This window comes from Eptesicus fuscus, chromosome 7 (genome assembly GCF_027574615.1).
Source record: "Eptesicus fuscus isolate TK198812 chromosome 7, DD_ASM_mEF_20220401, whole genome shotgun sequence".
NCBI lineage: Eukaryota > Metazoa > Chordata > Mammalia > Chiroptera > Vespertilionidae > Eptesicus > Eptesicus fuscus.
The window spans coordinates 96470242-96614420 of NC_072479.1; the positions used below are offsets into that span (position 1 = coordinate 96470242).

Consider the following 144179-nt stretch of genomic DNA (forward strand, 5'->3'; position numbering starts at 1 on the left):
TACTGATTTAAAATGTTACCTTTTCATACTCAAGTTCCCTATGTGCTGATATTTATTCCTGGACCTTATATCCAGTCCTTTTAGAATTTAACAGTCTTAATTACTGTTCTGTTGTACTCTACGCTTAAGTGAGTTAATACCTCCTCATTTTATGGTTATTTTAATAGTTGTATAATATCTTTTAACCAGTGCCCTCCCCTACTACTAGGCATTTGGTAAATTTCCTATTTTTCCATACTATACAACGTGTCGTTTTGGATTAAATTACGTAAGTTCCCTATCTCTGTGGCTCAGGTTTCGCAAATTATCCGTTTGCCCCTTTCTCTGAATTATTTTAAAAATTACAACCAATATGCTCTATTGGTCTCAATTACAGGATAACTGGCAATGAACCAGACCTATGGGGTTTAGGATTACCCGGCGAGACCTCCTGAGCGACACTAGGGGGCGCAGTTTCCCAGCTTCGCCTCAGCCACATCCGGGTTCCACCTCAGGTTCAGGCCGGGAGCGGGCGGAACCTTTCTGTCGCGCCTTCCATCAACCTGGGCGGCGGGGACCGTTTAGGCCACGCGCACCGCTCTCTACGGGCGCTGCAGTTGGCGTGAGCCGGCGGAGGCTGGCGTGTGGGGCTCCTGTTTGCTTCTTCCTTCGCCGTGAGCAGCATGGACGTGCTTGCGGAGGAGTTTGGGAACCTGACCCCGGAGCAGCTAGCTGCGCCAATACCGACCGTAGAGGTAAAGGCCGGGCACGCGCGGAACGGAAGGGGCCGGGAGGCGTCCCCAGGAGGCGGTACCCTGAGAGCACTGGAGGGTCGGGGCGGGTCGTAGCTTCTGCGGATGCTCAGAGCTTCGCGCATGCTCATTCCTCTGCACTGGGGCTCGTGCTTTCCCGAGTCGGTCTTCGCTCCTCGTCCGGGGCCGCGCAGCCTCAGCTCTCGCCCCGGGCCCTTTCTAGCGCTCCTGTGTGTGGGCAAGATTGGTCCTCGCGCCCACCTTTGGGGGACATACTCCATCTTCGCGGGCTTATGGAGGGCTCTGAGGCCCAGGGAGTTTAGGCCCCTCTCGTGAGGTCCCACAGCTGCCTGTGGTGGTTAAACCAAATTGTCTCAGTGCCAGGCCAAGTAATCTGCCCCTTCAACCTGGAATTCAAATTTGGACTGCAGGACTATTTTAAACGCCCCGAGAATTCACTCAGCATTTTGCCTGGGTGTTTCTTGGGAAGTAGCCCCATAGCTTCCGTTATATTATCAGAAATGAAGGGTAACTGCCCTGGAGTGGCAGCTTGCCGAATGAAGTTCAGCTGTTGACATAATTTTATTTTCTAGAAAGGCCCGTATTATATATAGAACCTCTCTGGGCATCACAGTCTTCATTGGCGTGGAGTCGGGGATCTGGAGAAATGAGGCTTGGAAAGACAGCTTGGAAAGATTTCAGGTAGAGAGAACCGGACACTTGAGAGGCTTTTTGGAGCTAAAACAAGGACTAGAGTGAAGAAGAGGAGAGGAGATACGAAGATGCAGCATAGGCACAGCTCCAGGTTACGAAAAGTTTTGTCAGACATCTGAAGGAGCAGTGAGATGCTGTCCAAGGGGTTAAGCAGGAAAGTGACATGATAGGCGAACTCTCGGGTTATCTAATCTAATAATAGACAAATATGCAAATTGACCATACCTCTGACACATCCACAAGCCACACCCATAAGCCACGCCCACCATCCAATCAGAGTGAGCATGCAAATTAACCCAAACCAAGATGGCTACAGCCACAGAGAGCAAGGTTTCCTAGGTAACAGAGAAGCCAAGCTTTCTGCCAGCCGTTGCAGGCCTAAGCCTCCACTCAAGCTACAAAGTTTCAATTATAGAAGGTAAACAAATTCAAACAAATGGCGGCAGAATGGAGCTTGAGAGGGCAGGCCAGGGTTGCTGCCGGCAACAGGGGAAGCAAAGCTTTCCACACACCCTGGCCAGGCCCACCCGCTTAAGGCAACAAAGTTTCAATTATAACCCCAACACAAATGGCTTCGGGCCTCGGAGGGAGCCCCAGGCTTGGCTCTGCTCCAGGCTACAAAGTTTCAATTGTAGAAGGAAAATAAATTCCAGATACCAGGGCCTCCACTTGGGTTTCCAGGGGGTGTGGCCCGCCTGCAAACCACCACAGGCCCCTCGCTCAGGCCGCCCCACACCCCAAGGGAACCCCCACCTGATCCAGGACACCCTTCAGGGCAAACCAGCTGGCCCCCACCCCTGTACCAGGCCTCTATCCTATCTAATAAAAGAGTACTATGCAGATTGATCATCACTGCAACACACAATATAGCTGCCCCCATGTGGTCAAAGATCCTGCCCCCATGTGGACACAGGATCGCCACCACAAGATGGCCAGAAGGAGAGGGCAGTTGGGAGGCACCTGGCCTTCAAGGGAGGGCAGTTGAGAGGGACCAAGCCTGCAAGGGAGAGCAGTTGGAGGTGATCAACCCTGCAGGAGAGGGCAGTTAGGGGCAATCAGGCAGGCAGAAGCGGTTAGGGGCAATCAGGAAGGCAGGCAGGCAAGCAGTTGGGAGCCAGCAGTTCTGGATTGTGAGAGGCAGGCAGAAGCGGTTAGGGGCAATCAGGAAGGCAGGCAGGCAAGCAGTTGGGAGCCAGCAGTCCTGGATTGTGAGAGGGATGTCCGACTGCCCGTTTAGGCCCGATCCCTGGGATCGGGCCTAAACGGGCAGTCGGACATCCCTTGAGGGGTCCCAGATTGGAGAGGGTACAGGCTGGGCTGAGTGACAACCCCCCTCCATGCACGAATTTCGTGCACCGGGCCTCTAGTCGGATTATAAAACCTTTCTCTAATCATTTGGCTGATTAATGAGCCTGCAGGAAATACACTGCTGGTCATTATCAGGCAATATTGGATTTTCGCTCTTGAAGAGTTCATAGGAAGAGCCCGCATTTACTGAGTACTTCCTGTGTGCCAGGCTCTGTAAGCCTAACACGCATTGTTATTTAATTCTCTGAAATAAGTATTGTGCCCACCACATGCCAGGGAAGATTTTTGAGGCCCAGAGAGGTTAAATAAGTAACCCAATGTCAGAAGGCTGGTGAGTGGCTGATCTGGAATTTGGACTCTTGCAGTCTTGACTCCAGAGTCTTCATCCTTAACTGCCGACTGGACTGCTTCTCCAGAGAAAGTGGAAGGAATAAGAATAAATGATTACGATTCCTTGCCTGAATTTGCACAGCGCTGGAGGAACTAAAACAACAGTTCGAGTCATCTGACTCAGGAATGGCCCCCAGCATCCAATCCACCATCCATCCCATCTTCAGGGCCCTGTTCTCCAAGTCTGAACCACTGTCATCTCTTGCTTCCTAGGCTCTTAACCTCTCTCACTCCAGTCTCTCTGCTCTGTGGCAACAGCCATCAGTTTATACACACAAATGTGATCATGCTGCCTTGTTGGTTAAGCTTCTTCAGTCTCTTCCCATTGCTCTTAGGGTAAAATCGAGTGTTTACTGTGTATATAAGGCCTCCTCAGTCTGGCCACTGTTAACTTTTCCAGCCTCTCTCTCCCTCATTACCTTCACCACCTGCTTCCCTGAGATATTTCTACTCTTATCCTATAGTTCCTTTTGAGCTTTCTCTCATTCCTCTGTAGATGTATATGCAGTAAAACACAGGAGTACTGAGTGTTCCGATCATTAGTTTTGACAGTTGTGTATTCCCAAATAACCACCACCCAATACAAAATATAGAATATTTCCATCACTACAGAAAGTCCATTCTCTTTTCAGTCTGTCTCTAGCCCCGACCTTTGATTTCCATCATATTGATTAGTTTTGCCTGATTCCCCCCCCCCTTTTTTTTTTTTTTAAGACTCAATTTTATTTAGAGTTTTTTAGGTTCACAGTGAAATTGAGAGGAAGGTACAGAGATATCTCATATGCCCCTCACCCACCTCCTTTTTTTTCTTGAAAAATGTTTTTACTTTCTCCTGGTTGCCTCCTTCCTTGGCTTAACTTCCTTCTTCTTAGTGTCCTTTGCTAGATCTGCCTTCCTTCTGTTCCTCAGCTCTCAATATTGGAAGGTTCTTGAAGTTCTCCATCTGCACCCCTTAGGCAAGCTCATCCATTATGTGGCTGTAATTCCCATCTATTTGCTGACCTCTTCCTAGTGTGTATCTCCAGGCCACTCTCTTCCCAAGTTCCAGACTCATATTTGTTGTCTGTCGACATCTCCACCTCAATGTCTAGTGGATATCTTAAACTAAGCATGCCCCCAGCCAACCTCCTAATAGCCCCTCCACACTTTAAACCTGCTGCTCTTGACAGCATCCCTGCTTCCTCATCTCCATAAATGGCAACTCTAAGGTATCAGTCTTAACTCCTCTTTCTCTCAGAGTCTCTATCTAATCTATCAAGTCCTGTTGGCCTGAACTTCACATTGAGTCTCCTAGCTAACAATTTCTCACTGTCTCTACTGTTACCAGCCTGGAGTATTGCAGTAGACTTTTAAATGATCTCCCTGCTTCTAACTTGTCTGTCCTCAGTCCAGCAGTTCGACCTATTATTTTAACTGATCCAGTTAAAATGAGTCACATCATCATGTCACTCTTTTATTCAGAACCTTCCAATGCTTCTCATGTCAGAGTGAAAGTCAAAAGTTTTGCAGTTGCTGCAAGGACTAACATGATTCTTAGGCCCTTACTCAGAAACAGCATATTCTTACTTTAGACTCAGTTCTACCCTTTTGTTAGATTTCCCATTAGCAGATTAGATGCCATTCATGAAAAGAGCTGTATCATGGTGGGCTACTTAAAACCTCAGCAAAGTATAAATAACAGGCCTAAGAACAAAAGAAGTGTAGCAGTTTGCAGCTCTTTAATGTAGAAGGTGAACACGGTGTGTGCCGTCCTTCTACCGCCCTGAGATGAGCTCTGACCATGCACTAGTTGACAGAAAATGGGAGAGAGAAAGAACTCGGAGACCTGGCTTCCCCACCAGACTCTCTGAAACTTGCCTTCCCTTTCTCAAACTGGCAGACCCGCTTACTCAGGAAGTGTCATGAAAATAAAATAAAGTACTTGGAATCTTGAGTCATCAAGAAGAGATTAAATTAGATTCTATTTAAGAAATCTGTTGTATATATACATGTGTGTGTTTATACATATATTTGTATGCGCATATGCAGATACATACCTATGTGATTTCCATAAAAGTGATTACTATGTAAAAATTGTTGGTTTCATTTTGATTTACTTTCTTTCACTTATTGTGATAAAGTGAGTCATTTATGGTACATTAAAATAATATAAAAATATGTGGTTGCTGGCACACATCCTGACACTCTTACTATTTTGATTCACAGGAAAAATGGAGGCTGCTTCCAGCATTTTTAAAGGTAATGAATCTTTAGTAATAATTAATTTTCTGATGAAAAGTCAAGAAATAAGCCTTTTGTTAAGATAAAATTTTTATCACCTTTTTTTACTATATGCAATTGTGTATATTGCTAGGTTTGGGAAATACAAGGAATTATAAGGCAGTATTCCTGCTGGTTGGGGAAGTGGTAATCTGATTTTAGAGAGGAAGTAGTATACATTATAGCATGGCAGATCAGAAGAGACTAATAAGTCCAAGGGGTGGAAACCTGAGGAAGGTAGACCTCATCATTATAAGGTTGAATTTTCCCCCCAACAATCAGGACTACTTCAAAATATGGGATGGTTGTTTTGTAAGCCAGTGAGATTCCCAATAAGGAAGTATAATTAAAACAAAAGTTCTATGACTATCTGTCAAGAAAGTTCTAGAAGTGTTGAACTAATTGTGTTTGAAGATTAATATAAGGAAATGAACATGTACAGTCCTTTAAATCTTAAGATTTTGGAGTCTTTGTGTTTATTATTTCACTGTTTTCCATTGCAGTACACAGCACTATCTGTGTACAGTTATTACTCATTTCTGAGATGAAAAGGAAGTCACTGCTAGCTGGTATCTGATCTTAGGATTGTTGAATTTCACCTGCTTTCAGTATCAAATACAAGTATTTTCTTAATAGAGACTCTTATTTGTCCTCCCTCATTCTTCTATAAAGTGATGTGAAAGACCAGTTTGATGTGTGAAAATCATAAAATTGCCCAGGTAGGAGAAAGACAGAAAAGTAAATGGGCATTGTTTGAGGGGGAAGAGATGATATTATGCTCAATTGCTATATTTTTTTTGAAAATCCAAAATATGCAGAGAAAATTCTACCTTATTTATTAGCTTGTATGGAATCATTAGGTATATTCAAATACTTGTATCTTGATTTCCCAAAGTCAGGTTGCTTCTCAAGGAGGAAAATTTGAGGATATTCTAGTAAGATGGAGAAGAAATGGAATGAAGACATAAATGTAAAGTTTTACTAAATTCATGAATTTTTTCCCCTTTGGTTTTGAGAAAAATTTGATGATTACCTATGATTAGAGTCTATTATACTATCTGCTAACCTACTTTTATTGCTCATCTACTGTTTCCCCTTTTCTGTTTAGGTGAAAGGCCTTGTAAAGCAGCACATAGATTCCTTCAACTATTTTATTAATGTAGAGGTAAGCATCAGATCTTAGAACTGGACACAGCTAAGAATTAATTGGAAGCCAGAGTCTTTCCTAACGCTACTCTTTCCACTGCAGATAAAGAAGATCATGAAAGCCAATGAAAAGGTTACAAGTGATGCTGACCCCATGTGGTACCTAAAGTAAGAAATCCAACTATCAATTACTCTTTTGATAATGTCTAACATTTTAAAAAGTGAATGTAGTTGCTACCAAAACTCTTTTTAATCTGTTTAATAAGTTAATTATCAGGTGTTCAATTTTTAATTGGTAAACTAATTATAACACATAGCATTATGATTAAGAAGTTACTAAAACTATTAGGGTTTTAAATTTTTAAAAACAATTTTAGACTTAAATAAAAATTACAAAAATAGTACAATGTTCCCATTTTATTCTTCACCCAGCTTCTGCTACTGTATTATATTATAGCACAATGAGCTAAACCAGGAACATCTTATATTATAGCACAATGAGCAAAATCAGGAAATTAGCATTGATATAATATTAGCAACAGATCTACAGATCTTATTTAAAGTTTTCCCACTAATGTCCTTTTTCTGGTTCAGGGTTCAATTCAGGACCCCACAGTATGTTTAATTGTCATGCCTCTTCACTCTCCTCCAGTCTGTAACAGCTCCTTAAGCGTTCTTGGTCTTTCATGACGTTGATACTTTTGAGGAATTCTGGTCGGTTGTTTTATAGAAGTTCCTTCGATTTCTTTTGCACAAATGAGCATATATATTTTCCCCCTCATATCCTCTTCTTTCTTAAATGAATCATAGCATACTATAGATACTCTTTTGTACTTTGCTTTTTTCATTTAAGTATCATTTTAAGGAAGCTATGCTTCTAGGATTATTGTAGAGATTTACACTATTTTTATTTTTTAAAAATATTTTTATTGATTTCAGAGAGGAAGGGAGAGGGAGAGAGAGACAGAAACATCAGTGATGAGAGAGAATCATTAATTGTCTTCTTCCTGCACACCCCACACTGGGGATTGAGCCCGAAACCTGGGCATGTGCCCTGACGGGAATTGAATCATGATTTCTTGACTCATAGTTTGACAGCTGGCTGGGCTACACTGTTTTTTAAAAAAAGATACTCTGTTAGAGAGTACTTTCCCCCCTTTGTAAAGTTATATGTACTATCACTTTAAGAAGTTCTCCAGTTATAATTTTTAATTTGTCATCCTTAGCAAGATAAACAATAGTCAAAGCATAATCCTGTATTTAGGAGGAAACTGTCTTTTTTTTTGTTTATATGTTCTTTGGAGAACTATAATTGGTAATGGAATAATTTGCTTTTCAGATATCTTAATATCTATGTTGGGCTTCCTGATGTTGAAGAAAGCTTCAATGTAACCAGACCAGTGTCCCCTCATGAGGTAATTTTTAACCTTACTTTAATTGAATTTGTTTACTTTAACTCAAAGAGTCTGCCCTTAATATATACTCTTGAAAGATGATTTAAAACAGGTAAAAAAAAAATCTCTTATGAGGCAGGTAACCAAAATACACAAGCACTTGTATAATACTATACTATATAAGGGAACAGTTTTGTACTATTTAGTTTATCATTTAATGTTATTAACTTGCACTGTTATATAACTGTGTCCTATTTATATTGTTTCTGAGCATTTTAGTGGTATCTCCCAGCCCCTTGCCAGCCACTTGTGCCTAGCATGGTGGTGTTTTTTGCAGGGATTACTTGCTTAGTGCATTTTTTGAGGGTCAGCAGGCATTGTGTTAGGGAGGGGAGACCAAGGACCAAGAGCTCACAGTCTAATAGAAGAGGTGGATGAGAAGAAATTTAAATACCAGATTATTAACAGATAGGCAGACAGAGGGTTATAGAATAGGTCTGTTTATTGGCTTTTAACAGATACTAGACTTGTTTTCAAATTCTTCCACTTAGTATCCAGAATTGGGAATTGATTCAGGGAATAAAATGATTTTTGTAGATTTATCTGGTTTGTATTAATATAATACTAAAATAGCAATTATGGACCATAGCACAGCAAGCTTATTAAACAACAATTAAGGTGTTAGATTGTATGGTTGTTGTCTAAGTAAGGTTACATAGGAAGTATGAACAAGTAACCAGACATTTTACATAAATAAATTTTGGTACTACTTAGTCATCAAATATCAATTGAACATTTATTTTGTGTCTCAACATTGAGAGATACAAAAGAAATGAGACACATATCCTTCCTCAAGGAGTTCATACTCTTGTGGAGAGATTAAAATAATAAAACATGTGAAACAGACACAAGGGGGTGACACACTTGAATGTCTAGAATGATCAGGTAGGTAAGGTAAATATGTGAAGTTGTACTGAGTAGGAAGTGGTAAGGACTGTGGGATAGTGGAAGGTGTGTGCCCCAGTTTGGCTTTCCCCACCTCCCATTCCCTTTTGCTAGAACTTTCCATTTTTTTGAAAACTAAGCAGCCAATTAGCAATTTCTAAGTTATCTAAACTATATTACTATAAACTATAATCTGAGTTCAGAGAAAGGAGAAGACAAAGTAGTCTGAAGTAGTTCAAGAAGCTGAGGCTACAGTTGTCATTATAATTATTATTACGTTGAAAAAACATATAAGTATTATTGTAATTAGAGAGGTTGTGGAGATTTCTTGGAGAGATTTTGACTCTTGGAGAATTGGGGAGAGTGGGAGAGCAGATGGGTGGGCAGTCATGGGACCCACAGCAGGACTGGCGGGGCGTAGGTACTGCAGACTCCATCAGAGCAGTCCTACTCCTGCAATAAGAGAGAGGCCGAGGGAGATGGAGGGGACCCATGGAAGTAGTTTGGGAACCTACAAAGTTTGGTTCCAATTCTTACAACATCTGTTGAATTTCATTTCCATTTGAAGGGATAAGTTTGTTCCACAAATGTTTGCCTATCATGGACATTACATTAGTTTTATTAATAAAAACAAGATAATATTTATATAGTGTTCTATACTAGGCACCATTTTAAAAATATGTATTTATACTCTTGGGAATTAAAATTATTCTTACCATTTTACATATGAAGAGATGTAAAATTTAAGTGGTAGAACCAAGATTTGAGCACATGCAATAGAATCCATACTTTGAACCAACATGCCACACTGCCTTTGGTCTGACCTGAAGGAGACATGATCTAATTAAATATAAAGTAAATAATTTTTATTGGTCAATAATAGGAATATCTAATATTTTAAAATTCCAGGCGAATTGATAAAGACTAGAAAAAGTTTAAATCTGACTATCTTTGGTTCATTAGAAACCAGAGAGATGATTCAGCACCATAAATTTTCAGGTTGATGGTCAGAGAAATTCCTTTTGAGACTACAAGCCACCTGATGACCATCAATATAATGGGGAAGTCACTGGATCATTCTGATGAGGTTTCCTCTGTCTGATCACATCTCAGGCAAGGACATAATTTTGCAAGCCACATGAAACTCAGCAACAATTTCTAAAGTTCCTCAAATGATTCAGCAATTATTAGAACAATGTGATGAATGGTTTGTGCTATAATCTATCACTTGTTAAGGAATTTTGTGATCTAGTTTTGTTTATTTGGAGAATAAAAGGTAGTATAGTTTAAACTTTTTAGTTTGTGTGTGTGTATATATACGTGTGTGTGTACTTTAGTTATCATTATACTGGTTAACTGTTTTGAAAGAGGCAGCGACAAAGGTATGGGAGCAGACTGATGATGGCATCAGATCAGTAAGCAGAAAATCAGTACCAGATTTATTGTTTCACATCTGGGCTGGCAGGGGCAGAGATGCTGTGGTGATGTCTAGAGCTATAGCTGGTATCATTCCTGCTCATTATTCCCAGTGCCCTAAGGTAGCATATGTAATAGCTCAGTGTTCCATGAACAGGTCCAAGTTTAACGTGAGCCATACTTCTACTAAAGAAGGAGCTCTTTGGAGCTCTCAGAACCTTTCTTTTCCAGAGAGGAGGAGCAGTGACTGTCTGAATCTGTTTCAGTGCCGTCTGCGGGACATGACGTACTCTGCCCCCATTACAGTGGATATTGAATATACCCGAGGCAGCCAGAGGATCATCCGCAATGCTTTACCCATTGGCAGGTAAGAAATGACGTTGGTATTAGAGATAACTACCTGCATTCCAGCCCTCTGAGGTGTCCTTGAGCAACTAAAGTTCTCTTTGCCCATTTCCTCATCTGAAAAATGTGGGAAATGGTGCCTAGTTCATGGCTTATTTTCTGGATTCAGTGAGTCAGTAGATATAAAACACTTAAGCGGTATCCAGCACATATTTGTGGTTATTGTTTTTTAATTGTGAAATGTTTTCTGTAAAGTTAAGAAAAATGCTTTCATTTCCTCCTATAATACCAGGCTGTTAGGAAAACATTAGGTAAGAAAGCATTTCAGTGAAGTCTCTGGACTGGTCTTGGTGGATTCATGTATATTTTAAGTTTGATTTTCCTGGCCATTTAACTGTTTTTATATAGCAGTATTTAAGGGAGAAGTTACTTATTTACCCAGAACAGATTTGGAAATGATGGCTAGCATTTTTACAGTCTGCATGTCCTAACTAGAGAAATATATTGACTCTCCTGTAGAAATGGACAAAACCCACAATAACAATAATAATAATAATAATGGTTATAAATGATATTGGACTTTAAACTTACTCCACATAATTCCCATTCATGTGTTTTTCTTCCTTCAAAAGTGCTAAGAGCTTAATAATCCATTAGTTCACAAATATGCATCAACTTCTCATTATTTGTCATGCACTATGATGGGTGCTCAGGTAAATAAAAGATAATGATACAGCTCTTGTCAGCTACACTCAGGTTACATGTCTTTTGATTGGAGTATTTTATCCATTTACCATTTAAGATTGTTGATAGGTATATATTTAATGCCCGTTTTATTTTTTATGCCTATGTTTCTTTCTAAATTTATAAATATAAGTAAATAAATATAAACATATAAATATAAATAAATATATATGTATTCTTCCTCTTACAGCAGTCCCTTTAACATTTCTTGCGATATTTGTTTGGTGGTAATAAACTCCTTTAGCTTTTTTTTGTCTGGGAAGCTATTTCACCTTCAGTTTTTAATGATAGCCTTTCTGGACAGAGTAGTCTTGGTTTCAGATCCTTGCTTTTCATTACTTTGAATACTTCATGCCATTATTCCCTCTGGCCTATAGTATTTCTGTTGAAAACTCATCTGACAGCCTTATGGAAACTCCCTTGTAGGTAACTGACTGTCTCTCTCTTGCTGCCTTTAAGATTCTTTGTCTTTAATGTTTGCCATTTTAATTATGATGTGTTTTGATGTGGGTCTCTTTGGGTTCATCTTGATTGGGACTCTGTGCTTCCTGAACTTGAGTGACTTTTTTCTTCATCAGGTTAGGAAAGTTCTGTCATTATTTCTTCAAGTAAGTTCTCTAATGCCTTACTCACTTTTTTCTCCAACTGGCACTCCTAGGATACAGATGTTGTTCTATTTCATGGTGTCCCAAAGTTCCCTTAAACTGTCCTCATGCTTTTAAAGCATTTTTTTCTTTTTGCTGTTCTGATTGAGTGATTTTTTTTTCTACCTTCTAATTTGCTGATTCAATCCTCTTCTTCTACTGTTAATTCCTTCCAGTGTATTCTTTATTTTAGCTATGTCATTCTTCATTTTTGACTGGTTCTTTTTCATGGTTTCTATGTCCTTTTTCATGCTGTTGAGCATTCTAAAAACCATTACTTTATACTCTGTTTCTAATAAATTGCTTGCCTCCATTTCATTTAGCTCTGGAGATTTCTTCTGTTCTTTCATTTGGGGCCTGTTTCTTTGTTTTCCCAATTTTGCTCTTTTTTTGTGTTTGTTTCTTTGTATTGGATAAGACTACTATGCCTCACAGTCTTAATGAAGTGACCTTCTTGTGGGACCCAGTGGTGTGTGTAGTCTCCTTGATCTTCTGAGCTGGGAGCACTAGGAATGTCCCTTGCATGGATTATATGGGCCCTCCTGTTGTATTTGGATCTCGATTGCTGTTGTCGCATTTGTGGTTGGGCTCAACCCCAACCATATCATGCCAACTGTTATACAGGTGCTGACAGAACAAATCAAGACAAAACAAGACTGAATTGAAAACAACACACACACACACACACACACACACACACACACAACAACAACAACAAAAAGGACTAAAATAGGAAAAGAAAAGAAAAAGAAAGGATACTAAAAGACACAAGACCAAAAGAATTAGAGAAAAAAGAACCCAAAAAAAGAAAATGTGAAAGAAAAAAGAAATAGCATAAGATTAAAAAAGAAAAGAAAAAGATAAATGAAATAATACTATTTTTAAAAGTAACTATAATGAATAAATTAAAATATATAATAGGAAAAGAAAAATGGGAAAGAAAGAAAAATTTAAAAAAGAAGAAAAAGAGGGGGAAAATCGAATAAAAGGAAAGAGACATGAGAAGAAAAAAATATTTGGATCTGCTATTTGTGGAGTTTGCTGGATTTTGCTTTGATGTTGTTGAATCAGTCCCCTTGATATTTTGGTGCTGGCCTCCTGGTAGGTTCTTGTGCCAGCCAATGTTTATTGCTGCCCCTGCCTGGCCTTTGGGCAACCTGAATGAAGCACTGGCAGGGCGGAGCTCCCAGTAGTCTGGTGGGCGGGGCCTCCATAACCCAGAGGCTGGGCCTGCCTAAGGTCTCGCAGCTTGTCTGTCCCTGTTCTGAGCTCCTCTCCCTGCCTCCATAAAGCTGGGCTCTGTGTCCTGCCATGATGGTTTAAACAGGCTCGTTTTGGGGGTGGTACATGTAGCTTGTAGGAGGGTGGTGGGTACTTCCTCTCCTTCCAATGCTTCAGCTCTGCCTGGCTCGTTGGCACCTCCTTGCTAACTTCTACCTTCTCAAACAGGAAGGGATAATAAATAAATAAATCATCCCTGCTTAGCACTCCAATCTTTCAGTGTGTCTGACCACTGGGCAAGGCATCCGCCCAGGCCTTAACCAGGTCATTGTCAAAGTTCCCCACCCACCAGACCCAGCCACTGGTGTGTAGATTTCCAGCCCAGAGCTGGTCCCCCTTTTCTGGGGTTGCTGCAGCCATTCCGCAGGGGGGGAAGGCATGCCTCCCCTGCACCTGAAGTGGGCAGGACCAATGTTCTTTCCTGGGCCACACTGTCCAGCCCCTCTGCTCTCTGCCAAAAATTCTTCTGGAACTTTTGAGTTGTCCCTCAGATTCACTGCTGGGTGTGCCGGTCAGACCCCTCCCCTGTCCCCAAGTTCCACCATGTGACTCTTCCCGCAGACAGAGATCAGGGTGAACTTCCCAGGTAGGATGATGGAGGGGCGTTCTGGCTATTCCCTCCCGTGAGTCTCAGCCTTGGTCTCCTGCCACTTTGCTCCCACCATGGCCTCCACAGCCAGCACTTACCAGCCACCTCTCAGTCCGACACTCCTGGCTTCGTGACCAAGCTGCATCCTTCTCAGTCTCTCCAGCCTGCGGTTTCAGCCGAGGCACCCAAGGTGGGGAAAGCGGGCGGGGGAAGCAACAGCCCCCTCCCCAGCAAATACTGCAGTCCCTGGACCCTGATTCCTGGCAATTGCCCGCGCAGCTCCTCTGCCAGGATAGCCCAAACTGCTCACCCCGAGTCCTTGCTCAGACACTCACAGGTACACTTGCCCTCGCACATGTCACTCACACACACCCAGTGACAATCTTTATGTGATATTTTCTTTTGTTTTATTTTAAACAGAATGCCCATAATGCTCCGTAGTTCGAACTGTGTTCTTACAGGGAAAACACCAGCAGAATTTGCCAAACTGAATGAATGCCCTTTAGATCCAGGTATGTGTGAATCCTTGGATTTGCTCCACTTCCTTTGTTTTTTGGGTTTTTTTTTTACATTTTCCTTAAAACAATACCAGCCTTTCTGCTTTATAACGAACTTTGATAAAACTTTGTTTACAAAAGTCCAGAAATTTGGTTTCAACTTTATTCTATTCTATACTTCTAAAAGATAATTGTTTCCTCTTTTATTTCAGATTTAAAACTTTAATACACTAAGTATTTATTGCTGTGGTTTGTTAGTATTTTTGCTAACAGGGTAATGCTCTTTTGGTGTACTTAAAAATTCAAAAATAATCTCACAAAGTTACTTATCTAGCTAGTTTGTAAAGACTCAAACATCTAATTTCAGGCTATTTTAAATGCATTGTGGGGGGGGGGAATAAAAGTCTTCTGTTTAAATTTTTAAAAATCACATTTTTGTACCTGTTTTTAGGAAGTTTCTTTTATAAAGTTTCAAGCTTAGCACTTAACAGAAAGTTTCTTTTAATTCCTTAACTCATATTTCACACTGATTTAATTTATAGTTGCTTTAATCTACTTCCTTTAAAGTTGCATTGATGTAGAGTCCCAGAAGGTTTTGGAAAGAAGTTAACAAAGAACGTGACTTTTAGACTATAATAAAATGTTGCATAAGTCAAATATACTGCCCTGTTTCTACTTCATTCTGAAGATAAAATGAATTGTCACTTTATCCTATTCTGAATTGTGTGCAAAAATATATATGGTAATGTTTTATTGAGTATAGAATATTACAGAAACCTAGCTTACCATTATTACTGATTTGTTAGAAAACTTAGAGCAAATTTCAGTTTATATTGAAGATTGTTAGCTATTTTTCTGCTTAAGAAATCTGCAGTCTAATTTAACATAATTACTTGTATTCACCTCCTATATACCAGTATGTCAAGTGCTGGTGATGCATAGACCACTAAGATACATTTCCTGTCAAGAAGTTTATTATCTTGTGCTTCATTTTATATAAAATCATGTGCTGACACTATCATCTATACTAATAAAAGGGTAATATGCTAATTAGACCAGATAGATCGGACATCTTCTGGATGTCCTCCTGGACAAAGCTGCAACGGCTGCGATGGCTGGCAGTGGCAGCAGCAGCGAGGTGATGGGGGTGGCACCTTCCCCTGATTGGTCCAGTCACCTCCCGCAGAGGAAGGCCAGAGGCAGCAGAAGCGGTGGGGTGATGAGGGTGGCGCCTTCCCCTGATTGGCCTGGTTGCCTCCCGCAGAGGGAGGCCAGACTGCAGCAGAAGCGGTGGGGTGATGAGGGTGGCGCCTTCCCCTGATTGGCCTGGTTGCCTCCTGCAGAGGGAGGCCAGACTGTGGCTTAGGCCGCAGGGGAGCGGGCCTAAGCTGTCAGTAGGACATCCCCTGAGGGCTCCCGGACTGTAGAGGGGGCAGGCCAGGCTGCCTCTAGTTAATTAATAAAATATCAAACCTCTTTGAATTAAGTGGTGGCCAAGTGCCATGCAGCAATGGAAGAATGATCACTAATTCAGGAGATTACTAAATCACACTTTAGAAGACTAGATGGTGAAACTGTTCTTGTTTCCTTTGGGCAGGTGGATACTTCATTGTAAAAGGAGTGGAAAAAGTTATTCTTATCCAAGAGCAGCTGTCTAAGAACAGGATTATTGTGGAGGCTGACAGAAAAGGGACAGTTGGTGCTTCAGTTACCAGGTATGGAAAGCAGAGATGGTGATCTTAAGAAATATTGTTAATTCCATTAATATCAAATGGCTATCTTTTGATATGGAGGTACCCAGTTATTCTCTCTGATAATAGGCAGGGAAATATTTAAACTATCTGTATTCAACTTATTGTGTAACACTGTAAGCATAAAGTATGGATGTAAAATTTTCTGTGATGAATGTATGAGACATTGTTTAAAAGCCTGCTAGTTATTTTAAAAGTTGAATTTTTTGTTAATTTGTAGTATTAAAGGAACTTTAAAAAAAATAAAAAATATTTCTGGATTTTTACAAATGTATTCCAGATTATTTTTATTATTGACTATTTCTGTTGATAGTATTAGACTATTTTACACTTAATATTTAATGAATTATTTCATGAACTAAACATCTTATTGTTAGTTTTTCAGACCAGGCTCTTTCACAGTATACTCATTTTTCTATAGCAGTATCCCTTATATTACTACTATAATTTTTTTCCTCTGGCTTATTATCATATGTAATTTGAATTTTGGAAATTAATGGATTCTGGGTATAAAAAATTTGTGACATAGTTAAGATGTCAGTATGTAGTTGAATTTTTCTTCTAACAACCTGTATTGAACTTCTTAACTCAGAGTTTCTTCATTTTTCTTTCTGATAGAGAGGCAACTAACAAAAATGGCCATTTACTGAGCAGTGACTAGGAACCAGGTAGTGTACTAGGTGCTTTACATATATTATTTGTCAGCTCAGTCCTCCAAGATAAGTGATATTATCTCTGTTTTATAGCTGAGTAACAGACCTTGAGTGCAGGTCACATCCATTATCAGAGATAACCAGCATTTGAACCCAGATCTAATAATTCTACAATATGTCTTCCCACTGTTTGCAATTTTGGAGCCAGGGCAATCAGGATTTGAATCCTAAAGATTTTGTTTACTAGCTATGAGGTACTTGGGTGAGCAGTTACTTAGCTTCTCTGAGCCTTGGTTTCCTCATATGTGATTCGGAGGCAACACTTCAAAGTAAGTTTTAGTATGTATGAGATTAGAGCTAATATAAGTAGATTGGTAAAGGTGCATAATATGTAGCTGATGATTAGTGTGTATTACTTTTATGAATAAATAAAGTGTTGAAATGTTTTTAAATCCACTGGAAATTTTATAGTGAATAGAGATCAATAAGGAGATTGCCTTAGGTTTTTTGTTTTCTTCACAGTATACCTAGATTGTAGGTATGTTTTATTGTATTATTAGTATACAAATTCATTTCTTCATAGTTTCTCATTATGGTACAGGCTCATTTTGAGGTTTTTCTCTTCAGATGTATAAAATTGATTGTGAATATATGCCCCACATTGGATCCAAGGAGTTCAGGTGGAATTAAAGTGAAGTAGGTCAAAATAAATTCACCCACAAAACTTCCACCATAATCTCAAAGCTAAAGAAACATTTATAGTGTTTAAAATGCAAGTGGCCGGGGCAGGAGAGGAGTTGGGCAGCTTTAAAAAGCACCTATTAGATAGGACCTCACTGATGGTTATTGATAGTTAAACCTTATTGATTGACATACATTTCTATTGCATGTTACTAGCTTGAAACTAAATGGGGATGCAGTTTAACCAGCTTGTATTTCCTTGTAGCTCTACCCATGAGAAAAAAAGCAGAACCAATATGGCTGTGAAACAAGGACGATTTTATTTGAGGCATAATACTTTATCAGAAGATATACCCATTGTAATTATATTTAAGGTAAGGTTGCAAGTATCTACTGAAAATTATAAAGAAATTTTTACTTTTTTCAATTACAGTTGACATTCAGTATTATATTAACCTCAGGTGTACAGCTTAGTAGTTAGACACTTATATAACTTACAGTGATCCCCCCTGGCACCATACATAGTTATTATAATATCATTGACTATATTCCTTATGCTGTACTTTACGTCCCTGTGACTACTTTGAAAATACCAATTTGTTCTTCTTAATCTCTTCACCTTTTTCACACAGCCTCCAACGCCCATCCCAACTGGCAACCATCAGTTTGTTCTCTGTATCTGAGTCTGTTTCTCTCGTTTTTCATATGTAATTAGAAATTTGGAGGATAATGAGTTAAGAATAGAGAGACTTGTGGTATGGACAAGTTGTCAGTCATGTAATGCATTTTAGATGGAAAGCTAATAAGACCAGGGTTTATAAAAAATTCCAAAAGTACTAAAGGTTATATAGTGATGAGTAAGCCTCCCATCCACCTGTACCTAACCACAGTGTTCTCCTGCCCAAAGATACCACTTGCTACGAGTTTCTTGTGCATCTCTCTAGAGCTAGTCTGTACATGTAGAAGCACATGAGTACATAGTTTTATTTCTGTTGTTTTGTTTTTTATTTACATATATTTTATATCATTTTTCTCTCAGCTTTTCCTCTTTTTTTTTTTCTTGGTAACTTACATATTGGCAATAGTGTTATATTACTTCATACAGAGCTACTGTATTCTTTCCAACAGACTGTTCTATTTATAGCTGTACTATTATTTAACATTCTGCTATAAGTGGACATACATATCTCTTGCTATTACATAACTGCTGCAATATCATGTTAACATGGGCAAGGATATCCATAGGCTAAATTTCTAGTAGTGGAATTTTCTAGGTCAAAGAGTATGGACCAAGTTCATTGTTCTGTTTTATGGACTTCTGAATTCTAGTGAGTTTCTGCATAAACATTAATCTTCAATTTACAACTGATTCCTCCCCCGCCTCCCCCTAGCTTGTTTGTGAATTGTTGGCTTAGAATCCAAAAATTTTCCCATAGAAATAATGTCTAAATGTTATCTTCTCAGATAATTGTATAGTAGCTCATTTAATCTTCTCTGAAACTTAAATATTATGCCCATTCTCTGAACAGTTAAATTATAATATTAGTATTTAGCAAAACAGAAAAATAGTTGATATTATATCATACAGTTGGTTCTCAGTATTCACAGATTCTATATTTTCCAATTCTTCTACTTGCTAAAATTTATTTGTAACTGCAAATCAATATTTGTGGTGCTTTTACAATTATTTATGGGTGTGTACATGCACAGAACAATGAAAATTTCAGTCACCAAACAGGCACATTCCCAGCCGAGGTCAAACAAGGCAACACTGATTTCTCATTTCAGCTCTCATACTGTTAAAAGGTCCCCTTTTTTTCTGTCTAGTGTTATGTTTTTCACATATTTGTACCTTTTGTTAGAGATTTTGCTGTTTAAAATGACCAAGCATAGTGCTGAAGTGTTCCTAAGCGCGAGAAGGCTATGATGTGCTTTATGGAGAAAATATTTGTTAGCTAAGCTTTGTTCAGACATGAGTGCTGTTGGCTATGACTTCAGTGTAAATGAATCACACACACATGTAAAATAAGGTATCTTTAAATAGAAACATACGTAAAAAAGGTTCTGTATTAATCAGTTGAAGAAAATTTAACCTGAGGTTCACAAGAACCTGTCTCCCCCAGGAGCAGGGCTTCTTCATTAATTCAGTGTTTTTGGCAATTTTGTAAAACATAGCTACTGTGGATAATGATGATCTACTGTATATGGGTATTAAATGAATCTTGATGACTAGGTTGATTAAAATAAAGAGCTCAGATGATCACAGTACCCAATACAATGTCTTATGTACATAGTGGTTAGTAAAGAAAATTTTATGTAACCATGTAGAATTACATCTCCAGCAGAGGGCAGTATGCTCCCATGCATCAAAAGGAATTATTTGAAAGGTTTTGATGCTTGAAAAGATGCACAGGACTACTACCTACCTTCCTTACACCAGAAATTATAAATTAATTATAATGCATGTAATCTTATATCACTCACATGGAAAATTCATCACTAGACATATGCATTAAAATCAGAAATCTATATTAACTACTTTTTAAAAATCTAATCCTTGAAAAGAGTTTCTTCTGTCAAATTTATTTAATGTTTATTCTGTAAATGTAGCTGACTTAAATCCTTTTATAATGGGCTATTAAATAACAGTGTACATTTTTATGTAACCAGTAGTTGAGATTTCAAACTTCTTCCTTTTTGGTTATAAAACAATCTGCATTGTAAAAATTTAAAGCCACTGAAAATATTTTTGCTGACCTCTTTTTCCTTTGCTTTTGTAATATACACATCCATTTTATTTTTCTCACTTAACAATTGGTTGTGAATAGTTGTGTGTGTGTTTTTTTAATATTTTTATTGATTTCAGAGAGGAAGGGAGAGGGAGATAGAGATAGAAACATCAGTGATGAGAGAGAATCATTGATCGGCTGCCTCCTACATGCCCCCTACTGGGGATCGAGCCCGCAACCCGAGCATGTGCCCTTGACTGGAATTGAACCCTGCACCCTCCAGTCCGCAGGCCAATGCTCTACCCACTGAGCCAAACCAGCTAGGGCAATGAATAGTTTTTGATGTCTGAAAATATGAGTCTACATCATTGCTTTTAGAAGGTATTATATAGAAATTGCATATGTGTGATATAATATATTTAACCAGTTCCCTGTAGTTAGACTTACAGGTATCACCCCCTCTTACCCAAGTTTTCACTCTTATACACAACCCTGGATGTCCTTATATATACATGTTTGTGCATGTTGCTGATTATTTTGTGAGACTTAATTCCTGGGAGTGGAATTACATCTTTAAAAAAACAATTTGGTATATGTTGACACATTTTTCTCCTGAAATGTATCCATTACAGACTATGTATAATGTGTATTATACATAGTGTATCATCAATATATAAGAATTAAGCATTTTAAAATTTTCAGACTTTTCAGTTTAAATATTCAGTTCAAATTTCAGTCACTTTTTTTGGTTTCCTACTATAGGGATATTTTAATAATTCAGTGGAAACTTGTTTGATAACCACTATTTAGACTTTCCATCTGGGAGGTTGATTGAGTATTGGATTGCTTATAATCAGACAGATTCAGTTTGAATTCCAGCTTCTCCACTTTTTAGCTATGTGACATTGGGCAGGTTTCCCAATCTCTTTGGGTTTTAGATAATTCACTTATAAAGTGAGAATTTCACCTAAGAGGGTCGTGGTGAAGAACAAATGATATCATGTGCTTTTTTAAAGTTAAGACAGCCCAAAAAGAGGATGCTTTTTCTCTTTCTTTAGTTCTCCTTACACATTTGATGCCAGAAGCCCAGGAAAATAAACTGGATACCAGAAAAGTCACATCATTTCTCTTTTTGTGTTCTGTGGCCTTAGCACAGACCTTGACAGTCATTAGGACTTGATGGTTGTTGATTGTAACCAACAATTGGCTAAAAGTGACAAGGAACAGCAGGGTTTTAGAGTCCATGCTGAGTCTGAATATGATGGATAAAGCTTTAAGACCTAGACCAGTCTTATTTATGGACTAGAATCACTACACAGGTTTTCCTGCCCATGAATCTTCCCCACTTTGCATTTTGTATTCTCAAGTATTCAGCAGTTGTGTTATGATGGGATCTGCAGTCTGAAAGTTTTTGTGGAAAAGATCGTATTTCAGGGGGTGCTGGGCATTGTTTCTTGGAAGCCAACTTATATTGAAATTTTTGATCTTTAAAGAGGAAAAAATCACACAATTAAAGAGGGCCATCACAGTTCTTTTATTTTCTGCCAGGACTGCTTTTGGTAATATTAAGTTGACTTCTGTCTACTGTGAAGAAAAATTAGAGATTTCTGAATACTAGATGTTTTGAGAAGTTATCCCCTTTTCCTCCTTCACATTATATATTTCAGCATATCACCATTCGGCCTGCATCTCATTCTCTTCTGTTCATTAGTATTCTTTTTATCTCTTAAAAGTCACACTTTTAGTCACACTCAGTAGATATCTAAGGATAAGACTTTGCCACTTTTTAAAGAACATGTCTCCTTATTTTTGTTCTTATTTCTAATTGCTAGACTCTCCTGTTTTTTCATAAGGTTATTGTATAGCATTCACTTTTGACTTAAATTAGGTGAAATGATTTTAGCTAGAGTACAAAGAGCTCCATGTAAAGCTAGTTTTCGGATGTCTAAATTATGTCTGTAAAGCAAAGGTTGGCCATTTTGCTGTCGTTTCCATAGCAATATGCCATTTATTTGTAGCTGTGACTTCTGAAGGCTAAGTAGTCATAAAGTGAGTTTGGAACTGGAGCACTTTTGATGATACTGACTGAGTTATCACCCTGTATTTCAGATACAGGAAGAGTTTGGTTCTTTTAGAGAAAAGCTTTGCCACTGATCATTCTTTCTGCACATATGTTGTTACTAGTATTTAGCATGTGTTTGGCATATCTTTGATTCATAACTAAGACATACTTGGAGAGCTTAGAAATATTTAGATCCATATTAGTCCACTTGAGAATTTTATGCAATTATAAAATTACTCCTTAGATTCATCATCAGAGCAACTTGAAGTGGCAATTCATATGTTAAATGAGAATGGGTTTTTATTATTAAACACCAAAATAGGCAATCAAGTATATAGTCTTTTTCACTTGGAGATTACTGAACTAATTATTAATATAATCTGGGTAACTTTAGTTCAGATATTTTAGATATTAATGTACTCCAAGAAAGGGGGTTGATCCAGAAAGCTACTTCCATTTCAGCTCTAGGACTCGATTTGTCTTAGTGAGACCATTTTCTAGTCTCATTTTGCAGGCTTCATTTGTATCTGTGCTTTATAGATCCCTTTTAGTGTTTGGACTTTCCTCTGAGAAGTGATGTGCATTAGTCACATCTAGAGATTTTAGAGAGAAAAAAAGAAAGATGGAAGAAAAGAAGGAGGAAGAGAAGGGAGGCAAAAGGTTACTTACCAAACTTGGCCATATATGATGCCACTAGCATCTCCCCTCCAGAGAGACCGCTTCTGCAGAATCTTCCTTTCTGCCGAGTTTATAGCTCAGTGCAATGACTCCCAGGCTCCTCAAAGGAAGAGAGCCCAGCTGCTGCTGTCTTGGCTCAGTCATTATATACACAACTTTCATAAAGAATTACGTATGTACTGACTGAATACATTTAAAAATATTTTTATTGATTTCAGAGAAGAAGGGAGAGGGAGAGAGAGATAGAAACATCCATGATGAGAGAGAATCATCTATTGGCTGCCTCCTGCATGCCCCCTACTGGGGATTGAGCCCACAACCTGGACATGTGCCCTGACTGGGAATCAAACCATGACCTCCTGGTTCATGGGTCCATGCTCAACCACTGATCCATGCTGGCTGGGCCTGACTGAATAAATTAAAAGAAAATATATTTTGAAACTTGTTCTGCTATGAACAGAAATGACATCTTTTTACTATGCTGTTTGTTTTTAAGTTAAGCTTCCAATGCATAATAAATTTGCAATGGATACAAAAAATAAATAAAATTAGGAGTGATAATTTTTTTAGGATTACACTTCTTTAATCTGTGAAAGGCTAAGTGTTTTAATGAATGTCTAGTGTCCATTTTAATAAATGCAAATTAGAGATAAAAGTATGCAAAGCTTATAGTACAAAAAAGAGATTTGTATCCTGAGAACTTCTTTGTTTGTTCACTAAACAAAAACATTTTGAACAAGTTATACACTTAAAAGATGTTTTTAAGTTTAAATGTGAATTTAATTCCAAAATTTGGTCTATTAGTTTATCTGTCCTAGGTAACAAATTACAGCACAGTTTCTGTTGGTCGGGGATTTGGGAGTTGCTTGGCTGGGTGGTTCTGGCTCGGAGTCTTTCATGAGTCAAGATATTATCAGCCAAGGCTACATTTATCTGAAGGCTGAGTTAGAGCTGGTGGGTCCCCTTCTGTGATGGCTCACCCACATGGCAGTTGGCATCAGCACCAGACCTTTGCATAGATTGCTGAGTGTCTTTATGACATGACTGCTGGTTTCCCCCAGAGGAGCACTCTGAGAGGCAGAAGCAGGAAGCTACAGTGCCTTTATGACCAAGGCTCCAAAGTCACATATTGTCACTTCCTCTTTTCTTCTGTAGAGGTGAGTCATTAAGCTTGGCATACACTCGGGGACAGGAGAATTAGTCCTCACCTTTTGAAGAGAGCGTCAAAGAATTGGTGAATTTTTTTTAAACCACTACAGTTGGCCTGAAAGGGACATAAGCATATATTTAGCTCCCCGCAAAAACTTCAAAACTTTCAGTAAGATTACCTCTGATTCTGAAGTATCCACGTCAGATTTACAGACTACAGACTAACATTCAATTGTAGAATTGTAGAATTTTGAGCTGAATGGGCCCTAGTTGTGCCCTCTTGTTACAGAAATGAGAAAACAGGTAAAAGAGGTGACATGACAGCAGTGGTTATAAGGTTTGTTGACATTACGTTAGGATGGACACCTCAGGGAGGTGCCCTTTCCATTGTACTCAGGGTAATGTTCTTGAAGGTCTGCATTGGAACTTGGGATTCAACTTAACCTCTCTCTCTCAGGAAGAACTGAGAAACAGGATCAAAGCCTAACGAGACAATTACCTCTGGTTCTGTTTCACTACATAGCTAAAGAAGAATTTTAATGCAAACATAACTTTCCCCCTAACTTCTAAGAAGCAGATCATTTTTCTGACAAAGGGAAGGTTAGTGCAATTATGCTGTATTTCTTGATATGGCAGAATTCCAGGCAAGTGTGTGAAGGAGTGAGCCTTCTCACCATATGGAATCTACAAAGACCTACATTGTCGCTGCCACCTTGAAACACTTAAGATAAGTGGGTTTCTTAAACCTGTTAAGTGTGTTCTTAGTTTTTAAATGATCGCTTTTAAAACCTGCATAAAATATAGCTTCGTATCTAGAAGAGTGAGGTAAAACATCCCTTAGGAAAAATGCTTTTAGCCTGAATGTGAATTTTGACACTTTTCAGAAATATCATTCTCTTGACAAAGCTAATTGGGGTTCTGTTTATTTTCAGCATTGCACATTTTCTGATTTGCTCTTTGGCTGTATTTTGTTTGTTTTTAATTTTTCTTTTTTTTCAGTTTGCCTTTGTAATTGTGACCAGTGTCTCCACAGTATCTCTTCGCCTCCTTTTTTCATGATGAAACTCATAGAATATTTATAAATTTTAGAAGATAGCACACATGCAAAAAGTGCTTGAGAATGTTTGTTTTCCTCTTCCTAATCAAAATTTCTGTTTCAGGTTCTTCTGCAGCTTGGGCTTTGGCTGCCAATGCCAGATGGCACCATTTCTGAGGAAATAGCTCGCTTTTGCTTAGAAGTAATACCCACAAACAATGCCAAATTAGCATAAGCAAATGTCAGTGAGTTAACACAAAGCCAACACTCTTTCTCTCCTTTCTTTCCTTCCTAGGCCATGGGTGTTGAGAGTGACCAAGAAATTGTGCAGATGATTGGAACAGAGGAGCACGTGATGGCTGCATTTGGGCCCAGTTTGGAAGAATGCCAGAAAGCTCAGATTTTCACACAGATGCAGGTGTGTCTTTTCATGTTGTCCTTTACTATGAAAGGGAATTGGAGATTTAATGCGGCTCATTGATAAAGCATGAGATGCAGTGACTTTGGGGGCGTAGGTATGGGAGGGGTGTTGGGGAGATGGAAGGAGTAGTAGAGAAGCATCTCTGACTCATGTATTTAGGGATTGGAGGAAGAAGTGGGCCTAGACAAATCATCAGCCTATGGTGCCTAACTTAGAAGGGGTGATATGTGGCCAGGAGGCGTTTGTTCTGATGTGATAGGAAGTACGCTCTTTTTTCCCTATTTGCCTGAGTTGTATCTTTTATAAAACTACAGCAACTCTAGTGTAGAAGGCTTTTTTTTTTTTTGCATTTCTCTTTCTTATCCATTTGTACTCCCTACTTCTAATTGCTTTTCACATCTACTTGTAATGTGATTTCTATCCCTTTTCCTGAATTCCCAGTGTTAGCAGGACAAGACCAGATTAGAGACCCCTTTACCACTACAAAGCCTTCACTGACCTGCTGAGGCACTCCTAGTTGGAACCTGGGGATTTTAGGACAAGACACAAAGATGACGATAGGGATATATATAGATATATATATAACAGCCATACTTAGAATTCTTAGTCCAACATTTGTAAAGTGCTTTGCTAAGTGGAAATCAATGGTGACATCCCTGGGAGCCATCCAGCAAGGTGGGAATTCCCTACTGTAGAGGCACATATCAGTGAGTTAACACAAAGTGAGTTAATACTCAGGAACTGGTGCAGTTGGAGGAGATACACTCTGTCTTTTAGAGCTGTGCAATGCCCTGGAAGAGCAATTTGCCCTAATGATACCCCAGTTTTTTATTGATCCATAGGTAAGTTGTCTATTGTGTGGGTTACTTATATCAAGGGATAGATTCTAGGCTGCTTTTTTCTTGTCACCTAGGATGCTTGTAGAGATAGCATTTTCCCACTTATATCGGTTAGTGTGTGCTCTGAAAAATCAAACTCACCTTGATATTTTCAAAGACTGAGTCTAACATTTAGAAGGTTACTGCCATATGTAAGTACATGTAATTTCAAAGCACAAATCAGTAGGGATTGTTCTCATCACCACCTTCCTCGTTTTCTGCAGTTAACTAATAGTTGACTCTAGTTATTGGGCAGGAAAAGAGGTTGGGACTTAGGAGATTCTATTTTGGGTCTTTACTGAAAATGAAGTATTTAGTGAACATGAGTCTTTGTAGCAAACTGAAATTATATTATCCAAGGGTTCCTAGAACATGAAGAGGAAAATGTTAAGAAATACGCAGGTACAGGTTCAGTGTGAGGAGATATACTTTATCCTTTAAAGCTGTGTAATGCTCAGGAAGAACATTTTGCCTTAATGATACCCCAGTGGATTCAATGAGATCTATTATTCATTTTATTACACACATCATCATTGGTGGTCACATAACCCGAGCATCATAAAGCTGTTTTGAGCAGGGGCTAACAGTGCATTGGAAAATTACTCATCTATTTCTCATAAATAGGTATTGACAGAAAATTTGGAACTGGAAGAGGAAAATTTAATGAAGACAGTTCAGTTTAGGGAAAACCCAACTGCCTATCTGTTTCTGGACCACCCTCATCCCCCACCCGCCCACACTGCTGAGTTAATCAGTTACTTAGTTACTACTTACTGCTAGGTTATTGCCACAAGTATTTACAGGGTCTTAGTTTATCTTATGTTCTTCTTAACTGAATCAGAGAAGTTACAGATGGTGTATTATAGACTTGTATACTGAAACCTATGTAATTTTATTAACCAATTTCTCCCCAATAAATTCAATAAAAAGGAATAAAAAGATGAAAGGAATATATAGTTAGTCAACAAAAAACACAAATGTTTCTAACATGAGAAAAACAAGCAGGAAGTTTAAATTTGAGATGGCTTGTACTCTATGCTGGATTAAGACATAGCTTAATTATTTGCTACTAATAAAAGGTTGTAGAGCCCTGACTGGTTTGGCTCAGTGGATAGAGCGTCGGCCTGTGGACTCAAGGGTCCCAGGTTTGATTCCGGTCAAGGGCATGTACCTTGGTTGCGGGCACATCCCCAGTGGGGGGTGTGCAGGAGGCAGCTGATTGATGTTTCTCTCTCATCAATGTTTCTAACTCTCTCTCCCTCTCCCTCTCTAAAAAAATAAATAAAATATATTTTTTAAAAAATGTTGTAGAGATGCAAGTAATCCAAAATGCTTAAGTCAAACATATATTAGGAGTTAGGGCAACATGAATATCTTATGTTATTCTAAATGAAAATCTAGCAAGTACACTTTATTTATGTAATAGAATTTTTGACGACATGGCATTTTAGTGGATTGTTTAAAACCAGTGTTTTGTTTTTAATGCCTCCCTTTTAGTCTCGCCTCCTTTTTCTTCTGCTCACAAAGCCTTTTTGCTCTATATTGGTTATGTACATTTTACATCATTCTTGCCAAGGGATCTGGTGTATAGAGAAGAAATGATTTATTCCCTTTTGGGGAAGATTTGATGCATCTTGGCCTATTTGTAAACAGACCGGGCTCTTACCTTCACACTATGAAACCCTGGTAACGTTATTGGATATTCTAGAGAAAAGGTGACTTTCTGCTACATTAGAAGTAGTACCAGGTGTCCCGGTGTTCTTTGTTTCTTCCTCAAAAAGTGAAGAGTCTTTAGCCTTTTCCCCAAGGGAACTGGAAGAGCAAAATTTAATGAAGACAGTTCAGTTTAGGGAAAACCCAACTGCCTATCTGTTCCTGGACCACCCTCACCCCCACCCGCCCTTACTGCTGAGTTAATCAGTTACTTAGTTACTACTTACTGCTAGGTTATTGCCACAAGTATTTACAGGGTCTTAGTTTATCTTATGTTCTAATGGCCTTTTAATAGGGAAGATCCTAGGTTTGATGCCCAAATCTTACCACAGAGGAGTTCCAGGCACTGTACTTGTCATTAGGAATCAAAGAAAAAGATGACACCACATTTAGTAGGTGAGAGACATACATGTAAACAGACAGTTAAAATATAGTGTTATCTGAATGCTAATGAAAATATTTAATTTTTCATATGTAAGAAATTAAAATAGAGAAAAAGGAGTGGGGTTACGAAAGGCTTCAAAGAGGAAGTGATACCTCATCTAGGTTTTGAAGCATGGAAAAGAAATTTCTCAGGCAGGTAATTGGGGATAGGACTTTTAGGATAAAGAATCAGGAATCCCAACTTTTTCTTCTTACTAACTGAAAGCCAGTGTAAAAAAGAAAAATGCATTCATTGTTGTTACAAAGTAGTAAGAACCATGTGATCCTCTTCTTTAAAAGCTTTTTATTAAAACATTTTAACATACACAGAATATACAGAATAGTATTATGAGCCCTCATGTACCTGTCATCCAGCTTCAATAATTATAAACATTTTGCCATTCTTGTTTCATCTAAATCTCCACTTACGCTCCTCTCTCATTACTTGATTAGCTTTTAATATTTCATTTTTAAGAAAACTTCATATATACTAAAATGTACCAGTTCTAATCATATAATTTTTGTAAGATATAAAATATTGCCATTACCTCAGAAAGTTCCCTCATGCCCATTCCTAGTCAGTTTTCTCCCCCGCCCCCCCCGCCACTGTTTTAATTTTTTTCACCAGAGGTTAGTTTTGCCTGTTCTAGAACTTTATATATATGGAATTATGCAATATATACTTTTTTTGTGTCCAGCTTCTTTTGGCTGAGCATACTGTTTGATATTCATCCAAGTTGTTCCTTTTTATGTAATTTATTCATGTGGTTTATGTCTTTTTATTGCTGAGTAGTATTCCATTGTATGAATATACCACAGTTTGTCTTCTCCTGTTAACGGACATTTGGTTTGTTTCACTCTTTGGCTATTATGAATAACGCTGCTATAAGCATTCCTGTGCAAGTATTTGCCTGGACAGGTTAGTATTTTTCTTGGATAAATACCTAGGAATAGCATTGCTGAATCAAAGAAGTTGTGTATATAACTTTTATAAAATTGGAACTACCAAATCTTTTTCCAAAGTGACGGTACCATTTTGCAGTCCCACCAGCAGTGTACGGGAGTTCTGATTGCTTCACATCATCATCAACATTTGGTGTTGTCAGTCTTTTAATTTTAGCCATTTTGGTGGTATCTCATTGTGATTTTAATACGTGTTTCCCAGATGACTAATGACATTGAACACTTTTCATGTGTTATTTACTTTGTGAAGTGTCTGTCCAAATCTTTTGCTCATTTTCCTTACTGAGTTGTTCTTTTATATTGAATTTGAGTCCTTTAAAAAAATATCCTGGATATAAATCCTTGTCAGTTTTATGTGTTGCAAATATTTTCTCCCAGTCCATTGTTTCCCTATTATTTTAACTGTCTTTTGATGAGCAGTCTTTAATTTTGATAAAATCTAATTATCAAGAGGTTTTTTTTTTTGTTCACTTGAAAAACATCATTGATGAGAGAGAATCATTGATCGGCTGCCTCCTGCACACCCCCCCCCACTAGGGATTGAGCCCTCAACCCAGGCATGTGCCCTGACCCTGACCGGGAATCAAACCGTGACCTCCTGGTTCATAAGTCGATGCTCAGCCACTGAGCCACGCCAGCCGGGCACTTTTTCTATAACCAGGACCCTTGTCTTTTTGCTTATAGTGTTACATATGGCTAGGTGCTTCGTAAATTGTCTTCGATGATACATTAAACATTATTATACTATATTCTGGTTTTTTTTATAGGCATTAAAATATATAGGGAACAAAGTAAGAAGGCAAAGGATGTGGGGAGGTGGACCAAAGAAGACCAAAATAGAAGAAGCAAGAGAACTCCTGGCTTCTACCATCCTGACTCATGTACCAGTGAGTACCTGTGCATGTAGAAAAAGGCTTTACCTAGTTTCCTAAGATTTTTGTCTTTCCAGACAAACCAGTACAATTACTTAACCAATTATGATTTAACTTACTGATTGAGCCAGATTTATTCATAAGGATTTCAGGGTTTGTACTAGAGAAGATTGAATAGAACATTTGTGGGGGATTCATTAATCCAATAGATAATTGAGTGCCAGATGATGTTTTAGTACTATTCCTGTTATCTATTGTTGCATAACAAACATTTCCCAAACTTAATGGCTCAACATAACTGCTTATTGCTATCTCTCATGGTTCTATGGAGGTTTGACTGGGCTCAACAGTGGGAGAAGGGCTTTCTCATCGTGGGTCTCATAAAGTTGCAGACAGATAGCAGCTGAGGCTGGAGTTATTTGAAAACAATTGGGCTGGACATCTAAAATGTCTTCACTCGTATTTCTGTCTCCTCAGAGCTTTTCCAAGTAGTCCCCTTTTCCCCAACAGAGTGTCCTGGACTTCTCATGTGGTACTTCAGGACTCTAAGAGGAGGTAGAAACTGCTAGTTTACAGGCCAACACAAGGAGATGATGGATTCTACCCCTAATGAAAGAGTGGCATGAAGCATTATAGAAAGGGAAGGAGTTGATAGTGGTCATCTTTGAAGAAAAGCTACAATAGGTACTGAGTACAAACATGAAAAGTCATCATCTCAGCTCAGGAAGTTTATAGACTAGTTGAATTTCTTTGAATAGCAAGAATCATAACAATTGGTTTTTTCCTTATTTAAATATTATAGCATTGGTTCTTTTCTTGAGGCATCTTAAATTATAATATACATTGTCTCAAAATTTTTCTCTAATTTCTGATTACAGGTGAAAGAATTCAATTTCCGAGCCAAATGTATCTATACTGCAGTGATGGTAAGAAGAGTAATTCTGGCCCAAGGAGATAATAAAGTTGATGACAGAGACTATTATGGTAACAAGCGATTGGAGTTGGCAGGACAGGTAATTTAATTACTTTATGTCAGAAATCTTATTTTCTTTAATAAAAATTAATTTTGTATTAATTTTAAATAGGAGAAAGATAGTTGAATGGAATATACGTTCATATATAAACATTTCACATGACTTTCTATCTCTTATGCATTTCTTTATGAAAACTATCTTCTTTAAATATGTTACTAGTATATTACTTATATCTTTTGTTGAGATGTTTACCCTCATTCAATGTAATGTAGGAAATGAAGTATAACTTTAAGTAATATTTATTTATTTATTTATTTAAATCTTCACTTGAGGACCTGCTCACTGACTTTAGAGAGGGGAAAGGGGAGCAGAGAGAGAGAGAGAATCGATCAGTTGCCCTCTGCACACGCCCCTACCAGGGATCGAACCTGCAGAGTCACACCAGCCAGAGCAGTAACATTTATTATTGATCAGCTTCCATATGCCAGGCATAGTCCTAGGAATTGGGAATACAGAAGGAATAAGACAAAGTTTCCTTTTCTCGTAGTCCTTAGTTATTGAGAGAGGTGGACAATAAACAAGAAAACAATCTCCTAACTTTTGGTGGCATAGTAGAAGTGGGTTAGTGAGAATGTCTCTAATCTCATTTTAAGTTTTAGCTGATAAATTATATCTTATTCTGAGAGCATGTACCCCTTTCAACTGGATAGTAAGTATCTAAAAATCTTCAAAACTTAATGTTTCAGCCTAGCTGGTGTGGCTCAGTGGTTGAGCATTGACCTATGAACCAGGAGGTCACGGTTTGATGCCCGGGCAGGACACATGCCTAGGTTTAGGGCTCTATCCCCGATAGTGTGTGCAGGACGCAGCTGATTGATGATTCTTTCTTATCATTGATGTTTTATTTCTCTCTCCCTCTCCCTACCTCTCTCTGAAATCAATGAAAACATATTTTAAAAACAAACAAACAAACAAACAAATAAAAACACCTTCATGTTTCAGCACTTAAATCAGAAATTGCCTTTAAATCAAAGAGCTAGAATATGCCAGAATATAGACTTGGCTACTTTTGATATTTTCTATTTGTCTTTGGTTTTAAAGAATTGCCTTCATGTGGATGTACTGTGTAGGGTTCGCTAAGTTCTTAAATCTGTAAATTTATGTCTTTCAGCAAATTTGAGAAATTTTTAGGGTTCATTTCTTTAGCTATCTTTTTTTTACTAGTTTCTCTTCTTCTGACTCAAATTATATTATTAGACACTTGGATATTGAGGCTCTGCTAATTTTCTTTTCAATTTTGTTCTTCAGATTGGATAATTTCTATTGATGTACTTTCAGGTTTACTTATTTCTTATGTCGTCTCTAATATCCTGTTAAATAATTGTCCAGTTTAGATAATTATTATTTTTCACTACTAAAATTTTCATTTGGGTATTTTTATAGCTTCTGTTTTTCTACTGAGACCTCTTTGTTCATTCATTGCAATCATATTTTCATTTATATCCTTGAATTTTAAAGCTACTTCAGAATCCTAGTCTGCTAATTCCAACGTCGCCATCATCTTATGATCAGTCTCTTGATTAGCTTTTCCCTTGAGTATGGGTCATATTTTTTGTTTCTTCATAGTCTAATAGTCTTGGATTGTATCCTAATGAACATTATGGATGATGAGTTGTAGAGTGTCTAAATTCTGTCTTATTCCTCTGAAGAGTGTTCTGCTTATTGTTTGTTTTAAGGCAGTTAACTTGGCTGTAAACCTCTGAGTTCTGTCTCCTTGCATCAAACAGCTGAAACATTTTATTTAGTTCTTTTAATCGCAGTTGGGATGTAAGATGCTCTTTTTGCTATTCTCATGGTTATTTGTCTTACCAATTCAAACAAGTATTTTTAGTTTTTAAATAAACAATGTTATGATTTAAAAAATAGAACAATAAATTAAGCATTAACAAATAGCAGATATTAAAATAAAAATCACAGTATACAGTAAAAATGCTTTTTAAAATAACATATTACCATTAAATGGGTTGCAGACAATTATAAGAAAGTTTACAGTGAAAATGAATCTTCTACTTCTGACCTCCCTTCCCACCTGACCCATGACCCCGTTCCCTAGTTTCCCTCTCCAGTGACAGTCCCTTTTCCCTTTCTTTACTCTATCCTTTCAAAGACATCTTATGTATATACAAATACCTTTATTAACTATCACTTTAAAGTTGTACTATTAGAAACTCTTGGCTTGTGGACATTCAGGCCTATGTGTGAATTTATGTTAACTTTTATGGGCCTCATTTTTTAGTCCTTTGTCAGAGGCAAGTTTGGAGTCAGGCTTTGCAATTTTAGAAGAAATCATATGCTAAAACAATTTGTCCTCATTAATAGGAAACAGATATTCAAAGCAGTATATCTGTGAATGTTGCTTGGCCATTACTGCCAATCCTTCTTACTTAAGGGGAGATTTAATCAGTGAAATGCATGTGTTGCTATAGAAATTGACATATGCCTGCTTTTGTGTATGTACTTTTTAGTTTTGAAAAATTTCACGAATACAAGATTATATATAATGTGTATGTGTGTTTGTGTATTAAAACTCATAAAACAAGTATTCACATGTCCTAGCTCATCTTAAGAGTTAATATAGAACTAGTACATTTGACTTCTCTGTGTACCTTCTCTGATTCTTAGCTGCTCTTCCTATCTGTCTGTCCTGGAGGCTTGGGCCTGGTGCCTGCCTGTTCACCTAGTGCAGTGGTCGGCAAACTCATGAGTCAACAGAGCCAAATATCAACAGTACAACGATTGAAATTTCTTTTGAGAGTCAAATTTTGTAAACTTAAACTTCTTCTAACGCCACTTCTTCAAAATAGACTCGCCCGGGCCGTGGTATTTTGTGGAAGAGCCACACTCAAGGGGCCAAAGAGCTGCATGTGGCTCGCGAGCCGCAGTTTGCCGACCATGGACCTAGTGGAAAGAAAGCAACCCCTACACATTCCTGTGCATTTATTGTGAGATTAGGTGAAGCACAGGTCCTTCTCCCAGGAGCATCCCTCAGCAGGCTTGAGCTTCAGATGTGGATTTCAAGGTTTTTAAAGCATGTACTCTTACTTGGAATCCCAACATTAAAATAGATAAAAGTTGAGCTTCTCTGGTTGAAGTGGGATGTAAGAGCTTGTTTCTCTGCCTATTCGCCCTTTCCCTGAAAACCCTGTGTGGAATTCATAAACTTTGTTCTGTCTGCTCTGTAGAACTAAGTTTAGACTCCAGCAGGGCTAATGGGGTCCTTGATGATCTTGCCCCTGTACACCTTTTTTGTACGCCTGATTTTGTGCCAAGGTGAGCACTTCCATCTCCTTAAACACACCATGATGCTCTTTGATCATTCAGTGCCTTTGAGTTATGCCTTCTGCCCAAGTCTCCCCTCCCTTATCTCCCTTCCCCCCCTCCCCCTAATGAGGAGCTCCTATCCATTCATCATTCTTTAAGTCATCCTCCCTGAAGCCATCGGTGAACCCCAGGAGTAGTTAATTGCTCTGTTTTCCAAATGCCCACAGCACTTTGTTCAGGTCTTTATTTGCATGCTGAATTACTATATAATTCTTTACCTGCACGCTCTTTCCATCTATAGACTGTAAGCTTATTGAGGGCAGGAGCCATTTATATTCATCTCTCTATCTCCAGATAAAGTACTCTACACTGAGATACATTGGCTCCTGAGACTTTATGAGGCACCTGCTCTCAAGAGTATGCATTTTGGTAGAAGAGACAATGAACAAGTAAACTGTAAATAAATGTGGTAATTTTAGATAGTTATAAGTATTTAAAGAAGACTAAAAACTGCTAATGCTAGAGTGGGGTGGGTGTTGTGGGGGAAAGGGTGTTAGGATGGTCAGGAAAGATCTCTGAAAAAGTTATATTTTTAAGCTGAACCCTCAGCTATGCCAGCTAAGACTTGAATGAGGTGAAGCCAGTCTCACACAACCCTGGGAACTGCATTCCAGCAAGAGACCCAAGCAGGGGTATCCATCCCCAGGTAGTTCTGGTGCTGGAGAAAGTGGGAGAGGATCACTGTGGCTGGAGTGCATGGGGTGTGGAGGTGGTGAGAGATGACATTGGAGAACTAGCTTGTAGGTCATGGAAGGGGGTGGATTTAATTTTACATGCAGTGGGAAACCATTGGAGAGTTTTAATCAGGGAAATGATGCAACCTGATTTTCAGTTTAGAGAGATCTGATTCAGAGATGAATAGGCCAGGAGTGGAACAGTTAGGAGGCTATGGCAGTATTCTGCAAGGCAGATGATGGTAATTGGGAGGGTAACCAGCAGATACTACCACAACTAAAATTTTTAAAACTAAAATTATAGCAATTTTAGGTTTGGGGGAAAAATTAATGTCTGAATACTTGGGAGGTTCTATTTGGTTAATAGCTGATGCTAGCAGGTGGGTTTTGGCCACCTTCAGGTGACGACTGTCCGGGGGTATGGGTATCCCCACCACCATCAGTCCCAATTTTTACAGTTTTTTAATTGGAAAAAAATCATGTGGTTAAATGAGTTCATTTTAAAAAAAAACTTGGTTGTTTAGAGGAATAAGGAATGGAGTCAGGAGAGGGTAGAGGAGAAACTGTCCTGTTGCTTAAAAAATTAAAATTAAAATGAGGGGTTCCCATGTGCAAGAAAACATCACTTTCTAAACAATGTAAAGACATAGAAGGCATTGTGTTGGCTAAAATGTGTAAAAACAATAGCTGCTAATTTCCCACCCCATGGGATGAGGGAGGATAAATGTGCTTTAGCTTTAGATAACAGAGCTGTATCCACCGGCCAAACGGGTCCACAGAGCTTTCCTTCAGTCTTGCTGCCACCTGAGGGCTGGCAGGCCAGCTGCCAGTAGAGGTGTTAGCAAAACCTACCCAGTTCAGGCTTAATCTTTTCACCTACCTTTTCTTTTTCCGTAATGTGTTCATTATTTGCTGAGCATTACTCTATTCTTTGTCTGCAATTTTTTTGTTTCTAATGCAGCTTGCTTTGTATGGGTGAGATATGGAACGGCACCAAAATCCGGCACCCTGGAAAGCCAGGGATTTCCACCCTGTGACAAAAGAATGCCGTCTTGACTTCAGAGATTGCCTAATCCCAGCTGTTCTGATAATGTAATTAAGGCTGCCTAATGTCTTTAATTTTGCAACCAGTTTGTGTGAAAAGGAGAATTTGGCACTCTGAAAGCTTAAACACTAAATAGCATTCTCAAGACACCTAATTAGAATTCTCTGACATTAAGCTAATTGGTGAAACTGTGTTTCAGCAGCTTAACTTCTTTATTAATTTTTTTAGGATTTTCATTGAAAATCAATTGATGAGCTGTCAGCATTTTTTCCTTAAATATAATGTGCTCTTTAGTACTCCTGTCTTAAGCAAACTGAAAGGCCTCATACTAGCAACGAAAGGTATTGAATATTATCACCAGCATTCCATCCCTTTTAATCATTTCACTCTTGACCTAAATAATGTGGCTTATTGTGTGATTTGGCCTTGTGAACTGGAGAACTCACTACACTGTGAACTGGAGAACATTTCTCTTAAATTGAAAGAAAATTCAGGGGTGGAGACATATATTAATTAGGCAGTAGTTCTGATGAGTGTGCTCTTACTTTTTACCTGTTTAGTACCAGGAGCATTTCCTTGTGTTTGAATCAGGGGGCTACAACACATTCAGCTGGGATTTAAAAAATCCTTGTCATAATTTGAGACACAAAAGTCTAAGTGTAAGAGACTAATTAAAATAGAGCTGAGCTGTTGTGTTGTAGGCTAAGGCCATTTGCTTCTGTTCAGAATGCTTATTCAAGTTCTTTTTGCAAGTTTCCACAGGAAGTTGCTGAAATGGGTTTCTTCCTCCCTTCACCCCTCTGCACCTGCTTCCATTCTCATAGGCTTTCTTTCCAGGAGTGAAACTGCTGGATCTGAGTGGAAGAAAGGATTAAGCTCTTTAGAGGAGGAAATTTTCTATTTAGAACTGTTCTGACAGGATAAATTCAAGTCCAGAATCTTGGCTTTCCTATCTGCAAAGTCGGTTCTAATAGAAAAGTGGAAGCTGTGTCTAACTTAAGGGGGAAAAGCATAATGTCACATTCTACTTGGGAAATTCTTTCTTCAGTAATGACTAAAGAAGATTCATTGGCTTTGAATTTTTCATTATGAGTCAAAAAAACTACCAAAGGGTAATAAACATTTAAGAACATAGTATGGAATTTAGAAAACCTTAAGCTTTCAAGATTTCACTGAATTTCAGAATTCCTCTTTATGTAAATAATTAGTGTATATTTTCCTTTTTAAAAATATTGACATTCTTATTAACATTTTCTGGCATCCATAAGCAAGAATTTCCACAAATAAGATTGCCTAGTCATTGGAGTCAAGTTAAATCTTCAACTTGAGTGGAGAATGTCAAACTAGTTTTCCAAATATTTGTTCATTGCATTGTACCTGAGTTGCTGATAATCTTCATCCTATGACTTAGTATCAAACTTTTAAATTTTTGTCTAGATTATCTAATGGGTGTAAAGTGGCATCTCCTTGTGATCTTAATTTGCATTTTCTTCATTACTAATGAGGTTGAGCCTCTTTTACATGTGGTTATTGACCATTCTTGTTTTTCTTCTTTGAAATACCATTTGAGTTGTTGCATTTTCCTTATTGATTTCAAGATTTTTTTGTGTATTTGAGTTCCTACTTTGTTTTTCTTTGGTCAGTTATATGTGTTGCTGATATCTTTTCTCAGTCTGGATTCTTTTTCTTTAAAACAACAACAAAACTTTGTGGGATCTTTGATGTCTAAAAGTTTATAATTTTAATTGTAGTCAGTTTTGTCAAGCCTATATATTTTTAAATACTGTCTTTTTATATTTTAAATCTATGCCTTTGGTATTTGTTCTTTAGTAATCTGGAATGGATTTTTGTGTATGGAATGAAGTAAGCCATCCAATTTCATTTGTTTTTCAAATGAATTGCGAGTTCAAGTACCATTTATTATATAGTCTTTATTTCATTTTATTTCCTCAATGATCTGAAGTGCCACCTCTATCATATAACAAGTTTTAATATATGTGTGGATTTGTTTCTGGACTCTTGGTTGTACCCATTGGTCAATTTGTCTATGCAGTCATCAGGCCCTCACCTTTTTCAGGAGTGTCTTGGCTATTTTAGGCTCTTGGCTTTCCATGTAAAGTTTAGAATTAGTTTTCATTAAAAATCTTTAAACATGTACAAAATTTAAAATATATGTAAAAATAGAATTAGCTATTAAAATAATATTAAATGTTGAAATTTAATATTAAATGTTAAAAATAGAATTAAATAAAATTTACTCATATATCCATCATGCAACTTCAGTTATCAATAGAAGTCAATTTTGTTTTATCTATGTCCTCCTTAACTCTATGCCACTCCTTCTAGTCCACAAATTGGGTTGTTTAAACAAATCTGATTATCAAATCAGTTCTTTTCTTTTATTAAAATTTATCTAATTTTTTAAATTATAGTTTACATTCAATATTATTTTGTATTAGTTTCAGGTGTGGAGCATAGTGGTTTGATAATCATATACTTTACAAAGTGTTCACCCTAATATTCCCAGTACCCAGCTGGTACCATACATAGTTATAACAATATTATTGACTATATTTCATATTCTGTACTTTACATCCCCATGACTGTATTGTAACTACCAATCGGAACTCAATTCCTTCTATTTCATCCAACCCCTCAAACCCCTCCTTCCCTCTGGTAACCATCAGTCTGCTCTCTTTATCAATAAGTCAGTTTCTGAATTAGTTTTCATTAAAAATCTTTAAACATGTACAAAATTTAAAATATATGTAAAAATAGAATTAGCTATTAAAATAATATTAAATATTGAAATTTAATATTAAATATTAAAAATATAATTAGCAAATAAAATTTGTTCACATATATCCATCATGCAACTTCAGTTATCAATAGAAGTCAATTTTTTGTTTTGTTTGTTCTTTTATATTGTTCTTTAGATTCCACATGTAGGTAAAATCATATCTTTCTCTGACTGACTTCTTTCACTTAGCATAATACCCTCTAGGTCCATCCATGCTGCTGCAAATTGTTAAGATTTTGTTCTTTGAATGATCGAGTAATATTCCATTGTATACATGTACTACAGCTTTTTTATCCACTTGCCTACTAATGGACTCTTGGGTTGCTTCCATAGCTTGGCTGTTGTAAATAACACTGCAGTGAACATAGGCTACATATATTCTTTTGAATTAGTGTTTTGGGTTTTTTTGGACATATACCCAGACGTGGAATCACTGGGACATGAGGCTGTTCCACTTTTAATTTTTTGAGGAACCTCTATACTATTTTCCATGGTGGCTGCCCCAAACTGCATTTCCACCAACAGTGCATGAGGGTTCTCTTTTCTACACATCCTCTTGAATATTCTTTGTTGATTTATTTATTTACTTTATTTTTTAATACATTTTTAAAAATTGATTCAGAGAGGAAGGGAGAGAGAGAAACATGAATGATGAAAGAGAATCATTGATCGGCTGCCTCCTCCATGCCCCCTACTAGGGATTGAGCCTGCAACCCAGACATGTGCCCTGAACTGTAATCGAACTGTGACCTTGTTCGTAGGTGAATACTCAGTCACTGAATCACCGTGGCTGGACTTTGTTAATTTATTGATGATAGCCACTCTGACAGGTGTGAGGTGATATCTCATTGTGGATTTAATTCGTATTTCTCTGATGATTAGTGATATTGAGCATCTTTTCGTGTCTATTAGCCATCTGTATGTCCTCTTTGGAAAAGTGTCTATTCAGGTCCTCTGCTCATTTTTCAATTGATTGTTTGGCTTTTTGGTGTTGAGTTGTATGAGTTCTTTTTAAATTTTAGATATTAACCCCTTATCACATATATCAATGTTTTCCCAATCAGTTGGTTGTCTTTTCATTTTGTTGATGGCTTCCTTTGCTGTGTAAAAACTTATTAGATTGATGTAGTCCCATATGTTTATTTTTTCTTTTTTTTCCCTTGCTCAAGAAGATATTTCAGAAAAAATGTTACTAAGAGAAATGTTTGAGATTTTACTGCCTATGTTTTCTTCTAAGATTTTTATGGTATTGAGTTTAACATTTAAGTCTTTAATCCGTTTTGAGTTTATTCTTGTATATGGTATAAGAAGGTGGTCCAGTTTTATTTTTTGTACATTATCTGTTAAATTTTCCCACCACCATTTATTGAATAGACTGTCTTTACCCTATTGTATGTCCTAACCTCCTTTGTCAAATATTAATTGGCCTTTTAAGCTTGGTTGTTTTTTTTCTGGGCTCTCTGTTCCATTCATCTGTATGTCTGTTTTTATGCCAGTACCAGGCTTTTTTGATTACTGTGGTCTTGTAGTATAGTTTGATATCAGGTAGCATGATTCCTCCAACTTTATTCTTCTTTCTTCAAGATTGCTGTGGTTATTCAGGATCTTTGGTGGTTTTATATAAATTCTTCGATTGTTTGTTCTAGTTCTGTGAAATACACCATTGGTATTTCGATAAGAATTGTGTTGAATCTATAGATTGTTTTGGGTAGTATGGACAATTTAACAATATTCTTCCTATCCATGAACATGGTAAGTGCTTCCATTTATTTGTATATTCTTCAATTTCTTTTTTCAGTGTCTCATAATTTTCTAAATACAGGTCTTTTACTTCCTTGGTTAAATTTATTTCTAGGTGTGTTTTTGTTTTCTATGCAATTGTAAATGGGATTGTTTTCTTAGTTTCCCTTTCTGTTAGTTCATTATTGTTGTATAAAAATGCAACTGATTTCTGGATATTTATTTTGTATTCTGCTACATTATTGAATTTACTTATCAGTTCCAGTAGTTTGTTGGTAGAATCTTTAGAATATCAAATCATTTCAATATCTCAGATATAAAATCACATTCTGTAAATAATTCAAAATGTGTCTCTATATGATACAACTTTAAAAAATTATACCACCACCCAGCTGGTGTGGTTCAGTGGTTGAGCATCTTGTCCTATGAACCAGGTGCTCACAGTTCCCATTCCCAGTCAGGGCACATGCCCTGGGTGTGGGCTTGATCCCAGTGTGGGGCATGCAGGAGGTAGCCGATCAATGATTCTCTCTCATCATTGATGTTTCTCTCGCTCTCTCTCTCTCCCTTCCTCTATGAAATCAATAAAAATACATATTTTTTTAAAAGGTTCATCTTTATCGCCGAAACCGGTTTGGCTCAGTGGATAGAGCGTCAGTCTGTGGACTGAAGGGTCCCAGGTTCGATTCCGGTCAAGGGCATGTACATTGGTTGCAGGCACATCCCTGGTGGGGGGTGTGCAGGAGGCAGCTGGTCGATGTTTCTCTCTCATCGATGTTTCTAGCTCTCTATCCCTCTCTCTTCCTCTCTGTAAAAAATCAATAAAATATATTTACAAAAAAAAAAAAAGGTTCATCTTTATCAAGTTGAACTTTAAAATATATTTTTCCAGTTTGAAGCAGTTTCTTCATTTTGTTTTTTAACAGTTTAATAAGAACCTAAAATGTATTAAACAAGCTAGTAATGCATTTTGAAAGTTCACCATATACTTTTTTTTTTTTTTAGCTTTTATCTCTTCTTTTTGAAGATTTGTTCAAAAAATTTAATTCTGAAATGAAGAAGATCGCAGACCAGGTGATCCCTAAGCAAAGAGCAGCCCAGTTTGATGTAGTCAAACACATGCGTCAAGACCAGATTACCAATGGCATGGTGAATGCCATTTCTACTGTAAGTCTTCAGTCATTGCAGGGGGTGGGGAGCCTTTTTTCTGCCAAGGGCCATTTGGATATTTATAACATCACTCGCGGGCCACACAAAATTATCAACTTAAAAATGAGCCTGCTATATATATCTGGTCAAACATTTAATTAACTCACCCCTAATGCGTTGGCAGGGCCAGACCAAATAATTTCTCGAGCTTTATATGGCCTGCAGGCCAGACAGTCCCTAGAGTTTTTTGTAAATCTATTCAGTAGAATGGAAATTTAAAATACTTTAAGAATCTACGTGTGGGGGGATATATATATATATATATATATATATGTATATATATATATATGTGTGTGTGTGTGTGTATCTTATACAATAAAGAGGTAATATGCAAATTGACCCTCACACCCTCACAAGATGGCTGCCTATGACCAGGCCGGCAGGGGGGTTAGTGAGGTACGACCGAACGACTGAACAAGCAGGCTGCGTGGGACAACCAGGCTGACAGGGGGGCCGTGAGGGGTGACCAGGCCGGCAGGGGTGGGCAGTGAGGGGCAACCAGGCCAGCAGGGGGGGAAATTGGGGGCGACCAGGCTGGCAGGGGGGGCAGTAAGGGGTGACCAGGTAGGCAGGCAGGTGAGGGATTAGGAGCCAGCGGTCCAGGATTGTGAGAGGCATGTCCACCTGCCGCTTTAGGCCCAATCTCCAGTTAGACATTCCCCAAGGGGTCCCAGATTGGAGAGGGTGCAGGCTGGGCTGAGGGGACCCCCTCCCCATGCACAAATTTCATGCACCAGGCCTCTAGTATATATATAAAAGCCTAAGCGACTGTTCGACCGTCCAGCCGGTAGCTATGATGTGCAATGACCACCAGGGGGCAGATGATCAACACAGGAGTTGTTGAGCTGCAGTGATTTGGCAGCTGTGTTTCTCAGGTGACGCACCTGGAACCAGAAAGGAGGGAGCCTGATTCTCGGTGCATCACCCGAGAACCACCCTCTCGTGATCCGGGACCCCTCGGGGGATGTCGAAGAGCTGGTTTCGGCCCAATCCCCGCAAGCCAGGCTAAGGGACCCCACTAGTGCACAAATCCATGCACCGGGTCTCTAGTATATATGTAAAAGGATGTTTACAAATCACAAATTTTCTACTTTGAAAGATAGTCTACAGTTTAAATGTTATCAGTAGGACTTTTTGTTGCTATATGACTTTTATTGCCAAATTATAGTTTGTATTATACGAGGCAATAAGAAAATAGGTATATTCTTTGTTTCACTATTAATAGTCATTCTTTTCATGTATACATTTCCCCATTTTTTTTCTATAATAAAATGGGCATATTACAAATAGGTTTATTAATGACAGCTTTTGTCCATAACATTACAAAATGTTTCATTTTATTGTAGGTCTATATTCCTCAAAGGGCTATCAGTTCTTCCTCACATAGAGATAAATTCAGGCCTCTGCAGCTGCTGTGTTTCAGAGCCTCTGGCTGTTCATAAAGGGTTATCAGATAGGTTCTTGCTCCTTTTCTTAAAGTGTAACAACTATAGGTCTATCTGATAAAGTCTGGTGTACGTTTTTGTATGCCAGACATAAAATTAGTTTTATGGATGGGATTTTGCCTCAACAAAAGAATAGTATAGTATTACACATTGATTCCCTTAATGAAAGAATTAATGGCAGATTTGCAGTCCTTGACTTTAGAAATTTGCAGTCTATGTGAGCAGCCCTTGCACTGACAGCTACATCTAAACCTGAGGAGAGCCAGGCCTTTGTGCCTATCTAGGCACATTTAGCTCTTATGGCCCAAGTTTGCCTGAAAGTAGATCCCCGGATATTTGAAGGGAAGCCTCGAGAGACCATTTAAACACATTTTTGTTAGTATTACTTTTCCTTGCTTTCCCATTATTTTCAGGTCATAATAGCTGATCTGAGTAATTCTTTTGCCTTTAAGGAATACTGCATTATCTCCCAGAGAAGACTGCTTATTAGAAAAGTCAGTAGCAGACCTTGTTTCAGTTGTACCCCAACTTGTAGGCAACCAGAAGATAGTCAGCTTCTAAAATTCTGTGTTGCCATTAGTAGAATATTTTCAACAAATAAATTTTCTCAGAAGAGCAGTTTTAGACCCTGTCTGTTCCTCTCTGCCCCTTTTGAAATACTCCTGCAGAATACTAGACCAAATTCTCTTGCTGAACATCTTGGCTTCACTCCCCATCTACTTCCCTTTTGCCAGAAGCTGCTGCCTTATTTCCGTCTGTGCAGAATATTTATTTACCTTACTCTTACTTTCTGGGCATAAGTCAGTTTATGAGGTTCATTCTCATTCAAAGCATAAAAGGAGTTAATAGGAAAAGCAGTAAAGACGTTAACTTATGGGATAAATGTATTTGCTTTATTTGCTTTGTAACGATAGTTTCTTAGAATTTAGCTCTTTTTCATGTTATGAAAAACTTGAGTTTTTGAAGTAATAGACTTTCACTGCAATAAAGATTAAATTTTCCCGAAACCGGTTTGGCTCAGTGGATAGAGTGTCGGCCTGCGGACTGAAAGGTCCCAGGTTCGATTCCGGTCAAGGGCATGTACCTTGGTTGCGGGCACATCCCCAGTGGGGGGTGTGCACGAGGCAGCTGATCGATGTTTCTCTCTCATCGATGTTTCTAACTCTCTATCCCTCTCCCTTCCTCTCTGTAAAAAATCAATAAAATATATTTTTAAAAAATTAAATTTTAATTTGTGACGGAGCACACTAAAGTCACATATTTTAATTTAAACAAAGCACCTCATCTGCTTCTAAAACCCTAGCAATTTTTCTATGAGGGATTTTAACCCAGGATCCATGAGTACTCCCTGGAGATTGAATGAAAAATTTTGTGTTCATGATCTATGTATGTTTTTCTCAAGAAACAGTCATAGATTTGATCAGATTTTCAAAAGAAAAATGAAGAACCACTGTTTGGCAAATGTCATTTTTTATTTTTATTTTTTCCTTTTGAATCAAAGATCATTGAATTATTTTGCTTTTTTAAAAATACATATTTTTATTGATTTCAGAGAGGAAGGGAAGAGGAAGAGAGAGATAGAAACATCAGTGACGAGAGAGAATCATTGATTGGCTGCCTTCTGTACACCCACAACCCAGGCATGTGCCCTTGACTGGGACCCTGCAGTCCTCAGGCAGATGCTCTATCCACTGAGCCAAACCAGCCAGGGCTTATTTTGCTTTCTTATGCATACTATTTTCTACCATTAATTCACGTTATCAATGACTTTAAAAGTTAACAGTTTCTAACCTTAATCTTTAAATTATCATTGAAAATATTTAATATGTGCAGTTAATATAACTATTAAGTAGTATATTTAATGTAATATATTTAACACATAGAAGATAAAATAAGTTTAATGTTCAAGATTTATTTCATATGGATCTATTTTAAGATTGACATGATAGCCACAGAGGAGATATAATATTTAATATGAATATATATGAAGGTTTTAGCCTTAATTAAGAAGCCTACAGTTTCTTCATTATCCCTGATAACTGCTATTAGAATCATTTTTCTGTTGCTATACTTTTCTCTAAGATGAATTTTGGAAGACATTTAAATAATGGCACATTCCAACATATGTAGAAATTGCTACTGTTCTCTAGTTAGCTTATTGCCTCAAGTGGAAATCTCTAGTTGAACTGACTTGTTTGGGATATAATTAGTTCTTCAGAAAATAACTGCTTTGATGTGATAAGGTTGATCCATCAAAGCATTCTAAGATGATTGATAGGTAATATTCATTAAATTTCTAGAAAACCCCAGCAAGTGACCTGGCTAATTTTTATTTTAATTGTGACATTTTGATTGCTGAATATAATTTTGTAAACATGTAGTTCCTACGATGAACTTCTCAGAGTAACTGGGAAATATTAGACAATTTATTAACAATCAGGGGTTTTGTGTCTTCTCTCTACAGGGAAATTGGTCTCTAAAGAGATTTAAAATGGACCGTCAAGGTGTGACTCAAGTGTTGTCTCGCTTGTCATATATATCTGCACTAGGCATGATGACAAGAATCTCTTCCCAGTTTGAAAAAACAAGAAAAGTGAGTGGTCCTCGATCGCTCCAACCATCTCAGTGGGGAATGCTCTGTCCTTCAGACACTCCTGAAGGAGAGGTAAGGTACCTGAGGAGTCTCTGTGCTGTGTCCGAGTTAATACCTGTTGGTGGTGGTCTGGTTCTGCTCCATTCCCCCAGGCCATATTCTTTTTTTGAGTCGGCCACTTATCGGGCCGAGAAGTATTAATGCAGCTTGTCAGGATAACATCAGTATCATTCCAGAATCAGTACCTACAGAAGCATTTGATTTAGTATCTCACCTAAATAGATACATGGGCCAAATTTTCTGGCTTGCTTAGTTAACCCAAGAATCCAACTATGCAATGGAGAGGAGACAAGAATGTGAAGGAAAATTGAGAGACACATTACTTTTGCTTATGAGGAGCTCTTTTTAAGCTTCTCCTTATTTTCTTTAGGTGTCCTTAGAGAACATCATAGTTGCAATTGCAGCCAACTGGGAGCGCACAGCCCAAGACCTAAAGTGGATTTCAATTCATTTATGTCGGATACACAAGCAGTTACCTAAACACTAAACCAACGAGTTTAAATAAGTATTCCCATAGCACTTACTGCTTCCTGTGTCCTGAGCCTTTCTCCTTCATGTTAGCCATTGTTGGTTTCACTTGATTGTATTAGTTCTAAATTGTAAAGTTCAGAAGGAAGGAACCTTGTTGAGTTCATTGATGTATGCCAAGCTCCTAGCACAGAGCCTTGTTCAGAGTGAAGGCCTCCTAAATATATGCTGAATGATTAAATGAGGTAATTATGACAAGTAAAAGATGTAAGTTCCAAAGTATAGGGATTTATTATGACTTGGGAGTGATGAGAAATTGTTTATGCAGGGGTATAATTTTTAGAAATTATTCTCCTAATTTTTCTTAAACCATATGAAATTTACACTAAAATTATGTAGCTTGTTAAATTTGCATTAAAAAAATCTTGAGCTTTGAAACTCTAAATTTCCTAAAGGTTGCTTCACTGACCCCGATGAGATACCTATTTTGTGCATCATTACAGTGGATGGTTTTTAATAATTGAAAATGCAATCTTTACTTGTCTGTTTGCTATATTATATATTTATTTATATTTTTGTTTTAGATTTTGGTTGTATAGAAGTTAAAATTTTTTTATTTTCTTTTTATTTTGAAATAATTTTAGACATGCAAAATAGTTATAAAATAAAAGAATTTTCATAATCTTTCACCTAAATTCCCCAAATGTGAGCATCTTAAATAACCATAGCATAGTTATCAACCTCATGAAGTTTACCATTGATAACAGTACTATATCCTATAGATCTTATTCAGATTTTGTCAGTTGTCCCACTAATGTCTTTTTTTCTGACCCAGGATTATACATTGCTTTCCATTGTCATGTCCCCTTAGTCTCTTAATCTGGAGCAGTTCTTCAGTCTTTCTTTGCCTTTTATGACCAAGAAGCTTTATAGAGTACTGGCCAATTATTTTGTAGACTATCTCATTTCAGGCCAGAAATTTTATGTGTCCGTATTTATCAATGTTTTTCTTTAATGTTTTTATATAATGCATCTTAATGACTATGATGTTCTATTGTCTGGGAATAACAATTTATGGAATAATTTTCTTTTGGGGATGGTGGTGTTTACGATGCTCTCATTATTTGCAGTTTCAAATAGTACAGTGCTAAGCATTTCTGTCACTCAATCTATGTATATACCCTTTCTTGTGACCTTAAGATACATCCCTCTGGTTATAGGGTATGTACTTTTTTTAAGGCTTTTTTATAAATTGCCAACCTGTCCCCTACAAGGTTGCACTGCTTTACATTGCATCAGCAAAAAGTCAAACTATTTTTGGACACAAACTGTACTTTGTATCACTAGTGTTCATTCTTAGAAATGACTATCTTTTGTTCTTTAGGCATGTGGTTTAGTTAAAAACTTGGCCCTTATGACGCACATCACGACTGACATGGAAGATGGACCCATTGTGAAATTAGCCAGTAACCTGGGAGTAGAAGATGTGAATTTATTATGTGGAGAAGAGCTCTCTTACCCAAATGTGTTTCTCGTCTTCCTCAATGGTGAGCATACTATGGAGACATGTTGATCATAAACAGTCTGTGGGAGAGGGGAAGCGAAGCCATTATTATTCATGTATTTAAAACACAAATATACTTTTACTAGTATCCTGGGCCCAGGTTGACCTTAATTTAAAGGTATGAAAATGGTAACAGAAATCATTATTCCATTGGCTGGATCATCCAGGTTCTGCAAGGATACCGCTATCAAAGCTAGAGGGTAACATTGCAAAGACTGGCTGCTTTCTGTACTTTTGCAGCTATCAGCATATGCACAGTGGAATAAGCCTCAACATGGTATCTTTAAGTTGAAGTTAAATATGTGTGGCATTCTGCAAAAATGAACAGATCAGCCCTGACAGTGAGTTGACTTATATTCCGTCACTTGATAATGGATTGTCAACAGCTGTGGCAAAAAGGTCCCTTTCCTTCCATTCATGCTCTAGTTGTTTCTTTCACCTACCCCTTGCTACCTCCTTCAGAGTCTTCCGAAACTCTTAGCAATATGTGCCTTGGTCTTTCTACTTGAGATTTGGTGGTTTGGCTGTTTGTCCCCCCACCATTGTGTTCCATGTGCTCATCCTGACCACTTAGCCCCGACACTCCTCTTCCTCCCGTTCTGGGAGGATTCAGTCCTTTACTGCATGGGCTGGTGAGTAGGAAAATGTTGATTAACTCACTGCCTTATTTAGTGTATCCCAGCAGCCAACATTGAGTGAGCTATTACTCTTCATTTTCTGCCAGTACCTCTCTGAATCCTCAAGCTAACCCTGGGAAGCGAAGTCTACTTTCCTTATTTCACAAATGATGATCATAACAAGAGCTATTTAATAATAGCAGTTACTAGGTGCTAGGCAGAGTTCTAAGTGCTTTACATAAGATCAACTCATTTACGCCTCACATCGGCTCTTTGGAAATGGTAGAGCCAGTGTTCAAACCCAGGGGGTCTGAATCCGAGTTTGTGCCTCCAGCATGGTGCTGACAGATGAGGAAAATGAGACTAATCTTTCCAGGGCTACTTTTCTAGCATCTGGTAGGGCTCACGCTAAACTCAGGCCCCTCAGTCTGCTCTTAACCACTCCACTCTGTTGCTTCCCTATAGCCTTGGAGACTGGCTAGAGGTGTTAACAGTATTTTCAAGTGACTTCTCATTGCTGCTTCTCATTTTTATTGGTTGTATATTTTAAATCCTCTTAGATTTCTTTTTTATTTCTGCTTAGGTAACATCCTGGGTGTTATTCGAGACCATAAGAAGCTAGTGAATACATTTCGACTGATGCGAAGAGCAGGATACATCAATGAATTTGTTTCCATCTCAACAAATCTTACAGATCGATGTGTCTATATTTCTTCAGACGGAGGAAGGTTGTGCAGGTATAAGTTGCTAAAAACAGTTTTCAAGAATCTCTTTATGTTTACTTTGGAAAGAAATAGACTTTTTTATTTTTGAATCTGCTTTAACTTCTTTCATTGTTAAGGTAAATTTCATTCAGTTAGCAAACACCTCGTGAATATGCATCCTGGGTACTGAAGATTCAAAGATTAATGTGTCTCTGCCGTCAGAGAGTTCAGTCTGCTGGCAAAAGCAAAAATAATTAATAACAACTATGCTAGTAGTAAATGATACCCATTATTTATTATTTTAATAGATGTTTTATATGTAAGGCTTTACCTTCAACCCTTTATGGTTCAATTATTATTTTCATTTAACAAATGAAGTGGGTTTTGTGAAACTACGTAACTTACCCAATGCTAGATACTGGTAGAGTTTGCTTTTTACTGGAAAGTCTTTGGAGTTTATTTGACTCCAACACTCATTTGTTTTACCCACTACGTTCTATCACTATAAACTGAGTTTTGAAGGATGAGTAGGATTGTGTTACTTGGAGGCAAGGAGGAAAGCTAAGGAATGGCAAGAAGAAAAATCATGGATTGTGGATTGTAGGGTGACAGGCACACATATTAAGTGCTTATTTGTGGCTGACCTGGTCCATTTAGGGGTCGGAAAAGCATTGGCATTTTCTAGGTTACTCCTTTAGGATTTTCATCTTTCCTTACATCTAAAATAATATGGCATAGTCTAAAAGAAAACGAATTCTTTCTTAGAAGTAATTTTATAATGGCATATCATAGATTTGGCAAGAAGAATTAGAATATACTGAGTAAAAGTAAAAGGTAACTGAAGTAGCTAAATGTGAACCTCTCCCTCTCCTACTGCTCTGTCATCACTTCTGGTCCCTTAACCTGAACTACTAGTAAACTGCAGCCCTTGAAGATTATTTCCACAAAAAGTTCACCCAGTTCATTTTTCAGCAACTTGTAATTGTACAGCTCCTCGTAACTTTAAAAGTGCTCATTAGTCCTCAGATGGTCATTTGGATGTTAGCGTAGGCTGCACAAGTGTCTGCTGGTGACTTGCTCCTCTGTAAGAGCTGCTTATCCAAATAACAGCAGCCCTGGACGTTTCAGTGCCGCATGCCATCCTTTGTGTCAGTGTTCCTCGTGGTGGCGAAGCCCTCAGAGGCAAATCAACACTGACAGTTACAGTTTAATCTACAGAACATGTAGACCAAAAGCTCTCTCTACCTTATACCCAGTACGCTGCTAAAATTACAAAGTGAAAAAGCTTTATTCTCTGCAAACTGACTGCCACTCTTTTTGGTCATGTGTAGCTTTAGGTAGTCTGCTCTGTAGCCCAGTGATGTTTATCCTAAAGCAGATCACTCTGAACAGCTGATATTCGTCAGGCCCTCACTACAAAATGCCATTGTAAACCTCAGTGACCGTTCTCTGCCTGCTGACTTCGTAGGTAGAAGATGACATATTTCCAGTATGAAATAGGAGATGCTTTTAGTATGATGCATTTACACAGTTTAAGATATGACACTAAAGAATTTATATCCTTTTTAGGCTTTACTTAGGATCATTTTTGAATTGCCTTTTTACTCAGAACCAAGCAGTTCCTAAGATACTTGGAAAAGCACTGGATGTGTATACATGTATCTGTGCACACATACAGACATGGGCTGATGTGTCTGTGCATGTGCATGTGAGAGAGAGAAAAGAAGCCTCTGTGCATTCACCTGTAAAAATTACCTGGTGTCCTCAAGCAATGCAGAAATAAGTTTGCTTATATTTACAGGTTCCCTCATTTCCCAATAGTAAACTTTTTTGCTGACTTAATTTTTCTGTTGAACTACTATGAATTTATTTTTCCATTCCAGACCCTACATAATTGTTAAGAAACGAAAGCCTGCAGTCACGAAAAAGCATATGGAAGAGCTGGCTCAGGGGTACAGGTAAGTGGCCGAAAGCAAAACTTCTGAGTCTCCTTAGTATTCATATGATATAATCAGCAGTAACATTATTTTATCTGAGCTTTTAAGAATAGTATCTTTTCACTTTTAACCCTTTAATTCCTCCTCACTAAATATATTAGCCTATTAAAAACCCATTTTTCACTATGTGAACTTGCTTGGATATTATAAAATACTTATCAACTTAGATCATGAGGATTCCAGATTCTTGGTGTAAATTAGTATACTATTAAGTGTTTGTAGTAAAAGACAGACTTTCATCAATATGTTGATATAGACACTGTGGGGCTCTCATCATATGGAGTTCCTAAAGTCATCAAAGATACTTTTAGATATGGGGACTGGATTGACAAGAATCACAGATGTTTTACTGATCAGTGATTTGTGATCATTGTAGGACCCAAGAATAGCATGTTTCAAGTATCCAATTGTTCTGATACTCTCTGGGAGAGAAAGGTGCTTTGGGTAAATGAAAGCCAGATCTTCCATTATTACATATATAATATTGTAATGAAATGCTTTTTTAGTAATGTATGTTTCACCAATATTTTCCCAGGAATTTTGAAGATTTCTTACATGAGAGTCTGGTTGAATATCTAGATGTGAATGAAGAAAATGATTGTAACATCGCACTCTATGAGCATACGATTAATAAGTAAGTAGGATCCATAACAACCATAAGTAAAACCTATCTGCTTATAGGAACTACCTTCTCTTTCCATTTCATCTTCAATTTTTCTATTGTGTGCTTTGCTAGAAGTATACTGTTTTATAATAAACCATAACCCATCATTTATCTCAATGTAAGACTATAACAAAATTGCGAACAAGTCATTTTTAGACTTAATTATCTTTCATATGCATTACACTTGGTATTTATATTTTAAAGGAATTGCTGCTCTGATTTTAATATTTAATTATTAACAAAATTGAACTAATGAATTAGGATAGAGGATTTTATCAGTGGACATTTGAATTCTTATTGTCAATGCAGGAATTCTCTACAAAGTATGCAGTTAAGGTGCCTCTAAACTTATGTGTAATATAAACATGAAATGGTGATATGTTTACAGTGTTTCTCCTAGAACAGTGGTATTTTTAGAAGCATTAGAGGACATTTATATAACTTGCTGTCTGCTGCATGTTACTGATGTGCTGCTTACCTGAAATGGGAATATATTGTTAAATAGGGAGTTTAATACTACCAGCTGATAACTATTTATGTCCTCTAGCAAGAAAGTACTTTTCTGTTTCCTGCTATCAAATGAAATATACTACTTTATTTTCGTCTAATTATAAGTTAGTTAATAATGCTTTCAATCAGAATTTTAATTCCTTAAAGGTATGAATCTCTCAAAGTACTTTTCCTCTCTCCTGACAAAGGTCTAACGTGTCTAAGAGGATTGGGGTTCATTCTATAACCCAACTAGAGACATAATTCAATACAAAAAAAGATCAATAAGCAGGAGGTCCTTTGTCATGTGTGTTGTAACTATTTTTTTATGATGGATTGGGTTATCTTGGATATTACTTCTCTTTACAGGTACTATAAGCCATTGAAATTATTAAAGTTATGCTTCAGAAACACTTGAGGAAGGCATAGACAGTCAACCACAGATCCTGGATGTGATATCTGTTACTTTCAGCAAAGACTTAAAAATAATTTGGCTGCTCTTTCTCATATATTTTCTGAATTGCTTGAACATTTAGCCAAAACTGAGTTTTCTGCAAAAATGTATTATGAAAGTAACAAAGATTCTGACACTTAGTACGTAAAGTCTTATTTTGTGTTCAATGTCTATAGTGGAGCTATCCAATAAAAATAAAATGCAAGCCACCTATGTAACTTAAAATTTCTAGCAGCCACATTTAAAAAGTAAAAAAAAAAACAACATGAAATTAATTTCAGTAATTTTATTTAACCCAATATATCTAAAATGTTGTCATGTCAACATGTAATCAGTATGAAAATATGGAGATATTTTACATTTTTTAAGATATATTTTATTGATTTTTTTACAGAGATGAAGGGAGAGGGAGAGAGAGTTACAAACATTGATCAGCTGCATCCTGCACACCTCCTGCTGGGGATGTGCCCACAACCAAGGTACATGCCCTTGACTGGAATTGAACCTGGGACCCTTGAGTCTGCAGGCCGACGCTCTATCCACTGAGCCAAACCAGTTAGGGCTTACATTTTCTATTAAGTTTTTAAAATCTGATATGCACTTAACAGCACATCTCAATTTGGATGCTAAATTTTATTGGAAATACTTGATCTGATCTCATTAACACAGTTGGAAAAAGTAGACTCACAAATGTTAAGTTGTTACAAACGTAACTAAAAGGTTTAAAATGATTGAACTAAGTTATTTCAATTTAAATATGAGTTTTAAAATTTAAGGTGATTAGCCCAGCCAGTGTGGCTCAGTGGTTGAGAGTAAACCCATGAACCAAGAGGCCACCGGTTCAATTCCCATTCAGGGCACATGCCTGGGTTACAGGCTTGATCCACAGTAGGGGGCGTACAGGAGGCAGCTGATTGATGTTTCTCTCTCATCGATGTTTCTGTCTATCCCTCTCACTTCCTCTCTAAAATCAATAAAATGTAAGGTGATTAAAATTAAGTAAAATTTAAAAATTCAGTCCTTTAGTCATACTAGTCTAACTTTTCAAGTGCTTAACAACTACAATTAACTAGTGGTTATGGCATTGGCCCCTCTAGGACTATAATAACTATTCTTAAAGGGGATGTATTTCTCCCTCTAAAATAGTGATATAGCCCTAGCTGGTTTGGCTCAGTGGATAGAGGGTCACCCTGCGACTGAAGAGTCCCGGGTTCAATTCTGGCCAACGGCACATGTCCAGGTTGCAGGCTCAGTCCCCAGTGGGGGGCGTGCAGGAGGCAGCTGGTCAATGATTCTCATCATTGATGTTTCTTTCTTTCCCTCTCCCTCTCTGAAATCAATACAGACATATTTAAAATAAAGTAAAATAAAATGGTGATGCAATTTTCTCATTGATCTAAGTTGGAAAAGTGAAGAAAAGCAAGTTACTTATCCACGTAGATGTTTTTGATCTGCATTTCTATATGCTCAATTAATAATTTCTTTATAAATGCTAGTTATTTTTATTAGTAGTTAGTATATAATAATACTTTTTTATATAGACATTCCGTACTGTTTTCCTTCTCTTGTATTTCTACAAGTAATAGAAACTTCTATCATTAAGAAATTTGTTTTGTTATATTTTATCAGTTTTGCTAGCATCAAATTTTGTTATTGAGGTTTTACTATATAAATTTATTATATATATTTATGTAAATTTAAATATTATTATCTAGATCCTATGGGGACTTAGATAGTAATATTTTCATACCCTTTCAGTGATATTTATTTTATCCTTGGTGCCTAAGATGTCTAATTCTTAATTGACTTGCTAGAGATACCACCCACTTGGAGATCGAACCCTTTACTCTGCTCGGAGTTTGCGCGGGCCTGATTCCATACCCTCATCACAACCAGTCCCCAAGAAACACGTATCAGTGTGCCATGGGGAAACAAGCCATGGGTAAGATTCCCTTCTTGAATTTGCTTCTAAATACTTGGATAAAAGACATGTCTTTATTCTTACTTCACTAGTATTGTGTGTCTGGCCAATCAGGCATTGCTAACACCTAAGTGTTACCAAACTCAGAGGGTTGCCTAAGGAATTCTGCAATACTTGCAGCTGCCCCTATCATGTCTAAAGCTTAAACAAAAATGGAGAAAACTTCTCTGAACTCGTCCCTCTGACTAAACAAAGGGACATACAGTAAATGTCACAGAATTATGAAGGGGTAAGTATGAAGAGAAAGCCCTGTGAAATGTAAGATGTTAATCCAGAGAGTTGGAAGAAAGAGCAGAAAACTCAAGGTTAAGGGTGGAGAGGAAGAGGAAATAAAGATGCATGGTGTGTATTAGAATGTATTTCGTAATTGTCTGGATGACAGTCATTGAACGCATTACATCCATGCAATTACTCCTATAGCTCCAGAAACGTCCAATTCTTGTCACAGAAACTGTTCTGAACTCATTTTCCTTTCTTCTTTATATTTTGCTTTCTTTTCATCCACCCATCTATTAATTTATCTATATATTTATCTATAACATTTATTGAGCATCAACTATAGATCAGACAGTGGGGCTGGAACCTGAAAATATAGAGATGAGGACAGAGCCCTGTCCTCAAGGAGTTCACAGTCTAGTAGGAGAGACTAACAAATAAAATGCTAATTCATATAGTATGATAAATTCTACAATAGACCCATAGCCAGAATCTAGGGGAAGAAGAGCAGAAAGGTCACTTAAGGTTAGAGAGTAGGCTGTTTCTGAAGAGAATTGAACTAAGTCTTAAAAGACACTAGTATCCTTATGAGTATGGATATTATAAGCAACCATTGCATGAGAAAGTCTTGCTACTTTGAAGTGGCTATTTAGTGTATTATAGGTGTAGAGATGCCATATATTAACAAGTTGGGCTTTTATCTTGAAGTTGCTACAAAGAGAATACCAGGCAAAAAAGTTTTGCTTATAAACATTTTGAAATGTTTTTTCAAAATAATTTGAATCCTAATAAATGTAATAAATTTTATTTTCACATATGTCTATGACATCAATATGACTTGTCTCTGATTTAAAGTATGGTATAAGGAACTTAATTTAAAAAACCTGTAAGAGGTTTTTGCATTGTTTGGTTTACAACCAGAATGCAGTTAGCTCTCAGTTACTAAGAATCAGCTGCAATTGACTATAATTTGACTATTAAGGAATTTTATTTCTCATTATGGATAAAGAGACTGTATTTCTTTTCAAGTTTTTATATTGCCCTTTGGTTGAAGAAATAAGAAGCATGTTGTCCTGCTACCATTTACCTGAATGATGTAATGCCTCGACAGTTCAGAATAATTCCCAGTGGGAAAATCTAAACAGCGGCTCATCAATTTAGCCTTTCCCATTCATCCTCAGCTGCAGCATAGGCTGATTTCCCGCTTGTGCCTCTGACTTGCTAACAAGTTGAAATATACAGTACTGAACCCTGTGTGTCATGAAAGGGCTATCACTTCCATTGGGTTTACCAAACCATTTTGTTTCATGATGTGAATCCCAGCTGAAACAATACACCTTTTGTGTAGAACCTTCAGCAGAATTAACGGAAGACTAATCACTTCATCGCTAATGCCACTCTTCAGTGTGTTTCTTTAGTGTGTTTGTTTGAAGATTGAAATAGAAAGGGCTGCATCTATCTCCACTTATTGAATGGTATGTGTGTGTTTTTAAAATAAGAGACTTGAAGGAAAGAAATAATATTTTTATTTTTGTAACTTCTCTCTCCACTCCCCGCCCCCCTCCCCCCCCCAAAGCCTTTATTTTGTGGCCATGAGTATCTGAAACATTCGGTTAGTTACCACACACAGTTAAGCAGGATCAGTGTGTACAGAAAGCCAATTCAGTGTCTGTAGAGTTCTTTTGTAGTTTTCTGTGTGAAGGTTTTTTTTCTCGTTTTGTTTTGAGTGTCATTTGCAATTCATTGTCTGTGTTTTCTGAGGTTGGTGTATTCAGCTGCTCTGACCCTGGGTCCTGCACATTTAGCTCCTTGGATACAATCCTCTGACGTTACTGCTGACGCTAGGAAGACAAAAGCCGCTGAATATCTTAAGTAATAAAAAAAAAAAGCCTTTGTTACTGTTTGTTATTATAAAACACCTGACTGGAAAGAAAAGCAGAGAGATAAAAGTATGTTTAAAGTTGGCACATAATGTGGCCACATTTCTCTTTGGACACTGAAATGGCTGCAGAAGTCTTGAGCGAGGTCTATATGAACAAATCACAAAAGGGGAAAGGCTGACAGAGGGCGAAAACCCGCAGCAGAGACCTGGCTCTCTAAAGCAGACCCAGCACTTTGAGTTGGGTTTCTCTGAGTCATTTTAATTCTATGCAGTCTTGACAGCTGATAAGTCAAAGGCGCACTTTCCCATTTTAAATATGCACTGAAGACTATATGCTGTTCATCCATTAGTCCATGTGGAAGGTGGAGGACAGTAGCCCAGAATGAATTCACTGAATATTCTAGCCACTCTGGAAAATGTGCTGTCTGCCTTTCACTACAAACTCCTCCCATTGAACAGAGTAAAGAAATGAGTGAAAGTCATTTTCTGTCACTACGAAGGAGACCAAAACTAGCACAAACCAGAGACTGAAAGCCTTACCTTATACATGAGAGAGAGCTGACTTTAATCCAACATGAAACACCAGCAGAGGGTGTTTCTTACATTTAAGGTTCTAATAAAGTTTCCATACCGCATCTTACTGTGCTATTGAGCAGCACCTCCCTTCCATGGCTACGGCTCTGTTTGTTGTGACATGGTTCAGAGCAAGAATCAAGGAGACGCGTGTGGACGTGGCGAGGTCTCCAGGTCACTCACTGCTACAAGTAAAGACTGTGTGTTGGAGCTGCATTGTATGTACTCTCCCTGGCACCAGACGCCAAGTTCACATGACTCACGCTTTCTTATCTGCCTGTTTTATTAGTTGGCAGCCCTCTAATGGGACAACTTCTCCTGTTTAAAAGGATCTTTCAGTCATTATCAGCTCTGTTAATAAATATGCATCACATACCTCCCCTAGTCTTGGCTTCTTCTCACCACCCCCTCCCCTTCAGTTTCAGATTGCTGGCACTTTTTTTTCTTTTTTAACTCAGGACCTAATGCAGCTTCTAGTTTTGTCGTTGTTTTCAATAGATTCCATTCCTAAGCAGATAGTCTCCTTTCTTGTATTTCCCACTTAACAGTAGGATGGGATGTCTGGAGATATTAAAAACACAAAATATTCAAAGATCCTCCTAAAATTTTGTTTTATTTTACATTTCCTCCCCCACTTTCTTGTTTGAAATTTTAAAATGAATTCTTTACCCATTCAGGGGTACAAAAATGAAAAGATGTCTTGCTCAATTTGTCCTTGGCAATTCTTGTTTTAGAATTCTGCTATTGGTTCAAAAATAATTAAAGTTGTTATTAACTAATTTAGATGTAAGCTGATAAAATATTTCTTGCAACTAGTGTGTTAACAATGCGTACTTATGGAGGTGAAATTAAAGTGCAGTATATAGGTCAGAGTTGGAGATAGAATGGATGATATTGCAGAATGGGTGATATTGCAGGGTGAATATATACTTTTATTACTACTATTATTAATATTAGTCATGATGAATGTTGCCACTTATTGAATACCCAAATGATACATGTGCATTTCTTCTTGTATTCATAATAGTAATGCTGTCAGATAAAATGCATGCCTTTTTTGTTTCTGACAAGGCAACTGAATTTTTAAAAGATTACATCTGTGCAGTGCCATCTATAAAACTTACTAAAATTCTTCTCAACTGAAGCTAATTTCTTCCCTCACTTTTTCCTATTCCCTGTGGATCATGATCCAGGTGCCTTTCCTGTTAGACTGTAGATTCTGAGCTCCTTGAGGACAGGGACTGTGTGTTCTTTATTACTGCAGCACAGTGCCAGCTTAAGTAGGTACAGCATAGGAAGTAATGTTTCCACAATGAATGAATGAATCTTTGAGCACATTAATCTGGTTAAGAAATTAGGTGATGTTTTTAAAAGAATCTTTGAAACAAACTAACTTGGAAGGCTTATACAGACTGATTTAAGACTTACTCTAAAGCCACAGTAATGGAGACAGTATGATATTGACATGAGGGTAAATATGTAGATCAATGGAACAGAATTAAGAATCTAGCAATAGACCACATATTTTTGGGCAATTGTTTTTTGATGAATGTGTCAGGGTAATTCAGAGGAAAGGAAAATTTTTTCAACAAAATAAAATGTCTCTGTATATCTATGTAGAATAAAATGAGTATCATCTACCTCATACCATACAAAAATTAACACAAAATGAATCAAGCCCTAAAAGTAAGAGCTAAAATCATAAAACTTACAGAAAGAAATGAGCAAAAACCTTCATAATCTTGAATAACTTAATATTTATTAGATAAAATATGAAAAGCACAAACTATAAAAAAGAAAAAAGTGAATACTTGGACTTTCTCAAAATTAAGCTTTTGCTTTTTGAAAGACACTGTTAAGAATATGAAAGAGACCTTAAACCACATAATGGGAGCAAGTTATTTGCAATACATCTATCTGATAAAGGATTTGTATCCAGTATGTAGAAAGAGCCCTTTCTAATAGGACAACTCAATTAAAAGATAGGAAAAACAAAAACCAGACATTTCACAAAGAGTAATAGGAATGATCAATAAGTCCATGAAAAAATACTCAATATTATTAGTCATCAAGTAAATGTAAATTAAAACTGAGATACCACTACATACTCATTAGAATGACTAAAGCAAAAAGACTGACATATTGTGTTGGTTAAGATGTGGAGCAACCAAAATGCTCATACACTGCTGGTGAGAATGTAAAAAATTAGTTTGGAAAATTCTTATGCAGTTTATTCAAGTTAACCCCACCCTTACCAAACCACCGAGAAATTCCACTCCTGTGTATTTACTCAAGAGAAATGAACACACAAAGACATGTGCATGAAGGTTCAGAGCAGCTTTATTCACAATATCCCAAGAGTGGAAGCAACCCAAATCCACCAGTAGGTGAATGGATAAACAAAATGTATATTCATACAATGGAGTAGTACTCAGCAATAAAAAGCAATGATCTGTGATACACCCAACCACATGGGTGAATCTCAGAATCATTATGTTAAATGAAAGAAGCAGCAGAAGAATATACATATTGCATTTTTCCATTGATGTAATGTTCTAGAAAATGCAAACTAATCCATATGATAAAATCAGATTAGTGGTTGCCGGGGCCAGGGACAGAGGCAGGCCTTTGGGATAGTTGGAAATGTTCTAGATCTTAATTGTGGTGGTGGTTTCACAGATGTATATATCTGTCAGAACTCATCAATTGAAGTTTATTGTATTCAATAATGTTGATTAAATGAAGGGAAATTGGGCAAAGGAAGACAGAAAAATAATTAAATGCATGAAACTTTATTTTTTTTCAGTATACATTTTCTTTGCTAAGTGCATTCTTACTAACCGTTTTCATCCCACCTTAAGCATAAACTTCTTCACTATTTTAAAATACATTTGGATACCTTGCTGTGCCAACTTGTGACTTTTTAAGAAAGTTATGATCAAGAAAATAGGACTTTGTAAGAAAAATTATGCCCTGATAGTACAAAATTGACATCATTGGTGACCTACAGTTGTGGCAAAATGGGCTGTAAAAGAATAATTTAGCTTATAGATATTCTTATTGTTAATATTCTATATAATAAAAGGCTAATATGCAAATCAACTGAATGGTGGAATGACCGGTTGCTATGATGCACACTGACCACCAGGGAGCAGATGCTCAATGCAGGAGCTGCCCCCTGGTGGTCATTGTGCTCCCACAGGGGGAGTGCCGCTCAGCCAGAAGCCCTGAGCTGGGCTCACAGCTGGCGAGCGCAGCAGTGGTGGCGGGAGCCTCTCCTGCCTTCGCAGCAGTGCTAAGGCTGTCCAACTGCTGGCTTAGGACATCCCCCTAAGCCATCAGTTGGACATTCCCCAAGGGCTCCAGGACTGCGAGTGGGCGCAGGCCAGGCTGAGGGGCTCTCCGCCCCCCCCCCACCACCACCACCAAGTGCACCGGGACTCTAGTATATATATATATAATGTTCTTTTTAAGGAAGCTGAAAACATTAATAGTGCTTGGTACAGAATTAGATATAGGGATGATGGGTATAAAAATCACTTGGTGTCAAAATGCTAATGTTAATAGAGACATTCTAATTTGAACATGTGCTTCACCCAGACTAGTCTTATAATTTAATTTCTGTATGACATTTTCCTCAAAAAGCTTATTATTGGCAAAGTAGCTAGCTAGTCCGTTGTAATTTTTATAATAATTATATGGGGTATGGTGGCATTTTGAAGTGTTTCATTTTGATAAATTATGTTTTAACCTGCATACCACTGTCAGTGCTGCTAAAAATGGATTTACTTGTATATTCCTTCAATTTCTTTTAAAAGCCTTTAAAGAAAAATTTCTGATGCGATCATAAGCACCAAACATTTGCTAAACTGTGTTGCTGTGCATCCATTCAGTGGTCAGTTGTAATGTTCAAGAATTATGTTCTGGGCCTGATGAAATTTACAACTGGATCCAGTCTCTTTCATCATTGTTTAGAGGTGCAGCCATTATGCTCCCCTGCTGCATAATAATGCTTGTCTCGGGTTTCAGAAGACATGTTTGGCAGCCTGGTGGGACAGTGGCTAAAGTATACAATTGGAACTGAAATCTCAACATAAATTTTAAATGATTTCATGTAAAAGGACAAACTTACTGCCAGTGAACTTTACCATGGTCCGAGCAGCAGTGATTTTATTCCTAAAACAGTAAGCGATCTATTACCAGGTATCCTGTCCCTTTTATTAGTTGACACTAAAATAACAAATTAATTGGCAATGTATAGTGTAAATTGGACAAAAAGTTCATGGGGTTTTCAGTTTAGCTATTGTTTTTCAGCTGAATTTTGATAAATTTTCTAGAGATTTAAGCACAAATATATACTGTAGTAAAGAATATAATGCAGTTCTTCAATTTCATTTTCTTGACATTTGTTTAGCATCTATAGTGAACCCAGCAATGTACTAGGTGCTTGTTTCTTTAGTACTCTACAGATTTCAGAATTTCTTTCATCACATCTGAATAGGTTATTTTCATCCCTGAATTGAAATCACCATTGATTTAATGACATGAGTACAGAGAAAAAGGTAAAGGAAGTAGTGAGTTTTAGTGTTGGCTTGCCTTAGAGCTTAACTGCATTAAATGGCACATAGGCATCTTGGGGTATGTGGGTGTTGTGGATGTATCGCTGTGGAAGCACATGCAAGAGAGAGACTTCTTAGCTACTCAAGGGGGAAAAGAAGAGAGACTCCAGAGAAGTTAAAGAGGCTCAGGGGCCCACACTCAAGCTCAGCAGTAGGGTAAACATGAGTTTCCCAGTTCTAAGGTCTCTGAGTAGTAGCAAGCCCCTGAGAGTGAAAGCTTTTTTTTTTCCAGGCAGGTCCGTGAACCCTAATAAACCCCTAGAGGGAAAAGGGAGAGGCGGGTAACACTCGGATTTAATTTCATTTTTAGTTGACAGTAATACCTTTTCAAGGTCCAATCAGATGGACAGGCTGATTGCTAATGAGGGAAGAGCCCATCCCTGATTCAGCGGGACCTTAAGGGAAGGGCATGTCCTTTTTATCTCCACTGCTGGGCAGAGTAGGTATTTAACTGCTTAATAAATGAATGGTTAAGCAAATGAATAAGCCTGTTCTCCTCTGCTTTCACTTTCTTCTTCTCCATTGTTTCTCCTAGTTTCTTTTTCATTTAAAACTTTTATAATTGTTGGTCTCTTTGTATGTTTGTCCCCCTGTATGACTCCTTGCCTCAGCCCAGGGTGTCGTTCTCCAGTTACCTTCCCCCAGCAACTGGACATATGCCTGGAGTATAGTAGAACCCAATACAGAATTGTTGACTTACTTACTATATTAACCAATGGAGACTAAAATTCCTCAACTGGGATTAACTATAAATCTAAAGCCTGAAATTATTTAGATTAGTATACCTGAGTGTGGTTTTTCTTCTTTTTTGGGTGGAATTTTAATATTGATGAGAAAAAAATGCTTTTAAAAGTTGTTAGCCACTATGAGGGTATTGCTTTTGAAATGTTTGACCTGAAGATTTTCTTCATTGCAATTAGTGAAATTAATGTGTTTATCACTGTATTCATTGCTGCCTAATTGTTTGACATAATAGAATATTGCATTTTGTTTTTTTCAATGTCAATGAAGGTACCATTGGATATAACCAGCGGAACAGAATTGATACTCTCATGTATCTGCTAGCATACCCACAAAAACCTATGGTTAAAACAAAAACCATTGAGTTGATAGAATTTGAGAAACTGCCAGCTGGACAGAATGCGACAGTTGCTGTGATGAGTTATAGTGGCTATGATATTGAAGATGCTCTTGTTTTAAACAAGGCCTCCCTGGACAGAGGTAAGTGAATTTTCAAAGCTCTGACACCAAAAGTGCTTGGTACAGAATTAGATATAGGGATGATCAGTGTAAAAATCACTTGCTGTCAAAATGCTAATGTCAGTTTTAAGTGATTATAATTTTATGATATACAAACAAGAGGCAGTTATATTGTGTTGATTTTTTTTTAATGAACATTATATAGAGGTAGTTTGTTAAATGTATTATTCAATAATCTTTTTTCTTTCTTATTTTACTTTATTGGTGACTTGAGGCAATTCCTCAACAGAAAAGATGTAAGAATTTGTTAGTTTTCCAGCAGAAATTATAATAAATGAAATACTTTTTTTAATATATCTAGATATATATTCAACAATAAACCTGTTTGGTAGGGTGGTAGCAATATTTGTAGGTACCTAGTAAAAGGCTATTTTATTTATTGTATATCTCAACCCCATAATGTTAGACCTTCTTGTTGGCAAAATGGTGAAAGTTTAAAAATACACATATTTCAACCCTGACTTACAGTTTTTACTATTTTCTTTCTCAGTTTCTTGATAATTTGCTTTTGCAGGTCACCACTTAATGGTTTGTTAGCCATCACCTGATCTGAAGTCTGACTTGTCTCTTCATAATCTGTATTTCTTTTTCTGCTCTCTGGCATACCCACTCTGCCTTCCCTTCCCTCTTTGTAGTTGCTAGGCAGCCATAATAGTACTCCTAGACATGTGTCTTTGGCATTAATGTTGGCTGCACTTAATTTATGCCTCTTTTTTTTCCTCCAAATGACAACAGCCATGCTTTTAAACTGGATGTTTTCTTTTCTGATTAACTGGTAACGTTTATGTGGAAATCTGAAGACTTTGTGATATCTGTCAGAAACTCCACAGCACAATTTAACGATTAGAGTTTACTGTCCACTAGCTTTGAAGCTACCACCTGTAAATAAAATGTCCATTTACCCTTAGAAGAAAACACTTCTTGATTTCATGCAGTTCAGATTCACACTGCACTCCAGCATGTTGCAGTTAATGGCCATTGTACAAAATCTGAAGATCATGTAATGTTTCCAGAGTAGCTGTCTCTTGGAGCAGAGTGTATTATGACCATACACAATTAACTAGGAGCCATAATGACTAAGACCTTTTTCAAAGATACACAAATGTCTTCATTAAACAGTCACCTTCATATTTAAAAATTACATTAGAGCACAAATAGTTTATTTAGAAATCTACTTTTCCCTGATTGATTTTCTAAATTCACATTCTTAGATTTCTTGAAAGTGTTCTGCTTTTGCTGGAGAATTTTAAATGAAGGATTTTACAGCCATGCATGTATTTCATCAGCAATACCTAGCATTTAACCCTGAGACATTTTCCTATTTAAGTAAACTCTTGGCTTGGCTCAGTATGTCCTGAAGAGATTAGAGAGAAAATCCAGTTTAAAATAACTGTATGGGGTGATTGGCGGGGGGGACAGCCCTGGCCAGGTGGTTCAGTTGGTTGGAGCCTCATCCTGTACAACAAAAGATTGGGGGTTCAAGTCCCCACCAGGGCATATACCTAGATGGTGGGTTTGATCCCTAATTGGGGTGCATACAGGAGGTAACCAATGGACGTTTCTCTCTCTCTCTCCCTTCCTCTCTAAAATCAACGAAAACATGTCCTTGGGTGAGGATTACACACAAAACAATCAATTAAAAACATTTTTTTTTTTTTAAAGAAAAGAAAATCTGCTTGACCAAAGCAAGGTGGGAGAAAAAACAAATCAGTCAGAAAGCCTTGGGAAAATATATTTAGTGTTGAAGGAATGACAGCTGTTTTGGGCAACGCTATAGCTGATGAATCTTTTTGTGCGATTCAGTGGTTGAGTTTTTTGTCCCATATGAAGGTGTTCTGTTCATTTTGCTTATTTTTATTAATGTTTAGATTGTTAGTTAGTCTCAGGCCTTTTCCTTCATCCACTAAATAAATGTGATCTAAAAATATAATCAAAGTAAACTAATCTTCAGGATAGAGCTGAACTATTTCTGCCATTAAAGTCATTTGATTGCTTCTTTTCATTTTCTGTGCTCTTCTAAGAAAAACTAATTTTGTATGTGCTTCTTTGGGACTTCCTCTACATGCTAATATCAGAAAAAGAAAAACTTTCCAGAGAAGGTTAGCAAAGTTATGCATCAAAATGATTTGTAGGAGAAACCCTGGATGATCAGTAGACTTGGTCTGTCTCAATTCTGCCACCAACTTGCTTGGTGACCATGACCATTTAATTTCTTTGGACTTCACTTGTAGCACCTGATAGATAGAGGGGTTATGCCAGGTGATCTCTAAGGTCCTTTCCATTTCTCACATTCTGTGGCTCTGTGCTCTAAAAGAATCTCTCTGGTAAAATATGTATAGTCCATTCTGAAAATTATTGTAGGGATTCCAGTGTTTATATGGACAGTAGGTAGGAAGAGAAATCCTGAGCTAGTTCTTCAGATTAGTAGATTGTTATTTGGTTTGGCCAGTCCCAGATTATCCAAATGTAGAACAGTTTTGTTTTTTGGGGGGAGGGAGAAGGGGAGTAGAATATGAAAGGTGTGGGTCGTTGAATAACACAAATCTGTGTTTTCTCAGTTTTATATTACTGGTGGTTCTGATACCCATTTTGGTTTCACTTTAGGTTTTGGACGTTGCCTTGTATATAAAAATGCTAAGTGTACATTGAAACGATATACCAATCAGACTTTTGATAAAGTGATGGGGCCGATGTTGGATGCTGCCACAAGGAAACCCATCTGGCGACATGAGATTTTAGATGCAGATGGTATTTGTTCTCCAGGTAAAAGCCTTAACAAAATTTAATGTGTGCTTTTTGAAATTATGAAAGTTATTTAATAATATATCAAAATACTTGGTAAATGGGGTAGAAAAAAATCAACCTATGAAACCACTGTCCTAACTCAGCCAGTACTAGTATGTTCATTATTTGGTGAATTTAATTTCTGTCTTTTTATGCATATAATTTTACATAACAGTAATCTATTCTAGTTCTACTTCCTAGTTATAATTTTGAATCATAGAAAAGCCACTTTAAGGAAATATTTAAAATAAGAAGGTCATATTCCACCATCTATCTGAGTATATCATTATTTGTGCACTTAGCTTATAGGCTGACTTTAGAATCTAATGCCTCTAAAAAGTATGACTCTATTGTAATTATAAGCTTACTAGAGGCCCAGTGCACGAAATTCATGTACTTGGCGGGGGGCGGAGGGGCCGGTAGGGGGTCCCTCAGCCCAGCCTGCACACTGACACAGTCCAGGAGCCCTTGGGGGATGTCTGACTGATGGCAGGGGAGCGGGCCTAAGCCATCAGTCAGACATCCTTAGCGCTGCTGTGGAGGCAGGAGAGGCTCCCGCCACAGCCACTGCTCTCACCTGAACCTGGCTTTTGACTGAGCAGCGCTCCCCCTGTGGGAGCGCACTGACCACCAGGGGGCAGCTCCTGCATTGAGCGTCTGGCCCCTGGTGATCAGTGCACATCATAGTGAACAGTTGAGCGGCCTTAGCATATCATTAGCATATTATGCTTTGATTGGTTGAACGGACCACCAGACAACCAGACACTTAGCATGTTAGGCTTTTATTATACAGGATAATGAATTTTGTTGATGCAACCTACAGCCCCTGCCCTGAGTCTTAAGGACTAGTGTGGGAAACACATTGATCAGAGAAGCACATATAAACATATGTCAAATTACAACCAGATTAAGGAAAGATATAAGGAGCTATGAAGCTATTTTACAGCAAGAGTATTTGACTTAGGAATATTGGGGTAGCCTTCCTTCTGAAGTGAGCTGAAATCAAGGATAAGTGGAGTCAACCAATGAAGAGGGGAGAGTGTGTTCTAAGCAGTGGGAAGGGCTTGTGCAAAAGTGTCCTGTAGCTTGATAGTTAAAGGGTCTGAAAGAAGGCCTGTGTAGTTACAACAAAGAGAGTATAGGGAAGCATAGTGAACATGAGTCTTAGAGAAAGAGAGAAATGAGGGGGGGTGCAGGGGCCAGATGCAAAGCATTGTAGCCATGTTAGTATTTTCATTATGAAATGATCATCCTGACTACCACGTGGAGAAAAGAGTAGAAGGGGAGCCAAAATAGAGGAGGACCAACTGAGAGCTCTCACAGAGGACCAGACGACAGGAGCTGTGGTGATGTGGAGAGAAGGGCTGGGTGGAGGGTGTTCTTAGGAGGGAAATCTGCACGACCTTGCCACGATGGTGCATGGGTGGTGAGTATTGCATCCGCTGTGGTGCCCTGAGCCACATGGTGCATGGCTTCCCCTCCTTGCTGCCTTTGCTCCTTGGAGAATTTCTCTCTTCACCCAGGTCATGTGGCTGGGAAATAAGTGCTGTGCCAGTACTATAGGAGTTGATTTTGTAACTTACCATGAAAAGATGCAAAGCAAAGGTGACAACAGCAGGAAAATCAAAGAAATCTTTTTATTTCCTTTGCCCAAGTTAAGTTGGCAGTGACTTATTACTGGTTGAAATAACTATTAATAAAAACAAATGGTCCAAATCTGTTCTGACAACCTAAGAGATATAAAATTGCTACATTTCTCTTGTTAATGTGGTCACCTAAATCAATTGCTTAATTTTATGTACACTGTAATCTGAATCTGTGATTTGTTTTTAATTGGGCTCACAGAATTACAAGCAAGCCCTGTTGAACTTTGGTTCCCACTATATGAACTCATTTTTTTTCCCATGTCTAGACTTCATGGACCAAGTCTAATCACATTGTTTTATGCCCCAATAATCTTTGCATATCACATAGATGGTAATGATTTGTCTAACCCTTGTTTCTTAGGTGAGAAGGTAGAAAACAAACAAGTGCTTGTAAATAAATCCATGCCCACAGTAACTCAGATCCCCTTGGAAGGAAGCAATGTGCCGCAGCAACCACAGTACAAAGATGTGCCCATCACGTATGTATTGATTGTGCCTTGGAAAAACACAGAAAGATTCACCCTCATAGTGCTCCACTCACTCTCCTTTTGCCGATGACTTCCAGATAGCACCTGCCTGGTTTCAGCTCCATACTTGCACAGCTTTACAGGGTCCCATATCCAGACCAAAACCATCCTCTCCACCCCAAACAGGCTCCTCCGGGGTCCCTCTCTTGATGAGTGGCACCACCATCCAGCCAGTCACCTGCAACACAAACCTGACTCTTCCTTTGCCTGCCACACAAAGCCTAAAGCCTGTAGATTCAGCAAAATGTATAGGTTCTGTCTCCTTAGTTGCCCCCTTATCCTCTGGATGACGGCGCTTGCCGTCTGAGTTCTGGTCCTCCTCTCCTGCGGACTCCTCGTTAACCGTAACTGCACATCTGCTCCAGCCCTGCACCTCTCCCCATCTCTTAGGCTCTCTCTATGGTACTACCAGAGTGATTTCTTTTTCTAAGTTACTTATCGGGTCATGGGATTCTCTTGGATAAATAGAATAAAACTTGAGTAGATTGAGTACAACTCCCAATGACAATGTTGCCTGCTGGATAAAGGCCAAACAAAATAATAATACGAAAAGGACTGTGACCCTCAACATACCTCTCTAGCCTTACCCCTTTGCACACTGGGCCCCATATTTCTAGTGAATTGTCTCTTACTCTCCATAACATATCCTACTTCAGGCCTGCAGCACTTGCTCCCACTGCTCCCCCTACCTGAATGCCCTTCCACTGGTGAAGTCTCAGCTTCAGGGTCACCTCCTCATGAAGCAGTCCTTGACAGCCTGCCCCTCCCCATCACTACTGTCATATCCAACCCCTAACAGGATTGACTGTTGTCTCCCTTATGTCTTTCCTGGCATCTTCACTGTATTTGCCTTTTCTCATCCTTTGTTGTATTGTGAGTTCCTTTGGACAGTAGCCATGTCTACTTAATCTTTGTATGTTCAGAGTCTAAAAGGGTCTGACAGAGCAGACTCTTAATAATGTTTATTGTATGAAAAACAGGTAAGAGAAGAGGCAAAGTATGTGAAAAAGTTCATGGGAAAGCTCAGTCAGTAAAAGTGGTTAAGAACTTGGAGTCAAGTCTGACAGGCATCAGCTCAAATCCCAAGTCCACTTCATATGTCTGGGGCACTCTAAGCATCAGTTTTCCTTGTCTATAATAAGGGAATAACAATATGTAAATAATATGTGTTGTGAAGATTAAGTTGCATTATATCTTCCTCATAATAAATGCTTAGTAAATGTTAGCCATTTTAAACTAAGACTAGAAATGGGAAATTGTAATTGAGTTAATATTAAAAAGGAAAGTAACTTTTCAGAGCCCAAAATGGGAATGTCAAAATATTCTGGGGTAGTTATTAAATAAAACCTGTGGTCTGGGGGTGATAGGTTTGGCAGTTTGGAACTCTGTGTTGTTGATTTCCTCTTAACACTAGCTACAAAGGAGCAACGGATTCATATATTGAAAAAGTGATGATATCTTCAAATGCCGAAGATGCTTTTCTAATCAAAATGCTTCTGAGACAGACAAGGCGTCCAGAAATTGGAGACAAATTCAGCAGTCGTCATGGGCAAAAAGGTAAATTGCTTCATTTCTCAGCTTTAGTATATTATAAAACTGAATATACTAAAGTATTTATTAACCACATATGTAAGAGATGTTTGATATCTTTCCCCTATTAAAAAATTTAGTATGTTTGAAAAATTATTACATTGTCATCAAAATTATTCTTGTTTTATTTCTTAAATTAATCTGTTTATATTTTAAAGGCATTTTAAAATATACTGTAGAATTGCTTCTCTGTGCTATTTCATTCATTCTCCTGCAACTTCTTGGACCAAAGTTATAACTATAAATACATTTAGATGACGTACCTATTAAAGTATAGGTAGCTGTTCAAAAAACCAATAGTAATACCTATTTTTTTATAAAAGGTACATATTTAAACTACTATGTGTTCTGTTGGGTCATAATATCATAGGGTGTCAGCACTAGAAGATACCGTAGAGTTATCTGCCCCTTTATGTAACAGATAAGGCAGTTGAGACCCTCATGTTAAGTGGCCAGTCAGGGGCACCCGATTAGTCGGTTGCTGAGCTGGTGTAAGAACCCAGGTCTCCCAACTCCAGTGCAGTGCTTTGTCCACTGCACAGCGTTCCCCCTCCTAGATGGTGTTTCTCCATCTGATCCCACGGGCAGGCCTCACTCTTTTCATTGATGGTTACTGTTGGGTTTTCATCCATTTGTGGTTTTGTTCTTTTATCTTTGAAAACCAAAGCATTGTGTCACTATTAATGAACTCACTATTATTATGGTCTCTTTTAGACAATGTATATATTGTTTAAGAGAGGGAAAGTTTGTCCTGGGGTTTGAATTTTGGCTTTGTCTACTGCTTTCTAATCTCAACATTAGCAGCAGCTAACACTTTTGTAGTACTGTGTGCGTGACTATGTTTCCAGCACTCACTTCTCACACAGCACTAGGCGGTAGGTACTGTTGTTATCCTCACTTTATAGATGAGGAAACAGAGGCACAGAAAGATTAGCAGCTTGCCCAAAGTCCCCAGTTTGTCGGCAGAACTGGTTTTTGAACCCTGGCAGACTGGCTCCAGAATCCATGCTCTTGAACTACTATTCTGATTATTAAGCAGTGAGCATTGTGCCTGACACATACGTATTTAATGGTAAAGAAAGGATAGCAAGATCATTAACAGTGGCTGTTACTCATTCTACTCTTCAACCTTGAATCTTACCCTCACTTTTGCTTATAAATTGCTAGTGTGATATCTTTTTTTAAAATTGGTAATATTATAATATTCTTACTGATTTTAACTGTTTATTTGCCAACCAAGTATATCCAATATTACAATTTGTTTTGGTCAAATCAATCCAGCCTTAGTTGTCATTCCATCAATGTAAGTTTTTCAGACTAAGATACTATTTCATCAAAAGCATTTTAGTTCAGTTGACAGATGCAGAATTATTTTACCCTATCAGTTTTTTATAAGAGTTGTTCCATTATAAGTATAAATTTGACACCTTGCTTTGTACACTTTTCTAAGATGCTAACTCTTAATACCTTTTGAGGTTTTTTTTTTTTAAATATCTTGAGATTCTAGTTTTTTCTGCTGCTTACCAGTGACAATGAAATTCTCTGTTTCTTCTTCTCTCTTGGTCTTGACAATTTCTGAGATGCACCCCTAAGTCATTCTGGGGTCATCATAACCTTGTTTACAGGCTCAGTTTTACTTGATCTATTATTTGGACAAGAGCAAAGCTTGATATTCTTATAAAATGTCAGCACTGGAAGCTTTACAACAATGTACACCATAAGAGAATATCTATTCTGAATCATTTACAAACTTCACATATCCCAACTCCTTGTGCTTTATTTCATCAGAGAATTGTGCATACCTGAAAGCTGGCGTACATTTCAGTGATTATCCACCGTGTTCTAGCTCCACTAAACTTTCTTTTTTTTAAATATATTTTTCATTGATTTTTTACAGAGAGGAAGAGAGAGGGATAGAGAGTTAGAAACATCGATGAGAGAGAAACATCGATCAAGCTGCCTCCTGCACACCCCCTACTGGGGATGTGCCCGCAACCAAGGTACATGCCCTTGACCGGAATCGAACCTGGGACCCTTGAGTCCGCAGGCCGACGCTCTATCCACTGAGCCAAACCGGTTTTGGCGCTCCACTAAACTTTCTGAAGACAAGGACTATGTCTTCATTCTCATAAAGTCTGACAGAGCCTCTTTTGTCATAGTTATATAATAGATAGTTGATAATGGTTAAATATATGAATGAATTGAAGGAAGAGGAAATAGAAAGGGACAGATTCTCTACTCTTAATGGTTTGGTTTTACATAGGTTTTGATTTATTATATGTGACTTTTTGTGTATGGGTAATATGGACAAAGCAGTACTTTTGAAAATGAAAAACATACTTGATTAGTAAGTTCCTATAAATACAGACCTCTACATAAAATGTCAGTAAATCTTTGTGCTATAGCATTTTTCAAACTATTAATATGATACGGATAATGTTCATTGACAGAAGTGGTTTCCCACTTGCAATGACATAAAACTTCAGCTTTTAGAGATCTGTTCAATCTCCAGGGGCTTTGACTTGTACAGCTCTGTGTGAAACCGAAAGACGTCCTCCTGGGCTTAGGTGACCTTTCACTTGTAGTGAGGAGTTTATCTTGCTAGTTTTCCTTTTCCTATTGTTTTTAATCCAAGGGTAAAAAAACCTTCTGATAGTCTAGATTCCCTTGATATTTCCTTCTTTTACAGCTTCATCAGATTTATTGAAAAGATTGAGAAAAAAACAGCAAACAAAAAATAGATCCTGTAACCTTTTAACAGAGTAATATAAGGAATGACATAGAATCCGTAACTGAACATAATTTTCATTTCCTTTAAGTATAATTTTAAAAAAAATATATTTCATTGATTTTCTACAGAGAAGAAGGAAGAGAGAGAGTTAGAAACATCGATGAGAGAGAAACATTAATCAGCTGCCTCCTGCACACCTCCCACCGGGGATGTGCCCGCAACCAAGGTACGTGCCCTTAACTGGAATCGAACCTGGGACCCTTCAGTCCACAGGCTGACGCTCTATCCACTGAGCCAAACCAGTTTTGGCTAAGTATAATTTTTTATTAAATAATAAATGCACATGGTTTAAAAAGGTCAAATAGTACAGAAAAGGGGGGGTTGTACTAAAAAACATCAGTCTTTGCCTTTTTTCCAGTTCTGCTTCCCAAAAGCAATTTCTTCTCATTTTTATCTTCACAGTTTGTAGTGAATTCCTTAGACAGCTATATATTCATTCATCCACTTTAGATATTGATATCCTATTATATGATAGAAAGCAGGACCTACCACTTTGTTACCTCTCTTCCATACTCTTCACCTCTTCTTCCTGCACAGATTTATTATAATTTGGGGTTATTTAATTATTTAGATTCCATTACTATTACTACATAAATATTCTTCACTTCCAAGCCAAATAGTTGTTGGATGCGTTTCCTTTGTTTTATAACTTTATTTTTTTTCTGAAGTTAATTTCATATTTTTATTTGCTTAATTTTTCTTATTTCTATTGCCATTCTTCTATACCATTAGCAGTTTCTCAAGAATTGTCCACACAATCAATAGTTTTTTGGACCATATTTCCCCCCAGAAGATTTTCTTCATAGTACCCCCAAAGACAAGGAAAGTAAAGGCAAAAATAAATGAATGGGACTTACCAAGCTGAAAAGCTGCACAGCAAAAGAAACCACCAACAAAACATAAAGGCAACCAACCGAATAGGAGATGATATTTGCAAATAATAGCTCCTGCCAGGCGATATCCCATTACCACTCTGTCCCCCGGATTGCCATTTTCCCTGAGATTTCCCCTTGGGTAAGATATAGCCTTTTCCTGAGTCTTACTGAATACTAATATTTCTTAATATATCTTTTCTCTTTCCTCCTTAAGTTGTCATCTTCTTAAAATTCCTATTCTTCCTGGATAAACAACTTTACATAGCACTTCTCAGCCACCAATCCAGAGTAAATCCTATTCCCCAGATACCTTGTTCCAGAAATGCCTGCCAAACTCATATAAAGACATACTCCTAACATAGAGCTGTATTTTCAGGTATCCCTTCTAAAATCAACTCATTGTAAAACATTATCCCACTCCCTTTTTTAATTGGTCTTCTGGTCAGGTTTTATTTTTATTTATTTTTAATCTTTATTGTTGAAAGTATTACATATGCCCTCCTCCCCCATTCACCCCTTCTAGCCTGCCACCATCTCCCACCCCAGGTCTTCAGCACCCTATTGTCTGTGTCCATGGGTTATACATATATGCATACACTCTGGTCAGGTTTTAGTAGTGTTAGTTAAAATTCAAAATCTGTTAAGAATTTGAGCAGATATAAAAGGAAATAAATTTTTGAGCCCTCAAGTTTGACCATTCTCCTGTTCATCTGGCTAAGCTGTGATAGTTGGAACCAGAAACGGAACAGTGACAGTGAGCTACATTCACGTGCAGTGGGCACAGCTGGCAATGTCTCCAAGGAGCCACACAACAACCCAGCCCTTAGTGTGGGGACCAGAGAGGCTCTGGATCAGACCTAAAAGTTGGATGTTGGCAAGTAAAATGTGAATGAAATGAAAAATGTAGTTCACGGTATTTATACTATTTGTGGTTGTCATGACATGAGCTGATAAAAATTTATGGTGTTGTGAATTTTCAGGGTGTATGTGTCACACCATGATTTCTGCAGTGATTTGTTTGTGATTGGTCTAGATACATGCCACAGTAGGACCCGTAGTTAGTTGAACTTAGTTTTCACTCTTGACATGGAAAGTTGTTTGGAAATACTGTTTTTTTCTTTGTAGCACCACCTGCAAGCTAAACATGTGAAAAATGTAAAGATTATTTTTATTTAGGGGCTCTTTATGCCTACCTCTTTTCCCCCCTCCATTAGAACATTAAGTTTGTATTTTTGGTGTTCAGAAAGCAACATGGCCCTGTGTGTTGCCCGATTTTTATCTTTTGTTAAAAGTTGACTTTGAGAGAGCTTTTGTTAGAGATTCTTTTGGTCTATGCATAGTGTATAGGTTGAATTTCTGCACGTAATGCCTCTTAAAATATCCTCTCTAATAATCAGAGGAGACTTGATTTAATTTCACAGAACATGAGTGTATCCTTCTCAAGCCTGACCACTTCAAAGGTGGTAGGATAATTAGTAGCTAAATGAAACAAATGTGAAGAGGAGACTAAACAGGAGTGGTTTGTGTTATAAAAGAGCTGAGAAAGATTGAAGAGGACAGAATGAGTGGATGAACTGAAGCAGGAGAATTAGTACTTACTATTAGGGGATCAGTATCAGTGCTGTGCCATAAGCAAAGATTGGGTGTAATTGATCAGAGAAGTCTCATTGAAGTGAAAGTGTTTGATCAGTAGCTGTTAAAAATGTGACCCAGTAAGTAGTGTTGCCTTCTAGGACCTCAAGAATGGAGGATGACTAAGTAGAAAGCCAAGCATGCAGGAAGGAGAAAGTGTTTCATAAAGAAGAGGGGTCCCAAATAACATAAAGACTACTCCAGCTTGAGAAGCAGTCAGGGCTCACTCACAGCACACCTTCTAGATAATGGAATTCCACTGCAGTTTTCTAATGAGAAATTCAAAGTTTAATAAAGTACAGTCCTCTTTGGGTCTTTAGAAGTCCATTATGTACCTCATCAATGTTTTAGTATATGTGCTGCCAAAGTGAGCACATGTACCTCGTCAATAAATGCACAGTGAATCCCCCCCCAAAAGAGCTGGGTCTTTGATAAGAATCTTTACAACAGTTCATCCTTTTGTGGAATGCAAAGTACTGAGAAAGGTGTGATGATCTATATACTGGTATATAAAAGCCTAAGCAACTATTACTGTTGAACCGGTCGACCAGTTGCTATGACGCACACTGACCACCAGGGGGCAGTGCACTCTCACAGCCAGCCTTTCACAGCCCGCCAACCTCCCTCGGTCCCTCCCCCCATACCGAAGGCCCCCAGGTCTCAGCCGGCAGCTGCCAGGCCCTGATAGGCCTTGATTGCAGGCCAGGCCTAGGGACCCCACTAGTGCACGAATTTTGTGTACCAGGCCCCTAGTATAGTAATAACCTTCTATGCACCAAAGTTGTGAATTTGTTTACAAGGGAAGGAAGATTTTTTTAGTTTTGTTTTAATTTCAGTTGCAAATAAATATTAAAACCCTGAAGTCTTAATCTCCTTTCCAAATGTTCTGGACTTCTGGATACCTTGAGGCCAGACTTATATGATAGATGCATAATGATGCTCCATAGAGGGAAATAGAGTAGAGCGTGGGTCTGGAATGTTCTTCATGTTTTCTCTTTATATTCTTTCTTGATCCCTTTATAGAAACAGTTAAAGATAGGAAGAGACATCCACATATATTGTGTATTGGAGTCATGTTTGGAACTAGACTGTTTATTAAAATTAAAATAACTTATATAAGCCTCTTGAACTTTGGTATAAGTTCTGTGTGAAGGTAACTCATCAAAAGCAGACATCTTTATCTTGGGCCTTGCTTTTCCTGATGCTTAGTTCACTTATTAGAAGGGTGAGCAGATTTCCAGCTCTTGTTTTTTTAATTCTTTAACAAAAATTATCTGTCAGCCTAAGGAATTCCCAAGTTTAATTTCAGTGCTCAGGCAAACCAAATTATTATATTTTCCTCTTACTTTTGCTGCTATTCACAATGAGGGAGGAAACTGTGGATTCCTTTGATGTGGGGGGAAAGCAATATATCACTTCCCTGAAAGAACATTTCTCAGTCTCTCATGTGAAAAAGGATTAGCACCTCAACAAAGGTCCTGTAGATCACAGAATTGGGCAGCAATACCAAACAGTATTCTTAAGGAGAGGAAGAACTGTATTTGAGCAAGAGTGTCCTGGCAAACAGAAGTTTTTTAATAACTGCAAATCTGAGATAATGGCACACACTCCTCAGTATCTCCCCCTAAATCCTCAGATAGTTCTTTTAAATAGAGTTAAGTCACCCTTTGTTTTAAAGTAGAAGTACAGTCTTATCAAAATACTGTTTTTTAATGCGATGATTCTGTGTATCTTTGGTTCATAAGGATTATGCATTTATGGATAAAAATGTTTGGAAGATTCATCTTTGACTCTCTCTTGTTAAACAAAATTTTCCTATAAGGTCACATGCTTTCACTTTGCATTTAAAAAGTGATTTAACAACTTGGTGAATTAATTTATTAAGAATTTGATTAAAGAATTTTATATACTAGGTATGAAGAGGCTGTGGGAAATAGGAAAATTTTAATTTGTGTGTGGCAGAAAGCCGAGAGCAAAGTTTATTTGTTAAGGTTTGGGTAAAAATTTTGCTTTTTCCACACCTTTATTTATTTCCTTTTTCTAGATTATGTTTTCTAAAACAGAATGAAAAGACTCTGATTTAAAGTAATAATAATAATAACACCTTGTACTCATGTAGCACTTGAGACTGCCTAAAATCCTCTCTGCTAGACTAAAGCTTCAAAGTCGGATATCTTTGGCTCCCTACTTTGCTTGATCCTGCTTGAATGAAAGATTCCAAGTGGGAGGGGAGAAGGGGCCAATGGAGCTAATAGTGTGAGCCCCAAGATAAGGTGTGTGTTGCCAAATGATCCGTCAGAGTTTGGGTCCAAAAAGAAATTCTGGCAGCTGTTGCTTAAATGTTAGGAATCAGGATTATTTTGTCCATATAGACACCTTTATTGTGAGGAGATTTTATTTCATTTACTATTTTAAGAACAAATTTTGGTCTTCAGTAGCTAGCCAGTAACCCTCTGACCTTTCAGTAAATATCCAACTAAAGCTTTGAAATTAGGGTGGTTAGTGTTTTATGGCCCAGAATAAAAATCTCCAATTCTGTTTCCAAACAGTGTAGCCCCAACACATTTTATTAAGCTCTTGACACATTCAGCCGTGTGTATTTTGTCAAGTTCCTATGGTTATTGTTTTACAATAGCTGCTTCCAGGAGCATTGTAAGGGTTTCAATTAATCAGCCCTTTGTGTGCTTCAGACTATGCAAATTTATCACATCAACCATTCAGCTGCTCATGGGAAAGCCATGTAAAAACTGTATTGTCTTCTAGCGCCTCCTCTCATTTAGAGTGATGTTTTAATAAGAAAGCTAATCAAGTTTTCTTATGCATTATTTATCTGTTAACATGTAAGGAAGAGCCGAATTAAAATTATGTCAACCGGGATAGTGGCAAGTGATGTGATAGATCTGGAAGTGATTCAACAGCAGAACAAAGCTAATATGATTCAACAGTTTTTGTCTCCTTCCCTCCCCCTTGGGATTATTTAAGGTGGTGGTGAGGAAAATAAAAGAAGGTTAATTCAATCACTGGAAAGGGAAGGGGGAAAGGAAGAAAGGGAGTAACCACCTGTGTTAGCTTTCACGTTTTGATTTAGAGATTTACATTTCTGAATATATAAAGGCTTATGGAGATGAGCTTATTCAAAGCAAAAACATTTTTTTTGCTTAATACGAACAGTCAAACTTGAAAGCATTCCTGCTGCTTCTTTGGCTCCATTTACCACTATATTCATCAGCAGTAACTGCTCCGCACTGGAAATCCTCAGCCCAAGTCCTGTGAAGTTCTTAAGTTATTAGGAGACACTGTCCCGATCGTGTGAAATGATCTGCACAGCCCAGCCGGAGTGAGCTTCTTTTCAGCTCTTCAGCCAAAGTTAGTGCAACTGCACTTGGTTCTCCCATTCATTAAGTTGGTCTCCTTTGCTTTGCTAGTTTGCTTCCTGCTGAGAATAATTAGGTTTCTTATATAATAATAATTCCTTGGATTTAGATGCTGCCTATCTCTAAGGACCTTAAAGTACCTCTCAGACATTAGTACCTCTCATCTGTTCTTTTGACACAATTGCCTCATGAGATAGGTGCTAATTATCCCCATTACAAAGACCAAACAACTAAGGCTTGCCAGAAAGTGGTGTGCCTCTCCCCCCCCCCCCCCCCCCCCCCCCCCCCAAACACAATGTCAGTGGAACAGCACAGAGTCAAATTAAGGTCACCCGGATTCCTTGATCTCCTGCCCTACATAGATCTGAGAGTCCAGGAGTGATGAGTCCTTTACAGATGACATTCCCCCCACACACACATTTATGAACCTCATTAAGACCAGGCATTGCACAGTGATCGCTCCTTTACCGGACATCAGTCCTCTTCCTGCGCTATGACTGACAGAAAAATCACAGCATCGTTTCACCCTTCATTTCATGCAAAGTGTCAAACTGGGCAGAATAAATAGCCTTGTCTAACAGGTACTTGCAGAAACCAGAGCATTAGAATGTGGCAAGCTGAATTGTATAAATGTTTTAATTTTCAATATTCAGTCAGATTAATCTGTGCAGGACTCGTATCCCTGAGCCTCTTCATATGTCCCCACCTCCATCACAGCACTTGTCACATAGCATATGCTTGGTAATTGAGGGAAATGATTCTCTCTTTCCTCGCTCAGAAAAGGAAGAGTAAAAACATATATCAACCTCAGAGTGGTCATTCAATCCCAAAGTGGTTATGGAAGGTAGATTTGCTAAAGGGAAAAATTTTAAAATTAAAAAGTGAAACAGTGTGATATTAAAATGAGACTTGGCTGTCGACAAAGTAGAGAACCATTTGCTAGTATGTTGCTAAAACATTGAAATCCGATCAGAACATCTCTTGAATCATCGATGTTATTAAGTTGTCTTCTGTTATTAAGTTGCTTTCCTTTCTTGATATGGTATGAGAATGCTTTAGTTTTTCCTTACCATTTTTATTACATCCTTACCTTCTTTTTTTCTAATTGAATTGTGATAGGACCATTACACTAAAACTAATTTTTTTTTAAAAAAGACTTTTGAACAAGTCAGTTGCTGTTTATAATTAGAAACACTTTCTAAGAATGATTCATCAGATTAACTGTGTTTTTTTTTTGCTGGGTAAACCTATTCTTTAAATGATTTATATGTTCTGCGAGGCCATGAAATAGAAATAACAAATTGGTGTAAGAGCCTCTAGTGTCTGCGTCATGACGCTGAGGGAACGGTGACAGTGGTCCCCAGATTTGCCTTTCCTGAGCGGCTTGGCGGTCAGACTTGCAGTTTCTTTAGACTCCCTAAATTCTCACCTTTACAACTTGAAAATAAGATAGATGGTGATAGAATAATTTTGTTTTGACTGGGTCTCTGTAGAACCTTTCTGCTCTTTTTGTGTGCCGGTTTTTCCTTGTTATCTATTTTCACTTGTTAAAATTTTGTAGTAGAGTCTGTGGTCTAATTCCCAGTGGCCCCTCTAAGTGCATTAAATGTTTTGGGGCTGTTAAACTGGTGTATTTGCATTTCATTGCCAGGAGGTTGTGCTCTATACAATGGGGTTGAGACACAGGCATGGGCCAGGGGATGAAATTTTATTTTAAAATCTGAAATGCTGTGTAAGCATTTAAGGTATGAATCAGTAATTGTTCTACAACAGCTTCCATTAGATATGGTTTATTTGTAGTCCATCATCTTTTCAAGGACCCAGGGAGTAATGCATATCATTTACATTTTTAAACCAGCATTTAAAAGAAAAGTGACTATAACTTTTAAGAGTTTATTTATAGAAAGAATTTTATGCTCTATACCTGGAATTTTTTATTTGAAAATAAAAGAAAGCTTCCTGCTATGATTAAGGATTTGAATAATTCTGAAACAGAAAAATACCATTTCTTTAGGAAAAAAAGTCTGGTTCTGAGATTGAGAACTCTCTTCTCCCCTAATGAATTCAGTAAAATGCAAACTTTTAACAGTCATCTGTCTAATTTGAGATTTGAGATCATCAAATTCTGTCTAAATATTTTGTTTTAACTTCTAAGCTCATTATGTTTTCTTTGTGTTAACTTGTATTAAAATCTGTCAGCTATGACTGGTCTCATAAGCACAGTCAGCGGACCAGAATAAGTTAATTATTTACTTGTGTCACTAGTGCTCTTCATCTAATGAAATGCACAGCTGTGTTAGATCTGCAGTTGGATGTGTAGCTTCCATTGTTCTGCAAGTCAGCAGAGGGTAGAAGCCGCAATGATGGAGAGCCCTCAGTTCTTTCTGCTGTTCTGGCTTTCTGTGTCGATTTCATGGATCTTTTATCATTCACTTTCACACAAAACAAACAACACAGCGCTGTCTGCTATGGGAACCATCTTGGCATATAAAAGGGTTTCAGAGCCTAAAGTAATTTTAAGTTAGCTAAGATTTAATTTTTGGCTTACAGGTGCCCTTGATTCCGATGTGGCCAATGCAGTTCCTCTAATGCCGTGGTGGTCGGCAAACTGCAGCTCGAGAGCCACATGCGGCTCTTTGGCCCCTTGAGTGTGGCTCTTCCACAAAATACCACGGCCTGGGAGAGTCTATTTTGAAGAAGTGGCGTTAGAAGAAGTTTAAGTTTAAAAAATTTGGCTCTCAAAAGAAATTTCAGTCATTGTACTGTTGATATTTGGCTCTGTTAACTAATGAGTTTGCCAACCACTGCTCTAATGGAATGAAAAAAATCTGTAAGTTACTTAGATGTAGTTTTAAGTGCAATGTCAGAAAAGTGCTAGTTAGAAAATAACTTCCCCAAAAGGAAGTTCTATGCTAAATATTAATCAGATTTCAAGCAGAGTTATTAGAGATTCGGATTTTAAGGGAAAGAGCATTGCTTTCATTTTAAAGTTACATTTGCTGGAATTAACCTGTTGGCTAAAATTGAAAATGCAAAATGCAAATATCCCTCCCCTTACCCCCCTCCAGTATAAGTATGCCCTGCTTCCTCCCTGGGTTTGGTACCTCCTGCGCCTCACTCCCACCTTCTCTTGTTGGAGGGTGAACAAGCAGCTTCCTCCTTAGCAGCCGCAGGCATCCATCCCCCTGTGAACTGCTGCCGAAGGGGTGCTGAAGTTTTTCTTTGGTTTGTTTTTCAGGGATGTAGCCGAACCCTCCATCTCCACACCAGCCCAAAATGACATTCTCACCCAACCACATCCCACCACTGGCCTCTTTAAGATTTGTTGTTTTTAACATTTTGTTCACTGCCAAATAGTGTTGCTATCTGTGCACCTAGATTTACAATTTCATCTCTCTCCGAGTAGATTTCCCAGTAGCCCTAGTGTTTTGTCAGATAATTTCAGTGTGGACAAGATGGATTTTCGGAGGGAAGAGATAAGGGTCACACACTGTGCTTGATTTAAATTCTAACATGCTGTAGCTGAATTTGAAATAAAGTGAACTGAATTTTTCTGTTCTTCGTGTAGGAAAGCATACTTTCTTTATAATAAACAATGCAATTTCAACCAAAAAGCCAGTTAAACTACCTACATACAATGGAATTCAACTCCACAAACCTAATTGCCATATTGTTGGCAGCCACTAGAAATCAGAATATTAATAACCAACGTTAAATACGCAAATGGCATTCTTTTTCTTTGAACATCCCCAAACTTTTATTTTAAAATAGTGTAAGTATGTATGTAGAAATCAAATTGAGCAATGAAACGTTTCTTTGAGAGCAATTTCTTTTCAATAGGTACAGATAATTTATATACACAGGAAAAGGAATTTTATCTTACTAAATATAAAAGCATTTTTTGGGTCCAGTGCCATTGTATACTATTTTTTCAATTCTAAATTATATAGATTGTGGTTAACAATCTAAATTATACTCCTACTAGAGGCCCGGTGTACGGTGCACAAATTTGTGCACAGTTGGGGTCTGGCCAGCCCTCCCTAATCAGGGCCGATCAGCTGGGCCAGCAGGGGGGAAGGGATGCGGGCAGTTGGCTGGCCAGCGCCCCCCCCTCTCGTGGAACTCCAGGTCGAACTCCCAGTCCAGGGGACAATTTGCATATTAGCCTTTTATTATATATGATTCCTCCTACCAAGAAAAGGATGTAAGAGGAATTACCAAGTATTTAATCAACAAAATTTCCTACAAGTTAGAATACTGTTAAAGGAGTAATAAAGTACAGTTAATTTAAGAGACTATTAGTGGTGTGCAGAGTTGGTAGATTTTTGTTTTGTTCTGTTTTCATTCTTAGGATACATTTATAATTTTAGTGTTTTCTTCCAAGAATAATTTGCTATTTAATTTTATTGTTCAACTTTACAACTTCAACCAAAGATCACTTTTGTAATGTGTTATAAGCTATAGGAATTAAAATTCCTTAGGGCAGTTTAGACTCAGCCAGGGAAGCCTGGCAAAAATCGGCCAACCAGCCAGCACTCTGCAGCCAATAGGTAGTCCCATTAGCACGTCAGCCACACACGAGTACTTCTTGTCACAGGTTTTTAAAACCATAATTTAAACACACCCCTCATTCAGTCAGTTCTGTGTTTGGTGGTCAGAGAACTTGGATTCCTGTGATTTGAGTGCAATGTGTAGCAGATCATGGACAAGCTGACAAGGAGTGAAATTGCTGCTGACTTGAAGTTTCAGCGGCGTTGACAGGGCGAGGACCCAGTGAAGTTGCTGCTCTTCCATCTCGGCGGCACAAGAGATTGGGCGAGCTGCCTGACAGCACCATTGATTGTCACGCCAATAGGCCAGGCCATGGACTGCACTGCCTTTCTGCAAGGACAGCCATTTTTGAACTATCCATCTAGCAGGATTATTGGAAATTGCTTTTGTTACTCTTGATAGAGACCATGGGGCAGGTCTGAGTGTAGTAAAAATAGAGATAGTGGCAGGGAGATCCCAATTAACTACTGTATTCTTCCTTTCTGCCAGTTTGCTTTACGTGGCATGAAATCTTCTCTCCCCCAGGTGTCTGTGGTTTGATCGTCCCTCAGGAAGACATGCCGTTTTGTGACTCTGGCATCTGTCCGGACATCATAATGAACCCTCACGGCTTCCCATCACGAATGACGGTCAGGATGGTTTTCAGAGGCACTGCTCTTAAGGAAGAAAGCTGGCAGTTGGTTTGCAGTTAGTGGATGTGATGGGACCCTGAAACTGATATTTAGAAAGGGCCCTTTGACCCCTAGTCAAATAACTAGGTTCTCAGCTCCTAACAATGCTGGACTACTCTCCTCTACAGAGCAAATGTGGAGAGGTTTTCCCTTCCTTCAGAGCAGTCTTCTGGGTGGCAAACTTACCCCTCTGAAAAAGGAGCCCTTTGTATTGAACCTAATGCATCTTCCTTTCTATGGTTATTGTTTTATAATCCTGGCTCCAGCACTTATTGGCTATATGACTTGGGAAAGTTGCTTAACCTCTGTGTACTTCAGTTTCCTCATAGGTAAAGTCAGGGAAATAATAGTACCTATCTCCTAGCAGTTTGGGGACATAAACTTAGATCACACATGTCAAGCTTCTCCAACAGTCAGTCACACAGTAAGAGAGAGATAAATATTTACTATTTGTCACTCTTATTAATAGTAGTAGTTCCATAATTATTTAGGGAAATAGGGCCAGAGCTAAATAAACAGGCAGGATTTCTATACCACAGGAAGGTACTCACTTAATTTGCTCAATCCCACAGGTAGGAAAGTTAATTGAGCTGTTGGCGGGCAAGGCAGGCGTGTTAGATGGCAGATTCCACTACGGCACTGCCTTTGGAGGCAGTAAAGTGAAGGATGTTTGTGAAGACCTCGTTCGCCATGGTTATAACTACTTGGGGAAAGACTATGTTACATCTGGCATCACAGGGTAAGTGTGTGTTTAGGTGTCTTAAAGTAAAAGTATGGCCGGTGTTGTTCAGTGCTTAGAGTGACGGCCCCGAGCACCAAAGGGTCACAGGTTTGATTCCGGTCAAGGGCACATGTCTGAGTTGCAGGTTCGATCCCTGGCCCGGTCCAGGTGTATGTGGGAGGCAACCAATTGATGTGTCTCTTTCACATCGGTGTTTCTGTCTTTCTCTCTCCCTTCCACTCTCTTTAAAAATCAAAGGAAAAAATATCTTCTGGTGAGGATTAACAAAACAAAAAAGTATGATTTTATTAGGAGAGGAGGTATGAGCCCTTACGATAATCAACTTTACTCCTTTAAGAAATCTGATATAAGAAAATCCAGATTTATGATGAAGGTGTTAGCTAAAGCTATGGTGGTAATCATTTTGCAATATATAAATGTATCAAATCAGCATGTTGTACACCTTAAACTTGCATAATGTCTTATATCAATTATATCTCAATAAAACAGGGATGGGGAGAAAAGAAAATCCAAACTTAGAAAACTGATAAATTAAGAAGTGTTGTTTTACTGATGGGACTATCGTTTAAAATATAGAAAACATAATTTACCAAAATAGGATTTCTACACAACTTTAAGTAACAAGTCAATTATATATAATGTAAAATTCTTTAGCTGTTAAACTTGCTCTCTATTGATATGATGAATATCAGATAATTAGTGCTCTGTCAGAGGCCTAAGGTCTTACTTTGCAATCCACACACTAAAGACATGTTAAATACCGAGCATGAGCTAGGTGCTAAGTTCATAACAGTGAGCAAAATAGACATGGTCCGTGACCTAAGGAGCTGACTGTGAAGATTTGTTATTAGACATTAAAAAATAACAGATAAAGGTTAACTTATCAGCAGGGCCTATCCTGACTACTTAATTTAATACTGCAATCCAGTATTGCCCATTTCCGGCTTTATTTTTCTCTGTAGGATTCATCATTATCAAATATACTAGGGGCCTGATGCATGAAATTTGTGCAAGGGGCTTGGCCTTCACAGCCCCAGCTGCCTTGTGGCCCCACCCACTGGTTGTTCTGGAAGGTTGTTCTGCCGTCAGGTCTAATTAGCATACTAGCTCTTTATTATATAGGACTAGAGGCCCGGTGCACAAAATTTGTGCACGGGGGAGGGGAGGGTGTCCCTCAGCCCAGCCTGCATCCTCTCCAATCTGGGACCCCTCAAAGGATGTCCGACTGCCTGTTTAGGCCCGATCCCGGTGGGCAGTCGGATCCCTAAACGGGCAGTCGGACATCCCTCTCACAATCCAGGACTGCTGGCTCCCAACTGCTCGCCTGCCTGCCTTCCTGATTGCCCCTAACCGCTTCTGCCTGCCAGCCTGATCACCCCCTAACCACTCTCCTGCCAGCCTGATTGATGCCTAACTGCTCCCCTGCCAGCCTGTTTGCCCCTAACTGCCCTCCCCTGCAGGCCTGGTCACCCCTAACTGCCCTCCTCTGCCGGCCTGGTCACCCCTAACTGCCCTCCCCTGCAGGCTTGATCGCCCCCAACTGCCCTCCCTTGCAGGCCTGGTCCCTCCCAACTGCCCTCCCCTGCTGGCCTGATCACCCACAACTGCCCTCCCTTGCAGGCCTGATTCCTCCCAACTGCCCTCCCCTGCTGGCCATCTTGTGGTGGCCATCTTGTGTCTACATGGGGCAGCCATCTTGACCACATGGGGGCAGCCATCTTCTGTGTTGGAGTGATGGTCAATTTGCATATTACTCTTTTATTAGATAGGATAGAGGCCTTGTGCACGGGTGGGGGCCAGAGCTGGTTTGTCTTGAAGAGTGTCCCGGATCAGGATGGGGGTTCCCTTGGGGCATGGGGTGGCCTGGGCGAGGGGCCTGTGGTGGTTTGCAAGCCAGCCATGCCCCCCAGCGACCCAAGCAGAGGCCCTGGTATCTAGGATTTATTTATCTTCTATAATTGAAACTTTGTAGCCTTGAGCGGAGGAGGCCAAGGCAGGCCAGGGCTGTGGAAGCTTGGCTTCCTCCATCACCGGGGACAACTCAAGCCTCCTGCTCTCTCCAGCTCCGTGGCTGCCGCTATTTTTGTTGGGATTTATTTATCTTCTATAATTGAAACTTTGTAGCCTTGAGTGGAGGCCTGGGCCTGCCAGGGTGTGCGGAGAGCTTGGCTTCCTCCATTGCCGGGGAAACCCAAGTCTCCTGCTCTCTCCGTGGCCACAGCCATCTTAGTTGGGTTAATTTGCATACTTGCTCCTGATTGGCTGGTGGGCATGGCTTGTGGGTGTAGTGGAGTGATGGTTAATTTGCATATTACTCTTTTATTAGATAGGACTAGAGGCCCAGTGCACGAAATTTGTGCACGGGGATGGTGTCCCTCAGCCCAGCCTGCACCCTCTCACAATCCAGAACTGCTGTCTCCCAACTGCTCGCCTGCCTCTGCCTGATTGCCCCTAAGCACTTCTGCCTGCCAGCCTGATCACCCCTTAACCACTCCCCTCCCGGCCTAGTCACCCCTAACTGCCCTCCCCTGCCAGTCTGGTTGCCCCTAACTGACCTCCCCTGCAGTTCTGGTCCCCCCCAACTGCCCTCCCCTGCTGACCTGGACTCCCCAAACTGCCCCTTTCTGCCAGCCCAGTCACCCCTAACTGCCCTCCCTGCTTGCCTGATCACCCACAACGGCCCTTCCCTGCAGGCCTGGTCCTCTCCAACTGCCCTTCCCTGCAGGCCTGGTCCCCCCCAACTGCCCTCCCCTGCAGGCCTGGTCCCCCCCAACTGCCCTCCTCTGCCAGCCTGGTCACCCTCAACTGCCCTCCTCTCCAGGCCTGGTCACCCCCAACTGCCCTCCTCTGCTGGCCTGGTCACCCCTAACTCCCCACACCTGCCCTCCCCTGCAGGCCATCTTTGACCACATGGGGGTGGCCATCTTGTGTCTTGGAGTGACGGTCAATTTGCATATTGCTCTTTATTAGATAGGATATTATTTAATATTATTGTCTATCTTCCCAAGTATAATTTAACCTCCTTGAGAGCAGGGCTTGTCTGTTTTGTTTACTGTTTTATTTCCAGTGTTTAGCATAGAGCCTGACACACAGCACACACTCCATAAATATTTGTTGAATAAAGGAATGAAAACAAATAATAAATACAAATAGCTCTCACCTGAATGAAGACAAAGAGTAGGTTAGAGGACCCCTGTGGGAAGGCAGAAATGTGAAGGATGAGAAGAGTGAAGCTTCTGAAGTGTTTCATGCAGAGGAAAAGCATACTTACCACCTCACAAGGGACAGATCTTGGTAGGTTCGGGACCTGGAAGAGGCCAGCCCAGCTGCCATGCAGTGAGGAGGTGGTGGTGCCGCCTGAAGTGAGTTTGGGGAAAGGGAAGAGCAGGTCACACAGGCAGAGGGATGGGTTTTCTTTTTATCTGGGAGAAAGAGATATCCCTGAAATTATTGTGAAAGACAAGGTTTTGAAACTTGACTTGCACATGATTTTAAAGGGTCAAGTCGGTTGTTTAAATTAAGACACACTTCAGTATTTTTATGCCAGGTAAAACTCTGGGACACAGTGTTTATACTGTTCTTCTGAGGTTTTAAACCTAAAATGCACAACTGAAACTCAGTGTGGAAGCATGTGTGAGAACACACAGCTTGATTTCAGTGCTGCAAATGGACTATCCAGATGTGATTAAAATGGTCAAAATCTGTATCTGTTAAAAGCATTGAGTGCTTTCTAAAATGATTTATCCAGCCTATGATAATATGGATTTCTTTAGCTGTATCATACTTGAGATGTTATAGAAAAATCACATTACTGGGAAAGAGTAATGGTCCATTTAAAAAATAATTCAGTAACATAACTGAGGTCCATTTCAGAAAATGCTGTTGTTATTGCAAAACTAATCATCTTAGTCTTTGCTTCTCACCCAGAAATAATGCAGAAGTTGCCCAGAAAGTGTGCAAAACAAATGAACCATTTTGGTGGACCTTCTGAACATAATTTTACTGAAAGTTTTGAATGTCTTATGCTCTGCTTCCTATAGATAGCTAATGGCTATGTCTACATCACTGTCCTCTACACCCAGCCAGTGTTTTCATTTCTTTCCCAATTATCTCGGAGTTCTACCAAGGGCTTGCAAACATATTCACCTACCAGCTTTCACCCTTGTCACATTCTTCAGTGTAGCTAGGAGGGAAAACTGCATATGGCCTTATTCAGTTGATGATGAAATGGTGACAGAGTTCCATAAATTCTACCATGAGCAATCGTACTCTGGAGGAATAGGATCATTTATTATTAGAGCTAGAAAGAAACTTGGTCCAACCACTTTGTTGTACAACTAAGAAAACTGAGATAAAGAAGTCATATAATTACTATGTGACAAACTGAGACAAGAATAGGGTCTCCTGACACACTGTTCCACTCCACTTTGGGTCTTCCAAGAATCTAGTTGTGCTTAAGCTAACGGAATGGCTTGATAAGTGCAAAAGCCTTTGCTAATGATACAGAAAGTATAAGGTATAGCAAGCAAGCGGGCGCAGATGTATTTATGTGCCTCTCTGCCATGTCTTTTGCTCTTCCCACTCTTACATCATTCTGTGGCCCATATTTACCTGGCTCAAGACTGGCCAGCATGGCAGGGAGAGCCCTGGGTTTGGAGCTTCCTGCATCACTCACCAGCTCTTATTTCACCTCTTGGACCCTCTGTGCCTTTTTCTTCATCTTAAAAATAAGGATGACAGATTGTTATACAGATTAAGTCATAGATTAAATGACACATGGTAGATTTTTTTTTTTTTTTCAGGAAGGAAGCTCTGGGGCAGTAAAAATAATTTTAAAGTCATCGATCCTCTAGCTACTCTTGCTCCAGACTTCAGAAAAAAGGTTTCTTCTGTCAAAGCACTAAAATATTCACTCCTTTAAACTCTTACTACAATATTTCTAAAGATTCATTACTACACTTGAGGAACAATGAAGGGGCCAGTGTTAGGGAGTAGAATGAGCGATGGAGAAAGGAAGTAGTAAATGAGTCAGATGTGGGCAGGGGCCACATTACCTTAGACCTGTGGCTACATGCAAAATTTGGATGATACGGATTCTGAGTGCAATGGGAAACCACTGGGAATTTAGAGCAGAAGAGTGACCTGCTGCTATTTACATTTTAGAAGGAATGGCTCTGGCTTGTTACGTGAAGAAGAGATTGTTGAGAGAGGAGAGTAGAAGCAGGAAGACCAACTAGAAGGTTATCTGCAGTAGTCCAGGCAGAAAGGATGGCGGCCTGGCTAGGGTGGGAGCAGTGAAGGAAGCACCGTTCCGTACACAGTTTCACAAGCTGTTTAAATTTTATTTCTTAATTAAACACTGTACCTTTTAATGCAGGGGTGGGGAACATCCAGCCCACGGGCCATATAAGGCCTGCCAAATCATTTGGTCTGGCTCTGCCAAAGCACTAGGGGTGAGTTAATTAAACTTTTGACTAAATATAGCAGGCTAATTTTTAAGTTGATAATTTTGTATGGCCCATGAATGATGTTATAAATATCCAAAAGGCCCTTGGCAAAAGGAAGGTTCCTACCCCTGCTTTAATGTATCCATGGTACTTTTATATTTTCAGATTTAGCCTTTTCATTTTCTTTCACTCACTCATAAACCTGTTCATAAACAAATAAGGGCCTGTCAGTGCTGAGACCTAGAAAAGGCTGTCTCCTGTTAGCCAACTTAGTTTCTTAACCCCAAACTCTGACCTTTCTTTCAGTGAGCCTTTGGAAGCATACATTTACTTCGGCCCCGTGTACTACCAGAAGCTGAAACACATGGTGCTGGATAAGATGCATGCCCGTGCCCGGGGACCGCGGGCTGTCCTTACCAGGTAAGAGAAGAGCACTTACAGAAGGAATTTACAGTGCAGTCGAGTCTCCCTTGTATTTCCAAGTACAGCAATAAGCAGACTAACCAAGTTTCTGTTTCCCTGAGATTTCAAACTTTGGGGTATTAGGCATCAACAAAAATTATATGTGTCTGATTTACATTAAAAATCATTTTACAGGCACAAGAGCAAACCCTCCGTAGGTCTTCACAGTATTCTCCTATGTCAGTGATGGGCAACATTTTGAGCTTGGTGTGTCAAACTTCACCAGAAAACTGAGCATAACTCAGGTAGTGTGTCACTTTGAGGAAAAAACTAACTCCAAGACTCTAGTCGCAAATGTTTCATCCTCAGGAGCAGCAAATGTTTCATCCTCAGCATGCGGCCGCGTGTCATCAGAAATGGCTACGCGTGTCAGTGCTGACACGCATGTCATAGGTTCGCCATCACTGTCCTATGTAATCGTTTACTGTGTACCAGTTTACAAGTATGGTCCTGTTCAAAACAGTTCCTTTATAAGAATGTAAGTACACTTACACACAAACATGCATATCAGTACACCTCAGGCTCCCATGTGAGCACAGAAAACATATGCACACCTTATTGGTAGCCTAAGCCACAGCTGTCATTTTTTTTTTAATCTTCTGTGATTGGAGCATAAGGCACCTGTAGTTGCATGCTTATTTGCATAAGCTCCAGGGTCTATGTATACCCTTTCACCAGTGTATCCTCAATTCAAGCCCAATGTCGGATTTGACAAATGGGTATAAATACCAAGTTTATGTGTTCTTACTACTATATTTTCCAGTTGGAGCAGTAAAGCCTAAGGCAGTGATTCTCAACCAGGGCAATGTTGCCTCCCTGGGACATCAGAAAACATTTGGGGATGCCACCACTGGGGGGCAAGGAAGGAGCTATGGCATCTAGAGGTCAGGAATGCTGCTAAACATCCTGCAATGCACAGCACAGCCTTTACCTTAAAGAATTACTACCCAACTCAGTATGGCACTACTGCCAGGGGAGGGAACACAGGCCCTGGGGTCAGAATGACATAGATGTGAACTCATCACCACCTTGTAGCACTACCATGAGCCTTGGACAGATCCCTTACGTCTCTCGGCTTCATTTTCTTGTATATGAAGTGGAGACAATAAAACCCACTACACAGCATGCTGGTGAATGTCAGGTGTTTGAATATAGACTGTGTACAGTGTCGATCCATAGGAGGTGCTCAATAAATATCCAGGTCCCTGTCCACTCTCATGGAGCATTGCTTAGATGTTACAATGCAGTGGAGGGAGCAGAGGATGAAGCAGCTAATATTTGGGTCTTTGTTTTGTTTTCCAAATCAAAGGAGAGGTGTAGATGACTCAATCCCTTGACCATGTAAAACTGAGCAAATGCACATGCCTATTGAAATGATAGGCATTTGAGTGCTTAAATTACAGAAGAGGGAAGAGAAGTTGAGATTCTCAAGCCAGTATTGACTTCAGCAATGAGACCCTACTTGGGTTAGGTGTATCTTTCCCCTGCATACTGTCCCCTCCGGAACTTGTATTTCACTTACAACATGCAAAAACTATTTCAGAGTAATATAAATGTCAAAGCAGTTATTTCCTATGTTTTACTTCGTTGTATAAAAAAAGTTAATACTTTAGTATTACTTTTGTGTATTCCATATGAAGACAGCCTGGAGTGCATTTGTCTATAGTCAGTTATCTCAGTTGGTTAAAATTCAAGTTTTGGGTTCTGCCCACATGTGATCTGACCACCTTCACTTGTCCAGTGACCACAGGTGGAAGGATCCTTCCCCTGTTCTGGGGGTTCTACTAGCAGATAAAAGCTTATATATGTTGTGCTCAGCTATGAAGTTTCCACTACAGTGTGTTCATTGAGATCTACTTATAAATTTTTCATATGTAGATTTCCTTTCAACAAATAATATAGAACTTAAATTGATTTTCCATTGTAACTATCAACAACACAAGTTAACATTTCAGCATGTGCTGGCAATCGTGTGTTTACCTTCTTAACTCTTTGGAAATCTGGCAGCAACAATAGCAAAGATTAAAAGATGCTGTGGAATTAAGCAAACAGCTTTATAGTCCACCCCTGCTCAGAGTACCTCCAAGGAGTGTCACTCCAAAATAAGCTGGCCAGGGTGCTCGTGACTCTCTCTCTCTGTCTCTCTCTCACTGATAATTTGTGTCACCAGTACCTAGGTGGGGTTGCCTAAGTTGTTTCAGAATCTCTTAATTTTACCTGCATCTCTGGATCCTGGATTCTTAATCTTTTAAAGTATTCTCAAGCCCAGTAGATACATAAGCCACAGGGAGTCCATTCAGGGGCTAATAGCTGCCCAGTTCAAGTGCTCCCTCTGAAAAGGAATGGAGCATTTTCACACACGAAAGAAGGACTCGTATGGGACTCACACCTGGGGGCTGGGGAGGTAGGTCTCTGGGCAACCTCCCATCTGGCTCCAGGTGAGTCCTGATCTATTCCAAATTTTATAAAAATCCATTTGCTTCTTTCCATGTTTATTTAATAGTAAAGCTCCTCCCTGGAGGCCTGGGAATAACTGCTAGAGGACCCGGGTTTCTTCCACACTCTGTTGTGCTCACTTTTTCTGTTTTTAAATAACAAAGAACTAAGACATCTCTGAAAATACTCAAAAGACATCCCTCTCTAATAATAATGATAGTGATTGTAATCGTAATGCTAGCACTGGTACTTTATATGCTGTGTGTCTATTATTATATCATTATTTAAATAATTACTTACTATTTCTATTTAAAAATAAAAATAGCAACCAACCACTAGGATCACATCTCTGCTCATTTAAGGCTCTTTGGAACAGGTAGTCTTATGTACGTTTTACAAATGAGGCTGAGAGGCTGAGCAGCATGCGCAAGGTCACTGCCTAATAAGTGATTTGAATCCAGGTGAGCCCTGCTCCAAAGCGCTGAGCTCTTAGCCAGCTTGTGATGCAGCCTCTTTGTGTAATATAATAACACATTTGTTTAACTTGGTTCAAAGGCAGCCCACTGAAGGTCGATCTCGTGATGGTGGTTTGCGTCTTGGAGAAATGGAACGTGACTGTTTAATTGGTTATGGAGCCAGTATGCTTTTACTAGAGCGACTAATGATTTCAAGTGATGCCTTTGAGGTTGATGTCTGTGGGCAGTGTGGACTTCTGGGGTATTCCGGCTGGTAAGTGGATACCATATGTCTTTCATACTACACCCCCTGCCTCTTAAATCACAGCTCGAGAATTGACTCTAGATCATACCTACATATTCTCCAACCTTCCAGTCCATGCTTTCCTGGAATTGGGGATTCTATGTGTACATGTTCACTTTGTCTACCTAATGTCCTGCTCTTTACACAGCTGGAGTTTAAACTCCCAAGGACTAAGGACTTCATCATCTTGTTACTATTATCTCGAGTACCTTTTATAACACTTCACCTGTAAAAATCCTAGCAGAGTCATTGGTAGATGTTATAATTATAGCATATTGTTAATAGAAACATTTTAGAGAAGATTGTGTCGAATGCCCTCATTTAACTTCAAACCTAAAGAGCCAAGTGTGTTGCCCCAAGATCTTATAGCAAATTAGTGACAGACCAGGACCATAACCTGGTACCCTGACCCCTTGTCTGTACTCTGTCTGCATAGCAAGCTGCTTCCCACTTGGACGGTGAATCCCATGATGGCAGAGACCATATTGCTAACTGGCACTAGGATTGTCAGTAGGTAAACTGATTCGCAGGCTATTAGTTCGGTGCAGTCAGTACACAAAGTCCATTTTAAAAGGTGATGCTGCATACCTTTTGTTTGTGTTGTTAGAGCATCTTTTCTCCTTTTAATGGTTCTACTGCACCACCAAAGAACCACTACTCTGCTTAGCGTTGGTCATGATCCAGAACCCTGAATACCCCTGTAGACAGGAGGGCCTGCATTCCCCAGTCTCTCTCTTTTCTGTCAGAGAGCAGGTCTAACAACATCTGAGGCAGGTGCTGCAGGGATGGGAAGTAGCTTCATCTTCCTCATCACCCCTCACTTCCCTTCCAGAGCCCCTTTCCCTAGGGATGGGCAGTCCCCAGAAGGGTAGTTAGGCCCAGATGAGCATTCATTGCCAGAGCTTGAGGGTTAGGAACATGGGCCACATCTTCCTTATGAGTCCCCCCAACTTCTTGCCATCTTAAGCTGCCAGTTTCTTGGTTGAATAAAGCAAGTTAAGAGTCAGAATGATGGGGGGAAATAAAAGGGGACATCTGTAATACTCTCAACAGTGAAGGAAAAAAAAGGATAATGAGTGGCCTTCTTAGAACACAGTGTATACCTTGCTAGTTAAATGTCAAATCCTTTTAGCCAAAATCAATTATTTTATTATTTTGGTGTAGAAGAGTCGATGAGACCTGTCTGTGAAGAAATTATCTCATTTTAAAAACTAATACCAGAGGTGGCCATTTGCCTTTCATAAGGTTGCAGAGATGGGGTGACAATATTCTGAGCGTAAACTTAGCTCTTTCTCCTATCAGTGACATGGGTCTTTTGAAATGCATATTGAGTTTGCCTTTTATTGTCCTGTGTAACAACAACAAGGTGTAATGTAATAGGAAGATGCCTGGAACTTAGCTCCACTATGGTTAAATCTTCAAATTTGGCACAAGGATTTTTAAGTAATTTACTTTGAAAAGATGGTGCAGAAGAGTCATTTTATTACCAATAGGGATCATGAAACTTCAAAAAAGAGTTTCTTTTCTTCTCTGTTCTCCCTGCATTCTCTCATGTGCCACCCCCCACCTCCCCACCCCCAAAGAGGAAGAGTGAGGAAAAGGAAAAGAGGGAGGGAGGGAGGGAGGGAGCGAGGGAGGGAGGGGAAAAAAAGAAAGAAGGAGGAAGGCTAAGAGGAAAAATAAAAAAAAGAAAAGAAAGAGGGAATGAGGGAAAGAGGAAAAAGAAAGAAGGGAAAAAAGAAAGGAGGGAGGGAATAAAAGAAGAAAATGGAAGAAAGACGGAAAAGAGAAAAGGACAGGAGAAAAGAGAAAGAAAAGAACGATCATATTTACTCTGCACTTTGAAAACCTTGCCCTCTTATGCTGAATACTTGGGAAAACGGAAGTTAGCAATAATTGGTCTCAATGTTATTCTGTTAACTTCGTACCTTCTTTCCTGCTTCGTTTCTGTCACATTTAAAGATTATCTGATGGCAGTGCCTAATTTTGAAGCTCATGTGTTCAATGTGTATTGTATTTGAAATCCTTTCAAAGAGCACTAAAGCAGGTTACACAGTTTAAGGGTCTTCACTGTAATTAAACAGACCTGGGTGTACTGTATGTCTGATTTTGAATGGCCTACTTACACCCTTGTTGCCAACAGGAAAGCATCCTCATCCAGTCTGCAAGGCTGGCAGGCTCCCTGTGCTGCTCTCAGGCAGAGGAGCATAATGATGCTGTCCTTTTCCCATGTTACCTGACGTGTGTGCTGGGTTGTGTGGGAGGGAGTACGGGCGTTTGTTGGAGGGAGTCGCTCTTTAATGAACAGCACAATGGAGGCTGGGTAATTAGAGCAGTTCAGAACCTTGAAACTGGCCTTTCGTCGCTGATTTGCACATTAGTAAGGCATTGCTATGGGGATGTTTACAGCAAGACTGTTCTACAGAAGACACGAAGGGTATAAATCACAAAAGAGAGGTCCAGAAGGAAAACTGCAGAGAAAAGAAAAACCCTATTAAGATAATTAGCTCATGGAAGATATTTCACTGGACAATCATTTCTCATATGAAGCCACAGCCTCCTCCTTTTGCTGGCTTTGCCCTGAAAAAAAATCAGTTTATTTTATTATTGTTTGGGTCAAGTTTCTTTCTTTGGGAGTTGTTCAGACCAGGGTAAGGTAATTTACATATTTCTATTTATATATGTATATATTTTTATTTGTGTATGCATGTATGTGTATATATGCATTGGAACATTTTAAATAGTGGAGAAATAGTTCATAAGAGAGAAGGTTAGTGGGCTTTCTGGATCGTGAATCAGCACATAGAAATTTTAAGTAGATTAGCCTGGATTGGATTCACAGGATAATGACAGGAGAATCTGCAAGAAGTTGCTCCAGCTAAATGCATTTCTCCAATTCAGTGAAGGCATGAACATGATACTTGAATAAATTAGACCAACCCAGGCACATTAAAAACATAATTCGTAAACTGTCATGCATTAAAAAGATCTTTAGGTAATCTTTTAGGAAAAGTAATTCTCATGTTTGTATTATTACTGTGGATAGAGTCAAATACTCCGAAGTTGAAGCTCTCGCAGCTCCTGGTAGGGGCCCAAGCATGGATCCCATTCTCTTCTCAAGAAGCTCCTGTCTGTATAGTCACTCACCAGCACATTCAAATTCTCAGCCTCCGTGATTTTCTTTTCTGAAATAATACAAGCTTTATTTTGCTGATTACAAAAATGATCCCTGCTCTTTATAAAATACTCAAAGTTACAAAAAAAGATAAGTAGTCAGAATTCCCACCACTCAGAGATGACCCCTGTTAATATTTTAGTGACTCTGGGGGACATCTCTGTTTGCCAGTTGTTCTTACCATTTTTGTTTTTAAATCATGAATTTTTTTGAGATTGTTAATAGCAGGGAAATTCAAATAGATACCAAAAAAAAATCTTATGGACTTAATTGTCCCATGATTTGGGGGACTTCATACCTTTACTGAAACCCATTTGAGGACCCGCTTGGGACCATGCTGTTTAGCAAACTGCTTTTTTCACCTCACAGTGTGTCCTGGACACCTTGACATTGCAGTAAATACGGGTCTGCACCATTGCATTCAGTGTCTGCACAGTGTCCTCCTGCGTAAGTGTCCGGTACTCACAGCACTACCTGAGCTGTCTCCTGCTTCGTGCTACTGTAAACGTGTGACCGCGAGCATTCTTGTGCACATCTTTGCCACTTTTGTGATTGCTTCAGTAATATGCGTGTTTACATTTTTTACACATGGGCCTTACCACCCTCCAGGATAGCCTGTATTGTTCTCTGAGGGATCTCCCTCCAGTTCCCAGTTAGCACTGCCTCTTCCAAGCCTTGGTGCTGTTCCTCTTGCACTCATGTTCTGCCCTGTTTCCTGGGAGAACCTAGTTTTCTACCTATTAAGTCTCGGGATTTGTACTGGGTACCTACTGTCCCAGGTGCCCCAGATCCTTGAGGTATAGGGTGAGGCTCTGTTTTGGTCTGAAACCTGACAGAATAGTTCATTTTCTCCCCAGGGACCTTTCTTTACTTGTAGCCATTGATAAAGACCTAATCAATGGCTTTAAGTTCCCTGGCTGAAGGAAGAGAAAAGGTACTCCTAATAGCATAGTAGGCATGTTGATTAGGAATGTGGGCTGTGGTAAGGATTAAATGGGAATATGTGCACACACACAGGGCCAGTAAGTAAAGTAGCTCCCAATGCTCATAGAAATAACCCACTTTGAAGAGCCCTGGACACCACCTTTCTATGTGAAAGTCCCATCTTTCCCAGCATGCTTCAGGTCTCTCAGTGACAGAAGTCAGGTGGTAAATGTGGAGCTCTTGCCTAGAACAGTACATTGTAGTAGATGCTTATCAATACATGGAGACTGAATCTTTTAAAATGCTTTCAACAATGAAAAATCTGTATCTGAGTAACTTTCAGATGGTTCAGATTTCGGGGGCTTATTCAAAACAACTATATTGGCAGATGTTTTACATTTTAAGGAGAAAGGTCTAAGAAGTATGGTATTACCTGATTAAAAGTATGTGTTTTTAAAACCGGGGGAGTGGTCATTGTTTTGTTTTGGTTTTTGCTTCTTTGGAGGCTTCTTTTTACTGTGGGGACACACAAGTACATTTTGGATAGTGTGGCTGAACACTGAGGAATAGAAAACCAACTCGATGGAATGGCAGTAGAATTTGTTAGAGAGAATTCTCACTTCCTACATGCAGGCCTTTGTTCTGAGTCATTGTCCCACTAATACATGCCGACTTGGGTTTCAGGTGCCATTACTGCAAGTCGTCCTGTCACGTGTCTTCCCTTCGTATTCCGTATGCCTGCAAGCTGCTCTTCCAGGAACTGCAGTCTATGAACATTATCCCCAGGTTAAAACTGGCCAAATACAATGAGTGAGGATGGGAAGGTGACTATTGAAAGAGAACAAACCATATGTCCAACGCAGTGCAAAATAGAAGGGACTGAGGACCATGTCTGCTCCTGTGAATAATTCCTTTGAATGTTCTCTCGGAAAAAAAGAAAAAATCGATGGAAAGGACTTTTTTTTTTTTAAGGTATTATATGTGTACATATCTTACCATTGCCCCCCCCACCCCACTCCCATATATGCCCTCACCCCCCAGAGTTTTGCGTACATTGGTTATGCTTATATGCATGCATACAAGTCCTTTGGAAAGGACTTTTTAACACTAGAAGACTGACTGGACACCCCTTGATCAGTGAGCCTCAGGCCATGGAAGAGATGCCAGCAATGTGGACTATAATGCATTTCCTCGTTCATGTACTGAATTTGATTTGCAAATGGACATGACCTAAAAGATAAATAAACTTTTATTTCTGTTCTGGTATCTTGAAATTTACTTGTTAGAAAAACCATCCTCCTTAAAAAGATTGTTGGGGTTAAATAAAACTCAAAGGTTTGTATGAAACTTGCATATAAAGAATCTGTTTGAACCCGTCCGGTGTGGCTCAATGGATTAAGCATTGTCCCATGCACCAAGAGGTTGCTGGTTCAATTCCCAGTCAGGGCACATGCCTGGGTTGTGGGCTCAATCCCCAGTGGAGGGCATGCAGGAGGCAGCCAATTGATGTTTCTCCTCTCCCTCTCCCTTTCTCTCTAAAAAAATCAATAAAAACATATTTTTTTTAAAAAAAGAGAATCTGTTTGAATCGGTTGACTGTGATCTGAGCAATATGTGAAGGGAAGAACTGTGGGAAGCACCAAGGGTGCAGTTGATAGAGCAGTGGCTTTCGTATCTGCTACTGTGAGAGGATAAATTTTTCTAACAATTGAATCTTGCCTTTATACACCCAAACTTCTTAACTTTAAGCTTGATGAAATATAATAAACATATTCCTACCATCTGAAGCAAGTTTGCCAAGGATGTTGCTTTATCTTATGGACTTAATTGCTACTATTTTGAATCTCCATGATCGTACCACGTGCAGTGTCGAATATCTGAAAATAATTCCATGGATGCGTTATAATTTTTCTCTTCCTTTCATTCCTGCCAAGATGTTAGCTGTCCATATTCTTTTTAATTTGACAGCCTTCTCCATTTCTAATTTGTTCTTAATTTCTCTGCCCTGAAGCCAGATAAATACTTATACTAAGGATTGTTTATAAAATAAGTCAGAAAAGCTTTAAGTAACTGTCTAAGGCTGCATTCCTAGCACGTCACAATGAACATGTCTCATAGAATATTAATAGGTTTTTAAATACTGACAGGAAACACATGCCAGTGTGAAATAGGGTTGAGAAAATGGTTATAACCAAGTTAAACATACCAAGGACTTTTTCAAAGCCTTTACCAAGCTACCATGCTCCAGGACTCTCCAAAAGAGGGATGTTCCGGGAAACAGGCTAGTCATCGACTTGAGAACCAAACCTCGACATCACTTGGTGTATAAATCCTAGAGACTTGACTGTAAAAGCAGAATGAAGGAGACACTGCGGGTGAGTAGGCCTTCCTTAGCCATCACCACAGGTCTCCAGCCACTTCAAGAAACATGAGGTGTAATAAAGACTGAGAGGTTCGAATGCACCAAGGTGTTGGGTTATGCCCATTGCCCTTTCCTTTCATCTGGCTTTGTCATTCTCAGAACTGAGAGTACCTAACGACGACCGTACTGGATGGAGTGTACAAAACATCTTCTGTACTTTGTGGGCCATTTAATGAGTTTTCTTGGGAGACTTTGACCATGTCCTATTATGTGACAACTCCACTTATCAACTTCACGGAAGACATAATTGCCTTGTAATGTGTGGCTCACCATTTCAGTGACCACTCGATGGGTCAGTTTGGGAAGAGCTACCGGTGTGCCGGGTTCATAAGGACCTGCCATGTGTGAGGCACTGTCCTAAGGACAGAAAGAGAGCAGCAAGTGCCGGTGCCTGAAGGAGCCAGACTCCTCTGAGGCCCAGACGTCAGCTGGTCATAGCACCATCAGTGATCAGTGCCAAGGAGGAATCTCGGCCATGCTGAGGGGGCTCCAGGCATAATGAGGACCTGCTCTGGAGATTTGGGACCGATTCTTCACAGGCATGATTATTCCCTTCATACAGCTAAAGAAACTGAGGCACTAAGTGGCTGGCGCCCCAGCACCATACCCACCACTGTTGGAAACAGCGTGGGCCTGGAAACCAGCTCTCTGAGTCGGCGTTGTTTGGGCTTCATCTGTGATTCTCTTTTCAGTTACCAGATGGGACCATTTTTTAAAAATTGATTTTAGAGATAGAGGGAAGGAAAGAGAGAGAGAGAAACATTAATTTGTTGTGGTTGATTCTTGTATGTACCCTGACGGGATCGAACCCACAACCTTGGCATATCAGGACTACACTCAACCAACTGAGCTACCCGGCCAGGGCCCAGATGAGACAGGTTTTTTTTTTATTCAAGTGTCACTGAGTGGTTGTTTTTCTTAAACTTTTCCCCCTAAAAAACCATTCTAGGCAATTCTGATCATTTTGCAGGGAGTCACCTAACTAGCCTTCTAGGAAATTCTCAGTCTCAAAGCTAACAAAGATTAAAGAAAATGTGGGTTCCAAATAGAGACATCCTTAGAAGAAAAATTTGTGTTGGGTTGCTATTTCAAAAACTAGCAGACACTACATTTGAATAGCATTTGTTATTTGTAAATGCCTTGTTTTAAAAACTACCAGTTGGATTTCCATTTCCAGTAATGATAGAGTAGACTTTTACAGACCACCCTCGAGCACTTTGTTCTTAGGGTCTTGCCAGGTCAGAGGTGGCACAGGGATGAGAGGCTACAAAACCACTAAGAGGCTGCAGGCCTGACCTGAGCCTTGGCAGAGTCAAAGAGCTGGGGAGACGAACCTGTGGGCTCAGAGTTGCCAAGACACCGGGACCAGAAAGGCCACAGTCCCAAATAGAAAGCAAGCTCATTGAGGTGAGGCCAACTTCCCCACTACTTCTCCCCTTCGACTCGTCTGCTCTGGCTGTCATAACAGAACACCTCACACTGCGTGGCTTAAATGACAGACATTTATTTTCCCATAGTTCTGGATGCTTGAAGTCCAAGATCAAGGTGCTGACAGGTTTGGTTTCTGGTGAGAACTCGGTTCCTTCCTGGCTGCAGACGGCCATCTTCTCACTGTGTCCTCATGTGGCCTTCCCTCTGTGAGTGCTAGGAGAGAGAAATAGCACTGTGGCTCTTGCTCTCCTTAAAAGAACACCAGTCCTATCGGATTAGGACCCTTGTGACCTCATCTAATATCCGTTATCTCCTTCAAGGCCCTGTCTCCAAATACGAACACATTGGGAGTTGGGGCTTCAGCATACGAATTTTGGAGAGACACAACTCAGTTCATAGTAACCCCCGGGTCATATAGCAACACATGCTGAACTGCTAACAGTATTTATTAAAGCTGAATGTACCCAGCAATTCGTTCCTCGGTGTATGTATGCCCAGCAGAAACGTATGGAAATGTTATCAGTAGGCATGTACAAAAATGTTTCTAATAGAGTTATTTTTAATAGCCCCAACTTAAAAACATCCCCTGCAGCCCAACAGGTGTGGCTCAGAGGTTGAAGGTCCACCTATGAAGCAGGCGGTCATGGTTCGATTCCTGGTCAGGGCAGCCTGCAGGAGAGAGCCGATCAATGATTCTCATCGATGTTTCTATCCCTTCCTCTCTAAAATCAATAAAAATATATTTTAAAAATATAACTCCTGCATATTAACAATAGAACAGATAAATTGTGCCATGTTCACACAATGGAATACTATACAGCAATGAAAAAATGCCTACAATAATCTCAATACTCTCACAACTGTAATACTGGATTGAAAAAGTTAAACAAGAGAATGCTTACTGTATTGGTTCCATTTAAGTTCAAAGATAGGCATGATCTAAGGAGTTACGATCACCATTCCCTGGGCAGAGTGGGTGGCTAATGACTGTGTGGTGGGGGAAGGGGGCTTCTCGGGTGCGGCTGATACTTTGCTGACCTGAGTGCTCGTTCCAGGGGTGTGTTTATCTTATGAAAGTTCATTGAGCTGTATATACTCAGGGCTTTTCACTTTTCTGAATGTATGTTATACTTTAGTAAATTTCAAAAAAGAACACAGGAGAAACCAAGATGGCGCCATAGGTTAAACACCTAACCCGCAGCCGGGCACAACAATTTCAAAAATACAACTAGAGGTCAGAACGGTCATCGTCCAGAACCACAGGAAAGCTGGCGGACTGAAATGCCCACAGCTGGGGAGAAGGAGAAGGCCACGGGGACAGTCGGGGGAGCCGCAAAAGCCTGAGGTATGGAGAAACGGACGGAGACACGAGCACGCGCGCCTGCGGGGAGGATGGAGCCGGAGAGGAAGGGGCGGCTGACGGCCTGGCCGGCGTTCACTGGCAGGAAGGAGATAAAGGCTCCGGATTGTGCTGAGCGCCGGCTCCGACTGCACTGAACCCCGTTCCGGGCGAAACCCTGGGAAGCCAGGCGCAGGCTGGGGGAATGAATCTGGGCTGTGGGGCGCAGGCACAGAGGAGCGGCGGAAGGCAGAGCTCCAGAGGCGCGCGCAGGAAGGGGCGCAAAGGACGGACTGTTGCCTGCGCCACTGAACTGCCCTAGCGGGAAGGAGACAAGGGCTCCGGACCGTGCTGAACCCCAGTTCTGACTGCACTGAACCCCAGTTCCGGGCGAAACCCTGGGAAGCCAGGCACATGCTGGGGGAATGAATTTGGCCTGTGGGGCAGAGGCACAGAGGAGCGGCGGCTCCAGAGGCGCACACGGGAGGGCGCGCAGAGGAGGGACTGTTGCCTGCGCCACTGAATGGCCCTGCTGGGAAGGAGACAAAGGCGCCAGACTGCGCTGAGACCCAGTTCCAACTACATTGAAACCCAGTTCCAGGCAGAGGGCGAAACTCCAGGGCGCGTTTCTCTCAGAGGTGTTTGCAAGGAATACAGAGGGACACAGACACAGGAGCCTCATGTCTCCTGCACAGCAACTCTTCCTATATAGACAAAGAGGGTCCTCATGGACAATTGGCCTGGAGGACAATTCCTCCTAGTGACACCAACAACAATCAAGACTTAACTGTAGACACTCACTCAGTTTCGCAACTGCGCCGCCCCCGCAGGCCGCCCGGCCCGGGGCACTGGGGACGCCGCGGCGGCAGCGGCGCCCGGAGCCCGGCGGCCGCCCAGCGCCCATCCCCGCCGCGAGGCCCCCGCGCGCCTGGTTCCGCGGGCCGCGCGCCCCGCACACCGGACGGAGGCCCGGGCGCCCTCTCCGTGCACCTCCCGGCGCCACTAGACCTCAGTAGAGTTGACTGAATTCAAGGGATTAAGAACAAATTGGGGAATTCGAAAAAGATGACGGCGGAGGTGAAGGCTGATGTGTTGCCTCACATGGCAGTTTCGGAAATACAACTGGAACATGGACTAGTGAGGGTGGCGACTGCTGCTCGCATCTCCCCAGACCGGGCGGCTGCTCCTCTCAGTCAGCACCGCAGCCGGGGCCATGGGCTCGTGGGCGCCGCAGCAGCTGCTGTGGCGGCGGCCGCGGACTCGGCGCAGCGGCTCTCTGTGAAGGAAGAGACCATCTTTCTGCAGGAGGGGCGCATCCGCGCCACCGACCTGGCCGAACTGCGCAGTGAGATCCTCGAGGCCCCGGAGGCCGCCAACACCGATTTGGAGGATTCTTAGGAGTTCTCATCTTACATTCAAGCCCTTTAAGCCATTTTGACAGAGGAGAATCAAGAAGGCGGCTAAGTTAAACAAAGGAACTGCGAACTCCACCGCGCACAGCAATTTCAGGGGCACGAATGGAGGACAGAGCCTCTGCCATCCAGAACTACAGGAGAGATGGCTGAATGGTAGATTTATAGCTAAGAGGGAAGAGGAAACCAGCGAAATCGGAGGGGATGAGGTGTGGAGGAGCGTGGGTCTGGTTGGTGGCGGGGGAAAGGGGCTTTTGTTCCAAACCTAGGGGAGATTAGCTCTCCATCACACTGAAATCCAGCTTCTGGGGACCCGTGGGAGACCCAGATGCCTGCGGGGAGAGGCGGGACTCTTGCGGAGGTGCCAAGCGCCCCTGGGTCTGGGGGAGGCCGCGCTCCCCTGGGTCCAAGTGAGGCCAGGGGTCAATAGATCCAGTTGAGGCCTCGCGCATCTAGGCCCGGGTGAGCCCAAGTGGCCCTGGGTCTGGGAGAGGCCAAACATCCCTGGGTCCAGGTGAGACCATGTGTCCCTGGATCGGGTGAGGCCTCGTGAACCTAGGCCCGGGTGAGCCCAAGTGGCCCTGGGTCTGGGAGAGGCCAAGCGTCCCTGGGTCCGGGTGAGACCATGTGTCCCTGGATCCGGGTGAGGCCTCGTGCACCTAGGCCCGGGTGAGCCCAAGTGGCCCTGGGTCTGGGAGAGGCCAAGCGTCCCTGTGTCCGGGTGAGACCATGTGTCCCTGGATACGGGTGAGGCCTCGTGCACCTAGGCCCGGGTGAGCCCAAGTGGCCCTGGGTCTGGGAGAGGCCAATCGTCCCTGGGTCCGGGTGAGACCATGTGTCCCTGGATCCAGATGAGGCCTCGTGCACCTAGGCCCGGGTGAGCCCAAGTGGCCCTGGGTCTGGGAGAGGCCAAGCGTCCCTGGGTCCGGGTGAGACCATGTGTCCCTGGATCCGGGTGAGGCCTCGAGCACCTAGGCCCGGGTGAGGCCACGTGCCCCTGGGTCTGGAAAAGACCAAGCGCCCATGGGTCCAGGTGAGACCATGTGTCCCTGGATCCGGGTGAGGCCTCGTGCACCTAGGCCCGGGTGAGCCCAAGTGGCCCTGGGTCTGGGAGAGGCCAAGCGTCCCTGGATCCGGGTGAGACCATGCGTCCCTGGATCCGGATGAGGCCTCGTGCACCTGGGCCCGGGTGAGCCCAAGTGGCCCTGGGTCTGGGAGAGGCCAAGCGTCCCTGGGTCCGGGTGAGACCATGTGTCCCTGGATCCGGGTGAGGCCTCGTGCACCTAGGCCCGGGTGAGCCCAAGTGGCCCTGGGTCTGGGAGAGGCCAAGCGTCCCTGGGTCCGGGTGAGACCATGCGTCCCTGGATCCGGATGAGGCCTCGTGCACCTAGGCCCGGGTGAGCCCAAGTGGCCCTGGGTCTGGGAGAGGCCAAGTGTCCCTGGGTCCGGGTGAGACCATGCGTCCCTGGATCCGGGTGAGGCCTCGTGCACCTAGGTCCGGGTGAGCCCAAGTGGCCCTGGGTCTGGGAGAGGCCAAGCGTCCCTGGGTCCGGGTGAGACCATGTGTTCCTGGATCCGGGTGAGGCCTCGTGCACCTAGGCCCGGGTGAGCCCAAGTGGCCCTGGGTCTGGGAGAGGCCAAGCGTCCCTGGGTCCGGGTGCGACCATGTGTCCCTGGATCCAGATGAGGCCTCGTGCACCTAGGTCCGGGTGAGCCCAAGTGGCCCTGGGTCTGGGAGAGGCCAAGCATCCCTGGGTCCGGGTGCGACCATGTGTCCCTGGATCCAGATGAGGCCTCGTGCACCTAGGCCCGGGTGAGCCCAAGTGGCCCTGGGTCTGGGAGAGGCCAAGTGTCCCTGGGTCCGGGTGAAGCCAGAGCCTGGGTCCGGGTGAGGCCGTGTGCCCCTGGATCCATCCGGGTGAGGCTGGGTCCCAGGCCCGGGTGAGACCACGCGCCCCTTGGGTATGGGTGAGGCCACGTGCCCCTTAGTCCGGGTGACGCCGTGCCCCTGGGTTCGGCCGAGACCAAACCAGAGGGAGTCGGACCTCCGTTACCGCCATTTGTCCACCATCCAGAGCTGGGGGGTCAGTACTGACATGTACACATAAGGAACTACTGGACATTGAAATTGAGTCTCAAAAGAACTGTTGGTCCAGGGGGAAGCTCGCTACAGACTGATTCATTTGCCTGTCAGCATAACTATTATTGCTCGTCTCACATTCAGTGCTTATTAGTATATATCTAGTGACATATGATCTCGCTCATCTTGGGGAAATGATGAACAACATAGACTGAGGAACAAGAACAGAACCAGAAGCAAGGAGGCATCGATCGGACTATCGGGCCTCAGAGGGAGGATAGGGGAGGGTAGGGGGAGGGTGGGGGGAGGGGGAGAGTTCAACCAAAGGACCTGTATGCATGCATATAAGCCTATCCAACGGTTAAGTTCAACAGGGGATTGGGGCATGCGTGGGGAGAGGGGTGGGATGGGAATGGGGGGATGAGGACAAATATGTGACACCTTAATCAATAAAGAAATTAAAAAAAAAAAAAGAACACAGATTCCGGACCTAACCGGTTTGGCTCAGCGGTTAGAGTGTCAGCCTGTGGACTGAAAGATCTCAGGTTTGATTCCGGTCAAGGGCATGTACCTTGGTTGTGGGCACATCCCCAGTAGGAGATGTGCAGGAGGCAGCTGATCGATGTTTCTCTCTCATCGATGTTTCTAACTCTCTCTCCCTTTCCCTTCCTCTCTGTAAAAAATCAATAAAATATATTAAAAACAAAAAACACAGATTCCAAATTTAATAGCTTTGTCACCCCAAATAGTTTTCCCATCTTCAAAATGAGAAGTATAATAGTACCGACACCTAGGGCCATTTTAAAGGCTCAATGAGATAATACACCGAAAGGGCTCCGTGCCTGGTACATAGCAGGTGTTCACAAATGTTTATTATTGTTTTCACTGATAATATCATACTTCTTGCCGTCCTTATCCTAAACAGCTTCCTCAGGAAAGGGTTAGGAGAGGTAATCCCGAGTTTCCTTTAGAAGAGGGAGTTCGGGAACCAGGACCAAGTGCAGAAGTTATTTGTGAAAGCCGCCCTGTTTCACGGTGGTAGGGAGGAAGGACGGTGGTGGGGTTTGAGAACCCACTTCCTTGGAACATCCATTTACCGCTGACATCAAAGTGAGGCCTGTTGTCGGCACCGGAGTCCCAGAATAGTTTCATGAAGCCCACAGAACCAGTCCTCAAAACACTTCCATGTGCAGAGAGTCAAGTAAAGGATTTTGTTTAAAAAAAAAAAAAAGGGAAAAGAAAACGGCCTTGATTGGCTGCTGCATAATGGGATAGTTTTCAGCTGCTTCAGAGCATTTTGGGCCAACACCTCGGTCTGCAGTAATGAGCCACACGAGAATGAGCACATTAGGGCCAGCGGCTGGGCCGTCCACTTCCCGGCCGGCTGAGTAAGAGAGAAGCCAGTTTCTGGGAGGCCTGCAAATAATTCCTTTGCGAAACGGATGGTCAGAAAAGTGACTGTAAAAGTAGCACCTCTTTACCATCCATATTTACTCCATATGTGTCTTGAAAACAGTTTATTTCATTTGCTGACTAAAAGTTGGATTTTTTACTACATCGGCCCACAGGGCCAAGGTTGTGAGAAATTAAAGTCAAGCTTGAAAGAGGCATTTTTAAATGGGAACAAAAAATAAGCGTGTGCCGTCTGTTACCACAGCCAAGCTGCCATTTGGGTTTCAGACACAGGCTCCGGAAGCAATTAAGAGATTTGCTTCAGCAAATCAAATTTATTGTGATTAGGATGCCATGGCAGAATATTTCAGAACAGCCTGAAACTCGCATTTTCACTCAGAAGTCTGAAATCTCAGCCCATGTCAAAGGAGTTAAAGTGTTTTTCAAGTGCAGGTAATATAGCTCGTTGCATGCATAATAAATTTTAAGTCTGGTTAACTCCCAATCATCCACGTTAACGCAGGCAAGGAGCGGTGTGAATAAATTAAAGCAGATGATGGATTCTGACCCTTTAGTATTGGATGCTGGGGTGAAGCTCACACTCACATTTTTAATAGAACTGGGAGGTTTGGTGAATTGGCTCTACTTTAAATAGTGGCTTCTAGGAACACTGTATTTGAAAAAAACTGGAGTAATACTGCCCTTTATGGTTAAGTAATGATGACAGATCGTTGGAGGGGACAGGGACGCCTGACACCTGGGATGCTGCTAGGCCAGGGGTTCTCCGAGTGGGTTCCTGGTCCAGTGTCATCAGTATCACCAGGGAATGTGTTACAAATGTGGGTGGGACCCAGCAGTCTGTCTTAGCAAGCCCTCTGGGGGGGTCCCACGCAACCTCAAACTTGAGATCCATTGCTTCGGCTGCATGAAGAGCTCTGGATCCCACCCTCTCTTAGAGCCAGTGTTTAGATTCTTAGGGGTGCCACGGGACCCACCCCTTGGGAACTAGCTCCCCACTCTTCTCTCATTCTTGCTGCCGTGACTTCCCTTAAGCAGCAGGTTGAATGGGCCTGTTCCTCCCACTGAGCCTCGGTCCCACTTTTCCGTCTCCCCCACTCCTACCCCTGCAGGTGGGGAGGCTGAGTGGAGGAAATGGGCATTAAAGGCCAGATTTATACAGGAATCAAGAATGTCTCCAGACATGGCCAAATGTCCCCTCATAGTGACTGGTCGAGCGGTTGTTCTGGTCGTTCCACCATTAGGGTCAATTTGCATGTTACCCTTTTATTATGTAGGATGGTACTATTACAGATAGTAAAAGATAAGGTTAGCTATAATCTCCATTTTTATTCACATTTGCCCACAGCCTGATTCATTTTACATCTAGTCAATTTTTGTTTTTTTCAAGGACACATACTGATTTTCATCAGTTACCCAATAATACGTCAGCTTTGCATCTGCCTGGCTGCCTCGTGGCAGGGACTATTCAGCTCCCAGTCTGCCCCAATGCAGAAACTCTACCTTCCCTTTGAATGGTCCTGCGCAAGTAAATGGGGAGAGCTCTAGCCTAGCAAGCTCAAGGACTGCCTGCACTTTAGGATGACAGCAACAGAGCTGGGTCCCAGAGCAGAAATCTCAGCAGCCTCAACTGCCTTTCTGAGTGACTGGAAATTGTCCTTCCTCATTAGTCTTGGTCTTGCCTGTCCCAAGTAGGCCTACAATCTGTCAGGAGCTGAAATACATAAACCTCGGTCCAGAAACTGAAACAGGAGGCTGTTAATGATTCATTACCTGCTCTGCCAGCAGAGTTATTTTAATTACCTTACTCAGTGTCAGATGTTACAAAAACCTAGGAGTAAGTAATTGTAGAGATTGGGGCAGTTACAGTTCTGAGAGTACAGATGTTGTAAGGACCTTTGAAATAAAGTCAGGGATGCAAATACACATACATATGCTCCCATTCTGCGTCTGGATCCATTTGGCAGCCCCCTCATCAGTCATAGCAGCCTCGCCTGCTAAACCTGAATTTGGCCTCAGACCTTTGAACGCCAAGCTCAGAAGCCACAACCCTTCAGCTGAGAGGCAGGAGCTGCTGTGGTTGAGAGCAAGGCTGCCTGCCTTCACATCCCAGCTCCACCGCCAACCGGCTATGGGACCTTGGGCACGTTGTTTGCCTCAGTTTCCTCATCTTTAAAAATGAGGCAATAACAATACCTACTCATAGGGCTCATTGAATCGATTCATGTGACCCACGTAGGTGCTCAATAAATATCAGCTATCACTGTGGTTAATTGAGGTGGCTTCCATATGGAACCTATTTGCCATCCTGGTAGCATATAGCCGTTTCTCTCTCTCTTAATTAATTAACCCTTTGCACTCGCTTGCTTTTTTCTCGATTCCTGCTACCGATGCCAACCGTGTCGAGTCACACTCGACATCCGAGTGCAAAAGGTTAAGTCTGTTTCATCTGTGTGACTTATTACCTGTGTGGGTGGCCTGTTGTGCCGATAATGCTCGGGTTTGGTCCTTGTTGGAGAAGTAAGTTTAAACGTGCCCCTCACTTTTATTCAAACGCTCCTCAGTGCATGCCCTTGGGTACAGTGGCAACTGGGTCAGAGGGCGTGTTGGAAGTGAAGCCATTTCCACTCTTAGAAAACAAACAGCTTCAAGTACTTACCTAGGAGCGGGTTAGGAGTGCAGTCCTCATGTGGGAAAGAAATTCAAGACATGCATATGGCATTATGGGCCTTCCCATTCTAGGATCCCCACTCCATCGAGTTACCAGATTGCATATAGATATTCATATTCAGCTGTGCGCATTGAACTCAGCATTAATGTCCCCCACGTAAGAATCTGATGACCTGCCTACGAAAAGAATTTGTGTCTGAAGGAATCTTTGGCTGATGCGCAAAGGAAAAAGTCTCCCCTGGAAAAATGCAGGCCTTACACATTTAGCAGACCCTTGTGTCCACAGAAACAGTCATCGGCAATTAGGCAACGGCGGGGAGATCAGAGGCAGGAGCCCGCACATGAAACAGGCGGCACATGAGGATCGCCGCCTTCTATCTCTGAGTTATGGGCGGCCGAGGTTGCTTCCCCCTGGGCCCAATCTGCTCTGAGCTTTTCCTGCTGCGGACAGAGGCCCCCGGGACGTTTATGCACCCCAGTTTTCATGCAGCTTACTGATCCCTTCTTCACATGAATGAAAAACGCCTTTGATTTTGAATTCTCACGTCTGGTTTGTGTAACACTTAACTGATGTGCCAGAATCATTCTGTACCTTAAAGGGGGTCTCGCACTGGGTTATTAAAATCAGTCCTCATGTGAAGAGTCACTTTGCTCACTTGAAGGATAATGGCCCTGCCTTTCTTAATGACGCTCGTCTCGTTAAACCTGGATCAGGGGAAAGAGGGGCAAGCAGAGCCACCGCTGGAACCCTGCCAGAACCCATTGATGGGTTAGTTGGTCCAGCCACACCAGCGTCTTCAAACAAACAGTATCTGCTGGTCAGCCGAGCGGGAGCCCTCTGAGCCTTTCGGCCCTGAACCCTGCTTCAGAGCATTACTTCCTGTTAGAATCCTGATAGAGACCTTGAACTGGTGGGTCCGCTTCATTTGATCAAATGTCAGAATGGGCTGTTGTATTCCTGTGAAAGTCGCCATCGCCGGAGAGGTCCACACCGTGAATCCATTCACCCCACGTTGGGTTTCTTCCAGGCGGAAGGGCATTCTACTGCGTCCTGGAAATGCCGTCATGACTTACATGCTCAGAATTGGGAGGGAAGACAGAGAGGCTACCATTCACGTGTGTAACTTTCATGGATTTAGTACATGCTCAGCATTGGAAAAGAGAAGGAAGAGTAGTCTTTAAACAAGGCGGACACCTGCTTTCACCTCGCCATTGTCAAGTCGAGGTGAAGTGAAATGTAATCTGCTGCCTCCTCATGCTTTTCACAGCGTGAGAGTCTCTAGAGTTAAAAAGGTTGTGGGTGGGTTTCGTTTTTATTTGTGCATTACGGACCCTACATTGCAGACACTGTCCCGTTAGGTGCTCAACCAAAGACATAGCCAGCTGTTCCAGTGCTCAGTGGTTAAAGTTGCCTTCAAGGGTGATTCTGACTTTATGGGGTTTCCCCTTTAAATGCTGACTAGACGCTAATGCCCCAATGAGACTGGGTTCCTCTATCACACAGCAGGGTGGGGGCAGCCTGTGACATCAGGAGTGGGAGCTCCTGAGCAATCAGGGCAAGTTTCTCAGAGGAGGCGACAGCCACAGCTGACTTTTGAAGAATGAATGGACATGAATCAATGCAAGGATAGTCTGGGGTAGCATTGAAGGTCAGGAGGAGAGAGAGGAGGGCGACAATTAGCTAACCTGTCTTCTCAGGCCCCTCAGGAAACGCACAAGGATCAGGAGGAAGGGGTGAAGGCAGCGAGGGGCAAAGGGAACAGACACAGCGAGGGGTCTCCTTGATTCTTTTCCTTCAATTACCAGTTTTCAAAATAATGAGTTAGTTCCCTAGCATCCTTCAACAAGGACCAATGCGCTTTGGTGAGGTATCATTATGAACTCATGGATTAACTATATTTCATGTGTCCCAGTCCATAGCAGTTTTATCATTCTGAGGTTCAAATTGTCTCGTCTTCGGCCAGGAGAGGCTGTTCAAGTTTGCTCCTGAGTCCTTTGGATACACCCTCAGCAGTCCTTGAAGCTTGCTTGCTTTCAGGTCTACCATGATGTCCCAGTCTCCTATTGCACATGTGCTTTCCCAGGACAGGACTCAACCATTTCTCCTAAGAGGCCAGTTTCTTTTTTGTGGGAAACATTTCAAGACTATAATCCAGATGTTAGGAATGCTCATTACTACTGAGTGGTAGTTTGTTTCTAGGTTTTTTGGATGATTAAACTAAGATAGAAGATGGAAGAAAGGAAATGAGGGAGGGCGGCAGGGAGGAAGGGAGAGTGGAAGGAAGGAAAGAAGGAAGGAGGGAAGGAAGGAATCATGAGTCCATACTAATCATTCCAATTCCAATTCAGGGCTACACGGTTTTCTTAGTTGCATCAATCTTACATCTATTTTCACACCAAAGTTCCAAGTTCTCAACACCAACATAATCACTATCCCAGAATATAAGCACAACATTCTCAGAACAGCACTACCAACATTACCACGAACAGCACAGTTACTGAAGAAAGTTTTTGTGGCTTTAGGGCTCTTTCTGTTTATTCAGAATATCCTGCTAGGGATATACACTGAGTGGCCAGATTATTATGATCTCTGAATGCATAATAATCTGGCCACTCAGTGTATATCCTATATAATAAAAGGCTAATATGCAAATTGTCTTCTTGACCAGGAGTTCGACCAGCAGACAGGCCAGCCAACCGCCCATGTCCCCTCCCCCTGGCCAGGCTGGCTGGACCCCACCCATGCACAAATTCATGCACTGGGCCTCTAATACACACACACACACATACACACACACACACATACATACACACTGAGTGGCCAGATTATTATGCGTTCAGAGATCATAATAATCTGGCCACTCAGTGTATAGTCAAATTACTGGTAGGGCAGTAATTTAGAATTGTTCTCTGTGTGATTTCCACTGACAATATACAAAGTTAGGTTCATTTATTTCACTTGATTTTGGTTTTTAGGAATTTGTTTCTTATTTAATTTTTTTATATTAAATCTAGCTTCTATTCCTGCCTTCTCCATTCTATTCGCTTTCTCCTAGAGTTGGCCATTAACCTTTTTTATGTGTATATTGTTATTGTTTTGTAAATATATGCACATATCCTCTTCTTCTCAGTGGTGAAGTGTTGACCTATAAACCAGGAGGTCACGGTTCAATTCCCAGTCAAGGCACATGCCTGGTTGTAGGCTCAATCCCCAGTGTGGTCACATGCAGGAGGCAGCAGCAGATCAATGTTTCTCTCATCATTGATGTTTCTATCTCTCTCTCTCCCTCTCCCTTCTCTCTGAAATCAATAAAATGTATTTTTAAAAGAACAACAACAAAAAACTGACACATCTACATATACTTTACCTTATGTGTTTTTTTCACCCAGTGTTACATTCATGAGAGCCCTGCAGTGTAGTATGAAAAGGAAATAGATCTCTCTATCAATGGGATCAGATAGGACATACTACTCTGGAGCCTGCCTTTTATCACTTAACACCCAGGTGCTCCTTTCCGTCCTCCCCTAATGCTTAGGAAATGCAATCAAATTCACACCCTTTGTGGCAGGCCTCCGTGACAACACTGCTCAGGTTTTGGTTCCATCCATCAGTTAAAAACGACACACAAATAGTCCACAAGTTTGAGGTCAAAGAATATGTAGAGTTTGAACACATTTTGTAAACAATAAAACAACATTTTAAAATTACTCCCACTTGTTTAAATCTGTGACAGGATGATATTCGCCATTTTTCACCCAGTATTCACATGCAGTTTGATGATGAATGACTGGAGAACCCTAGGTAGGGTTCCCATCAGTCTTCTCTTGTTTTTTCCTCAATTATTAATTTTTACTCATTAGAAATTCCTAACTCACACGTTTTCGGTGGTTCTAATAGACAGCTGTGAATGTTCATTGTGGAAAGTGTTTCTATGGCTGCCTCAGACCACCTCAGTACTTAGCAGCTTCAGACAGCAGTTTACTTCTCATGATTCTGAGGGTGGGGGTCACGTGCAGGGCTTAGCTAGGCAGTTCTTCAGCTCCTGGAAGAGCCGGGTCAGCAGGGGTGTCTCCGGTGCGTTCAGCTGGTGGCTGGAAGGCCTCCCTCTAGTCTGGCGCCTCAGCTGGATTGTCTGGTAAGACTGATGGCCTTGCTCACTCCCTCTTCCTGTGGCTCCCCAGCAGGGGTCCAGATGCTTTACAAAAGCTGCTCTGCTCCAGGGGTGAGTATTTCTAAAGGACAATCCCAGGCACTTATTAAGGACAACCTAATTATCATTTCCTGATGTCCCATTGGTCAAAACAAGTCCAGAGTCAATGTGGGCGGGGACCACACAGGTGTGTGAACACCAGGGGGCATGATTGGGAGCCACCAGTGTAACAGTCCACCCAGGAGACTTTCTCTTTTGGTCAAGCCTCCCTTCAGCTCTGTGTTAGACTCTAAGCTTCCGCTTGTGTCATGCTCAACAGCTCGGGGAGTGCATGGTTGTTGGGATGCAGTGGTAAATGCACCCCTTGATGCAGTCTTAGGATTTCACGCGGGAAAATATTTCATTTCCATTGCAGCATTTGACTTACTCTTACCAGGAACAGTCATGGAATGTTGGCCCTGGAGTGGTAGGCTTTGGCCACACAGAACACTTGCTATTTCACTGAGTTGATTCCTTTGAGCAAGGCGCTTGACATCCTTGAAATGGTCCTGACATCATCAGTATCATGAAAAATGTTTTATCTCATCCCTTATTTAAAAAAAAAACAACACACCACACATAATAGTTATCTCCTGGGCAGGAAGTAGGATCAGGGATGGTGGTCAGGGCTCTTTAACTTTATCTGTCCTGTTTATTTTTTTATAACCAGAGTATTCTTGTGTACTACTTGTATAATTAAGGATAAAATTAACAGAGAAGAGACAGTTTACATGAGCATTTTCACCTCCCAGCATGCATTCCTCAGCATGGGAAAGCCCGGTCCGCTGCTTCGTGTGGGTGTGTGTCTGAGGTTGGGGCATAGCCATGATTTTCACTATTTCCTTCAAAGCTGAGTCCAGATCCAGAGGCTGGTTATTACCGCTGATTGTTCTGTGTGTGTGTGTGTGCGTGTGTGTGTGTGTGTGTGTGTGTGTGTGTGTGTTGGCCTTTAGGGGCAACTCCTTGGTAGGGGATATTTTTCTTGCTTTTTTGTCACTACTGGTCCCCGCACACCTCATCCTGTCCATATTATCTCAAACAAGAACTAACCATTAATCAAGTGGGGAAAACATCTTGTCTCCTGTGTCAGGGTTTTCACAAATAAACCCAGTTTCAATATGCAATACACTTTTGCCTCACGTGTGTGCTACAATACACGGAGAACAGAAGTACTCTCTGTATGTCAGAGGTTTTGCCCAACTGAGCAGACACGTATCTTAGAGCATGTTCATCCAAGAGCAGTGGCTGGTCCATATTGGGCACCCCTGATACTAGGGGCTGTCCAACAGGTCATTCGAGAAAGAGAAGCTGCCAGGTGCTCACTCCACTATTGTTTTAGAGCATCATCTTAATGAAGTGGTTGGTTTTAGAAGCGTTTTTCAGGAGTGTGACTCATGTACGGAGGGCAGCTATAGGGGAAGTGAAGAGCTTCAGGAGGCAGAAGTTCAAAACCCAGCTCTGCCACTTACTAGCTACGCACATGGGCTACTGGACAGGTGACCAGGGCCAACCAGTCAGTAGGTTACATTTTTGAGAACTTCCTGCAGCATGACATGGTGGAAATAAATGACAGCAATGCCATAAGGTGATGAGTGAGAGGGTACTCTGTTATAATGAGTTGCTATGCACATGAAGTAGTATAGTGTTATTTGAAGATGGACTTAGATTAGTTAAAAATGTATTTTGGAAACTCTATGGCAACCCATAAAAATATTTTAAAGTAAGTGTTCATTGATATCCTAAAAGAGAAAATAAAATGCTCAATTAAATCCAGAGAAGGCAGAAGAGAGACAAAGAAAGAACAAGTGCAAGGAATGGAACACATTACAAACATGGTTGATGTTTTTAAAATATATTTTTATTGATTTCAGAGAGGAAGGAAGAGGGAGAAAAAGATAGAGACATCAATGATGAGAGAGAATCATTGACTGGCTGCCTCCTGCAAGCCCCCCACTGGGTATGTGCCCTTGACTAGAATCGAACCCGGGACCCTTCAGTTTGCAGGCCAACATTCTATCCACTGAGCCAAACCGACTACGGCAAACATGGTAGATATTAATCCAACTATACCTGCAATTGATTTTTATGTGAAATTGTCTAAATAGATGAAAGAAAAGACAAATTGCCAGAGAAATGCTAGAAGAACTAAAAATCATAACTAAAATTTTATGTACAATTGACTGAAAGTTGGTGATAGAGGGGAAGAACTGATGGGAGGTGGGGGGGAGTGGAAGCATAGTAATCTCTTTATTTTACATAGTCAAGAGTCAGTAATTGCTACTTGAAAAAGAGGACTAATCACATAAATTTAAACCACTAAAATAACTAAAAACATCAAACCATTAAAATAACTAAAAACCTTCCAAATTATCAGGAAATCCATGCACAGGATGGATGCATAAATCCATTTTATTAGAATAAAATACAGAAAATACAAATCACATAATAAGAGGGTTTTTAAAGGACATATTGGAACAGAAAAGACAATTGAAAAACACCAAATGTATTTGTTGCTAATTTATAAGGGGCAAAGTGCACAATGAAGACCTTACATTTATATTGATTAATACACAAATTACAATTCCATCCAAATTCATAAAGCAAAAACATAAGGAAATAAGAGGTAGATATAAAAGTAGGAGGTTTCACCTCTCTTACCCTATTTCAGATAATGTTCACAAAATAATAAATAAGCTGAAAGAAAACCTACATAAAATATTATGACAAATTTAATGCATTGAACCCTATACAACCAAAGAAGATAGTCAATATCTGCTCAAAATCATACAGCATATAACATTCTCTAGCCACAATGCAATAAAACTAAAAAAAAAAAAACACAATGACAACACTTGAAAACAAAGAGAAACAATAATGCCTAAAGAGGAACTCAAACAAAAATTGTAGGATATTAAAAAATAATATAAACTTCATATTCAAATTCAGGAGATATGACTAAAATAGTATATAGAGAAAAATTCATAGCCAAAGACATTAATATTTATACATAGCAAACATTAAAATTAACATAACTTCAAGACATTAGAAAAATAACAATAGAATAAACAAGGAGAGCAGGAGGAGAAACTAATATAAAGATAGAATTTAATATATTAGAAATTAAAAGCGATATAACTAATAAGTAAAAGGGATTATTTAGAATAAAAACAAGAATGTAATAAAGAAAATAAAAGGACAGAGCACAAAAACACAAAGGAGAAAGATGAAAATAACCTTAGACTTAGTGTGAACTAAAATAATTATATGTCAGAGTTTTAAAGGTGTAGTCGGCCGTCTTCCACCATGCCATGGCAGCTGGAGGTTTATCTTCTGCTGGGTTAACGGAGTCTAAACGTGTTCCTATGCAGCCAGGATCATCACAAGAAACCAGAGAGTGTACCAGGGCTCCTTTAACTGTGAAAGGAGGCTGAAAATTCATTGCAAGCTGCTGCCTACTGCAAGGCTTCCATGAAGCTGCGGTCCTAGGGAGGCAAAAAACACAGCACAGTTTATGACCAGGATTTAAATCAAGCTGTTCCCTGACGACTTGGCAGCATATTTGCCATTGCTTCAATATCACCATGGGGCAGGAACCCTACATTGCCAAGTAAGACCTGGTACAGGACCGAGAGAACTGGGAGGAGCTGGTAGAAGATGGGGGGCAGGGAGGGGGCGTTGGGGAGTGATGACAAAATAGAAGCTTTCCAGCATACAAAGACTAAGAGTTTATTACCCATTAAATGTATTCTTTAACAAGAAGAAAAGAGGAAAGCTGTGCGATTCAAGGCACAATGGTGAACACAAATTAATAAATGTGGGATAAATTTAATTAACTGTAGGTTATGCAAATCATTAACATTTGTGTATAGAATAGTGAAATAAATTATAGGAATCAATATTAGGTAGGGGTTATGTTCAATGGGCAATTAAAGCATGTTAAGATTCTTGTTTTGTTTGTGACTTCAGGCTTCTTGTAGGAAGATTAATTAAGTATATATGCTAAAACTTCAAGGGCAACCATTAGAAGAACAGAAATATAGCGAGCACAGAGGGAGGTGAATGAATATAGGCAGCCTTACCAATTCAGCAGAAACCAGGAAAGATGATAAAGCAGAAAAAGTGATGGTAAATAAAACATAAAAATAGATGTTTAAAATACATTTAAATGTGCTATTTATCAGATTAAATAGGTTGTATTAATTTTCTAAGGTTGCCATAACAAATTACCACAAACTTGGTAGCTTAATACAACTAAAATTTTATTCTCTCAGTGTTCTGGGGGCCAGAAGTCCAAAACTCAAGTTGTCAGCAGAGCCATGCCCCTTCCTTGCATCTTCCAGCTTCTGGTGGCTTCTGGCAATTCTTGGACTGCGGCTACATAACTCCAATCTCTGCCTCCTTCACATGGCCTTCTTTCTCTGTCCCTGCCCTGTGTGTCTCTGAGAAGGACACTTGTTATTGGATAATCCAGGATGATCTCATCTCAAGATCCTTTATATCTGTAATGATCTTTTGTCCAAATGAAGTCACATTCACAGGCTCTGAGGGTCAGGAAATGGACCTGTCTTTTTAGAGGTCACCATTTAACTCACTACACAGGTTAACATAACTATTACAACAAAAGAAGAGAAACTAGAAGTTGTATTTTTAAAGTTCAGCTACATGCCAATTATGAATGATATATCTAAAGGTAAATGATCCTACCTAATAAAAGAGTAATATGCAAATTGACTGTCACTCCAACACACAAGATGGCCACCACAAGATGGCCGGCAGGGGAGGGCAGTTGTGGACGATCAGGCCAGCAGGGGAGGGCAGTTGGGAGGGAACAGGCCTGCAGGGGAGGGCAGTTGGGGGCAATCAGGCCTGCAGGGGAGGGAAGTTGGGAGGGACCAGGCCTGCAGGGGAGGGCAGTTTGGGGGCAATCAGGCCTGCAGGGGAGGGCAGTTGGGGGTGACCAGGCTGGCAGGGGAGGTCAGTTAGGGGCAACCAGGCTGGCAGGGGAGGGCAGTTAGGGGCAATCGGACCGGCAGGGGAGCAGTTAGGCATCGATCAGGCTGGCAGGGGAGTGGTTAGGGGATGATCAGGCTGGCAGGCAGAAGCAGGTTAGGGGCAATCAGGCAGGCGAGTGGTTGGGAGCCAGTAGTCCTGGATTGCGAGTGGTTGGGAGCCAGTGGGATCGGGCCTAAATGGGCAGTTGGACATCCCTCAAGGGTTCCCAGATTGGAGTGGGTGCAGGCTGGGCTGAGGGACACACACACACACACACACACATGCACGAATTTTGTGCACCGGGCCTCTAGTATATAATGATTGAAAATCAAGGAAAGGGAAATATATACCAAGGAAATGCTAAAAAAAAAAAATTGATATAGCAATATTAAGGCAGACACCTTATAACTTTCATTTTCATTTTATTGTCGGTGTCTTTTGATGAATAGTTTTTAATGTTATAGAGGCAAAACTTAATCAATATTTTCTTTCATAGTTAACACTTTTTGTGTCTTGTTTAAAATATTTGTATCTACCCCCAGATTAGAATAATATTCACTTACAGTTTTTGTCAAATCTTATAAAGCTTTGCTTTTGACATGTGTAAGTTTGGTATCCAAGTTAAAATTATTCGTATGGTGTGAGGTAGGGATCTATTTCATTTTTTCAATATGAGCAGTTTTTTAAGGTCCACTTATGGAATAGTATGTCTTTTCACCACTAATCTGTCATATAAGATAAGTAAGTCTGTTTCTGGGATCTCTATTCTATGTTTAAATTGTTTATCTCTGCTACTTTACCATGTTATCTTGATGACTATAGTTTCATTATTAATTCTAATAGTTGGTAGGACAAGTCTCTCCTTACTTTTTTTCTGTAGAAGATATTGACTTCCATATAAATCAAGAGACAATAAAGATCTAAATAAAGAAATCTATTATGTTCTTGAATAGGAAGATAATGACATAAACATGCCAGTTTTTATAGATTCAGTGAAATTCCAGTCACAGTTCTAACAAGATGTTCATGAAACTCGATAAGCCAATTTTAAAATGCATGTTCTCTTTGACCTCTCAATTTTACATCTGGTTATATAACCCATATATACTTGCACATGTGAGCAAAATAAATATACAAAGAAATTCACTGTAGCATTGTTTGTACTAGAAAGAAAAGATTAGAAACAATCTAATACCAACAAATATGGAACTATTAAACTGCAGAACATCCATATGAAGAAATATTATTTAAAAAATTTTAAAGACCAAGGCAGCTCCATATACATAAAATATCTCATGAGCTCCAACATGCATGTGATGAAAAAGAAAGAATAATAATAATTTAAATGGGCTTTTAAATTATTAATTTTAATTATCATTAGTATTACACATATTTATTGAACATTTATTATAAGACAGACAGAGTGGGACTGAAATGGTTTTACTCTGATGGAGTTTTCAGAGGCGGCATTATCGGTCATCTACCATTGCCAGAGAGCAGAGTGGTGCAATGGAGGCAACACACACCAATATGTAACTCGGAGAATTCAACCCTGTATTCAGGAAAAGGGGGGCAAGCAGGAAGACACCATGTGAATAGTGTGGGCACTCCTATTCACCATTCCACTCTATGAGGACAGATAGGATCATGGGAGAGAGACCAATGAGGGAGCTCAACACTGAAGTAGTACTAATTGGAAGACATTGACCAAGTGTCCCGCAGGAAAAGAACAGGAAATGATGAAAGTCGACAACCTAAGAAATTATTTATCTGGAGCCTTTTGGTTGCAAGTAGCAGAAACCAAACTCAAACTGCCTTAATAATAAAAAAAGTGAATTTACTGGCTCTCATAACTGAAAAGTTCGCAAGGAGATTGAACTTCAGGCATGGTTGGACCTACTCAGAAGGCATCATTTGGACTTTCTCCCTTCATTTCTTGGCTATGCTTCATCTGTGCAGGACCCAGGCAGGCAGGCTGTCTTCAATGGCCGCCACATATCCAGCATTTCACCCTTCCTCTTTAAACTCTCATTTGCAAGAATTCTAGCAAAAGCCCAGGCTATGTGTGGGCCACATGCCCACCTCCTGGAATGGGAATGGGGTCAATTCCATAGACTCCAACCACGTAGGCTGAAGTAGATGGTATCAAAGAAAAATGGTGCTGTTTCTAATAGAATGAATGTGATAGATAGATGCTGAACAGGCAAAACCTACAGATGTCTACAATTGGGGCTTAACTTAGTTAAAAAAAAAAAGAAAGAAACTCTGGAATGGCTATTTTTGGAATGTGGAATTTAAGATGAGGATTTAGAAAAACTCTACCAAATATAAAAATATTTGCCACTCTTCTGAATAAAGGTTCTTGTTGTTAGCATAGCTAAGTTGCCTTTTATTGCATCTATCCTTATGTAACAGTAGGGAAGGGTCCCCTAAAATTAGAAAGTGGTAGAGGAGGAGGCATGATAGCCTTGTGCATTATTTTGCCTTTACCTTGCATCTATCAATGTCTTATTCTTGTTATATTTTAGCACTTGGTCTAGTTCCTGGTCTATAGTGGGGAATAGATAAGTATCTGACAGCCAATGGACAAACCGATGAATATAATATAATGTCTAAAAGTATATTTTATCACCAGATCTGCTAAACTACATTATTGAAATGAACTGTTTTGTCTTCACTACCCTTGCCATTCTTTTTTCTGGACTCCCTGGTCTTCCACCCCTTGATCTGGCATCCTGGTTCCTAACAACCACTTGAGGCCATTCACGTTGTGGTGACTCATTTCAGCTCTGTGTTAGAGATTCCTCACTCTTCCATCGAGGTTGGACCCTCAGTTTTTATTCAGGTACATGGATGCTCAGTTTACAAACTTTATTTCCCAGGCTTTCTTGTAGCTGTCATCTGTCTTAGTTTTGGATAATGCAAAGTACACAGAGGTATCCTGTGACAATTTCCAGGAGGTTTCTGTGGTTGCTAGCCCTCAAAGACTTCTCCCAACAATCAGTCCCTCCCCTCGATGTGCATGCCACTCTTCACATCGAGAAGTGGACTATGTCCACCACCACTCCTGTCCTGGGCTGGCCCTGTGACTGCTTTGACCGATAGAATGCAGCAGGAAGGACATTCAGGGACTTGCAAGCTCAGGTCTTAAGAGGACGGTAGCTTTTATTTTATTCTTGGGATACTCAAGCCTGGAATGGGCCTTTATGAACACAGCTTCCATGCTGTGAGGGAGCCCAAGCACCTGTGAGGAGAAACCCTCATGAAGGAGAAGTGAGGCTTCAGGCAATGACCGCAACTGAGCTCTGAGCTAACAGCCCATGCCAGTTTGCCAACCATGTGGTTGAGGTCATTTTAGATCTACCAACTGTCCCAGAATGCAGGTCAATACCATGTAAAGCCGAAGAACTATGCAGTCTACTCACAGAATCATGACGTATAATAAATTACTGTTGTGTTATGCCATTAAGTTTTAGGGTGGTTTACTATGCTACAGTAGAAAGAAAAAAAAACACGTCCCTTAGAATATAGTTATCATATGCTCTTTGCCTCTTTCACCCCCACCCCCCTTTTCTCCTTCCTGTTGTCTGCAATATATACACGATAAATGGAGTGGAAGCAAACATCTGAACTATGAGGTAATCTTAGGAATACAGGTCACACAAGAGAAAAATAACCTGAAGTATCTTTACTTGATATATACATAAAAGAAATTAACTTCTATCTTGAATAAGCCACTGTTATTTTGGATCTCTTATTCAAGTTGGACCTAATTCTAACTTTACTGGCTCATTCTCAGGGACCACTCAAATGGTAACTTTTGCACATCCCCTCAGTTCCTTCAGTTTACTTGTTCTGTTTTTAAATTTGTTTTTGTTTTATCAAAGAAACATGTATACTAGTATATAGTTTTAAAATCCAAGCCATTTGGAAGTCTAGTTCCTGCCAAGACGAAGGATCAGCTTAGCCTTGCTAATTCCTTCCTCCAAATTCTACCTCGTAAATGCCACAAAAACCAGAAGGAAGTTGTGTGAAACTAGAATAAACTCATAAAAAATCTCTGATATAGTCATAGCTGGTGTGACTCAGTGGATAGAGCGTCAGCCTTCGGACAGAAGGGTCCCGGGTTCAATTCCAGTCAAGGACACGTACCTCTGTTGCAGGCTCCCCACCCTGGTCAGGGGCATGCAGGAGGCAACCAATGGATATCTCTCTCTCACATCAGTGTTTCTCTCTGTCTCTCCCATCCACTCTCTCTAAAAATCAATGGAAAAAAATCCTTGAGTGAGGATCTTAAAAAAAAAATCTCTGGTATAACAGGAAGTGTGTAGGTCCTGGCATGAGGGAGACAAATGGAAGCCCTGAGCAGAACATGGCTGAACCCCACGAATGAAGACGGGGCAGTTGAATGGCAGAGACTTTGAGATATTCCTTTTGCTCTTTAACATTGTCTTGGGCAGACTTTGCCCATCCTGATGCCACAGTGAGGCAGGAAAAAATGCAGCCAGCCCTGTACTGTCAGGACTGCTGACGTAACAGAGTGGACACTCTGGCCAAGTCTGGTGGTTAAGAACTAGTTACCAATGGGTGAGAGGACCAACCAGCCCCTTGGCCTTTCTTGCGTGCCTCATCCTGCTTTGTGGTGACTCCTGTTCAAGACAACTCTTGAAAAAGAGCAGGCCCAGGATGGGAGTCTAAACTAACATCCCAAGGTGCGTTCTCTCTGCCACCCTATGTCAAACTTATCAGGAAAGACCTGCTAGGGCTATGGCTTTTGCCCCTGTCATCAGCCCCAGCATCTAGTACTTCTAAGATTGGTGGCTTCAGTCTTGGTTCTGTTGACAGTTTGACAGATAAATTACTGTTGTGAGAGGATGCCCTGTACAATGTAGGGTTTTTAGGAGCTTCCCTGGCCTCTATCCACTAGAAGCCGGTAGCAATACTCTAATAGTGTTACCCCACACCCACACCTCCCAGATTGTGGCAACCCAAAATGTCTGCAGAACTTTCTAAATGTCTCCTGTTGAGGCAAAATCACCTACTTTATGCCTTTTGCTGTTATTGGTTTAGTAATGCACAGGTAAATCAGTTATCCAATAGGACAGGAGGAAAATTCTTCCAAGACGCTTAGACCTGCATATGATGCAAGTCTAAAATAGAAATGTGCACATGTTTTAGAGATATGTAAAGAGGATTTATTGACCTTTCAATTTTGTTTTTAGAATCAGTTGAACAGGGCTCTATCTGATTTTTACTTAGAGTAACCAAGAACCCTTCAGTACTATGCTAGGTGTAAAAGTCATGTCCAGTGACTTCAGTGCACAAGGAAATCCATCTTCCTGTGGGTCTTGTGAGCCTGTCGCCTACTACCAGTCAGGCCCGTGAAGGGGCCGTTGATAGGAGTCAGTAAATGCAGTGCAGAGACAGCAGTGAGCAGGAAGGACAGGTACCAGCCCTCCTGAGGCTGGAGAGCATACAATGAACAAGGAAACAAAGACAATTTAGATGGTGATAAGTTCCACAGAGAAAAGAAAACATCAGACAAGTAAATAATTACAATGAAGTTGAGTGTTAGGATTGGGAAGTACAGGGCACTGTGGAAACTACAGTAGTGGAGGCCGCCCATGCCAGGTGATCTGAGAGGGATCCCTCCTGCCCCTGCCCCTTCTGTGCTGCTCATTCATCCATCCCAGGCCTCCGGTAGCCACCTAGGTCTACATATCCACCTCCATGCTTTAGTGGGCCTACCTGCCTGTCATCACTACTGGGCTCCCAGGAAGCCTTAACCACTTCAAATCACCTCTCCCTTGCTGCCAAATCTTCCCTCCTCCTGCCACCCCACCCCATTTGGGTCATCTCTGTGAATGGATCAATAGCCCAAGTCAGAAACCTGGGCATCACCCCTTCTTGCCCCTCATTGGGCACATCCAATCAACACCAAGGCTGGTGGATGCAGCCTCCTCAGCATCTCCTGACACCCCTACTGCCATGTTTGTATTCAGACCATCATTCTCTCTCTTGCCCCCTCTCCCAATGACCTTCACCTTTAGTAACCAGCCCCCATCCTGAGGTTGCATTATGAGCACACTGGTATCTCCAAAACCCAAATCCAGTCCTATATGATCAAAACCCTTCCAGGATGAATGTCTTGGCAAGACCCTCCTGATCTGATCCTTGCCTACCTCCCAAAGAAATCACCCATTGCTTTTTCCTCCCCTTCCATATGCAGCCACCCCAAGCTCCAGCACCCAAACACACCACATGCGCTCTCCTCTTTGCCCTGGCCTCTGTCTGTAACACCCTCCACCGCCTTGCCTGGCTTAGTCAGCACTTCCTCCAGGAGGCCTATCTTGACACTAGCCTCCTGGACTCAGTTTCCTACCCGCCTCCCCTTGATTCCCCCAGCGCGCACACGTTCCCTCCCACAGGCCTGTGCTACATTCGTTTTAGACTTCGAGCTTCTGGGGGATAAGAACTGTATTGTTCATTGTTTTGTCCACTCTGAAACCCAGTTGCCCTCCTCTCTAAAATTGGGGCTAACAATAATAGGTATATGTTAGTTGTATTGTTTGGACTAAATGAGATAATACATGGAAATGCCTATCACAGTGGAAATACAATTAGCCAACACCCAAAGGGTAAATGGTAGCTCTTACTATTGTAAAATCAGCAAGAAATCGAAACAGACATTTTATTGAAGTTTGGAATACATTCAGAAAAATGCATAAAATCTTAGTGCACACAGCCGACGGATTTTCACACCCTGTCACCAGACCCTAGAATCTAGGGCCTGGATAGCACTATTTTAAAGCTCAAATGTCACCTTCTTAGAGAAGCCCTCCCTTGTCCCACCCGCTACATAACACTCATCACTGGACAAACTATAGAATCTAATTATGTATTTTATATATTAGCTACCTCCCTTCACCCCAATTTAAGCTCCAGAAGGGCCAAAAGTTTTTTATTTTTTTATTTTAGTCCATTTTGTTCATGGCTGCATCCCCAGCTCCTAGAATAGTGTGGGGCATGTAGTAGGTGTGCAAGAAAAAATTGCTAACGAATGAATGAATAAGTGCTTATTTTCATCTCTTTAAGCTCCCAGGTGCCGAGGCACAGTGGTGGCTGAGAACTGCTGCCCTCCCGGGTTAGATAGCTCTGGGCGGGGGCCGGATGCACCCAGCCCAGCCTTCGTCCGGAGCCGTGCAGGGCAGCACCCCACCCTGCGCGGCCCACTTTATCTTCATCCCTTCCCCGCCGGAGCCCAGCCCACCCCACCTCCATTTAACGCGAATAATAATTTAAAAAATAATAACGAACAACCGTAATCATAGTGTCACCCGCCCTCTTGAGTCTACCCCACCCCCCCCAGCATTCCTCAAGGATTCTTCCCCCGGGACCCACACACTCAGGGTGATCTCAAGACTGAGCACCTGCTCCCTCTGACTCTGAAATGCACCTGATCAAGATCCGCCCCTGCATCCAGTGAAGGAGACAGGATCAATCGCCCTATTTCTCCGAAAGAGAAATTGAGGCTGCCGTCACGCGCACCCGCACCCCGACAACACGCGGCTGTGGGCGCCGGCGCCTTCGGTGGCCAAAGGTTTTCAGGGACCCCTTTCTCTCCACCGACCATCGCAGCCGGAAACAAGGCGCCGGTCCCGGCAGAAACACGGGCGAGGAACCCGGCCGCGGCCGGAACAGGAGGAGACCCTCCCAGAGCGGCCGGGCGCAGGCACCCCGAGGAGGCGACCCTGAGCTGGGCCCCGGGCGGCGGGAAGGAGCCGGCCACGCGGGGACGTGCCGGGAGGGGCAGGTGGTGGAGAGAGTTGCAAGCAGAGGGAACAGCACATACTCAGCTCCTTTTACACCCACCGCCTCGTTTGATCTCCCCCCACACTTTGGGAGGGGACATCTTGGCCAAACCTGCCAGTTTACAGGCGAGCAAGCTGAGGCTCGGAAAGGTGAAGGAGCTGACGGCGTCTGCCTGGATTCGAACCCAACGCTCCGAAACACGCCCCGCCAGGCTCTGTCCAGCCCGCATTCCGCCCCGCCGCCTCCCTCCCTCCCTCCCTCCGGTACCCTGACCTTAACTTGGCACGTGCTGGCCCTGGGCTCCCCCCCCCACCCCCACCCCGTGTCCCCCTTAGCCCTGCCGGGGGAAGGCAGACTGGGGGGCTTCGCAGGGCCTGCGGGGAGCCGCGCCCAGCTAGGGGCCCGGGTTAGAGACCCGCCTCGTCCGGCCTCAGGGACCCGCCGTCCGCCCCGCCCCTTCCGCGCCGGCCCGCGCTGCCTCTGTCCATGGTCAAAGCACCCGGGTAATCCGCCTTTCTCTTCCGCCCGCCGAGCCCCATTCATATTCTAATCACAGCGCGGCCGGCCCGCGGACGGCCACTCGATCGGGCCCGCAGAGGCGCAGCCCGCCCCCTTCCCCACTTCCACTTCCAGCCCCCGGCCCCTCGCCCCCTCTTTCTGCGCTTTAAACCCCGCCGAGGAGGGGGTCCCTGGGAAAAGCGCGTCCCCACTTGGCCGCCTGGGCTTCTCACAAACTTCGCTGCTGGCGGGAGGTTTGGGGGGCGGGGGGGGGGGGGGTGGGGGGAGGCGGGGGGAGGGCGGGAGGCCGGAGGGAGGGGCTGAGACGCAGACAGACTGACAGACAGAGTTACGGGAAGAGGCGGGGAGGGGGTGTCAGAGTGACCAAGGGGGATAGAGACAGAGAGGGACAGAGTCCTGGGGAGAGACAAAGAGACGTGGGGGCAGGGGCTGGACAGAAAGGCAGCCAAAACTGGCGGAATAGAGGGACACAGAGGACGAGGGAAGGAGAGAGAGAGAGAGAGAGAGAGAGAGAGAGAGAGAGAGAGAGAGAGAGAGAGAGAGGAGACAGAGTGAAGAAGACAGACCTAGAGGAAGACAAAGTTCTGGAGGAGAGGAGTGAGCCCCTCGCACCCTCTCTGCTAAGCGGTCTTCTCACCGCCCAGGTTGGGGGATGGGGTCTTAGGGCTGTGATTCTCCCTCCCGTGCCCCCTCAGCTCTCTGTACTCCACGCGTGTCCGCGAATTCGCGTGGAAGAGTCAAGACATACCGCATTCCCAGGACCCCCACTTAAATCCAACCCGGGATCAAACTGGGGGGCACAAGAGGAGACGGAAAGGAGCGGGGCCCACTCGTGGCCACGTAGGCGACTCCCCAGAGTCCCCTGCCGCCGCCACCCCCACGCCTGCGCCTCGCCCGGCCGGGTCCGGGGAGGGTGGGAAGGGGAGAGGGGGCCACATCTAAGCCAATTTTGATTTCGCCTATAATGAGTGCCGGCGAAGGCTGGAGAAGGCCTCTGGAACTTTAAATAAGAAAAACGTTGCTAATGCTATAATAGAAGGGGGAAGTCGGAGGGCTGGGATTGCGTCGCTCGGAGCCCCCCTTTTCGGAGGCGGCTTTTCTTATTCAAAACAGGCCCACAATGGGCTTCACAGTGCGCCTCGCCACGGCCCCATCTGACGAGCGGCCATTCATCAGGCCGGCTGGCCTATCAATGACAGTGCTCCCATCGGGGCTCCTATAAAATGATGCTTTTTCCCATGAAACATCCGCAAACATTTTGACGGGTTTGGCTTTGCCCGGCTGGATTTCTGCGTGTCTCCTCGCTCGCTGGCTTTCTCTCTCCCCCTTCTCTGAGCTCTCTCCCTTCTCTCTCTCTCTCTCTCTCTCTCTCTCTCTCTCTCTCCTCTTCTTTCTCCTTTCTCTTTCTTTTTTTTTCCTTCTCCCCTTTATCCTTTTGCCCTTGCACTCTCTGCGTTCTCTCGCTCCTTCTCCCCTTCTCACTCCCTCCCTGGGCGGCTCTAGCACAGGGGATCCCCAAACATCAGGACTTTTGGGGGGCGCCTGTGCTGTCCATGGGAAGAGCATGCATTGTGGGTTACTGGAGGAACCCGACATGGATTCCACAGGTTAGTCCTACTGGTGGGGGTTGGGGGGAGACATTGGGAGGGAAAGAGAGGGAGAGGGGGAAACTTCAGAAAGAGTTGCAAAAAGTTCAGAAAGGTCAACTTGACAGTGGAACCCCAGGAGATAACGGAAAGCGAGTAGAAGTTTTCAATCCGGCACGATGTGTGAAGGCGGATGCGTGGAAGTGTGTGTGCAAATGTGTGAGTGTGTATGCACGCGCGCACGCGCCGAGGAGCGCGCTTTCGCTTGCTCGGGACACAAAGTTACGTAAAGATTCGCTGGCTCGTGGCGAGCTCGAGGTGCCACTTGCAGAAACTTTGCGAGCGGACTGCCCCTTCCGGGCGCGGTTCCTCCCCCAGGTGGGGGCTCCGGAATAGCGGTGCGCTCTGGGGCCGGCGGCGAGGGCCGGGAGGCCGAGCGGAACGCCCCAGAGGCGGAGTAGGGCTACGGCTTCGCACAGCGCCCGGGAGGGAGGTGGGGACCGAGGCTCCAGCTGGTGGAGACCCGCCGCTGGAGGGAGTGGCGACGGCGAACCCGGTGGTCCCGGGGAACCGCGCCGGGTCGGGAGGTGGGAGCTCCAGGCCGTCCGAGGCCGGCTGTAGCCTCCCTGCGGGGAAGGGGCACCCAGCGATGCGCAGCGGTTGTGACTCTGCCGGAGGGAGGGCAGGACCCAGCGCAGCCCGCGAGGCCTGGCGGCAGGGTCTGCCTACTGCGAGGCGCTTTGGCGGCTGTTGGCTGTGGACTGTTAGTTTGGGGTCGCGGCAGTCTGTAAAATCTGATGGAAGCCAAAGCATCTCTTCCAACGAAAAAGCCGGGCGCTTCCGTTGTTTCTCCAGCAGAGCCTTCGCCACCGCCCATTTCTAGCACCTTTAAAGAGCCCCGAACTTCTAAACCTGAATCGTGCGCCCTACGTCCCTTCCAGGTGGAAGACGTGCACCTCCTTCCCTGGCCGCAGTCTGCTCCTCTCCGGACTCCGCGGCAGCCTCGGGATTCCTTGGGGACATGGGATTGGGAAGGAGCAGGAACCGGGCGGTGAGGGCAGCCTGGGCGGAGGTAGCAGCTTGACGCCAGACTTGGGAGGATGCGCGGCGCAACAAGTGCCTTCCAGCGTCTGCCGCCCCCCTAACACGCGCGCGACCCTTCCCTGCGCAAACAAACACCACACGGATGCTTTCCCACCTCCAGCCCAACGGGTGTGGGGAGGTGTAGGGGTTATCCGGGCATCGCCCCAAAATGGTCTTTCTTTGGTCCCTGTAGACCGATTTCCAGCGCCCCATCTCTACCCCCAGGCTCCTGCCGAGGCCCTGGTGGCCAGGACACCCCCCTCGCTTTGGCCACGCCAGGTCGATCTTCGGTTTTCCAAGGTGGTTGTCTATCTCTGGTTCCCAAGAGCCAAGTTCCTCTTCCATAGCGCTCCCCCGAGTGGGTGTGGGCCCCCTGGGAGTGGGGACAGGCTGAGCTCCGCAGTCCTGCTCACTAGATGCGATGACAAACGAAGGCAAGGAGAGGCGTCTCCTGCTGCGCGCACCGGCTGCTGGCAGAGGCAGGCCCTGCTGGGGTCCTCTCCGCTGGCGGCAAAGAAGGTGCCCAGAGAGGGAAAGCGGTCCTCCCTCCACATTGTCATGTCCAGTGCTTTCTCCTCTGCGCACCTTGTGAGCACCCCAGCTTTAGAGGTGAAGATCCTTGAATTAAACTCATGTCTGCACTGTTTGCGGCCAAGGACTGTATTTGCAAGGGGCCCACGGAGGGACTTGGCGTCTCCCGGCCCCGACACCCGCCACGGCCCAGCGCGAGTGTGAGTCGCCCCTTCCACATGCCGGGAGCGGTTCCCTGCGTTCTTGGGGCGATGGAAACGTTCTGATTTCTGTCTTCCCCGCAGCTGATGGCCGTGGGACACCCGGTCACTTTATCTCAACTGCAAACATCCCAAACCGGGAAACTGAACTCTTCCCCCCACCCACTCTCCTCTCCCTTTCCAACAACGGAGACGTCCAGACAGCCTTCCTAAACTCAAAGCCAAGAGGTCTGGTAAACAGGAGCGTGAAGAAATGACGCGAGGCCGCCCCAGGTGACATGTCGCTCGGGCGTGCACAACCGACGACCGGGGAAGGGCGGCGTGGCGGGGTGCGTCCAGGAGCCTCCCTTCACCTCCCTTCCAGAGAACTTAATCCAATTAGCTCTCCTTGTGAGTCCTCCTTGTTATGCAAAGGTCCTTGCTGCCCGGCCGGCTGAGAGGGGCGCTCCCTGGAGCAGTTCGATTCTGCTCCCTTCCCAGCAGATCGCGCGCGCGACCAGAACCACGCGTATCATTATCATCATTTCATCCCGAAAGGGCTCCAACGACCGTTCCGCAGAAGGGCCGGGGCCAAGTCGGGAGCGTCCAGGATCCGAGAGGCCGGCGAGCCGGGCCTCCGTCCTCTGTTCTGCAAAGGAAAATCCCCGCCAAGTGCCTCAGGCCGGGGAGGACGATTTTGCAGGGGCCGGGCTCTCGTGGTGGCCACGGGGCCACTTCAGCGTGACCTCAGGAAACGCGCCCCTTTGTTCCGCGCACCGAGCCGGTAATATATTCCTCAAGTTTCTCCAAAATACCCAACAAGTGGGGGGCGAAGACAATGGCCCCGTCGGGGGAGGCCGGACGGCCGGCGCGCGCCTCCGGGACCTGCAGCTCGCTCGCTGCAGAGCGCGGCAAGCGGAGACCCTCTCCCCGGACGCCGGCCTCGAGGTCGGACCGCGCCGACGGCGCAGGCCTCGGGGGCGTGCGTGCGTGCGTGCGTGCGTGGGGCCGTCGGCGCGCCGTGCGGCCCGTGCGCCCTTTGCAGCTGGGGCGGCGCACGTTCCCCCCGGCCGCGCCGCAGCCCCCGCGGCACCGACGCCGGCGCACGGCCCCGTGTGGCCCCCCCCGCCCCCCTGCCCACGCGGGCCGCCCGCCCGCCCGCGTTTCTGGCCTGGGGGTCCAATCCAGGCTGCCCTGCCCAGGCGAGCGTTGCTCAGTTCCTGAAGGTACCCGAAAATTCGAGAACGAAGCGGGAAAGTAGGTAGAATTGTAGGTCACGCAGAACTTGTGCGCACAGGGCCCGGGCCAGGTCGGTCGCCTACGCTACAGAAGGGTTGTTCCTCGTTCAACGGGATGGCGTCGTAGAGAGGGGCCCGGCTGAGCCGTCACCGGCGGAACATTTTGCCTCGACCCACCTCTGACCCCATCTCCAGAGTCCAGAGCTGGGGCGGCGAAAGCGCCCCTGGAGCGGGATGTGAGCCCCGCGGGCCGCACCGGCGGGAAGGCACGCTGCTTCACAGGTGCCGGCTCCGCACCAGCCCCGACCTGGCTCCGTGGGCCCTCGGGTGAGGCCACTCAGTGGCTGTGCGCGAGGCCCACGGGGTTCTTGCCTCTTCCATTCTCTCCCAGCTCGGCCCTGGACAGGGAGCCGCCTTCTCCGCCCTGAAGACCAGGCCTGTGGGCCGGTGGAGGCGGGGGTGGGGGTTAAGGGGCCAGGGTCTCGGCTTTGCTCCCGCGCCCAAATGAGTCAGTCTCTCCCTTCACGTGTGTGTGTGTGTGTGTGTGTGTGTGTGGCCGGCGATGGGGGGAATGCGCGCCCCCACCCTCGCCACCTGCCAAGCGCCCGCGTCTGGGTTTGGCAGCAGGGTCCAATGAGAGTCGCTTGGTCCCAGGGTCCCCAGGCCCCGGGGCTGCAGCCTTCACCAGCGCGACACAGCGCGCGGGCCGGCCCAGGGAGCCCCGCACGCGACTCCACGCGGCCGCGCTCTCCTACCCGGCCTGCGGGACTCGGAGACCCGGAAAAGTTTGCCGGGGCCGCCCCGCCGCCCGGCCCTGGGATTTCCATAGCCGCGCCCTCCCCCCTCCCCAGTGCGTTGCCATGGAGACTGTTGGAAGTTGGTGGCAGAAAACAGACCCGGCGCAAAGCAAAATATTATGAGTGCAGTTGGGGTGACTTCAGCGGGGCGGGGGGCCGGAGGGCATGAGCGGGAGCCAAAGGCAGAGGCGGACAACAAAGGGCCGAGCGCAGGAGAGAGGCGTTTGCAGGGGCCTCCCCGCCGCTCCGTGAGAGCGGACCGTCCAGCTTCCCAGAGGCGGGGAGGTCTCTTAATTTCTCTCCTGCAGCTCCACCTTTTCTCACCCCCCTGCGCGCCCGCCCCCACCCTCCTCTCCGGGTTCTCTTCCAGACACCCGCCCCATCTGAGGTTAGAGGCCAGCTGGCCAGTGCGCCCGCCGCCCCCAGGAGCCACAGGCTCGCCCCCGTGAAAAGGTCCTGGCTTTTCTTCCCCACGACCTGTGGATCCCCCAGGGTGAATTTCTCACCCCCTGCTCCAGCCGGATCTGAAAGCGTGAAGGGATGATCGGATAAGGCAGGACAATCTTGGAGGGTCTGACTCTTTCTCTCCTTTGGACAGTGGGAAAAGCTGAGTTACAATCCCACTCAACCACTTGTAGTGTTCCTTCAGGCAAATCTAGCCTTTCCAAGATGAATTTCCCAAGCCTGTCAAATGAAGGGGGAGACAGCTCACAGGCTGGGATTCTCCACAAGTTAAACACATCCCCTCGTTACTGCAGAATCCAGGAAGCATGTGTGAGCTGGTTGCCACCATCTGACCTGTGACCCACTACACAATTAGTGAATCTCTCCCCAAACTAATAATAAGCTGTTTTTAAAAGTTATTTAGGATTTTAAGAATCAAGAACCTTGGATAACCATTGTCAAAGGTCCATTGTTTCCTTTCTCAGGGACACCTGAGATACATCCCCTTAAGTCTTCAGTCAACTCCTTGCATCCCAAAGGAACTTACTATAAGACACTAGATTTTATGGGGCTGTGTCCACCGTCAATTTAGGAAACACTGAAATGTCTGTGGATGATGGTCAGCATCACAGACACGCACAGATGTTGGAGAGAATAAACACTGGCCAGCGTGACAAAATGTTGCCGTCAAAGGAACACTAGACTCTATCCTCCCTCTACCCTCCCCCCCCCACCCGCTTGCTCAAGCTTTGAGGAAGAGGTGAGGCTGTTGTCACACAGAGCCACCCCTCCTGGTGATCATTTGAGCAAACGACCCCTTCCCTTCTGCCCACAGCTGGAAATGAATGGATTGGACGTAGTGACTATGATGGCTGTGGTCTCTCTAAACATCTACCGCTCAGTTACATGCCTGTGTCCGGCATGGCTTCTAGCACATATGTGCATTCTGCCTGGTACTTTGTCTGTAAAGTAGTTTTGTGGTCATTGATGCTCACAAGGGCTCCACGAGAGAGGCATTACTGCGACCTGGGTCCAGAACAGGGTTTGTCTTCCACTTCCAACATTGTAAGGTGGCGATTCTAAGTCAGGTTCTGTTTTGGTTTGCCATGGTGTCGTTGCCAAAAGGGCTGAGAAGGGATAAGACGGTGCATCACACGTTGGGATACCAGGTCTCTGCTTGCATAGAGCCCTGAGAGCCTACCTGCCCCACGTCCTACAGGTCCCTGGGGACACTGTTCCTCTGTCCCTGCTCGGTGCCAGGGACCAGTGGATGGAAAACGTGGGGGAAGTCCCTGATGTTGTTCTCACTCCTTTCACTCTATTTTATGTCTTTGCAATTTTGTTAAGGTCCGGGGGACCCAGAATGAACCCAAGACAGATTATTTGGAAGTGCTAGGTAAACGTTAAAAACTTCTTTGGGTGAATTTAACAGAGGTTTTATTCAGTCTTACTGAGTGCCTGTTGGTGGCAGACCTGGGGGATGAACAAGGCCGCGGCTCCTGCCTTCAGGGACTATAGACTTATGTCTGATGAGAGAAGATGAGGACACACTGAGGGTGATGAGCACTCCCAGCGACATAAAAACAGTCCCCTGGAGCCTAGAAGAAGGGGTGCTCGCACTTGTCGAGTACCCACCAGGTGTCCGCCCATGAGCAGGCACTTTTCCACACGTGGGCCATTTAAGCCTTACCGCAGGACTGCGCCGTCCCTTTCTAGAGTGAAACAGGGTCTGGGCTCTGCCTGGGGCCACAGCTTGTACGTGGCAGAGGTGGGTGGGAGACCAGACTCGGGAGGCGTGTTTCCTTGCCCCGCCCAACATACTTCATCTGGGCACTGCTGGAGTGCCAGCCGGGCAGGGCTGCGCCATGGCTCTGACCTCGAGGTGGATTTGAGTCTCGCTTGGTGAGAAGGGGAACGTGTGGATGAGAGTGGAGAGGCACGGAATGTTGTCATCTTTGGGCTCCCGAGAAAACCGCTGTGGAGGAGTCACGTGATTCTGCATTTGAAGAGGATTTTTAATGATGGCCTTAATCGGAGGCAGTGCATCAGAGTGGTCGAATATAGATTTTGGACAAATTTAGCTTGCCTCATCCATTAATTCATTAATTCAAGGAAACTATGGGTCTCCCATGTGCCCAGCACTCTGCTAGATGCTGGGCTTAACAAAAATGCCATCTCTTCCTCTGGAGCATAAATTCTAGACAGACCAACAAGAAAACAAGACAAATAGATGATTTCAGAGCACGTGAAGAAAATGAACGGTACCTGGAGTAATGAGAGAGCCCGGTGATGGGGAGGTGGCTGCCTTTCATAGGGTGCCCTTCTGCCATGTAAAGCTGTGTGCTCTTGGTCTGGAAGGTTAATAACTGCTGAGCCTCAATTTTCTTCTGAAACTGATACAACCATCTAGTAGGGCTGTTGAGCATGAAATGTGAAAGTGGTAATAGATACCATATATTCAGTACTTACTCTATGTCTTCACTTTGCTAATAAGCATTTTTTACTTAAATACCTTGTTTATATAATGCTCACCTCAAGCCTGTAAAGAAGGAACTACTGTTCATCACAGTTTAAATGGGCTGAAGGCAGAAGTGAAAGCCAGTGAGGTGTTCAGTGAGTTTCGGGCTTCTGCGGTCGGGCTGGCAAAAACATACCTTGATGGTATGGGAAAGAAGATCAACCTCAATGGTATGTGCCTAATGTTCCTGAGGCAGCATGCAAGTAATAAATCTAGCTTTCCTTAAAATCAATGTTTATTTAATGTTTTTCATGGACTAGGCAAGTACTCAGTGCTTTCAGTGCATTATTCGTTATATTTTAATATATATGTATGGGTGCTATTATTATCTACTCCATTTTTTGGGGTGTGTATTAATCCTCATCTGAGGATATTTCCCATTGATTTTTAGAGAGCGTGGAAGGGAGGGGGGGGGGGGGGAGAGAGAGAGAGGTATCAATGTGAGAGAGACACATCGATTGGTTGCCTCCCACACAGGGATCAAGCCTGTAACTCACGAAGTACATGCCCTTGACTGGAATCGAACCTGGGACCCTTCAGTCCTTGGACTGATGCTCTATCCATTGAGCAAAACCAGCTGGGCTATCTACTCCATTTTATGCAATGGGAAACTGAGGAATATAAAAGCTATCCACGAAGGGGGTAAGTGACCTAACCCAGGGGAGATCTATACTCTTAGTCACAAGGCTATCTACTGGTTCCCTCTTTTCTCGTTTAGTAAGGGAGAAGGTGGGGAAAGGGATAGCCAGTAAAGCATACAGCATTCTAGCAGAAGCAAAGGACTTGCTGTCTTCTCCCTACATAAAAGTGTTAGGGTAGTTCTTTAAACTGCGGAGACGAAATTTTAAATTATTGTTGGCAAAGATGGGGATACAAAGCATTTGTATCTTTACTGTAGACGTGAATGTGCTGTCGTTGTCTTTGGGATCCATGTGAAGTTCAGTTAACATTTGATTCATTCGAACTGTAGTTCACATTTGCTTAGTCTCTGAGGATGTCTCACAGAGAGACTCTTCAGTAAGCACAAACAAATGAAGCAAAAGCATGATGTGATATGATGTGATAATATCTGTAGCTGTTAGGTAATTTAACAAACAATATGTTGCATCTAGAAGCCATTCACAGATACGTGTTAACATGCCTTCAGATGAATGTGGTGGGACTTAATGAAAATAAGCTTTGACATGTAACAGACCAAGGTTTCAATCCCAAATCGGTCACTTTCTAGCTGTGTGACAAATGACCTAACTTCTCCAAGCCTCGGCTTCCTTCTTTGTGAAAACATCCACTCCTTACTTTCTTAGGTTGGTTTAGAGACTATCATGAGATTGTGTACATTCAGTTAAGCCCGGCTCACTCTGAAATTGCTCAGTAAATGGCAGATTTTATCCTAATAATTATTACCTGGTGTTTCTAGGCCCAACCCTAGGTGTCTAGGAGAGAAACAGGGATAAGAATCCCGAAAAAACATTACACTGTTTCCACACATCTAGATGTTTTCTGTCCTATGAAGGCATAGTGCCCGTTCTGATGTCAAGAGGAAGTATTCTTTTCTAAAGCGTTTAGACTGAGGGATTAATTTCATATCTCAGCCTTTCGCGTGAGGAAGGCATTTGATGTGCTTCCGTTGGCCGCGGAGCCATCTCTGTGCTTTCCAGTGTGTTTAAGGAAGTGGAAAATGTGTCCTCGTAGAGGCAGCACCTACTGACTGGAATTTGAATCCTGGAGGAGAGTTCCAGAGGTCACTCAGAGGACATATGTTGCACACTTCTGATGGGGGCCCTCCCAGTTCCAAAATGTGGTGGCCCCCTGCCCCCCACTCCCCCTTTATTTGTAAGCATCACTGTGTTAAAGACTGAAGCATTCATTTTACACTTGATGTTCAGGAAATGGAAAACTCAGTTTCATGTGAACCGTTCTCTGAAACTCCTTTTAGCAGGATGCAGAGAAGGTGTCTAGTTCCTCTGTATTTCTTGCATCTTTTTAATGTAACAAATGTCAGTTTGTTCTGTTTCTGTCTTTCTAGTTTGATTTTTACCTACATGTAGTTTTTGAGTTTTGAAATGTTAACAGCTTCCTTTGAGAGAGAGAGTTCGTAAAAAGCAGAAGAGAATTAAATTCGGTCATCATGTTTTCCATTGCATAAGGACCAAATTTAGGCAACGAGGGCTGGATTGACCTGTGCCAGGAGATCATGTGGTTTCTGGGTGTCAGATCCGATCCACAGAGCAAAATTACTTTAAAATATATATATACAGTTTCTCTTTCTGTGGTTGCTTAATCTTCAATAAAACTTAAAAGCATAATCTACTGCTGAGCAGTCAGTGATTATTAGTTGACAGGTGAACTTGGAACTGTTGTGTTCATGTTGTTGTGGTTGTGTTGTCGGAATTTAAAGGGATAATAAGAAAGCCTTTGAAAAGCCTGCGGCCCGGTGAAGGCTGGTTAGCGCTGTGTGTCCTGAGTGTTTTCTGACTACCCAACTCTGCTGAGGTCAGTGTTATTTAGGCTCAACCTAAGTGAGATTGCTGCATTTAGCAGATTTGTATTTACTCGGAACAGAGAATTAGCACTTCATAAGCACTAATGCCCTGAATCCATCCTGTGGAGAGAATGCACCATCAGTCAACTCAGTGAACTGCTCTAGAACTAGATTTTGAACTGTCATTGAATAATCTAAAAAGTGATTAGTGCCCTGGATGGTGTTACTCAGTGGTTAGCACATCGGGTTCAGTTCCTGGTCCCGGTTGCCCTGTCGGGGCCTGTGCAGGAGACAACCAATTGATGTGTCTTTTTCACATCGATGTTTCTCTCTCTCTCTCCCCCTCCCTCCCTCCCTCTCTATCTAAAAATCAATGGAAAAATATCCTTGGTGAGGATTAACAACACCAAAAATAAAATAAAATTAGTGATTATCGATTGGTAATTATACCTCCAGCATCTCATTTTTTGAGGTACAAATGCATTTCATGTTTGTTTTGACTTTTGTGAGTGCCTTGAAATCATCTCAAGCCAATACTAGACTTTTGAAGAAGAAAGTATTTCTTTGAAGGTTGCAATTCCAGAATTCATAATTTTAAAACGTGAGCATGAGTGGTGTTTTTGGAGTTCCATTTCATCTTTTTCTGAATGACTAGTCTAAGTTTGGGATGTTGATACCCACACCATGTAATGTATTTATACTTTGTGTACCAACTCTAAATACTCGTGGGTAGGTCAAGTTCTTATTGAAATCATTAGGATTTTATAAAGTTTCAGAACTGGGACTATGACACAAACGCAGACCTGCAGTATTTCTGGTGGAATTGTGATTGCTTTCAACATTTGCTGTGTTTTCTAGGTGGTGTCGGTTCTACTGCTGATAACACAGCTTGAGTGGGGGAAGGCTCTGGGAGCCTCTATAAGTTCTTTGAGCCACCAAAAACAAAATCAACTAATTTTGTATCACCCATAATTTTAGCATGACTACTAAAAAGGCTAAAATTTCTGTTTCTAGGAGTTTTATTTCTTTTATTTGACGACTTCTTTAAAAAGCAAAACCATTTCCCCCCAAGCATTATTTGACATCATAGAAAATAAATAACGTGGGCTGGGAAAGCCCTGGGAGTGTACAAAGAAGAACGGCTCCGGAGGCTTGAGGCCCTCCGTTAGAACATCACAACCCCTCGCTTTGGAGAGAAGCTTTCCAAAGCGCTCGCGGTTGTTGTGAGAGGGCCTTTGGTCTGCGTGCACTTCTATTTTCGATTCAGTGGGCAGAGGTTTTGAGGTCGCTGTGGTTGGGTAGGGGAGCTTTTCAGAAATGCCAGGCTTTTAGAAAAAAACACCGCTTTTCTTCTCATCAAGGCTCTGTTTTAAAGTTTGAAAACTTTGCTGTGATTAGAAGAATGAATTATTTCTCAGCTTCGTTGGGGTTTCCTCCGTGTGCCCAGGCTGCAGGGCATTCTCCGTCTCGACCACCGCACAGGGCACAGCGGAGGGAGCGTGGGGCGCGGGAGAGCTGCCTGCCCAGGCCTGGACCCCCACACACCAGGCCTGGGACCCACACAGAGGCTGGGTGAGCCAGAGCGAAGCCCAGAAAGCGTGAAGGGCAGAGGGGTCCAGAGGGATCCAAGAAATGAGGAACTTACGAACAGGATTCCCTGTGGATCCTGTGTTTTATTCAAAGCTTTTCTTTGTATTGAAAGATATTTTCAAAAAGAAAGAAACATCAAAGTGGTATGATAGTAGATAATTCCTATTTCATTTTTCAATTATAGTTGGCATTCGGTATTTTTTATATTAGTTTCAGGTGTACAGCATCGTGGTTAGACAATCATAAACTTTACACATTGAGCCCCCTGATATTTCCAGTACCCACCTGACACCATACACAGTTTTTACAGTATTATTGACTATATTCCCTATGCTGTACTTTACATCCCCATGACTGTTTTTTTAACTACCAACTTGTATTTCTTAATCCCTTCACCTTTTTTACCCAATCCCCCAATCTCCCCTCCATTTGATCACCATCAGTCTGTTCTATGTAGATAAATAGATCATTTTTGAGAAGGAAGGAAGGGAAAATAGCAAGGAAGGAAGAGACCCAGGGAGGATGGGACAAAAGGAGAAAACAACATTGAAATCATTTTTGGTAATTACCGGCAGGCTGACTTAATGAGTTATTTTCGAAAGTATTACTTTAAAAAAAAATAAAGTGACTCCCTTTTTTAATTGAGTAGTGGAGTCATGAAATTTATAATCTTTTCCAGACACTGTGCTAAATGCTAAAGCGTGTCTCACCCCATTTCATTCTCATGCTGAGTTTATGGCATCATTGCCCCCATTTTACAGATAAGGAAACTGAGATTCAGAGAGCCTAATTAACGTGTCCAGGCCAGGCGGCTGGTGTCAAACCAGGATGTGGACACATTACTCTGATTTCAAAGCCAGGCTGCCTCCTTGCCTCCTTGCCAAGCCTGGAACTGGAAGGAAGACCTCGGAGATGTCCTTCCTCGCTCACCTGCTCTGCTGATAAAGGCGTTCAGGAGGTCTAGTGATCCCTGATCCTGTGGGAGACAGCAACTCACACCGTAGATCTGGAGACACTGCCCCAATGTGACCTTGGCAGCAGGCTGCTGACCGAGGACGCCCATGGGTGCTCCTTCCTGCCGGGGAGGCTTCCTGCAGTGTGTGCCTTTCATCTCCAATCATTCTCAGAGCTTCCGAGTTCAGCCTGGCACCACCGCTGGGTAGTGCTCCTCCCACCAGTTACTGGCAGATTTGACATCTTACACACATCATCAAGGGCGTCATATCTGTTTACTTACAGATATGATTCTCCTCCTAATAGGCTCAACCTAAAAACCTTGGTGTTAAAATAGCAGCGTCTTCCATTTGCACAGCATGCTAGTTTGCAATCACTGATTCAGTCATTAATAGCAGGGAGTTTGCCATCATTGAATCATTAACAGATGCGGCATCCCATAGGTTTGATGAGAATTGGCTTTGCCATGGGCTAGAGGTGTGAATGAACTCAGCAAGTTAGGTAACCTCTCCGAGCCTAAGTTTGTCAGTAAAGTGGGGCCACATAGAGTGCCCACCTATAGGGTATTGTGAGAATTAAGTGATTCATGTAAAGGGGTCAGCCCGGGCCATGGCACGTTGTCCAGACTCGATAAACAAGGTGCTGTGAGTGTCACTAGCTTCTTGTGTTGCCCTAGTAGCTTCCAAGACCTACCATCTCCCTGCCCCCATGGACCACAGAGGAGAAAACAAAATGTATACAACACTTCTGTGCTCAGTCTTTTTTAAATTTTATTTTTTCATTAGAGTTTACATACAATATTCTTTTGTATTAGTTTCAGGTGTACATCATAGTGTTAAACAATTGTATATTTCACAAAGTGATCGCCCCAATATTTCTTTTCTTTTCTTTCTTTTTTTTTTTGGTTAATCCTCACCCGAGGATATTTTCCCACTGATCTTTAAGAGAGAGTGGAAGAGAGAAGGAAAGACAGAAACATTGATGTGAGAGAAACACATCAGTTGGTGCCTCCTGCACATGCCCAATCAGGGGTGAGGCTGGGGAGGAGCCTGCCTGCAACCACAGTACGTGGTTCGTAGGCCAATGCTCTAACCACTGAGCAAAACTGGCTAGGGCACCCCAGTATTTCAAGTACAAAATCTTACTGTTTGCAGCAGCATGAATGGACCTAGAGGGTATTATGCTAAGAAAAATAAGTCAGAGAAAGACAATTATCATATGATTTCACTTATATGTGGAATTAATAAATAAATGAACAAACAAAATGGAAACAGACTCAGGGATACAGTGAACGGACAGGTGGTTGCCAGAGGGGAGAGAGTGGGAGGGTGGGTGAAAAGGTAAAGGGGGTAAGAAGTACAGTTTGGTAGTTACAAAATAGTCACAGGGATGTCAAGTACAGCACAGGGAACATTGTCGATAATACTGTGCTCAGTCTCTTCAGTACGTGACCTCATAAATCTGTCTGCTAGGTGGGATCAGTCCCACTTTACACTCAGTGACAATGCCCTGCAGTGGGATGGAGTCACGTGCACTGTTTCATATAACGAGTGAGCATCTAAACTGAGGTTTGTTATGGCGCCAACACTGATCGAGCTTCCTTTCACCCAGGCCATCTCCACGCCAGCTGCAAATGTGTAGTCAGAGGGCGGGGCTGGTGATGTGCCTCCCTCGTGGGGTCTGACTGTTCTGAGCTGCCTCCCGGGTACCCATGCACGTGGACCTGAAGGGCGTGTACTGTCCATCCTCATTTTGCGTGTTTACTTAGCGTGTCTTCCTTTGTTTCTCCAGATTCCCACCCGTGTCTTTACTATCTGGGCTCGGTGGAGAGCACCCACTAGAGTGTCTTGCACAAGTCAGTGCTCCATGAATAGTGACTTGATACAAATCACTCCATCCTCATATCACGAAGGATGCTTAAACTCGGCTTGCTTTTGAGGAAGCCTGGCTCAGGGTTCCATGAAACAAGTACTTCATCATTAGCTGCAGATGAACTGACACTCTTTTGAGACTACTGAGTGCCAGGTGTGGCGTTGGTGCTTCATTCATTTCTTCCTTCCCCTCCCTTTTCTCCATCCTTTCCTTCTCGTCTCATCGGTCTGCCCTGTTGTGCCCAGCACCATCCACAGGCAGGGAATAGTGGGTGAATAAGGTACAGGAGCTTAAATTATTTCTCCTAATCCTCATAACAACCCATGGGGTAGATTTTTAAAATACTATATAGGAAGGAAATTGAGGCCCATGAGGTTAAGTAATTTTGCCCAGGGTTGCAGAGCCGACTAGTCACTTGTAA

The 144179-nt window shown here is 41.8% G+C and overlaps 1 protein-coding gene across 1 annotated transcript; it reads left to right on the top strand.

The window, feature by feature from the left end:
- Nucleotides 1–561: 561 nt before the first annotated feature.
- On the top strand, nt 562–99737 carry POLR3B (RNA polymerase III subunit B). Its single transcript, XM_054719444.1, has 28 exons — nt 562–734; nt 5349–5381; nt 6511–6567; nt 6652–6716; nt 7888–7963; nt 10570–10670; nt 14327–14418; nt 16001–16118; nt 17754–17862; nt 25438–25560; nt 30308–30427; nt 31291–31425; nt 42032–42193; nt 46145–46345; nt 48186–48348; nt 49566–49719; nt 51570–51644; nt 52219–52317; nt 55105–55232; nt 63573–63782; nt 66426–66584; nt 68613–68730; nt 70193–70335; nt 84117–84220; nt 84835–85001; nt 90758–90871; nt 93905–94078; nt 98892–99737. Exons 1-28 carry the CDS (start codon nt 663–665, stop codon nt 99019–99021), a joined length of 3402 nt encoding a protein of 1133 aa, XP_054575419.1. The 5' UTR covers nt 562–662; the 3' UTR covers nt 99022–99737.
- Nucleotides 99738–144179: the final 44442 nt, after the last annotated feature.

Coding starts and splice junctions, on each gene's coding strand:
- POLR3B (XM_054719444.1), top strand. CDS start 663: ATGGACGTGCTTGCGGAGGAGTTTGGGAACCTGACCCCGGAGCAGCTA. Junction 51,645..52,218: donor GAGCTGGCTCAGGGGTACAG/GTAAGTGGCCGA, acceptor ATATTTTCCCAG/GAATTTTGAAGATTTCTTAC. Junction 68,731..70,192: donor TACAAAGATGTGCCCATCAC/GTATGTATTGAT, acceptor TCTTAACACTAG/CTACAAAGGAGCAACGGATT.